The sequence below is a fragment of the Oreochromis aureus genome, linkage group 10 (assembly GCF_013358895.1).
Source record: "Oreochromis aureus strain Israel breed Guangdong linkage group 10, ZZ_aureus, whole genome shotgun sequence".
Classification (NCBI taxonomy): Eukaryota; Metazoa; Chordata; class Actinopteri; order Cichliformes; family Cichlidae; genus Oreochromis; species Oreochromis aureus.
The window spans coordinates 5,426,956-5,571,134 of NC_052951.1; the positions used below are offsets into that span (position 1 = coordinate 5,426,956).

Sequence of the window (144,179 nt, forward strand, 5' to 3'; positions counted from 1 at the left end):
CATCAGAATCGCTAAGCTCCGACAGCGTGTCCGTGTTCGGGCCGTGGGGTGAGAAAGCCAAGAAAGACAAAGCTGATTCTGATGCGTCGGGTCCGCTCTGTGTTTACGTCTTTGTGTGGAATCCGTTAATGAATTGATATCGCTTTATTCAAGCTACTCACCTCCCTCTTCCACCTGCACTTTCAACTGGACCACAGCCAATCAGAGAGGTCCCGCCCCTGACTATCTCTGATTGGTTTAGTCCACGATAGGGGCATAATGTGTGTCTGTTGTTGACCACAGAGAGTTGCAGAGATTTTTTTTTTTTTTTTTTGTTACCCGAAAATATTTGGTCACACCGGTGCGACCAAATATTTTTTTTTAGTCGCACCACTGAAAAATTTGGTCGCATTTGCGACCAATTTGGTCGCACTCTAGAGCCCTGCTCTAAGGGAGAATTAACAGGGATGAGACACAAAGGGAACCCGATACACCATGAAATAATACTGCAAACTAAGTATGACAGAATGTAACTAGATAAGCTGCAAAGAAACTAGAATACAGATGAATAACAAAATATCATGAAACTCAGAAACACTGGGTCGCATGACCCAGGACCATGACAACCTGATTATTCAAGACCTTATATGTAAGGAAAAGGATTTTAAATTTGATTCTGGATTTAACAGGGAGCCAATGACGAGAAGTCAATATCAGCTTGAGATTCTGGCTGCATCATCTTGGATAAACTGGAGACTTCATGGAGATTTTAGAGCAACCTGATAATAAATATTGAGTGTAGTAGAAAGGATACTTCTCATTTTAGAGATATTGCACAAATGCATTATCACTCTCTCCAAGAAATACACAACATGAGGATTCTTTCAGTTACTGATGGATTTATTCTCCTTGTATTTGGTGTACAAGACAAATCAATGCAAAATAAATAAAAAAAAAAAACATTGAATAATATTACCATTGAAAATATTAAAATGTAAAAAAAGGCTCACATATCTCTTCAGTCTTGCGCAAAATCAAGCAGAATATTGGTAAATGGACTGATTCTTATATAGCACTTTTCTACTCTCCCAGAGTATATACGCTCTATACAACATGCCACAGTCACCTTCTCTAAACTTAATGCTGTCTAACTACATTCACACTCCGATGGATGCTTTGTAAAGTAACTAGGGGTTAGTATCTTACCCAAGGATACTTGGTATGCAGACTGGAGGAGCCACCAACCTTCCGATCAGTAGGTGACCTGCTCTACCTCCTGAGCTACAGCCACCCCATATTGATCCATGTCTGCACACTTTCAGGGCTGGCACGGTTTACAATGTTTTACAGTGGTTGAGTTAAATTGACCAATGTTTAAAGTTGAGCTAACCAAAAAATTGGGTTGACATTCACAACCCATCACAACGGTTTTATTACCATTGATATTTGGGTGAAAACTAAAGATTTATACTTACTTTAAAATTGAGCATATTAAAAATAGATTAAAGATAATTAAAGAAAAAACTACTTTTATTGCCATGATACATAGAATATAGACAACAGAATACATACAAAATATATCAAGCAATGAAAGTAAAATTAAAAAAATAAAATTTTACTTGTAAGTAAAAGTATATATTACATATAAAATATATATAAAAGTATATATATCCCTTACTTCAAATCAGTCTTGGGTTAGAGAAAAACAAACAAACAAACAAAAAACAAAACAAAACAAAAAAAGATGGCAATACAAGTGAAGACATCAATTCATGTAAATCCAGCTCTGTTTTAGAACAAATTACATGTAAAAACTTGAATCATTAAACAAGAACTTAACATACAAACCCAACAAAACACAACACTTTGGGAAAATGGCAACAGGGAAACTCCCTCTCAGATGATGTCATGCAGCTTTACGAAGAACATTTTACTAGTGCTGTCAACGTTAATCTTGTTAAAATGATGTTAACGCAATAACAGCATTAACGTGGCAAATCTCCATTAGCGAGTTAGTGCGGATCGCCCAGTGCGTCGGGCTCCACGGCACGCACAATTGCGGTGTAAAATCAAAACTCTGTTGTTTTAGGGCAAGAATCCTTTACATAACAAATACAAAATAATTATCCCTTGAGCAATAAAAAAAAAAGAGTAAATACAAAGTTGGAGTTTGTAAAATGCTGGATAAAATCAGATAAAAACGCTAACTGCACTGTAAAATCTAATATTGTGTTTAATTAAAAATATTAAGTAGGCTGAACTCAAGTTTTATCAATTTGTTATTAGAACTCAATTTAAGTAAATTACCAGTACCTTTTATGCAAAAACGCTGATCAAGTCAATTTATTTGAGTTGTCTTAACTTAGAAAAACTAAGTAAGTTGCGGTAAGGAAATTTTGCTTCTCAGTGCGGAAGGATGAAAGATGTGTTTTGAAAATGCCACGTCACTACCGTTTTCCTCCCTTGCACGGATCAGTCCGCATGTTCATGGTGTCAGCATTTTTTCTGGAATATGTTAAGCAAACCTGGAGAAGCTTCAGTTCAAGATATTATTGTTGTCATTGCTGTGGATCTTTACCCGATACACTGACTTGGTGAGTAAATGTTTACTCTTATTCAAACTGATTTTGTGGCTTCTCACCAGGTTTATAATCTTGCTAGCTAGTTAGTGTTAGCCTAGTGTTGCTGCTGCCGCTGGGCTCATGTTACTTAAAAATTCAATTCAATTCAATTTTATTTATATAGCGCCAAATCACAACAAAAGTCGCCTCAAGGCGCTTTATATTGTACAATAGATCGCACAATAATAAATTAAATAATAATAATAAAAATTAACACCACAGCCTTAAAAACCTTATATAAAAATATGTCTGTGAAGTTTTCTGTTGATTGTTGGAAATAAAAAAGTGAGATAAGAGCCCAGACAAAATTTTTCGGGAGGTGCAGCCATTAGGGGTGAGGTGTGGGGGGTATTTTCAATCCATAGCCATAACTAACTATATGTATCATGTTTAACCTGAGTAGCAAAAGGCCGCAGGGGGGTTGAAAACGATATGCCAGGAGTGAGCTGTGCTCGCCGGCTCTATCGAGCCTTGACCTCCCGGTCAGCTATCGGGCTGGTGGATAACAGAACTCTCCGAAAACGTTGAAGCACGTTTGCAAATATCTGATATTTTGATAAATTAAGTAGATATTTGAGCTTGACACAGCTACATTCTCGCCTGAAAATATCTTAAAAGTTTATTTTGGGTGGCCAACAGCAAACAAAACAGTGGAATAGTTCAGCCTCCTTATTGTGCTGTAAAATCAACTTATTCCACCAACAAAAATAAAACAACAACAATACCTTTTCAACGCGTACTACGTTTTATGGACGAGGTTTATCTAAAAATGCTTCCAGCCCTTTTCCAGGCGAGCCTTTACTTTTAGAAATCCCCCTAAAAATGCTTCCAGCCCTTTTCCAGGCGAGCCTTTACTTTTAGGAATGCTTCCAGCCCCTCTGGGCGAGCCTAAACGTTTTACGCGAGGTCTCTGAGTGTTAATATTCACCTGGTTGCTGCCGGTCTCTCAGGTCTACCTCATCGACCCCCACCGCCGTGGACCACTTATAAGAACGCCGGCCAGAACCCGAATTCACGTCTCTGGACTTTATCCTGTACCTGGACAGGAGCTGTCGACAGACTTCAGCGTGGGCTTCTCACGACGGCAGGACTCGATGAGGCTTTCCTGTGGGGTCACACAAAAGTGCTGTGTCCCATCCGGCTCGAAGGACCAAGAAATGTCAGGAGTTTTCCTGTATTGCAACTCAGGTCGGAATAAAAACGCTCAGACAGGTTTAACGTGTACACGGGTGAGACTCAGGGAGACTCGCACCGTGCAATAAAAAGAAAGAGTCTTTATTCAAAGAGCACATACAGGAAAAGAGTAAATAGAACTGTAGGCTTCCTGTGTAACTTCCCCATTTAGGAGTCTGCAGAGAGTGTGACTTCCCCATTTAAGCTGAAAGAGCAAACACATTTAGATAATGAAATGTACTTTTAAGCATAACATAATAAAAATCCCAAAATCCTAAAAAATCTCTTAACAGAGGGGGTGAGTGATTCGCCTTACGCTATGATTCAGCACAGTAGTGATGGGTCGTTCGCGAACGAAATGGCTGTTAGAGCCGGATCTTTGAAGTGAACAACGCGAGCCGGCTCCTTATCGCAAGCCGTCGGTTTTTTTTTTTTTTCGTTCTCTCACCCTCTCTCTCGCCCTTTTTTCTGCTTCACTCTGCATGCGAGCCTTGTGCTTTGCGCTGGGGGAAGGGGCGGTAATTACACTCAGTAGCAGAGGAACAGAGCGGGAGGGAGAGAGAGAGAAAGAGAGCCAGGGACAACAACGTCACATTAGAAAGGTATAGTAATCATCCACAACTATTTTCAGTTGCAGACGATAAAGGAGTCAGAAAGTTTATTCATGCAGGCCCATATGACAGAGAATATGCATGTTCTTTTTGTTTTTCATTTTTTAATTTATATTTAATTTATATTTAATTGTGTTGTGGTTTGCAGTGTTTAAATTTGTAAAAGGAAAAAGCTGGAAATTTAAATAGTTGAAATGTGACTAGTTGGTTTTTGTATTATATGATTTATTTATTACATTTTATGTGGAGTGAATAAATAAAAGTATATCTACGGTGACCCCCAGAGACAAAGCACGTAAAAACTCCAAAACACGTAAAAACTCTGAGGCACGTACAAACCCTGAAGCACATACAAACTCCAAAACACGTAAAAACTCCAAAACACGTACAAACTCCGAAGCAAGTACAAACCCCGAAGCACGTACAAACTCTAAAACACGTAAAAACTCAGTAGCACGTAAAAACTCCAAAACACGTACAAAAGACAACAGAAGTGCTCCAGGATGCTAGGCGCAGTGTTGAGCTTTTGTTACCTAGTGGCTACACAAGCAAGCAAGTACTAACGACCGGATTTGGTGTGTGGTAGTAGCAGGTAAATGAACATTTTTTTTAAATTATTTGATTACATATGAGTGCTTGTGTATAAATACACAAACAACAATTGTGTAATTTAAGTGATCTAAGTAGCTCTATTTTGGAAGTTCAGTTCATGCTAGACATGTGCTTTGGAGTTTGTACGTGTTTTCTCTCTAAGGGCCACCGCATATATTTATATATAAATAAAACCACTTTTTTTTTACATTAGTAATTTCTTTTGTGCATAATTTTATATTATTGTTAATAATAAATTAATTAAAGCAACAAAACAACCTGAAGAGCCGGTTCGGAGCCGAAAGAGCCGGCTCTTTTTAGTGAACCGAACCGAAAGAGCCGGTTCTCTAAAAAGAGCCGGAAATCCCATCACTACAGCACAGCAAGGGAGGGGGTGAGTGATTCGGTGATTTGTTCAACTCGTTTGAGCTGTGAGCCAGGAGGGAGGGGGTTAGTGAGTCCTGAGTGATTCACTTATGCTATGGTTCGGCACAGCAAGGGAGGGGGTGAGTAACTCAAATGTGCTGTTAGCATGCTAGCTGAGCGATGCTACTGTGAACTGAGGAGCTATTGTCTTGATGTGAGCTTCTACTCAGGGTTTTTTCTTCCAGTTCAGAGCAGAAATGTTTTTGTTAAGAAACTGGCTGTTGTTTTTTTCCCCACAATTTTAATTATAAGCTAGATATATTTCTACTAATGGAATTAGTTTGCTAACAGCAACAGGGATGAGTCAGTGAGTCAGTTGCGCTTGTGAATCATGATTCACGAGTCAGTAAAGTGATTCTCGAGTATTGAACGATTCGTTCACGAATCGAACATCACTAATTAGGAGAACAATCTCTTTTAATACCAGTTTGAAAATGGTGATGTAGAAGACAGTCTGAGATGTAGTTTTCTTTGTCGTGCATTGCTGAAGGATATTCAATTGTCTGTACCTTCAATTTTTTGCCACTAAAGAATTTTCTCAATTGTTCATGGACTTTCAAGAATGACTTTTAACATAGATTTCAGAGGAACATACTGGAAGGTGTCTCGTACTGCTACATTTTCACTGTCCCTGTCTCTCCATTGATTTCCTGCATATAGGAAAATCCAGGGAAAGGAACTGCTTCTTGCTGTACGAAGTATCCAGAGTGGGTGATATACTTCATTTGTCTGTTTTCATTCAAATCCTTGAAATGGTTCAGAGGCTAATGTAAACTCATCTAAAAGTTTCTCTGCTTTTGGAGTTTCCAGAGGTGGGTCGAGTATCCAAAAATTGTACTCAAGAGTATCATTACTTCAAAAATATTATTACTCAAGTAAAAGTGAAAAGTAGTCGTCAAAAAAGTTACTCGAGTAAGAGTAAAAAAGTACTTGGTGAAAAGGCTACTCGAGTACTGAGTAAGTAGCGAGTAACTGTTTAAAATGTCCGATTTATTTTATAAATAAATGCTATCAGACAAACAAAAATAAATAAATATACAAATTTTAGTAATTTCAAAAGGAATATATGTAAAAAGATCCACAAAATAAGGCACAACAATTCTAATTTCAAGATTTCAGTTTTTCACAACGTAAAGCTTTTTCAAGCAAAACCCATAGTAAATATATTCGCATTTACAGCAGCCTCAGAGAAAACATTAGAACGAGGCAACTTCAACATAACAGACTACAGCTGATGCGCCAGAATGTCATACTAGGGGTGGTTCTTTTAAATACAAGGAGGGATTAAGTAAATCAGAAACAAATGACACAGAGATGCAACAGGTATAATCAGGAAAAGTTTATTCCCAAGGCGGACGGCAGGAATTAAAAAAAAAAAAAAAAACACACACACACACAACACATCTGTGCTAAAATTCCACAGGAATAGACATTCTAACAAAACTATAAAATGTTCTTTGTATACTAAAATACCCTGAAGTATAGACAGTGGATTAACACAATGTAATATGTAAAAATGTAAAAACTACACTCACAAATAAACACTGAAATCAGAGTAAAACTAATTATAAAAGACAAATACAAATTTCCACTATGTGGATGTACATATGTGTATGGCTCGCTTTACGATAAATTGTTTCTTCAGTCAGTGAAATGGTGATTCAGCTTCAGCAGCAGTTGGCTCTCAAGGTTCTTGCTGTGAAGCTGTGACCGTTTGGCAGTGAACAGGAGTCCTGCAGTCCTAAAAAGTCTCTCACAGGCTGCAGATGCAGGAAGAGCTGTATTGACTTTGATCGACAGCTTCTTGATGTGAGGAAAGCCATGCAATAGATCCACACCTCCAGTGAATGGACATGAAAGGTACCTCTCCAGTTCCTCTGCTTCTGGCTTTCCTGACCCCATGGATCCATCATCTTCGTCGGTTAGGCTGCTGTTTGTGCTGGCCTCACCCAGCTCTGTGTCTAGGTGATGTCTGATGAAGTGAAGACCTGTGGAAAGATGTATGGTTTTCAAAAGAATTAGGTCTGGTCATTATAGTGCTGTATACACTGCCAAGCTACAGATGTTTGTTTGGAGCTAGCCTCCAAAAGCTGGCCATACGCTGTGCGATTTTTGAGCCGATTTTTCAGTCGCGCAACCGTTTTGGGGATCGGCCCGAGTTTTGCCTTACTCGTGTGTGCATCGTGTAGTATACATGGGGTAACGAAAAGCAGTTAACACCTCACGACCAGCTCCCAATCATCAATCGTATGGTCGCATGATAATCAAACCTGTTTGAAATCCTGTCGCCTCTCACACTGCGCACGCACAAACACAGAAATGAAAGAAAAGGTGGAGCAGCACGGCAGTGCAGCGTGTGATCTGGACACAAGAGATGGAGGCACAACTTGTAGGATGAGGTAAGCTCATCCGAGTACGTAAGCGTAGAGCTGCCACCCAGGCAAAAGAAAAATAGAGCTAAGTCACGTTATAACATGAAAGGTTTATTGTTCTAACAATATACTTTTAATATTTGGACAATATACCTTTCACGTTTGAACAATATAATATCACATTCGTACAATATAATATTTATATTGTACGAATGTGATAATTATGTATATTGTAATAACGTGATAATAAGCTGCTGTTTCACATAATAAACCCTGTCAGCCGCAGTATTGCCTTCTGTTTTAACAGTTAAAGCAGTAGAGACGAGCTGTTTGCATGTGCGTGGAACTCTAGCGTCATTAACCAGGCTAGCTGTTAGCTTATAGCTCACGCTAGCTAACCAGCGAGCAGTTAAAAAGACAGCTGAAGCTGAAGGAATGAAGTGGAATAAAACAAAAGGTTAAATTAAGGTTAACTTAAATTAAAGCAATGAAACAAAATTGGGAAGACAACCAAGCTGAATGAATAGAATGCGTGAAATCAGATAATTCACACAAAATATATCAAATAAAAAAGAGAGATGCATAAGGCATATTAAGGCTGTGTCATTGTTCAGCCAAGGAAAATGTCTCCAGCTTGGGAAGGTGTGAAGCTGCAGGTTCACACAGACCCGTGATGGATACATAATAAAATATAAACTAATATACTATTGTATATTAGTAGTAGTGTATTGTAATATACTGTTGCTGTTATAAAAAAGGAAAAACAATACAATGATAACATTAATAATGACATACTAGGAAGAGGCACCTCAGTCAGTTATGATGTGAGGTGAATGATTGTTAAAAGTAGTCTAAATCAAGCTTAAGGTTTGCTCAAACTCAGTACAATGATATAGGAGATGAAGAAAATAAGGAAATAACTACACTAATCAGGTGCATAGAGACACTTGACCTGCTTGTAAACCTGTCATCTTAGATGAGACTTTGTTAAGATGAAGAGCAAACCTATACTAACAACTAATGAGCCAAACCCTGTATATAACAGCTAAAGCTACAAGATTGAGAAGCTGAATTAAATATGTGGACACTACCAAGCTAATGAGGAGCGGTGACGCGCATGGAGATGCTGGTTTTGCTCACTACAATTGTATAAATAGAGTTTGAATTCATTACTGTGGATGTACAGTGAGTGACCTCTATATATCTTGAAAAGCATGTCTGAAATACTCGTATGAAAGCATATTTTGAGTGATTTTAACTGTGTGAATGCTGTGAGTAGTAGGTTTTGAGTGATTGGGTGTGATTTGTACAAAAATAATAAAACATAAGTAATAATAACACTACAAAGGCTCATAGTAGAGTGTGTGAACAAGTGGAAGTTTGAGAGAAAAGGCAGTGTGTGTGATGATTCCTGATGTCTGAAAGAGCTCAATTTAAAAGTGTGTGTGAAATAAAGGTGTATCGTTTTTAGATCAAGGGATTTAGATTGTTTTTAGTAGAATTAAAGAGGGTTTTTAGACTATAAATACAATGAAAGACAGAGTCTGCAGAAACAGGAAATGTGTGCCTGTCGGTGACAGGAAACCGTGTGTGTGTGAGGAGATAGGTTGAATTTAGAACTCTGTGATAAGATGCATGAATTAAACCGTATAATTGTTTCCACTGTTGCTGCATACATAGCCGTGACAAATGATGATGATGATGACTCTGACCTGTTGGAACATGAAGACTTTGTGTGATTAATGATGGTGTGATAGAAACTGTACAACAAGATGTTACATACTGATATCTCACTTGAAAGTTATACTGACAACAGGAGGGAATGTCAATGGAAAATTGTACTTAGTAGTCAGTATAAGCTTTTAATGATATAAGTTTGCATATGATAGAATACTGTATGTTGACCTTTTGATGACTTAGACTGTTGTCCACTACAAGACTGTTTTATAAATTCTTTCTCACAGCGATAATAGCTGAACAAGCAGGAAGAGGAGAGCTGGACACTTTTATCTGCGCTCTCTAACAAGAAGAAGGGCTGCGTCCTTCTGAATCTCACAACACACACACATACACCTGAACCACTCTTATCTTCACTCCCTACGCACTAACATTCCGGAACAGAACGTTCCAGTAAGATAGCCACATACTGTTGTATAGTCATTTTTCTTAGAAGAGCGAAAATATGCCGCCCTGTTGTGTGGGCACCAGTGACTATAAATGCACGAATAAAGAAGTACACTGTGTGACTCTCTTCTGAGACGCTCACCCATGTACATGTGATTTATTACGCTGTCTCATTGTGTTTCTGTTTATATTTGCAGTTTGCCATTTGGGATTTTCCCTTAACAGACATGTTGAGTAAATTTTTATAACTTGAAATGCAAATATAAATTGTACTTTTGTAAACATATACAACTATTTATCTAAAAATGCAGCCAATACACCTGCCGTTTTTTTCATTTTGTACAACCATTTAAAAATATTACTAAAACTAAAATGAGAGAACAATCAGGTTTCGCAATAAGATGCCCCACAAATGACGTGTGCCAGTAAAAAAAAAAAAAGTTTGTCCACCGAAAGACAGAGGAGAACAGCACAGGGATAAACCTGCAGGCCTGACAACAGGAGGTGTATCACTCCGCTGGTTTTCTACTTAGTGACAGTGTATACACTCCACACTAAACGTCACAAATCTCCCACGCTGCCATTACCGTCACTCCCAAAACTCTCCCCTCTTCCTAAACAACCAAATCCCACGTGTTGACTTTTTTTTTAAAAATTGGTTGACATGGTGCATTTTTCCACCGATAGGAAAGAGGTGGCTTTTTTCTTTCTTTACTGTTTTTGCGCTGTCCTTAGAAAACGCTAAAAACACACACACACAAAAAAAACGTGAAGACAGTATTTAGAAAAAAAGCGTGGCTTATATATATTATCATAACTCTGGATTTACTGGCCTGTAATTAAAATTTAAAAACTTTGAAGTACGAACTTTCAATGTGGGCTGAAATACAGACTCAGCGTGTCTGCAGCTTGTTGCTATGTCAGCTTAAATCAGTCATGTGATTTGGAGGTGCAGCGTGTCCGTGGACCCCACAGGGTTAATAACACTCACCTTCCTTCCATTTCCAGAGTGTAACATCCAACCAAATGTGTAAAATCCAAAATTCCCATGGTGTTGTTCAAAATGTGCTCTGGCACAATCATAAGCATCGCTTGCTACTGAAAACAAGAAAAAAGCCAGTCCTGCTATGGGCTGAACCATTTGTTAATGGTGGAGGGGGGGAACACTATGCAATATATTCAGTTTTAGCATTTATATTCACTGTTGACTGTAACTACGCTCAAACTGTTAATGCTATCTTATTTTAATAAACAACACTGTCATATGCAAAACTGGGGTGGCACTTGTCACCCTATGCCACCCTTCTAGATCCGCCCCTGCACTGACTGTATGGCCACGTCTCATTGGTAAAAAAGTTACCGGAAACTCCACTGACGGCATGTTATCTAATGTGTTAAACTAATTATTTTTTTTTTAAAGTAACGAGTCGAATTTTGCAAATGTAGTGGAGTAAAAGTACCGTTTCTTCTTCATAAATGTACTCAAGTAAAAGTAAAAAGTATCGCGCAAAAAAGGTACTTAAAAAGTACATTTTTTTCAAAAACTTACTCAAGTAAATGTAACGGAGTAAATGTAGCTCGTTACTACCCACCTCTGGGAGTATCAGACTGGCCAGTCTCTCTTAAGAAAGCAGCAGTTTTTCTCTTCAGATTGCCAACTACAGTATATCACTCATGAGACAAGATGTGCTTTCAACAACATCTCTGATTGCAATGAAGGTCTGTGTGGACTTGGTCTTCAGTCTAGCTAAGAAGAGTGCAACTCTGTCTTTTATGCACATATCCTCCAATTCATCCTAATGTTCCAATGTTGTCTCATCACTTTCTAATTCACATGCTCACCCTTGACAGTTTCAAACTCAATAGCATCCCCTACCTTCCACATGAAACACACAAAACCCATTTTCTCTTGTCCTATGACTCAAAGGACACCTCAAGAATCTTTTTTAGATGATGCTGAAATTTCAGATGAGGCCCAAGAAAAGGTATCGGGGATTTCAGACTGTTATCATCCAGAAGAAAGAAGCAATTTTCATCAGTGTTTTCAGCAGCTGCAAAATGTAATAGAAGTGATATATATTTATAATTCAGTACAAACAATTCCCAGCACTGCATTTGCATTTCACATTAATGTTTATATAGATTTACATTTGATTATTTGCCCAAACTTACAAAGCTTACCTTCAAATGCAGGGATCAGCTCAGACAGGTTCCATTCAGTCAGTTTCTCTTTTACAAACTCATCCATCCTTCCTACATCTTTTAGGGATAAAGACGATTTATTTTGAGGCTGTATTTAGGTGCACAATAACCTCTATTATGAGTGTAAAAACATTTCATTGCTATAGGAAATATAAATAAAGCAATCACTAAAAAATAATTCATAAATAATGACATGACCAAAAAATAAATAAATCAATATTAATCCAATAAACACCAATGGCAGTTGTTTATTATCCCAAAGAAAAACACTTTGCAGGATTATGCAAGGCAGCTTACAGACTAACATTTCTACAGATATGTATTTTTCAAAGGTTGGGCTGTTTTATGCTTATATTAAATATTGTGTCATCTTTACAGAGTGGGTAGCGTATCTTTAGCGACAATCACTCATTTCACGTTATTCATCTCTTTGGCTCAATCTAACTCTGCAGTGAGTAATGCTTGAATATTGTGGAGAGAGGTTTGCTTGTGTTAGGGTTCAATGTTGAGAGAAGAATCCATAAATAACCACAGATCCAGGCGTGTGCAATTAGACAGTATTTTAATAAACACATGTGTGAGTTCAACCGCTGTGCAGATTTCAGCGTCGAACTGAACTTACAATCATGAGACAAGGTTTTATATGGGTACAATAACAAAGCCCCCCTCTTTTACAAAAATAGACAATAGTACAGCTTACGTCAATCCAAACCACAAACTGTTCCATGAACCTTTAACATAGCTCTAAAGAACATTGTCTTCGGGTCGGTGCTTCCCCTCTTCGCTGTCGCTCGTCTGGTGCACTTCCTCTAAGTACGTCGGCACACTTCTGCATTTCTGCCCTACCAAAATAGATCTACCATGGTGTGTATGTGTCCGCAGTGTATGCTAAGTACGTGTCATGACCTCTCACTATTTGTCTGTCTGTACGTGCAGAGTTTGCATCTGCTTTTCTGAACCTTAGTTGACCTCAACTTAAGCAACTTGAACTTTCCCCTATCAGTGATCCCTCTAACTAAGTGTGTGTTAATCATAATAACACCCTGCTCTTTGGCTTGCACTCACTCTGCTTTCGGTTTCACTTCTGCAAAACATGCTCTGCAGACGCATTTCCTGTCAGCCTGCAGTCAGCTTCTCCCCCACTGAAGACTATGTGTAAGAATATAAAAACATTCAGAAACCTTTTATAGATTCAACTGATTATAACTGAACCTGTAATAAAGACTAATATAATACCAATATATTTGAACATCTGAATGCATCTGAATGCAACATCACATGAAATGTTAATGATGATTATAAAAATAGCAGCAAATAATAGCAGTAAAATATTTCTCCTCTCGATACTCCCACTCTCGACCTCTGGCACACCAGAGGTCGCCATACATTATGTTGGGTCACTCCTTGGCCCATTCAACTGTTTCCCTGTCCACCCCTGACGTCATGGACATTTAGGATCACTGTTCTTAACTCTGACCCTCTCTTGGCATCCTGTGACTTAACCAATCAGACAACCTCATGTCATCTAGGTGGTCTTAGTTATAAAATGCCCGCTCCCACTTGAGAACACTTCATGCTTAAGTGGTCTCTGCTCCTCTTCTGGGTCCCACTCTAGTGGAAATCTGGCCACCTGCAAAGGAAACAAAACACTTTCTCCCTAGTACGGCTTCCCTGCCTTATGTCCCTCAGTTGTCTTCTTTATTCAAACCTGATTCAAGCTAATATTACTCAAAACATGAACCTAATTTTGTATTTGGTTTTTGACTTTTATTTTTATATCTCATTCAACCGTACTCAGCATTTGTAAAACTCTCACAGCACTGCCTTTAAGAGAATCGAAGGAAGCACGTCTCTGCATGTGCTTCCTCTTTGCTCCTTATCTGATCATCAACATCCTGTGCACAAAACTGTCACTGCTGCAAGGGCCTACCTCTCATCTAAAGTCACCTCTCACAAGAAAAATCATCATAAACGCTTATTCTCCTAAAGGATCAAAGAAAAAACAACCACTTTAATCACTAAGTGTAAGCACCTAGTTAATTGCTCCTAGATAACCTTCATCATAGCTAAAAGCTGAACTCTAACAGTATTTTGAACTCCCATTTCCTGGGTGATAACCTGTTTGAATATATCATTTTATTTCATTTTGCTGCTTTTAATGTAATGACTCCTTCTAACTTAAACTTTATCAGACTTAACCAAAATATATAAGCTTTCTCCCTTTGCTTCTGTTTTAAACAACAACTTTTTTACTTCAACAAGCATTTGTTATTCTGTAACTGCATTTTATATAAGAGGACTAATTTAGAACTGCATGTGTTATCTCCATATTTTACATGTCACCCAGTTTAGTTACAAACGAAACTCCTATTCAATTAAATGCTAAATGGATTTCAGGCCTTTTGCCTGGAATCAATACTGTCAGGTCTTAATGAACTCTATATGTCTGTAAGCGTGTGCAATCCTTCAAAACTCAGGTCATTCTCACAGTAGATTGGCTAATCATAACGTTAACCAAAAGTTTGTGACCCTCAAGAGACGACTCTCTGAGCCACAACTCCGTCAAAGGCACAAAAATGCAATGTGTATGAAAAAATCCTTTCTACATATATAATCTCCAATATTATTCATTTGAGTCAGCGAGACTTTTAACATCCTCATAAAAGCTCTCCTCTACCCTAGAAATAAATCTATTTACTATCTGTTTCTAAAGCCTACATTATAACAACATTCCAGCATTATGTCACTGTTACAACTTATCCTAAAAATCAAAAAGAAATCCCACATTTTCTACTCATAAAATCTTCACTATCTTCCCCAAAGCATATCCTTTATTCCCACAGTTTCCCCTTTAAGTTTTATATACCACTTCTTATTAACCCCAGCAATTTATCTTCTAAACCTAATTCAGTTCATTTTAATCCTTTCTTTTAACAAGTCCTCAGTTTTACTATATCTAGATTATCAAACAACCCCAATCATTATAAAATCCTAGTAAAACCCCTTTCACATTAAACAAATTAAATCTTAAATCCCTCTCTTTTTGACACATCTCATGTGGCAAAAACTCAACATGCTCCACCCAAGCTTAACAAATCAAAAGGAAAAAGGTTAGTCATTTCATTTCTCAGAACAGCTCAGCAATTCTCCTCTCGGTGTTTTGCTCCAGCCCTGAAAACCTGTGTTTAAGGAACAAAATCAAAACTTAATCATCATGTCAAATCTCCTCCAACTCGTTGCTCCATGCAAAGTCTGGCTCCTTAACTTAAAATCAAAACTTAAACAAAACAGTTATTAATCATGAATTACCTCAGTTAATGGTAACTTGAATTTCATCAAACAATGTTTCCCTTTTAGCATTTTGCATTCTCCCGACCATATAATGTAATAACATAATCCAACCCCAGTAAATAATTTTCTCAAAGCACACATCAATATCCCAAAATCAGCATCCCCAGATTTAAGTCTCCCACTTGTCCTGTTTGTCAACCTTTTATTTATTTCCCTCTTGGTCCCATCACTCACATTCACTCCCATGCATTCACACATGATATTCTTTGCTGATCTGCAGCCTTCCGCGCACGTCATCAGATGCTCCACATCAGCAAAATGAGCTCAATCATTTGTTTTATTTCGTTTTCCTTTTTAGGAAAATAGTTCGCTATACTTTTGACTGGATCGAATCGATACAATCCATTTTTAGACAGAGACTCGCCGCCAATCAGTCTCTGATTGTAATCAATTATAATCTATAAAGCCCACCTGATTTTCGTACTCGGTAATTTTGTCAACGCCGTCCGTTCACTCTCTTCCAGGCCTGCTTAGAACAAAAATAAAAAAGAGAGCTGATTATTAGCTCATCAAAGTACCAAACAAAATCACCTGACAGGTTTTTTCTCTAAGTGCACTGTTACAAAAACTATGGGCCCCTTTAGACATGTCCATGTTTATCAAAACTCCCTCTCTTGAAATAGAAACAACAGCCTCAAAAATCTAAAACAATCTTAAATTTCACCCGTTCAACACACGAAAACCTCGCCAAAAGCTACACCGTTTCGTACACAACAATAACCCCGGTTAAGCACTTTACCATACTCAGATTCAGCCTAACACCTTACAACAATGTGTCAACACTAATTTATAAACCTCCTAATCAAATTTGCACCTCTGAACAATCTACCCCTCCTTTAAGGCCTCAATCACACACACACACAGGAAGTGTTAAGAAAAAATGAAGAGAGGAAGTGTCTCTGCTCATAGACTCACAGCTCAACTGCCAACTTGACAAGAAAAATACATGTTTACACCTTATCACATTATTGAACGATTTTCATATTCTTTCTATACTAATCACTTACTTTGATCAATCAGTGCAAGAGCACTCCTGAGTCACTCTTATAGACACTTTTCTTTTGTTTTTTCCATCTATTTTTATGAAACATTCACACCATTCTCTCACTCATACAAGCAGCAAGCAGATCTTCATTGCATATGCTTATGTTCTTAGCCAGGTTTTTAATCAATATCTGTTCATTAAGCTTCAGGAGCTTGTCTTTATAAGGTTAATGCATTTTCCGTTTGTGTGTGTATGGGTATATGTTATTTTGCATCTATGGCTTCACAGTCTCCCAGACTTCTTCCCAACTCTCCAGTTAAGCAGTCAGTTTTCTTTTTCCCCGAGTTACTAACCCACATTTTGATTTCCCACCTTAAATTACCGCCCTCCTGGTCTTCAGCCAGGAGCTAGGGCTTGCTTTTCAGGTTCCTGGACACATCATGCTGTGAACAATTCAACCAGAAACTTGCCTTAACTTATCCATAGATGTTAACCTCTAACTTTCTTCCGACTGCTGGATCTGGAGAGCCGGTCCAAGTCTGCTTTACTCCTGAAAATAACAAAACTAAGACATTTTCATTATTATCACAAGTGCTTAAATAACCCATTTCTCTATCTCTGATCAGAAACACCAATTATGCCATGCATGTAAGCGTGTTCTTCCCTGCATTTTATGTTAATTGGGTGTAAACTGCTTCTTCATTAAATTAATTCATTGAGTTCTTCGTTGCCTTGCGATGTATTCATGTTAATGTACACTACGTGTAAGCTGTTTCTTCATTGCATCCTATATATTCATATTTAATTTATGCATTTCACCACTGAGCTTTAGATTCAAACTATCTCACTTCTGATTCATTTCAAAAATAATCTCACATGTAACAATTTGTATGTGTGTTTTCTATTCATTAAGGTAATGACAATTATTTTCGTTCATTATTCTTACCTTTTCTAATGTTTACCTCTTTGTTATGCTGTGGTGGACACCCTAAACAATTCATGAGTTCAGGTTTCAATTTTCAATCCAATTATATCCTATATTCTCGCAGTCAAACTCGTCCAGCTTCATCTCTCACTGGTCCTCTCTGCACAATGTCCTGTTCGGGCTTCAAAACTCCAGCAAACACAGTCTCAACTCAGCTGTTGTCTTCTTCTCTGTTTCTTTACAGTCTTTCTTTCAGATTAAGTCCCAGCATGGCAGAATATCACTCAATGTCCAGTGCTTTTCCACAATTCTTTATCCCACTGTTCAACTGCCCAGCCTGTATTTTCACAGTACATGTTGCATTACTCTTACATGCTGCTGCTGGTCGTCAGTCGTCATCAGTGTTACTGGATCAGTGGCACTGTCGTTTGCCTGCTGTATTCAAGTCCACGATGTTCTATCGGTCTTCATCAGGCGATTGACTGTCCTTTGAACTTCTTCTCCGCTTCAGGGACCAAGTGAGAGATCCAGCCGCACAATTTCGAGCCAAAGACTGGCTTATTTTCTCCCAATTCTTTTAATCTACTTTTCTGCTGCTGAACTCAAGGTTGCAATGTTGAGAGAGTCCACCTGTATTGACACACTAAAGCATACAATTAGTAATATATTCATTTTTCTTAAAGGCTTCATTTGCTCCATGGGCCTCGTCAGTCTCTCTGTGTTCTTTCTGTACACACTCAGTTCCCATATATGGGCATGCACAGTTCCTGTTCACTATTTCCTGTCGCTGCAGCCCCGGTACACAGAGCAATATTTCCTGTTCCTCAAACTAATCTAACTCCTTTGTTTTTTTTGTTTTCTTGAATTAAAAACACTTTCAAACTTTAGCACATCCTACTTTTCATCACACAAGAAATATATTTCACACTCCTTTATTCCATACACACCTTTAAAAGTTCTCACCTCTTTCAGACGCCATAAATCGTCTCACACGCACTGCCTTTCTCTCTCTCAAACTTCCCCTTTTCACTTACTCAGACAAATCACCCAGTCACTCAAATCAAATACTGACAGCATTCACACAGTTAAAATCACACAAAATACGCTTTCATACAAGTATCTTGGACATGCCTTCCATGATCAGAAAGAGCAAGTCAAAAGAAAAAAGAAAAAAAAACTGAAACCTCTCATCGTCTCGCAGCTCCTCCCCACACACACATAACTGAAAAATAAACCACACCAACATTTATGGCTCACGAAATATACATCTATCAAAATTCAGTCATTATCTAATCATTTTCTATACATCCACACTAATATATTCAAACTGTATTTACACTCTCATAATAAGCAAAACCAACCTCTTATATACAGGCATTTAGCAAAAAGCTCTCAGTCCTCTCGAAATTGAAACCACCCTCTCTGCGCGCGTCACTGCTGCTCATTTGCATTTACACACACCATCCGTGCACATCCGGCTGTGCATCGCTGACACAGAGACTGATCTTACCCATAGATCTCATATTTTATATTACAGACGTCTTTAATTACAACTGCACAGATTTTTTAGGCCTTGTCGCTCCTACAAATTTCGAAAATTTTCCATAACCGACTCGAACGGGCAAACCTTCAGGTTTTTTGCGACCAATTTAACAGACCAGACTCGAACTGCTCTGTCCAGATTTCTAGCCCTAACTTAATTTACCGGTAGCCAAAAAAGCGCAAGAATAGGGAACTTGAACCCCTAGCAATTTTGGAAATTCCCCAGTTTTCCCGGTTTGTCGTGCCGTACTATCCCATTAGTCGCCGCTAGGTCAAGGATAAACGTCTTTATCCAGGAGGGAGCGTTACCTCCGAGAAAATGCGCTTCTTAACAGACGCCGCTGTCGTCCTAGACAAATTTAGAATAATTTGAAACAACAATCTACACCCAACACAGGATTAAGATTGAGGACAACCCTCAACAGTTTTAGAGATTCCCCAGTCCTCTTCGGATGTTGCCCGAAACTATCCCTAGTCATCGCTAGGTGAAGGATAAATTTCTCTATCCAGCAGGGAGCGTCACCTCCGAGAAAGTTCTTCAGGGTTGCATAACCAATGGTACTTGAACCCACACAATGACCAAATTCCCTATCATTCTAAGAGTTCACTTAGCAGCTCCAACTGCTTTAATTCTCTTTTCATTCCTTTATTCTCATTACTCAGTACTGTCACTTATACTTCATTATCATTACTTCAACCGGTAAACTTCATCAAAATTTCGCCAAAATTAAAAAACAGACATTCACCAGTAATTTTCAGTGAGTAGACTTTAATTTGACATGTCCAATCTAGCACATTTTGGAAAATTCAACAGGTATGTGCCTTACCTTTGTTTTAAGCCGGCTTGTCTCTCACTTCAGACCACTGACTCCTATCTGCCCATCCAATCACCACAGACCCTGGATCTCTCCATCTACACCAAAATTATTCCCTCTCTCTCACCGGAACGAGCCCCCAAATGTTAGGGTTCAATGTTGAGAGAAGAATCCATAAATAACCACAGATCCAGGCGTGTGCAATTAGACAGTATTTTAATAAACACATGTGTGAGTTCAACCGCTGTGCAGATTTCAGCGTCGAACTGAACTTACAATCATGAGACAAGGTTTTATATGGGTACAATAACAAAGCCCCCCTCTTTTACAAAAATAGACAATAGTACAGCTTACGTCAATCCAAACCACAAACTGTTCCATGAACCTTTAACATAGCTCTAAAGAACATTGTCTTCGGGTCGGTGCTTCCCCTCTTCGCTGTCGCTCGTCTGGTGCACTTCCTCTAAGTACGTCGGCACACTTCTGCATTTCTGCCCTACCAAAATAGATCTACCATGGTGTGTATGTGTCCGCAGTGTATGCTAAGTGCGTGTCATGACCTCTCACTATTTGTCTGTCTGTACGCAGCAGAGTTTGCATCTGCTTTTCTGAACCTTAGTTGACCTCAACTTAAGCAACTTGAACTTTCCCCTATCAGTGATCCTCTAACTAAGTGTGTGTTAATCATAATAACACCCTGCTCTTTGGCTTGCACTCACTCTGCTTTCGGTTTCACTTCTGCAAAACATGCTCTGCAGACGCATTTCCTGTCAGCCTGCAGTCAGCTTCTCCCCCACTGAAGACTATGTGTAAGAATATAAAAACATTCAGAAACCTTTTATAGATTCAACTGATTATAACTGAACCTGTAATAAAGACTAATATAATACCAATATATTTGAACATCTGAATGCATCTGAATGCAACATCACATGAAATGTTAATGATGATTATAAAAATAGCAGCAAATAATAGCAGTAAAATATTTCTCCTCTCGATACTTGTAAGTGTGCTTTCTCACTAAAAGAACTGACATTGACAGGTGTTGCGCTAATGAGTATTTTCTTAAATGTATTTATATAGACATCCTATTTGACTTAATTGTTATCATGTCAGTTGATTAGTGCTTACAACTGTACTTACAATAAGAGTACAGCTGATCTATGATTGACATTTATTAAAAGTATGAGGGAAACGTAAACAGTTAACATGCACTACTAAACATAAATACTCTTGTACATTGCTCTCGCCATCATGTTTTGATTAGTAGCAAGCTAGCTGGGTATGTGCGTGCCCTTTGCGCGATCTAGTGAACAAAGCCCGGGAAAAAAGGGGTCAAAGTATTAGCACCATCTATCTCTTTTACTTTTCTTTTTTTTAGCTAAATGTGATCGGCTATCCGTACCTTTAGCTTTTATAATTAAAAGACGTTACGTTTCCAACATAGATCATTTAGGATAAATTAAGCAATTAAATAGTTTAGACTGCCTATGCCACTTTTTCATTTCTTTTTTAAAACCTTTTTAAACAAATGTTGCAGAGCAACGCCTAATCTCATACTTTCTTTGTTAAAGATACAGTGATCTCTAAAGAGAGCAACTTAAGCCTACTTTCAAATAATAACTTACAAAATGCTTCATGTCATGTTCTAACCCTCAGAGAGTCTCTCAGTCTTGTTCTCTAAAACCTAAAGAATTCTTGTCCTTGATAATGGGACTGTGTTTTGACTCTCTGCCCCTATCGCTCACACTTACCCCCCTCTCCATTCCAAACACCTCCGATGCTTGCTACCCACCCGATGCAGATGGCAGGTCTGTCTAAAGCTGAAAAGGGCTGCAGGACAAGATAGTTGCTGTCTAGACCAGATCATTCCTTACCCCATACCCTCCCCCGTTCCATATCGCGTCCTTTTATTCCAGTGCTTTTTTGTGCTGAGGTGTTTTATTTTACTGTCCTCAAACTGGTCTCCCAGTAGGAGCCCAGTTTGATTAGAGTTTTTTTTTTTTTTTCTCTTCTTGTCGCGGCCACGTCTGCAGTCCACTGTCCTCTTTACAGTTTTAGCATATTCAGCTCTAGGTAGTTCTGACTGCCACACTTAGCTGACTGCCAGCTATGTCTGTATGCAGATTCATCACCATCTTTGATGAATACAATGACCATAATATCATCTTCACAATTTGGTCTTTTAAATGCAGTCAATAGAGGTGTCGTTTCAGTTCTCTTTTAGCATATCTACCATCCTTGGATCTTATGTGTTCCTTGTGATTTGGCACTATATAGCTGAACTGAATCAAACTGAATTGAACAATGACACACTTGCTTTGACTAATGGAGTATTGAAAAAGAACAGACACTCATCCAACACCCAGCCTTTAGTCACCATAATTGCTAATTAAGCAGATTGGAACATCTATAATTTTTTTTAATAACTTGCTGTTTTTACACATATTTTAATGGTTTCTTTGAGCTGGAATCTGCATTCTTATGATCACATTTAGGCATATTCCCCAAATATGTTGTGCTCTGTTATTCCTTTCCCACTCCAAGCTCCAAATAAAAGGAGTAGAGCTAGAGAGACTTGTGCTCCACATTCCCTTTCTGAAATTACTAGCAATGGTTGTGAACTCGTAGTCAAGGGCTACATCTTGCAAATCCTCTGCAAGTGACATCCAATTTCTTCCTGGGCGTTAAAAGCCACTTTAACCAAACCTGCTGAACTGTAAAGGAATTTAAATGAATGTATGACTCAAGCCTGTTTCAATTCTCTCCACCTCCCTTTTTTGTTGTTGTTGTTTTTTTTTTTTTTTCAGTGTGTGCATTAATATTCAGAAGAAGAAACCATTTTCAATCACTATCAGGGAGTTCTTCTCCAACTGAAGCTAACAAAATTTAATATATGTAATGCCTGGAGTCAACAATGACACAGATTGAGTATTTTGGTCATAGAGCTGCAGCTGATTCTTTGCAGAATGACTTCCATTCCTTATAAATTTATATAAATGGTATCTCACATGAGGAACCCATCATTTCCGTAGTGGAAATAAGTGTCTCACGATATAGGTTGTTTAATACAATAGCATTCAGCTGTCAAACTGAGTTCTGTGTGAATTCAATATGTCCCTGGTGCCAAAAGAAACGTAGAACTTGTCCAATCCCAGCTATTAAAAGACAACAAAAGACAACTGAGTTATTCCCTACATAAATGTTTTGATTTAGCACTCTATCAGTTAAACTGAATTGAATTGAAAAAGTAATTCCCAACGGAGTTTGCATTTATTCCCTGCATCATTAAAGATACAGGATCTTATTTCTCTCTTCATTAGAGCACTGAGTTTTTATTTTTACTGATGCAACTGCAAATGGAATTCTGCTCAAACAAAATCTAATGTACCTCTAGTGACGTGAAAGTGCCATAGCTATGTTGTATATCAATGATTTTGTAGATTTAGTAGTGCAGACGTGACAGCTGTTATTTCACACTTTTCATGTTGAGGGAATTCATTACTCAGCTGTGCACTCACTATTGCTGACCTGATACGCATAAAGAACTGAGCTAGAAAGTAAAGCATCAAAACAGGTTTAGCACACTGTCAAAAGCAGCAGGCAGGTAAAACAGGGTAAGAGTGATGGATATGAAGAGGCAGCCTGAGGAGAGCAAAGGGCTTTTGAAAGAGTCTAACATTACTTTCCAAACCTGCCTCCAAGTGTGCCAGGCAGAAAGTAGAGTTCATTTCAAACCTGTATGCTAAGAAGGGTTTTTCTTTCAGTTACTTTTTTTTTCCTCCCCTCAGTAAAGGTGCTGAGCTGTTATTGCCCATTTAAATATGACTTGATGCACAACTGATCTTTCTGTGTGTTTTATTTGCCTGCAACATTCTGTAACACTGTATATTTAACCCCTACATAATATAAAATGAGCTAAGATCTTCTCTAAGTAAACCTAAAAATTAAAATATTTATTTAAAAAAAGAACAAAATACAGTAATTCAGCATTAAAACAATAAAGCTATTTTTAGCTATTTTTAGTTCTTTGTAGCTTTTTCATTTCAGGTGTGTAATATGTGCATGAGTGTTATTGTTATTACTATACAGGTAGTGTTGAGATCTCATAAGATCTGTCCAGATCTATCTGTCTAGAACCAAAGAAGCTGTCACTATCAAATAGGCTGGATACTCTTCCTGCATCACAGCTTTGGATCATGAATCCTGGCTCTCCACAAGTGGATTAACTCTTCTCACTCAGAAAAAATGTCAGTAATAATAAAAATAATGATAATAATAATAATAACAATAATAATGATACAAATTAAAAACACAAACATACTTCATAATATATTTTCACAACAGCAACAATAATCCAGGTCTTACTAAAGTGTGAGGACGCATCTCATGGTTATATCAGGGATTATACAAAATGTGGTTTTCAATGCTACTTATCCAAAATCTAGTCATATTTATCACCTCTTTCCAGGAGTCCAGAAAATAAAGCTCATTTTCTACACTTTAAGATAGTCATCTATAATACACTTAAGCAAACACCAAGCATCCACAGCCTCCATGTTGTTTGGACGCTTTCTTTATGGTGTCTCAAGTTCACAAGCACTATAGTTGTTCAATCAAAGACACTGAGTAAAAGACACATTGGAGCCTCAAAGTTGAATGGCATTGTCACTGGGCTGCATTTGGGAACATTTGAAGTCACCTGATCCAGCCCTGAATATAAGCTTTATCAAAAAGGACAGTATTAAGCCTAATCTTAAAAGAAGAGAGGCTGTCTGTCGACAGTCCAAACTGGGAGCTGGTTCTACAGAAAAGGCTCTGCCTCCTCTTCTTCTTTAGGAATCACAAGTAAGTCAGAGAATGAAGAGTTTTGTTTGGTGAATATGGCACTGTGAGGTTTTTAAGATATGAGAGGGCTGATTGTTCAAGACTTTGTATGTGAGGAGGATTTTAAAATTAATTCTGGATTTGTCTCAGCTCACTGTAAGCCTGGCTACAATGCTGAAAAGAAACCTGGGGTTATTTTTGTTTTGAATATTAAGATATCATAGCTTTATGGAGAGCTTTTATAGAGCAACAAACAATTTTTAAAAGTCATATAAATTTCTTTTAAATTAGTGAATCACCATTTTTTCTCTCTAGTTAATGGGTTATTTGATTCAAGGATCACATAAGTCAGTTACACAAGGAAGTAAAAACACCTGTGATTTATAGCTGTTTTTCAGAGGAGAAAAGAAAAATCAACATTTGGTTTCTATGCATTATGTCAGGACAAGGTCCAGAGTGTGATTAAAGCAGTTGGTGGGCTCATTTATATTTTGAGAGAAGCCAGGTGAGTTTAATAATATATTAAATGCAGTGATGAGGGTGTTGTTTTCAGTGGTTTAATTAAAGTTAAGCTCATTCACTATTATAGACCAGGCTGACAAAAAAGTCAAGTCATCACTTGACCCAGCTGTCTTAGCTAATTATAGGCAAATCTTAAACTTTCCTTTTATTTTAAAAATTCTTGGAACCGATAATCTGCAAAGGAATAGTTGGTGTAAGCGTTTCAGACTGCATTATAGGACAGAAACAACATTAGTGAGCACTACAAATGATCTTCTCACGGCCTCTGACAGTGGACTCATCACTGTGCTTGTCCTGCCCGACATCAGTGAAGAGTTTAGTACTCTTAGCCATATTATTTTATCACAGCAATTAGAGCACAGTGTAGGTATTAAAGGTATTGTGCTGCAGTTTGAAACATGTTTTTTGGTTTGAATCATATCTAATAGATTCCAATTTGTCCATGTAAATGGGGAGTCTTCTTTACACACTACTGGTCTACTACTACTAATGTAATTCATTAATATCAAGATGATCTAAAAACTCACTGAAAAGCCTTTACTATATCCAAAATTCTGCAGCAATAATACTGACAGACACAGAAATATGTTTCTCCCATATTGGCTTCTAATTGTTCCTTTCCTATTTAATCCACAATTAAATTTAAAATCATTTTCATCACATACAAGATCTTATCTTAAAGACCTCATTGTACAGTATCACTCCAATAGAGCATGTTAGACTGCTGGTTTACTTGTGGTTCCCAGGGTATTTAAAAGTAGAATGGGAGGCAAAGCCTACGGCTTTCAGAACCCTTTTGTGTGCAGTCAGCTCCCAGTTATGATTTGGGAGACAGAAACTATCTCTACTTTTAAGATTAGGCTTAAAACTTTCCTTTTGCTTTTTTGACAAAGCATATAGTTAGGGCTGGATCAGGTGACCCTGAAGCCTGCCTTAGTTATGCTGCAATAGGTGTAGGCTGCCAGGGGCTTCCCATGATGCACTGAGTAAGTGAAAAAAAAAAGTGAGTAAAGAAGAAATACTATGTGTTCATAAACAACTCTGCTTTTAATTATTAGCTATTAATCTCTGGCTCTTTGCTGCAGCATGTCTTTCTCCTTTCACCCTCCCCCCCAGACAGAAACCTCAGCCAGAACAATATTTTTAGATAAGAATACTATTTTTAGATAAGAATAGTACAGAATTACTGTATTTTTTCACTAGAACCCATCATGCATAAGGATAAGTAGTGATCAGATAACTACTATCATTACTTATGATAATGTAACTTTTAATTACTTTTGATTATTTTTTTGTGTAAAAGTACACATTAAGTGCATGAGTACACTTCCACAACTTCACACGACAATTAAAGACAGCGAGTTATTTTCTGAATTCAAAAGAAAAAAAAACAATGTCAAATTTATGACTTAATTTGACTATCAGCTTTCAGTAAATATTCACACTGACAAGCACACTTGTCTGTCTTTATAATTACAAGGAAAATCAAGAGTCCATCAGCAATCAGCACTGATTGCTGTACAGACTTATTGCCGCTCCTTGATGCAGCAGAGAAATTTACATTTTTGAGTGCACATAGATTGCTCGATTGCTTTATTTTACTTAGGCTGAAATCATCAGTGTCTAGCAGAAACAGCTGTGTTAGTGCAGGTGAGAAGATTTAGTCTTGCTTGTGGCAAATAATTTGTGTGGTTTATTTTAGTGCAAACTTAAAATCACTGTCAAGTGCATTACGTATATTAATTACAAGAAGAACAGTGCATGACTTACAAATTGTCCGAGTTGTAACTTCAAATTGCTCTACCTCCTGAGAGCAATTTGCTCTACCTCCTGCTCAGCATGCCAAATAACCTTGGGCAGCCCAAGTTGCTCTTTGAAGCATCCATCAAAATGGGAATGTGTGTGAATTTGAGATAGAAAGCACTTAAGCATAGAAAAAAGACCATGTATGAATGAGTGTGAATGGGTGTATAAGGGATGTTGTAAAAAACGCTTTGAGTGCTCAGGTAGAGCAGAAAAGTGCTCCAAAGAAGCGAGAAAAAAAATTATCTTTCAGTTTAACTTTTTTTGTGATTTCCTGTCTCTTTGGAGCTAAAAGAGACCACTGAGCACATCAGGACTAAGTAGGGTCTCTCAAATAAGTCAAAAGATATAGACCAAAGTATGGGGTATGGAGAAAAGTAAGGCTACTCACAATAATTTCTGTTGTGAACTCCAGTAGATTTTGTCAAGTTTGTGCCAGCAGACGATGAGGAGTGGAGAGAAAGAGACTGAACTGAACCAAAGGAAAAACAAAACAAAACAAGGCATCAGGGAACAGGGAAAAACAAGGCATCCACAACAAGAGAAAACAGTTCTGGGGGTACAGGGAAAAACAACACAGATCTTGAGGCCAGGAAAACTATCCAAAAACTAAGCAGATTTGGGAGGCTGACCACAGGTCCAGCAGTGGTGAAGGAGACGAAGCAGCTCTGGGGACTGGCTGCAGAACGAGCAGCAACACCAAAACAGTTCTGAGGGCCGACAATGACCTCGGCCAACACATTCAGAGGATGAAGACGGCTGCAAAGAAGGGAACCTTCAGGACCCAGGCAGGGCGTGCAGGATGTGGCTTGGTAGATGCAGAGTGTTTGGGATGTGGGAAGCTGGACCAGATGGTTTAGAATGGCAGGACAGAACTACCTGGTATAGAAACCTCTAGCAAAGCAGATTCAGAACCAGATGGTGTGGGAACCTCTGGCGATGCACAATCAGAACCAGACGGTGTGAAAAACCTTGGGCAAAACAAGCTGAGAACCAGACAGTGTGCTCTGGGGGGAGCAGACGGTTGCGTGGAAGCCGCAAGTATCTGGATGGGCTCATTTGAGCCTCCAGCAGAAGAGGTAGGGGGCAGGGTGTGTTCGCCTGATACTCCAGCGGGCGACAAAGGCAGCTGGATGAACACACTAACACAGGACGCAAGACTGTCAAAATAAAACAGGAAATAAGAGACACACACTAAGACGCTGACTTGACACTGTGAGATGGAGACATGACTGACTGGGCAGAGAGAGGGAAAATGGATCACCTAAACAAGAGTAACTAAATGAGAAACCTGGGACACAGGGAAGGCACAGAGACAGAAACCTAAAGTCTTGAAACTATAAATAAAACACAAGCTGAAAACAATACAGAGAACCAAAACCATTAATAACAATAAATCAAAGAATATTAACTTATTGACCTGTACTGTTGCTGCTCTGATGTTTACTATTATTTGTGGATTTACATACAACAGAATTTAAGAGGATTTAACCCAATATTTTTTTTTACAAGCTATCTAGATGGATTTCACGTCCCTACACTGGCAGTATACTGTTTTTACTAACTTTATACTAGACAGTATACAGTTGGTGTTAAGATGGAATTTTGTGAAATAATCTTACCACTGTTAGCTGAAATTCAAATGTATGTTTGCTGAGCTGATAGAAAATGTATTTATTTGAAAATACCTCCCGCTTCAATAAAAGTTACTCCTTTTATACTCGCTCCTCTTCTGTAGCTCTAGCTTGATGCTGCACCAAAATAGTCCTGCCCACTTAAACTTCAGAGCATAGAGCTATAGATTATCCATATTTTTTTGTCTCATTCATCAGTTTGTACATGATAAGCACTGGCGATATATTATACATGAAAAGGATTTTTACGTGCCATTGTTACCTTCATTTGTTTGATGTTTCAATGCACATAGAGGTTGGGAAAAAAACTTCCCTCAAATGCATTAAACCTGAAGTAACAATCCTGTTTTCAAAAAATAAGGGAGTAGAAAGTACAGTATTTGTGAAAATTCTACTTAACCATAGTAATGAAATATTTGTATATTCTTACTTCCTGTCTCTACAAATCTCACTGAAGGGTTGAAAAATGCATGTGATCACCCCAGTTTATTTATGGGAGCTACTTTAGGGTATTGTGCATGCAGACTCACTATTATGGCTTACTTCAGACATTGATGAACCATTTTTTCATAGAAACAAAAACATATTTACTTCAGAATTTGTAGTAGGAGTCTTACACTACGCTAAGACAGATAACACAGTAGCAACATGTGCTGAGATTATGTTTTATATTCAATTCAGTTGAGATTATTTAAATTCTGTTCATAAAGTACCAATTAATACATCAATACGTAAATATAAATGAAATTATTTCAAACATCCTAACATATTAATAAAACATTAAAATGTTAACAGTTAACAGAAAAAACTATTGTCTAACCATTAGACTGCCCACAAAACCTGCACAGCCTTTACTTTCCATTGATTGCTCATCACCACTGCACAAACCATAAAAGTGTCTAAAATATATCATAACTCTCCTTCAGTTTACATCGGTGGCAGCATGTAATACCTTACATTTTCTTGAAAGGAATGATTTGTCTTTCAATTTGATGGAGGGTACATGGGTCATCAGGCATCACTCAGTTGGGAAAGAGACGCTAACAAATGGAGTCCTGCTTACCAGTAAAACTCTATCTTGTGAATATATTTTTTTATTTTCAGTATACCGATTGCCATGAATGTTTTGTAGGATTAGCAACAGTGTGGTAGATAAGGTAATATTAGGCAAGTGGTTAGAATACATATCACATGGCTGCTCTTTAAATGTGCAACATACACTTTTTTCATTACAAAACATTAATACCGACACTTTTTTTGTGACACATATAGTTGACATACCATAGAATGCAAGGATAACGTAACAAAGTGGGGAACATAAAACACAACATAAAACACAACAGACAAGGTACATTATAACTAGTGCAGAGCTGTGGGTTTGTGTGTGTTTCAATATATAGACAGATACTGTTTTAGGGAGAAAAAAAATAGTTGTTTCTTATTTACAACAACAACAACAACAACAATAATAAAACAATAACAAAACATGACAGACTGAGTAATACATTTTTTAAGTGTACATTTGGTAGAAAGCATCTGTTAAATAACATTTAATTATGAGGATGGATATGTAGATTTGTCCTAAGGTGCTAAAGAAAACTAGAAAGGGAAAATTTCAGAAGAAATTTTATGTGTGCCTATGCCGCTGGTAATCAGTGTAGTTTGCCATTCATACAGCTACAGAGAGCAAAACTCAGCAGAGCAGCCATTCTCCACCATGAACTATGGTAAAAACAAACACCGCTCGCGCCTCACAGATGACAGCTTACAGTTTTGGGTAAAGATGAAGTGACTTTGTACAGCCCCGATTTGCAGACGCTGTGCACACAGGTTCATGAGCAGAAGTCCCATTGTACCACGGCAGACCCGACAATGTTTGCATGAACACGCTTTGAAGCATTATGTTATGGACCACTTTTCACACATGGTTGGTGTACCCACACAGCCGGCTGTAGCTTTTCAACTCACAGCCCGACACACACCAAAAAAACAGCCGAGAGAGCACAGACTACGCCAGAGAGGCGTGATTGCAGATGCCGCTCAGGTGGGTCCACTTCCCCTGCAGCGGCACTGCAGACCACGCCCCGCCACACACATCAACCACGTAAAATAAATATTTATGCACTTTTGCATTCACTTTTTGTTTTTTGTTATTTTTACAGTGTTCTGAATGATTAACAATGGTCTACAGCCAATCTTGTGTATTATTATACAAACTTTGGTTGTAAGATGCCGTACCTGGCCCCCTGGCAAAAGCTTTGCTAGATCCGTCCCTGCACAGTTACCAGCTGTCAGCTAAATAAAAAAGGAGCTTGGTGTTTATTTCTCTCAGAAACAGTTCATAACTTCCTTCAACTCATTCATGTCACCTAAGGGTAAACCTGTTTCTCCATCACCAGTTCAGCTCTGATGATTCAGTAAGGACATCTGGTTTGGAACAGCCGTTTTTACAGCTGTGGCTGCAGCAAACATCAGCTGATACTAGAAATTAAAAGCAAATGAATTCTAACAACAGCTGATCAAGCTTAAACGTGCTGCTGTTGTTTAGCGCGATAAACAAACAAGAGAGAAAAGCTGATCATTGATCAGTTTCATGACTGAAGTTTCAACAGGCGAGAGAATGACAGGGAGGCTGTCATAAAGTTCAACATCGGTAACATCGGTAACTTAGCGCGCACACAGCTGTATACAAACTCCGTCGTGCTAGCTAGCACGCAGTACGAGTTATTGTAAGTGATTGAAAAAGTCAGCACAACGAAAATAAACTACACCTAAACTCGGTTTATATCTGACCCAAATAGAGTGCAGGTCATAACTTCTTAACTGAAATTCAGTTCACCTCACGCTCCTGCCTTCGCTTTCCTGATCCACGATTGACCTCCGCGTTAGCAAACACCGGTCGATCGGCGGTAGCCTCACCGCCTTGTATGTCTCGTTCAGCGGCATGTCCTTTCTGTCACACACCGTGGATAGCTGCCCTCTGTTGTAGCTCCACCACCAAACAACTCAGTTTTTTTTTTTCACATCGACCAGCATCATCGGCCCATATAAACGAAAAATAAGTCCAGCTAAGACACAGACCCTTGCCGAGCGATGAAACAAATTTTAGCCACCTCACTATCAGCCAAGCCTGGGTGGTTTTTCACGAAGGGTGGCTAGCGGCGCTAGCTAAGCTAAGCTAGCGGCGCTAGCTAGCTAGCTAGCCGGCTATCAGCAACACGTAAGAGAATTGTCGCTAATATGGGATGTCCTGATAAAACGAACAGATATTTGAAGTTTACACACCTACATTCTCGCCTGAAAATATCTTAAAAGTTTATTTTGTGACCTAGAAACACGAAAAAAAAGCATTATAGAATCCAAGTGGTGTCCGCCATTGTTTCACTGGCAGAGGCTAGCGGCAGCTAGCTAGCTAGCCGGCTATAAGCAACACGTAAGAGAATTGTCGCTAATATGGGATGTCTCCATAAAACGAGCAGATATTTGAAGTTTACACACCTACATTCTCGCCTGAAAATATCTTAAAAGTGTATTTTGTGACCTAGAAACACGAATAAAAGACATATAAAACGAAGTGGTGGCCGCCATTGTTTCCTCTGCAGAGGTGTGCTATGAATTGTGGGATATGGAGTTTCCGCCCAAGCATAAACTTTTTGTTTGGCTGTACTACTCGGGTATACCACTAGAGAGAGCCAACACACCACAAATGAAGTCTGTTTCTATGGGGCCAAAAGCAGAATCTTTCTCAGGAGGCTAGAAATTGGCCTAAATTTGCACTAAAATCTAAATATTTCAAAAACTATAAAAGTCATAAACACCAAAAGTCGTACCATACTAGTCCAGCTCCAGCCGCACAAAATGATGTAACATATGTAACCCTATTGTCAAAACTGTTTGGCAGAGGAGCGCGGGAAAATTTTCAGAAAAATATTAATATTTAAAAAACTATAATACTCATAAACACCAAAAGTCATAGCACACCATTCCAGATCCAGCCGCACAAAATGAGGTAACATATATGAAGCTTGTCTCAAAACTGCGGGTCGAGATACGCTGCAAAATTTCAGGCGGAAAAAGGAAAATAATAACTAGAAAGCGAAAATTTCAGAAGAAATTTTATGTGTGCCTATGCCGCTGCTAATCACTGTAGTTGCCATTCATACGGCTACAGAGAGCAAAACTCAGAAGAGCAGCCATTCTCCACCATGAACTATGGTAAAACCAAACACCGCTCACGCTTCACAGATGACAGCTTACAGTTTTGTGTAAAGATGAAGTTACTTCAGACAGCGCCCGATTTGCAGACGCTGTGCACACAGGTTCATGAGCAGAAGTCCCATTGTACCACGGCAGACCCGACAATGTTTGCATGAACACGCTTTGAAGCATTACATTATGGACCACTTTTCACACATGCATTCACTTTTTGTTTTTTGTTATTTTTACACAGTGTTCTGAATTATGAACAATGGTCTACAGCCAATCTTGTGTATTATTATACAAACTTTGGTTGTGAGATTCAGGTAACTATTTAATAAAAGCTAAATATTTTATATGAGAGTAAGAAAGAAAAGTATATCTTTGTGTCCACCTTTCTCTGTTAATGCCCTAGCTGCCCCCCCGTAAAAGCTTTGCTAGATCCGCCCCTGCACAGTTAGCAGCTGTCAGCTACACAAAAAAGGAGCTTGGTCTTTGTCTCTCAGAAACAACTCATAACTTCCCTTCAACTCATTCATGTCACCTAAAGTGTAAACCTGTTTCTCCATCACCAGTTCAGCTCTGATGATTCAGTAAGGACATCTCCTGATTTCATCTTCATGCTCCAGCAAACATCAGCTGATACTAGAAATTAAAATCAAAAGAATTCTAACAACAGCTGATCAAGCTTAAACGTGCTGCTGTTGTTTAGCGCGATAAATAAGAGCGAACAGCCGATCATTGATCAGTTTCATGATTGACGTTTCAACACGCGAGAGAATGACAGGGGAGGCTTCGTAACGACAGAATAAATCATAATGTTTTCTCTGAATGTGGGACGATTCCGTTTATGCGGCACGGCAACTCTATGAACTAACCCTAATGAATAAAATAAAGTCCAACGTCAGTAACTTAGTGCGCACACAGCTGTATATAAACTCCCGTGGCATTACGATTGTAAAAGGTCAACGAAAATAAATTACACCTAAACTCGGTTTATATCTGACCCAAATAGAGTGCAGTTCATAACTTCTTACCTGAAATTCAGTTCACCTCACACTCTGCCTTCGGTTTCCAGCATCATCGGCCCATATAAGCGAAAAATAAGTCCAGCTAAAACACATACTGTCGGCGACGACCGGTGCTGACACGAGTTTCACCCGCCTCAATATAAGCCAAGCCTGGGTGCTTTTTCACGAAGGGTCGCTAGCGGCGCGAGCTAACTATGCTAGCGGCGCTAGCTAGCTAGCCGGCTATCAGCAACACATAAGAGAACTGCTGCTAAATAAACTACACCTAAACTCGGTTTATATCTGACCCAAATAGAGTGCAGGTCATAACTTCTTACCTGAAATTCAGTTCACCTCACGCTCCTGCCTTCGCTTTCCTGATCCACGATTGACCTCCGTTAGCAAACACCGGTCGATCAGCGGTCGCGGCATGTCCTTTCTGTCATACACCGGTGGATAGCTGCCCACTGTTGTAGCTCCGCATTATAGCACCACCAAACAACTCAGTTATTTTTTCCACATCCAGCTGTAACTCCGATTCTGTGCGAGCATTTGCGAGAGACCGGGGAGGTGAAAGGAGAGAGAGTCCCTCGCTGTCCATTTGCAGCCAAGTGCGCGGCAGCTAGCTAGGTAGCCGGCTAGCTGTCAGGCAGGACCGAGGTCGTCAGAGCACTGTCGCTAATATGATAAAACAAGCAGATATTTGAAGTTTACACACCTACATTCTCGCCTGAAAATATCTTAAAAGTTTATTTTGTGACCTAGAAACACTAATAAAAGACATTTAAAACGAAGTGGTGGCCGCCATTGTTTAACTCGGCAGAGGTGTGCTATGAATTGTGGGATATGGAGTTTTCCACCAAGCATAGAAGGCATTGTGTTTACCATAACTATTCAATGGTTCGCGCAACCTTAAAACCTCAATGGTTCCTGAAAGCAGCTAGGCTGTGCGCGCCATTGATATTGTCATCATTACGGTATCCAAATAAGGGTAGACAGGCTGTACCACTCCCGGCATACCACTAGAGAGAGCCAACACACCACAAATGAAGTTTGAAATTTGTTTCAATGGGACCAAAAGATGGCGCCAACACACCACAAATGAAGTCTGTTTATTTGGCGCCAAAAGATGAATTGGCCTAAATTTGCACTAAAATATTAATATTTAAAAAACTATAAAAGTCATAAACACCAAAAGTCATGACATAATAGTCCAGCTCCAGCCGCACAAAATGATCTAACATATGTAACCCTAATGTCAAAACTGTTCGGCAGAGGAGCGCGGGAAAATTTTCACTAAAATATTAATATTTAAAAACTATAAAATTCATAAACACCAAAAGTCATAGCACACCATTCCAGATCCGGCCGCACAAAATGAGGTAACATATATGAAGCTTGTCTCAAAACTGCGGGGCGAGATTCGCTGCAAAATTTCAGGCGGAAACTGGAGAATAATAATAATAACTAGAAAGCGAAAATTTCAGAAGAAATTTTATGTGTGCCTATGCCGCTGCGAATCAGTGTAGTTTGACATTCATACGGCTACAGAGAGCAAAACTCAGAAGAGCAGCCATTCTTCACCGTGAACTATGGTAAAACAAAAACACCGCTCGCGCCTCACAGATGACAGCTACAGTTTTGGGTAAAGATGAAGTGACTTTGCACAGCCCCGATTTGCAGATGCTGTGCACACAGGTTCATGAGCAGAAGTCCCATTGTACCACGGCAGACCCGACAATGTTTGCATGAACACTCTTTGAAGCATTACGTTATGGACCACTTTTCACACATGCTTGGTGTACCCACACAGCCGGCTGTAGCTTTTCAACTGACAGCCCGACACACACCCAAAAAACAGCCGAAAGAGCACAGACTTTACGCCCGTGGGTCCACCTCCCCTGCAGCGGCACTGCAGACCACGCCCGCCACACACATCAAACACGTAAAATAAATATTTATGCACTTTTGCATTTACTTTTTGTTTTTGTTATTTTTACACAGTAAATGATTAACAATGGTCTACAGCCAATCTTGTGTATTATTATACAAACTTTGGTTGTGAGATGCAGATAACTATTTAATAAAAAGCTAAATATTTTATACGAGAGTAAGAAAAAAAGTATATCTTTGTGTCCCCTTTCCTGTTAATGCCCTACCTGGCCCCTGGCAAAAGCTTTGCTAGATCCGCCCCTGCACAGTTACCAGCTGTCAGCTACACAAAAACAGGAGCTGGGTGTTTATTTGTCTCTGAGAAACAGTTCATAACTTCCTTCAACTCATTCATGTCACCTAAAGCAGGGCTCGCAAAATTTCAAAATCCCTGGTAGCCCTTCGGGAGGCACTCTTCAGTTTTTGGTAATAAATTTAAGTAGCCCGAAAAAAAAAGGACAATTTTTGATTGATGTTTTGTTTCCTTTACAATATTATTAAAGTATAATATTGTAAAGGAAACAAAACATCAATCTAAAAATATTTAAAACACAAATTACAACAACAATTTCAATCATCAACTCAAATATTTGGTTCTAATTGAACAAATTTCTATGAACTTGTAAGAACTGTACAACAGGAATCAGTCTGTGTCAGATCCTTATTTTGACATTTCCACTGAAATCACAGGTAAGAGGCAAGTGCAACCAAGATCTAGGCCATTTGCTTTTTGAAGTTTGCAAAGACTGCTAAATTTTGCCAGTGGTAGTTCACTCTTTGCAACATAGTAGGCTGTTCTAAACAGATTTTTCAGGACTTCTTGTTATGCTTGGTTTATTTTTAGTATGCTTTTTGCAATTGGTGTTTGTTCTGGGAAAGATATTGCAGACTGGGCAATAATGCATTTCTTGCATTTGTCATGGGTTCTGATGGGGTCTTTCTTAAAATGACTGGTCCCAGTAACAAAGGCGCTTGTCGACTCAGAAATCGAGGGAAACTCACAACACACCCGGCAGAACATGAGGTTATTTAGCTCGTCGTATTCCAGCCACATAAATTCTTTAGTCCATGAAACCATAAAGCTGCGCTTTCTTTTTCCCTCATAGTCTGATTTGTCATAACTTTTCCGTTTTGCGGTTGGCTTTTCTTTGGCTGCCCTTCTTCACCCTGACCTCTCTTGTTTGGCTCTGCAGAACTAAAATACCTGCTTAAATCCATCTGCTCTTACATGCATACTTACATAACGATCAGCAATTCTCTGCGTAATCAGCCTCTATCACGTTTAAGCTTGCTGCAGGAGATTTCACTTGTCATGTTTGATAGTAAGCTAACGATTGATAAGACGATGTCAGAGGAATTGGTGTGCAATTAATCTGTGACTTACCAATTAGTGCTGTCGCTCTCTACACACAGTTAGCGCAAAGTGAAAGTGAAAGCAAAAACAAGCGCAAATTCAAACGCGATTTCAATGTGTCACATATTGACAGTGGCTCATCGATGCCGATGACATAATTACTCAGCTACATTTGCGAAAAGAATGCAAAAGCATTGACATATCTTTCCCTCCCATGATAGCCCGACGGGCAGGGCTGAGATGGATTTTGGTAGCCCGATTGGAAAAATCGCTAGCCCGGGACGTCGGGCTAGCGATTTTATGCGAGCCCTGTAAAGGGTAAACCTGTTTCTCCATCACCAGTTCAGCTCTGATGATTCAGTAAGGACATCTCCTGGTTTGGACCAGCCGCAAAATTAAAATCAAATGAATTCTAACAACAGCTGATCAAGCTTAAACGTGCTGCTGTTGTTTAGCGCGATAAACAAGAGCGCTTAAAGCCGATCGTTGATCAGTTTCACGATTGAAGTTGCAACAGGCCAGAGAATGACAGGGGAGGCTTCATAACGACAGAATAAATCGTAATATTTTCTCTGAATGTGGGACGATTCCGTTTGTACGGCAACTCTACGGACTAACCGTTATGAATAAAATAAAGTTCAACGTCAGTAACTTAGCGCGCACACAGCTCTATAGAAACTCCTGTGCAATTCATAACTTCTTACCTGAAATTCAGTTCACCTCACGCTCCTGCCTTAGGTTTGCCTGATCCACGATCTACCACCGGTCGATCGGCGGTCCCCTCGCCGCCTCCTATGTCTCGTTCCCGCATGTTTTTCTGACACACACCGGTAGATAGCTGCTCTCTGTTGTAGCTGCGCGTTAGCCAAGACCAAACAACTCAGTTAGCTAGTTAGTTAGCCGGCAACATCGTCAGATATAATATGGGATGTTTTGACAAAACGAGCAGATATTTGAAGTTTACACACCTACATTCTCGCCTGAAAATATCTTAAAAGTTCATTTTGTGACCTAGAAACACGAATAAAAGACGTTTAAAGCGAAGAGGTGTCCGCCATTGTTGAACTCGGCAGAGGCGTGCTATGCATTATGGGATATTGAGTTTAAAACAAGCATACAGATTTCGGCCGTACTACTCGGTATACCACTAGAGAGAGCCAACCCACCACAAATAAAGTCTGTTTCTATGGAAATTGGCCTAAATTTGCACTAAAATCTAAATATTTCAAAAACTATAAAAGTCATGAACACCAAAAGTGTATACCATACTAGTCCAGCTCCAGCCGCACAAAATGATCTAACATATGTAACCCTATTGTCAAAACTGTTAGGCAGAGAGGCGCGGGAAAATTTTCACTAAAATATTAATATTTAAAAAACTATAATAGTTATAAACACCAAAAGTCATAGCACACCATTCCTGATCCAGCCGCACAAAATGAGGTAACATATATGAAGCTTGTCTCGCAAAATTTCAGGCGGAAACTGGAGAATAATAATAATAATAATAATAATAATAACTAGAAAGCGAAAATTTCAGAAGAAATTTTATGTGTGCCTATGCCGCTGCTAATCACTGTAGTTGCCATTCATACGGCTACAGACAGCAAAACTCAGAAGAGCAGCCATTCTCCACCATGAACTATGGTAAAACAAACACCGCTCACGCTTCACAGATGACAGCTTACAGTTTTGTGTAAAGATGAAGTTACTTCATTACAGCGCCGATTTGCAGACGCTGTGCACACAGGTTCATGAGCAGAAGTCCCATTGTACCACGGCAGACCCGACAATGTTTGCATGAACACGCTTTGAAGCATTACATTATAGACCACTTTTCACACATGCATTCACTTTTTGTTTTTGTTATTTCTACACAGTGTTCTGAATTATGAACAATGGTCTACAGCCAATCTTGTGTATTATTATACAAACTTTGGTTGTGAGATTCAGATAACTATTTAATAAAAGCTAAATATTTTATATGAGAGTAAGAAAGAAAAGTATATCTTTATGTCCACCTTTCTCTGTTAATGCCCTACCTGGCCCCTGGCAAAAGCTTTGCTAGATCCGCCCCTGCACAGTTACCAGCTGTCAGCTACACAAAAAAAAGGAGCTTGGTGTTTACAGGGAGTGCAGAATTATTAGGCAAATCAGTATTTTGTCCACATCATCCTCTTCATGCATGTTGTCTTACTCCAAGCTGTATAGGCTCGAAAGCCTACTACCAATTAAGCATATTAGGTGATGTGCATCTCTGTAATGAGAAGGGGTGTGGTCTAATGACATCAACACCCTATATCAGGTGTGCATAATTATTAGGCAACCTCCTTTCCTTTGGCAAAATGGGTCAAAAGAAGGACTTGACAGGCTCAGAAAAGTCAAAAATAGTGAGATATCTTGCAGAGGGATGCAGCAGTCTTAAAATTGCAAAGCTTCTGAAGCGTGACCATCGAACAATCAAGCGTTTCATTCAAAATAGTCAACAGGGTCGCAAGAAGCGTGTGGAAAAACCAAGGCGCAAAATAACTGCCCATGAACTGAGAAAAGTCAAGCGTGCAGCTGCCAAGATGCCACTTGCCACCAGTTTGGCCATATTTCAGAGCTGCAACATCACTGGAGTGCCCAAAAGCACAAGGTGTGCAATACTCAGAGACACGGCCAAGGTAAGAAAGGCTGAAAGACGACCACCACTGAACAAGACACACAAGCTGAAACGTCAAGACTGGGCCAAGAAATATCTCAAGACTGATTTTTCTAAGGTTTTATGGACTGATGAAATGAGAGTGAGTCTTGATGGGCCAGATGGATGGGCCCGTGGCTGGATTGGTAAAGGGCAGAGAGCTCCAGTCCCACTCAGACGCCAGCAAGGTGGAGGTGGAGTACTGGTTTGGGCTGGTATCATCAAAGATGAGCTTGTGGGGCCTTTTCGGGTTGAGGATGGAGTCAAGCTCAACTCCCAGTCCTACTGCCAGTTTCTGGAAGACACCTTCTTCAAGCAGTGGTACAGGAAGAAGTCTGCATCCTTCAAGAAAAACATGATTTTCATGCAGGACAATGCTCCATCACACACGTCCAAGTACTCCACAGCGTGGCTGGCAAGAAAGGGTATAAAAGAAGAAAAACTAATGACATGGCCTCCTTGTTCACCTGATCTGAACCCCATTGAGAACCTGTGGTCCATCATCAAATGTGAGATTTACAAGGAGGAAAACAGTACACCTCTCTGAACAGTGTCTGGGAGGCTGTGGTTGCTGCTGCACGCAATGTTGATGGTGAACAGATCAAAACACTGACAGGATCCATGGATGGCAGGCTTTTGAGTGTCCTTGCAAAGAAAGGTGGCTATATTGGTCGCTGATTTGTTTTGTTTTGTTTTTGAATGTCAGAAATGTATATTTGTGAATGTGGAGATGTTATATTGGTTTCACTGGTAAAATAAATAATTGAAATGGGTATATATTTGTTTTTTGTTAAGTTGCCTAATAATTATGCACAGTAATAGTCACCTGCACACACAGATATCCCCTAAAATAGCTAAAACTAAAAACTACTTCCAAAAACATTCAGCTTTGATATTAATGAGTTTTTGGGTTCATTGAGAACATGGTTGTTGTTCAATAATAAAATTATTCCTCAAAAATACAACTTGCCTAATAATTCTGCACTCCCTGTATGAGAGTAAGAAAGAAAAGTATATCTTTGTGTCCACCTTTCTCTGTTAATGCCCTACCTGGCCCCTGGCAAAAGCTTTGCTAGATCCGCCCCTGCACAGTTACCAGCTGTCAGCTACACAAAAAATGAGCTTGGTGTTTGTCTCAGAAACAGTTCATAACTTCCTTCAACTCATTCATGTCACCTAAGGGTAAACCTGTTTCTCCATCACCTGTTCAGCTCTGATGATTCAGTAAGGATATCTGGTTTGGAACAGCCGTTTTTACAGCTGTGGCTGCAGCAAACATCAGCTGATACTAGAAATTAAAAGCAAATGAATTCTAACAACAGCTGATCAAGCTTAAACGTGCTGCTGTTGTTTAGCGCGATAAACAAACAAGAGAGAAAAGCCGATCATTGATCAGTTTCATGACTGAAGTTTCAACAGGCGAGAGAATGACAGGGAGGCTTCGTAACGACAGAATAAATCGTAATATTTTCTCTGAATGTGGCACGATTCCGTTTGTACGGCAACTCTACGAACTAACCATTATGAATAAAATAAAGTCCAACGTCAGTAACTTAGCGCACACAGCTGTATATAAACTCCCGTCGCGCTAGCTAGCACGCAGTACGATTGTAAAAAGTCAGCACAACGAAAATAAACTACACCTAAACTCTGTTTATATCTGACCCAAATAGAGTGCAGTTCATAACTTCTTACCTGAAATTCAGTTCACCTCACGCTCCTGCCTTCGCTTTCCCTGATCCATGATTGACCACCGCGTTAGCAATCGCTGCCCGGCCTCATATGTCTCGTTGGCGGCATGTCCTTTCTGTCACACACCGGTGGATAGCTGCCCTCTGTTGTAGCTCCACCACCAAACAACTCAGTTATTTTTTCCACATCGACCAGCATCATCGGCCCATATAAACGAAAAATAAGTCCAGCTAAGACACAGACCCTTGCCGAGCGATCGGGCGATTAAACAAATTTTAGCCATCTCACTATCAGCCAAGCCTGGGTGGTTTTCACGAAGGTCGCTAGCGCGCTTAGCTAGCTAAGCTAGCGGCGCTAGCTAGCTAGCCAGTCGGCTATCAGCAACACGTAAGAGAACTGTTGCTAAATAAACTACACCTAAACTCGGTTTATATCTGACCCAAATAGAGTGCAGGTCATAACTTCTTACCTGAAATTCAGTTCACCTCACGCTCCTGCCTTCGCTTTCCCTGATCCACGATTGACCTCCGCGTTAGCAAACACCGGACGATCGGCGGTAGCCTCACCGCCTTGTATGTCTCGTTCGCGGCATGTCCTTTCTGTCACACACCGGTGGATAGCTGCCCTCTGTTGTAGCTCCACCACCAAACAACTCAGTTATTTTTTCCACATCGACCAGCATCATCGGCCCATATAAACGAAAAATAAGTCCAGCTAAGACACAGACCCTTGCCGAGCGATCGGGCGATTAAACAAATTTTAGCCACCTCACTATCAGCCAAGCCTGGGTGGTTTTTCACGAAGGGGCGCTAGCTAGCTAAGCTAGCGGCGCTAGCTAGCTAGCCGGCTATCAGCAACACTTAAGAGAATTGTCGCTAATATGGGATGTCTTGATAAAACGAGCAGATATTTGAAGTTTACACACCTACATTCTCGCCTGAAAATATCTTAAAAGTGTATTTTGTGACCTAGAAACACGAATAAAAGACATATAAAACGCAGTGGTGTCCGCCATTGTTTAACTCGGCAGAGGGTGCTATGAATTATGGGATATGGAGTTTTGTAACAAGCATACAGATTTTCAGCCGTACTACTCCCGGTATACCACTAGAGAGAGCCAACCCACCACAAATAAAGTCTGTTTCTATGGAAATTGGCCTAAATTTGCACTAAAATCTAAATATTTCAAAAACTATAAAAGTCATAAACACCAAAAGTGTATACCATACTAGTCCAGCTCCAGCCGCACAAAATGATCTAACATATGTAACCCTATTTTCAAAACTGTTTGGCAGAGAAGCGGGGGAAATTTTCACTAAAATATTAATATTTAAAAACTATAATAGTTATAAACACCAAAAGTCATAGCACACCATTCCTGATCCAGCCGCACAAAATGAGGTAACATATATGAAGCTTGTCTCAAAACTGCGGGCGAGTTTAAGCTGCAAAAAATTTCAGGCGAAACTGAAGAATAATAATAATAATAATAAATCCGACGAATAGTAATATGTGTGCCTCTTGTCATAGGCACACATAATAATAATAAATCCGACGAATAGTAATATGTGTGCCTCTTGGCATAGGCACACATAATAATAATAAATCCGAGGAATAGTAATATGTGTGCCTCTTGGCATAGGCACACATAATAAATCCGACGAATAGTAATATGTGTGCCTCTTGGCATAGGCACACATAATAATAATAATAAATCCGACGAATAGTAATATGTGTGCCTCTTGGCATAGGCACACATAATAATAATAATAATAAATCCGACGAATAGTAATATGTGTGCCTCTTGGCATAGGCACACATAATAACTAGAAAAATTTGCATTTCCTGCGAAAATGCTGTGTGGATGCCTTAACGCTGAAGCTGTCTGCTGAAAATGACTGAAAAAGATGAAAAGCTGCAAAAATTGTATGGCAGTAAAGAAACTGAAAAATTCTGCTAAATACACGTGAAAAAACAGAAACTTTTGCTGAAAAGAGGTGGAAAGGCAATGATTCTGCTTAAAAGGTGTAAAGAAGTTCAAATTTGTACTGAAAAGAGGAGAGGTGAAAAGGTTTCTTCTGAAATGAGCAGAAGATACTGAGATTTGTACTGATAAGAGGTGAAAGGCTGAAAATTCTGCTTAAAATAGGTGAATCAGCAGAATTTCTACTGAAAAGAGGTAAAGAAGTAGTTGCACTGAAAAAGGTGAATCAGCAGAATGTCTGCTGAAAAAGAGATTTCTGTTGAAAACACCTGAAAAATCTGGGATTTGTGCTGAAAAGGGGTGAACAAACTCACAATTCTGCTGAAACGGGGTGAAGAAGAGGTGTTTGGCTGTTGAGAAGAGTTAAATAAGTTGAACTGACAAATGCGATGATATGGCACAAATACTATGATTGGGTACAAATACTATAATTTGGCACTAGTACTATGATTTAGTACAAATACTATGATTTGGCAGAAATAGTATGACTTGGCAATAATACTGCGTTTTAGCACAACTACTGAGATTTGATTGAAATACTATGATTTAGAAAAGATATTATGACTTTGTACAAATACACTGGTTTGGCACAAATAATATGATTTGGATCAGATGCTATGAATTGAAACAAATACTATGATTTGGGAGAAATACTATTATTTAGTTGAAATACTATGATTTTCCAGAAATACTATGCCTTAGTAGTAATACTATAACATAACAGATATATGATGATTTTGCAGACATTCTGGTTTTACACAAATACTATAATGTGGCAGAAATACTATGTTTTAGCACAAATACTATGATTTGCTATAAATACTATGATTTGGCACATATACTGTATTCAGCAGATATACCATAACAAAATAGAGAGTCTACGACTTAGTAATAATACTATAACAAAATAGAGAGTCTACAACTTAGTAATAATACTATAACATAATAGATATACTATGATTTTGCAGACAGTCTATGTTTTTGCACAACTAGCACAATGTGGCAGAAATACTATGATTTGGCACAAGTACTATGATTTAGTAGAAATACTCTTTTGGCACAAATACTATGTTTCAGTACAAATACTATGATTTGGCAATAATACTGCGTTTCAGCACAGCTACTGAGATTTGATTGAAATACTATGATTTAAAAGAAATACTATGATTTCGTACAAATACTATGTTTTGGTTCGAATATGATTTGCAAAAAATAGTATGATTTGCACAAGTACCATGATTTAGTACAAATACTACGAATTGGCAGAAATACTGTGACTTAGTAGTAATACTTTAACATAACAGATATACTGTGATTTTGCAGACATAGTATGTTTTTGCACATATACTACGATTTTGCTCAAATACTATGAAATTGCAGTAATACTATGAATAGGTAGAAATACTATGCCTTAGTAGTAATACTATAACATAACACATATACTGTGATTTAACAGACAATATGTTTTTGCAAAAATAATACGATTTCACTCAAATACTATAAAATTGCAGTGATACTATTATTTTGAAGGAATACTATGATTTGGTAGAAATACTATGCCTTAGTAGTAATACTATAACATAACAGATATACTGTGGTTTAGCAGACATAATATGTTTTTGCACAAATACTGCGATTTTGCTCAAATACTATGAAATTGCAGTAATACTTTGATTTTGAAGGAATACTATATATAGGTAGAAATACTATGCCTTAGTAGTAATACTATAACATAACAGATATACTGTGATTTTGCAGACATAGAATTTTTTTGCACAAATACTACGATTTTGCTCAAATACTATGAAATTGCAGTAATACTATGATTTTGAAGGAATACTATGAATAGGTAGAAATACTATGCCTTAGTAGTAATACTATAACATAACACATATACTGTGATTTAACAGACAATATGTTTTTGCAACAATAATACGATTTCGCTCAAATAGTATAAAATTGCAGTGATACTATTATTTTGAAGGAATACTATGATTTGGTAGAAATACTATGCCTTAGTAGTAATACTATAACATAACAGATATACTGTGGTTTAGCAGACATAATATGTTTTTGCACAAATACTGCGATTTTGCTCAAAGGAATACTATATATAGGTAGAAATACTATGCCTTAGTAGTAATACTATAACATAACAGATATACTGTGATTTTGCAGACATAGAATTTTTTTGCACAAATACTACGATTTTGCTCAAATACTATGAAATTGCAGTAATACTAGGATTTTGAAGGAATACTATGAATAGGTAGAAATACTATGCCTTAGTAGTAATACTATAACATAACACATATACTGTGATTTAACAGACAATATGTTTTTGCAACAATAATACGATTTCGCTCAAATACTATAAAATTGCAGTGATACTATTATTTTGAAGGAATACTATGATTTGGTAGAAATACTATGCCTTAGTAGTAATACTATAACATAACAGATATACTGTGATTTTGCAGACATAGAATTTTTTTGCACAAATACTACGATTTTGCTCAAATACTATGAAATTGCAGTAATACTATGATTTTGAAGGAATACTATGAATAGGTAGAAATACTATGCCTTAGTAGTAATACTATAACATAACACATATACTGTGATTTAGCAGACAATATGTTTTTGCAAAAATAATACGATTTCGCTCAAATACTATAAAATTGCAGTGATACTATTATTTTGAAGGAATACTATGATTTGGTAGAAATACTATGCCTTAGTAGTAATACTATAACATAACAGATATACTGTGGTTTAGCAGACATAGTATGTTTTTGCACAAATACTGCGATTTTGCTCAAATACTATGAAATTGCAGTAATACTTTGATTTTGAAGGAATACTATATATAGGTAGAAATACTATGCCTTAGTAGTAATACTATAACATAACAGATATACTGTGATTTAGCAGACATAGTATGTTTTTTCACAAATACTACGATTTTGCTCAAATACTCCGAAATTGCAGTGATACTCTGATTTTGAAGGAATACTACAATTTGGCAGAAATACTATGTTTGGGCACAAATACTATGATTTGCTATAAATACTATGATTTGGCACAAATACTATGATTTAGCAGAAATACTATGTTTTAACATAAATAATATCTTTTGACAGAAATTTCTGCTAAAGGTACTATTTCTGCTTTTTAGCAGAAATACTGTAATTTTGCATAAATACTATGATTTGGGATAAATCCTCTGATTTGGCAGATATATTGTATTCAGCAAATATACTAGAACATAACAGACATTCCTCCACTTAGTAGTAATACTATAACATGAAATAAATATTATGGTTTTGCCCCAAAACCATGATTTGGCACAAACAACATGATTTTCAAAAATACTATGATTTAGCAGAAATACTATGATTGAGCAGAAGTACTAAGATGTAGTAGAAGTACTTTGATTTAGCACCAATACTATTATGGAGGAGTAATACTTTAACATGGGAGAGATATTGATACACACACACATACACAGAGAGCAAAGTGTACAGGGGCTGTTAAGAGTCTGGGCTTGGTATATCTAGGTCAGCTAAATTGGCTGCACCTGCTGTAATCAGCACTTACACACACAGACACAGAGAGAGCTATGGGTTTCCTTCAGGGTATTTCTCACATTCAGGATTCCCCTCGAACAAATGGCCATAATTTCCTAACCGTAGGAGCTAGAACGGTCATTCTGACACCGTTTTGTTCAGAAGAGATGGGGAAATCTGCAGGTCTTCATAATTCAGAGATAAAATATAAATTATTGAAGATATATGACTTGTAATACACTGTAACTGAGTAGAGGCAAAGCAAAATTGCCTTGACCTGCCCTCAAACAACGTTTTGTAACTCTAAATCTATATGGAGCATCAAAATCATTCTTTCACCGTAAGAAACAGCAGACTTTGGTGAACAGTCATGGAAATTTTCAGGTCTCTGTTGAAATCCATCAAAAGATCTGACGAGAGAAAAAAAGTGCCTCATTTCCAGAGTTTGAAATCTGAACAGATCTGAGCGAGGGACAAATTTCCTATCCTCAAACAAGTGTAATTCATGGCCAAACGGTAATAGGTGAGGAAGAAATTCTTGAATTGTGAGCATCAGGGATGTCTGAAGATATATTGGCACAAGCGTCATGTCTCAACTTTGTTTCGTTAAGGAGATATGACGATTTGAAAATGCCTCTCATTAGAGAAATCCAGCGCTGATTTTGAACAAACTCTCCATTGACTTTCTATGGAGAGTTTTGAGACTTTGTGTTGCTCTGAGGAGATTTGCAAAACATCTGTAAATCCCACAACAATGATAGTGACATCTTCTGAAAGCCAGCAAAAATACCTACGTTTTGATGTATAATTTGTGGGGGTTGAGTGGAAATTGAGCGAATAGCAAGAAGTTGTTCGGACATGAAGAGAAAATTCAGAAATTTCCACTGTCCACTCTGAGTTAATTGCATAGCAACCATAACAACGCATGTATTTTCTGAAAAATCACAATTTTGCAACTGAAAACTTAAAGAGGTATAAAATTAAAACGGTAGAAGATCTGAAAAAGCTGAATCACTCAGGAATAGCCCAATAATCTGAGAACATTTTAAAGTTTGAATGGAGTTTCTAGGTGAAAGTATAAGAAAGTAGTTAAGTTTCAAAAAAAGCAAGTTTTAGCAGAATTGTGGAAGTTTTCCATTCATTTCAATGGGACAAATTAAAGGAAAAAAGTGTAATATTTTAAAAAGTATAATAGTAATAAACACCAAAAGTCATAGCACACATTAGCAGAAATAGCAGAACAGTTTAGAGTTTGAACTGAGAAAATCGGCTGAAAACTGCGGAAGTAGTTAGACGGCAAAAAACGTACGGAAGTCCCAAGAATAATAAAGAACTAGAAAAATTTGCATTTCCTGCGAAAATGCTGTGTGGATGCCTTAACGCTGAAGCTGTCTGCTGAAAAGCTGAAAAAGATGAAAAGTTGCAAAAAGTTGTATGGTGGTGAAGAAACTGAAAATTCCGCTGAAAACAAGTGAAGAAGGAGAGATTTTTGCTTAAAAGTGGTGAAAAGCAAAAAATTCTACTGCAAAGTGGTAAAGACGGCGAAATTTTGCTAAAAAAGTGGTGAAAGAAACCCGTCCTATGTTGCCATGAGCAGGATTCAAACCCGGCCCTCCTGGTCTCAAGGCAGCTACTCATCTCACTGAGCCAAACTCATTCTCCCAATGAAGAGGTGGAGAGACTGACACTTTTGCTGAAATGAGCAGAAGCTGCTGAGAATTGTGCTGATAAGAGGAGAAAAGGCTGAAAATTTTGCAGAAAAGAGGTGAATCAGCAGAATTTCTGCAGAAAAGAGGTAAAGAAGCAGAAAGTTGCACTGAAAAGAGATGAATCAGCAGAATTTCTGCTCAAAAGTGTTTTTTCTGAAAACAGCTGAGATTTGTGCTAATAAGAGGTGAAAAGGCTGAAAATTTTGCAGAAGAGGTGAATAAGCAGAATTTTCAGCAGAATTCTACCGAAAAGATGTTTTTGCTGAAAATACCTGAAAAAGCAGGGACTTGTGCTGAAAAGTGGTGAAAAAAAAATACTGCCGTGAGCAGGATTTGAAACTGGCCCTCCTGGTCTCAAGGAAGCCACTCATCTCACTGAGCCAAACTCACTCTTGCAAAGAAGAGGTGGAGAGACTCATAATTCTGCTGAAATGAGCAGAAGCTGCTCAAACTTCTGCAGAAAAGAGGTGAATCAGCAGAATTTCTGCTGAAAAGAGGTAAAACAACCTGTTTCTGCTCAAATTCACAAATCAGAGGTACTGCCTCTGTCTGCTTCATCAGGTGGGTACTTGTATGTATTTCTGCCATGGAGCATTAACAAGAATCTGAGGTCCATATTAGAAAAGCTGCTAAAATCATAAAACGTGCGCTGAAAAGAGATGAATCAGCAGAGTTTCTGCTGAAAAGAGTTGGGTTTTTTTTCTGAATACAGCCAAAAAGGCTGGAATTTGTGCTGAAAAGGGTGAAAAAAATGAAAATTTTGCTGAAAAGGGGTGAAGAAGCTAAAGTATACAAAATCAAAGTATTTGTGCCAAAACATAGTGTTTCTGCCATATGGTGGTACTACTACATTACAACATGAATACGGATTAAAGATGAAAGAAACTGGCAACAAATTCGTCCACTACAAACCAGTCTGATACCACTTCTTTGCAGTGTTCACATTTACTAAGGCACTATCCAAAAGGCGCCACAAGAGGGCACTCCAACACAACAGATGACCTATGTACACTGATGCACTTAGTAACAGTCAGCCTCCTTGAATTGGCAGAAATACTGTGATTTAGTAGTAATACTATAACATAACAGATATACTGTGATGTTGCAGACAGACATAGTATGTTTTTGCACTACTCATTTGTAGTGAAAGAAATTAGCAATATAAATTAGAGGTCTGTGATAGTGTATAAATTTGTAGGGAAAAAAATGTTGACCAAGGTGGGATTGAACGCACGACCTTTGAACTGCAGAGACGTGTCATTACTTACTCTGCTGAAATTAGCAGAAGCTGCTGAGAATTGTGCTGATAAGAGGTGAAAAGGCTGAAAATTTTGCAGAAAAAAAGGTGAATCAGCAGAATTTCTGCAGAAAAGAGGCAAAGGAGCAAAAACTTGCGCTGAAAAGAGATGAATCAGCAGAGTTTCTCCTTAAAAGAGTTTTTTTTTTCTGAAAACAGCCCCAAAAATGGAATTTGTGCTGAAAAGGGTGAAAAAAATGAAAATTTTTCTGAAAAGGGGTGAAGAAGCTAAAGTATACCAAATCAAAGTACTTGTGCCAAAACATAGTGTTTCTGCCATATTGTGGTATTTGTGCCACAAAAGTTACTACATTACAACATGAATACGGATTAAAGATGAAAGAAACTGGCAATAAATTCCTCCACTACAAACCAGTCTGATACCACTTCTTTGCAGTGTTCACGCTTACTAAGGCACTACCCAAAAGGCGCCACAAGAGGGCACTCCAACACAAGAGATGAGGTGAATGAGCAGAACTTCTGCAGAAAAGAGGCAGAACAAAGAGAAACTGAAAACAGCTTTTGCCATGACCGGGATTTGAACCTGGCCCTTCTGGTCTCAAGGTAGCTGCTCATCTCACTGAACCAAACTCATTCTCACAAAAGCAAGAGATGGAGCAACTGACAATTTTGCTAAATGAGCAGAAGCTGCTGAGAACTGTGCTGAGAAGAAGTGAAAAGGCTGAAAATTTTGCAGAAAAGAGGTGAATCAGCAGAATTTCTGCTCAAAAGAGTTTTTTTTTCTGAAAACAGCTGAGATTTGTGCTGATAAGAGGTGAAAAGGCTGAACATTTTGCAGAAAAGAGGTGAATCAGCAGAATTTCTGCAGAAAAGAGCTAAAGAAGCAATAAGTTGCGCTGAAAAGAGATGAATCAGCAGAGTTTCTGCTCAAAAGAGTTTTGTTTTTCTGAAAACAGCCAAAAAAGCTGGAATCTGTGCTGAAAAGGGGTGAAAAAAATGAAAATTTTGCCTACAGGGGTGAAGAAGCTAAAGTATACCAAATCAAAGTATTTGTGCCAAAACATAGTGTTTCTGCCATATTGTGGTACTACTACATTACAACATGAATACGGATTAAAGATGAAAGAAACTGGCAACAAATTCCTCCACTACAAACCAGTCTGATACCACTTCTTTGCAGTGTTCACGTTTACAAAGGCACTACCCAAAAGGCGCCACAAGAGGGCACTCCAACACAAGAGATGACCTATGTACACTGATGCACTTAGTAACAGTCAGCCTCCTACTTAGCCATTACGTAATACAGCGATATTACAGTGTACAAATTCACATAAATTTGCAGGGGAAAAAAACAAAGCAGGAACAAGCCCAAAACAATAAAATAACTGGGCTGCCATAGCTATTGCTAACTAGCGCATACGCTAAAGGTAACTAAAACCAATACCAACCAATGTTTTTGCAGAAACACTGTAATTTCACTCAAATATTGTGAAATAGCAGTAATACTATGATTTTGCAGAAATACTATGTCTTTGCAGAAACACTGTAATTTCACTCAAATAATATGAAATAGCAGTAATACTATGATTTGGCAGAAATACTATGTTTCAGTACAAATACTATGACAAAGCAGAAATACTATGACTTAGAAGTAATACTATAACAAAAGGGATTCCTCAAAATACTATGAAATTGCAGTGATTCTATGATTTGGCAGAAATACTGTACTTCATTACAAATACAATGCTTTGGTACAAATACTATATTTTGATTTCAATACTATGATTTGGCACGAGTAGTATGATTTAGTACAAATACTACGAATTGGCAGAAATACTGTGACTTAGTAGTAATACTATAACATAACAGATATACTATGATTTTGCAGACAGTCTATGTTGTTGCACAACTAGCACAATATGGCAGAAATACTATGATTTGGCACAAGTACTATGATTTAGTACAAATACTCTTATTGGCACAAATACTATGTTTCAGTACAAATACTACGATTTGGCAATAATACTGGGTTTTAGCACAACTACTGAGATTTGGGTGAAATACCATGATTTAGAAGAAATACTATGACTTCAGTACAAATACAATGTTTTGGTTCAAATAATATGATTTGCAAAAAATACTATGATTTGGCACAAGTACCATGATTTAGTACAAATACTACAGTTTCGCTCAAATACTATGAAATTGCAGTGATACTATGATTTTGAAGGAATACTATGATTTGGTAGAAATACTATGCCTTAGTAGTAATACTATAACATAGCAGATATAATGTGATTTTGCAGACATAGTATGTTTTTGCACAAATACTACGATTTCGCTCAAATACTATGGAATTGCAGTAATACTATGATTTGGAATACTATGATTTGATAGGAATACTATGCCTTAGTAGTAATACTATAACATAACAGATATACTATGATTTTGCAGAAATTCTATGTTTTTGCACAAATACTACAATTTGGCAGAAATACTATGTTTGGGCAGTAATACTATGATTTGCTATAAATACTATGATTTGGCACATATACTATAATCAGCAGATATACTATAACATAACAGAAATTCTACGACTTAGTAGTAACACTATAATATAACAGAAATTTTAACTGGACACAAATAACATGATTTGCCCCAAAACCATGATTTGGCAAAAAAATACCATGATTTGGCACAAATACGATGATATGGCAGAAATACTATAATTGGGTACAAATACTATGATTTGGCACAAGTACTATGAATAAGTACAAATACTATGATTTGGCAGAAATACTATGACTTAGCAGAAATACTATGTTTTAACATAAATAATATCTTTTGACAGAAATTTCTGCTAAAAGGTACTATTTCTGCTTTTTAGCAGAAATACTGTAATTTTGCATAAACACTATGATTTGGGATAAATACTATGATTTGGCAGATATACTATATTCAGCAAATATACTATAACATAACAGACATTCCTCCACTTAGTAGTAATCTCATAACATTAAATAAATATTATGGTTCTGCCCCAAAACCATGATTTGGCACAAATACCATGATTTGTCAAAAATACTTCGATTTAGCAGAAATACTATGATTGAGCAGAAGTACTAACATGTAGTAGAAGTACTTTGATTTAGCACAAATACTATTATGGAGGAGTAATACTTTAACATGGGAGAAATATTGATACTCACACACACATACACAGAGAGCAAAGTGTACAGTGGCTGTTAAGAGTCTGTGCTTGGTATATCTAGGTCAGCTAAATTGGCTGCACCTGCTGTAATCAGCACTTACACACACAGACACAGAGAGAGCTATGGGTTTTCTTCAGTGTATTTCTCACATTAAGGTTTCCCCTCGAACAAATGGCCATAATTTCCTAACCGTAGGAGCTAGAACGGTCATTCTGACACCGTTTTGTTCAGAAGAGATGGGGGAATCTGCAGGTCTTCATAATTCAGAGATAAAATATAAATTATTGAAGATATATGACTTGTAACACACTGTAACTGAGTAGAGGCAAAGCAAAACTGCCTTGACTTGCCCTCAAACAACGTTTTGTAACTCTAAATCTATATGGAGCATCAAAATCATTCTTTCACCGTAAGAAACAGCAGGCTTTGGTGAACAGTCATGGAAATTTTCAGGTCTCTGTTGAAATCCATCAAAAGATATGACGAGAGAAAAAGTGCCTCATTTCCAGAGTTTGAAATCTGAAGAGATCTGAGCAAGGCACGAATTTCCTACCCTCAAACAAGTGTAACTCATCTCAAAACGGTAATAGGTGGGAAAAAAATTCTTGAATTGTGAGCATCAGGGATGTCTGAAGATATATGGGCACAAGCCTCATGTCTCAACTTTGTTTCGTTAAGGAGATATGACGATTTGAAAATGCCTCTCATTAGAGAATTCCAGCGCTGATTTTGAAGAAACTCTCCATTGAGTTTCTATGGAGAGTTTTGAGACTTTATGTTACTCTGAGGAGATTTGCAAAAATCTATAAGTCCCACAACAATGATGGTGACATTTTCTGAAAGCCAGCAAAAATACCTACGTTTTGATGTATAATTTGTGGGGGTCGAGTGGAAATTGAGCGAGTAGCAAGAAGTCGTTCAGACATGAAGAGAAAATTCAGAAAGGACGAGTGCACACTCTGAGTTAATTGCATAGCAACCATAGCAACGCATGTATTTTCTGAAAATCCCAATTTTGCAACTGAAAACTTAAAGAGGTATAAAATTAAAACGGTAGAAGATCTGAAAAAGCTGAATCACACAGCAATAGCCCAATAGTCTGAGAACATTTTAAAGTTTGAATGGAGTTTCTAGGTGAAAGTATGACAAAGTAGTTAAGTTTCAAAAACAAGCAAGTTTTAGCAGAATTTCTGAAGATTTCCATTCATTTCAATGGGACAAATTAAAGGAAAAAAGTGTAATATTTTAAAAAGTATAACAGTAATAAACACCAAAAGTCATAGCAAACATTAGCAGAAAGAGCAGAACAGTATAGAGTTTGAACGGAGAAAATCGGCTGAAAACTGAGGCAGTAGTTAAACGGCAAAAAAGCGTCTGGAAGCAACTTGAAGAATAATAATAAAGAAGAAAGAGAAACAGGATCTCAATAGTGTGGAAGCCCTTTTAGGGCATCCACACAATAAAGAGAAACAGGAACTCAATAGTGTGGAAGCCCTTTGAGGGCATCCACACAATAATAATAATAATAATAAGAATAATAAATCCGAGGAATAGTAATATGTGTGCCTCTTGGCATAGGCACACATAAAAAAGAAGAAGAGGAGCCACTGGGATCAGCATAGAAGCAGAATATAGTTGGCCAGTTCAACAATATTTTTCTTTTGTTATTATTTTCCCATTTAGTTCGAATTCTTTTGTCTCTCCTCTTCTTTTCATAGATTTTACTCTTAGTTTTACCTGAGTGTGCCATACTTATTAGTGCCATTAGACTTTGACATCAGCCAGGCTCGTGCTTTATATGCTTGACAGACATCTACTAAATAAAATATAAAATAAAGTATATTAAAAAGATTTTTTTTCATTATTAAACCTAAATTTATACTGCATGCAGTCCAGATCTCTTTTAAAACTGTATTTAGTCCTAAATGTTGAGACAGTGTAGGGAAGCACATAGTGATGTTGAACCCCAGCCACAATCCTCCCTTTCTTGTAATGAACAGCTTCTACATACAGTATCACTTTCATGCTTGGATGGTAATTACCTTCTTTTCAACTCTAAAATTAATTATATAGCTATAAATTGGCAGTTTACCCACTGAGGCAATGCTTACACCTGTTTTAATATAATTCCCTCTCAAAAGGTAGATTGTGCCTCAAGCATCTGCCAGACTAATTTCATAACTTTGCCTTCCCTGAAGGTCAGACTGCCTACTGTCTGCCATGACGATCAATGCGTAGAATCATCTGCTCATTGGTGGTTAGTCTCAAGTGTTTTCTTAGGACCTGCAATGTATTACTTGGATGAAACTGGGGAAAAAAACACTGGGAGAAGCACTGCATGAAAACAGTTACAGATCATCCAAATACAGATCATCCTTCAAAGACAGCTGCAAGACAGCTGAAACTATTTCCCGTAGCATTTTCTCTTAATTTGTTGCCAGACATATACATGTTGTTTCAGTCTTTTTGACAATATTTTTTATTTTATTTTACTGCGGCATCAACTCTTATTTTAGTAAGAGTTGATGCCACAGTATTTATAAACTATACTAGTTTGCAATATGTAAAACTGGACTATATGTAAAACTCAACACAGAAATACTGTTTATATATAACATTTCACTTAAAAAAACTTGAATGTAAGACTGTGAAAGTGATTTATAAATGTACGAGCTTACATTACATTACATTACATTTACATATCAAAGTATTTTTACAGTTTTAGAATGTCTTCTATGGCTCTGAGAAGTTTTTATTTTCTAAGAAAATAACACACCTAGTCATTCAACATCTGCCAACCCTAGTTGTGCAGTGTCTACCATAGGGTGGTGGCTAGTGCTCTATTTTTTGCTGTGGTCTTCTGGGCAGAAGGCATTTGCACAGCAACCAGGGACAGAGTAGACAAACTTGTAAAGAGGGCCAGCAGATGGCAGAGAGAATAATGCTCTTAAAGCTGGAATCAGTTATGATCCACCCTACACACCCACATCATGCCCTGCAAATTATCAGCAACAGCACCTTCAGTGAAAGACTGATTGCACCAAAGTGCAAGTCAGAACACCTCAGCAGTTTCTTTATAGCAGATGTTACGAGACTATCTACTTCACTTGTCAGTTCATTTTAATTCAATTCAACTCAATTCAATTTTATTTTTATAGTGCCCCAACAACAGTTGCCTCAAGGTGCTTGAAATTGTAAGGTAAAGACCCTACAATAAGGAAGGAAACAGTGAAAACCCCAACAATCATATGACCCCCTATGAGCAATTCCGGATTTAACAGGGAGCCAATAAAGAGAAGTCAATAAAGGCGAAAGATGCTCTCTCTTTCTAGTCCCTGTCAGTGCTCTGGAAGCAGCATTTTGGACTAACTGAAGACTTTTCAAGGAGGTTTTTTTTTTTTTAGGACATCCTGATAATAATCAATTACAATAGTCCAGCCTTGAAGTAATAAATGCATGAGCTAATTTTTCTAGCATCACTCTGACACAGACAAATGGAAGAAAGCAGTCCTAAATATTTGCTTAATATGTGCATTGACGGACATATCCTGGTCAAAAATGACCCGAGTGTTCCTCACAGTGTTACTGGAGGCCAAGGTAATGTCATCCAGAGTAAAAATCTGGTTAGATACCAGATTTCTAAGATTTTCAGGGGCGAGTACAATAACCTCAGTTTTATCTGAATTTAGAAGCAGAAAATTAGAGGTCATCCAGGACCTTCTGTCTTTATGACATTCCTGCAGTTTAAGTAATTGTTGTGTGCTATTTGGCTTCATGGATAGATAAAGTTGTGTGTCATCTGCATAGCAGTAAAAAATGCTATGCCTTCTGATGATACTTCCTAAGAGAAGCATGTAAATAGCATTGGTCCTAGCACTGAACCCTGTGGAACTCCATAATTAACCTTAGTGTGTGAAGAGGGCTCTCCATTTACATGAACACATTGAAGTCTATTAGATAGATATGATCCAAACTACTGCAGTGCAGCACCTTTAATATCTATAGCATGCTCTAATTGCTGACATGAGCACAGACATGAGTCCACCATAATTTATAACATTCACTAAAGCTGTTTCTGTACTGTGTTGAGCTCTGAAACCTGACTGAAACTCTTGAAATAAACCATTCCTCTGCAGATGATCAGTAAGCTGATTTACAACTAGTCTTTCAAGAATTTTTGAGATAAAAGGAAGGTTTGAGATAGCCCTACAATTACTTACGACAGCTGGGTCAAGTGATGATTTTTTAAGTAACTGTTTAATTACCCCCAGCTTGATGGCCTGTGGTACATACAGCTGATTAATTGAGTTTTGTAGAAATAGGGTGTAAAAGAAATGTTGATTCTTTTAAAGAAATCATTACTGAAGATTCAATTCAATTCAATTCAACTTTATTTATCCATCCATCCATCCTCATCCGCTTTATCCGAGATCGGGTCGCGGGGGCAGCAGCCTAAGCAGAGAAGCCCAGACCTCCCTCTCCCCAGCCACCTCCTCCAGCTCATCCGGGGGAACACCAAGGCGTTCCCAGGCCAACCGAGAGATTTAATCTCTCCAGCGCGTCCTGGGTCTGCCCCGGGGCCTCCTCCCGGTGGGACATGCCCGGAACACCTCACCCAGGAGGCGCCCAGGGGGCATCCTTGTCAGATGCCTGAACCACCTCAACTGGCTCCTTTCGATGTGGAGGAGCAGCGGCTCTACTCTACTCTACGCTGCTTCACACTCGGCTGCGAACCGTTCCAGTGCGAGCTGGAGCTTTTCGTCCTGGTCGCGGAACTTTATTTATATAGCGCCAAATCACAACAACAGTCGCCTCAAGGTGCTTTATATTGTATAGTAGATTGTACAATAATAAGATCAACTGGAGAAAAAAAATCTAAATAAATATCAATGGTACTGAAAGTAGCTGTAGATAATGCTGTGTCTGTGAGATGGTAACAAGTATTTTTTTCTCTACTTGGAGATAAAGTATCCAGTATTTTGGGAGTGCCTCCAAATACACTCCTTCCGGTTCTCATCTATATATGTTACCCCAGTTCTACAAGCTGTCCTTCTCGTTTATGTGCCCCACCCTCCCTCTGCTTTTTAATTTTTTAACTTCTGCACTTCTATTTAGTACATGGGAATCTGCCAGTCCCCTTTGAGGCCTTGCCCAAACGTCAGCTCAATTTATGTCCAAGCCATTCACCTTTATCTACTAAAACGCTGTCAAACCTCAAATGAGGATGTGGGTCCAGCGAGTGAATAGTTAATATTTTATTTGTGAAGGTATTCATGAAGTCATTACTATTTAGCGTTTAAGGAATGATTGGCTCAACAGAGCTCTGACTTTTTGTCAGCCTGACTACAGTGCTGAAGAGAAACCTAGAGTTGTTCTCATTTCTCTTCAATCAGTGATGAATAATAAGATGTTCTAGCTTTACGGAGAGGTTTCTTATAAAGCAGAAAACTATTTTTCCATGTTAAATGATGATGTTCTTAATTAGTGTGATGCCATTTCCTCTCTAGCTTCTGAATTATCTGTTTTAAGGTGCACGTTTGAGAGTTCTACCAGGGTGTCAAGTACTTTTGATTTGAGGCTCTATTTTTCAGAGAGCTACAGTATCCAGAGTTGTAGTTAGTGAAGAAGTAAAATTATTAACAGATAATCCAACTTCTGTGGGAGTAGTTTTCAGGTAGCTGCTTTGCTCTGTGTTGGTAAAAGACATTGAAGAAGATAACAATGGATGAATTTTATCCTTAAACTTAGTTAGAACACCTTCAGAAAGACATCTACTGTAATGAAATCTATTCCCCACTGCTGTGTAATTGATTATTGTATTTGCTTGTAGATGTATTTTGTTGCATTTTTTGAACAATATATAAAAAAGAGAAGAATTGAAGTAGCACGAACTTTTAATCAAAATGGCAAGTGGGTATTATTATCTGCTGTTGAGCTCAAATTTTTATTTTGTAAAAATTTTATTTCATGCTACATAAAAATTTACACTGGAGCTGATATAAAAAAGATGTTAATAGACTACATTCACAGAGAGATATTATGACTTAAAGAGTTCTGAAAATTGCATCAAATACAATCCTTCATAATGTGGATTTTCAATACAGCAGCATTTAATAACTATGCTGTTCTAACAAGCACACAAACTCCCTCTGAAATGACGTTTATTTAATTAAACCTTGTCTAATTGGCTTCCCTATTTATAAAAAAGATAGAAATCATAAACTTGCTGCATGGAACTGCCTCTCTTGCTGTTTGTGCCTCCTTATCGTGATCTCCTTCTTTACTATGTTTGCCCATAAAGTTGTTGCTCATACACTTAGAATACTGGTTCTTTAGCAAATATGTCTGCAATTTGAAAGTATTTGTACCATGGAAAGCATTTTGCCAAGCTACTCAAATAAACATTGGTTTCTTTTTGTTTAGCTGTATACAGGGCTTTAAAAATAACTTGAGTAACACTGACATCTGCTGGGACAGCATGTTGCAACTGGCCAGAGAGAGGCCATGCTTAAAAACTCACAGGCTGTACACAAACACAGGCTTGGGGATTTAGTGTGCCTTCTCCTTGAGGTGATAATGGAATAAATGGAAATGGCTGAGTATTTAAATAATGAAAGTGAGATGGGTAATTAAAGGTGAGTGAGACATTTCCAAGGCTGTTCTGTGATGCAGTGTGATGCATCATCAGTCAGCATGATGCTGTCTCTGGGAGGGATTAACATCAACACACTTGAAGCAGCTGCTGCTGCATTATAACAGTAATGTCCTTAAAGTTTTAAAAACTACTCTGTGCAAAAATGAAGTGCAGCCCTGTTTACAAGAACTCTGTTTTGCCAGTTCCCAAACTTATTGCACTCTTTCTTTCCAGGTAAGAAATCTTTTTGTGTCTTCATTACTGCAGACAAGATTTGGCTCTAAGGGTACTGTAAGATCTGGTAATTGTGTCTTGTTTGTGTGTGTGTGTCTTAAGAGAGACAGACTGGTTTTTATTCTGATTCATTCTGTCTCTCTTGATATTCATCTTGCTAATTTAAAATTCACTCACTTCTGCAAAGACTCTCAACTTGTGCTGACCTTAGTTGTTGCCCAGAGACGTAGAGAGAATGTATTTTTATTAATGATTTGCTTCTTCTTCTGTCAGTGAGTGTGTGTGCATGCGCGCACAAACACATGTTTGGGTATTTGAGTGATCAGGTGCCATTAAGCCCTAATTACATCCAAATTGCTGTTTGTAACTCCCTGAATGCCAATAACCCCGCCCTGACTAACACAACTCCACTCCTCAGAAGCCATGACATGCCACTTGATTAGCTGAGGCTGAGCGATCACAGCTGAAGATCGACTTCACTGAGAATTGCTTAAAATGTTGGGCCAGCCTATAAAGAAGGAATACAACTCAGTGAGCGCAAGCTACAGAATGAATCATGCTGACTTCACTGTCAAGGCAAAGACCATGTCATACTATCTACCTTTGAACAAGGCACTTCTTTTTCCTTTTTCTTCCTTCTTACTGGGGCCAATATGAAGAGAAGCAGATGGATCCTGCCTCCCTCACCACAATGGCATTTTGATTTCAGTTTCCCATTTCCAGCTTATCACAGTTTGATAAGGTCACCTCACGCCATCACCTGCAATATCCAACTCCATTTACTCAACCCACGAAACACCATTATCAATATGAAATATTGTCCAGACGTGCTGTGGCTCTTTCAGCAGCAAAGCATCAGTGTTTACTGTTCAGAAATCAAGCCCTTTCCTCAGGTGCCAATGACTAGTTGTCTACCCTGGGGGAAGAAATCTCCAACAGGGATTACTAATCCCCCTGCTTGTTTGTACTGTTGCTACAATTCAGCAAAACAAGATTATCATCGCTGCTCAAATTTGAACCCCCAGATGAAATGATAAATGCCAAGAAATATTTATTTTGTTGAATAAAGTCCTACTTCATTCCAGTAGACTGTGCTTGTTTTAGTAATTTCATAGTAATAGCTTTTCTCCATGCAAACCTTCCAGACTGTCAACACTTGAATTGGAGTTTGCTTGCCAGCTGTGAGATATTATGACCCAGATTCTTTTCCTCTTCCTCCTTAATGAGGTGCTCAGTCATGTTGAGGCAGAAGTTTTACATTTATTTCTATTTATGATTGCCTCTGAATATTTCTATGGTGTAGATTAGATGTCATATTTGAAAACAGATGGATATGTCATATGCAGGACTTCCAGCTTAGTTTAGTATGTGAGATGGAAAATGCAAATGAAAGGACTTAATCAATTGAAACACATTTTGTTAATTCATTCAAATGAAATTCTTTTAAAATAGGTGTTACCATTCTTTGTAAGACACAGGATTACGTTTTGCAAGCTCTCAAAAAAATTAAGAATGACAATTGAAATTCACTTAATGAAAATACTTTCCATTTTATATGCATGACAGTCTCTAAATTACTTGAGGCCACAGAAACCCCCAGGATGGCCTGCAAGGAATAAAGCAATTCTTCCAAGCCTGAAGAAGAGATCTCTAACATGACTAACTATTATGTGCAAGCTAGCTTGCCTTGCTTCAGCAAATCAGGTGCAAATGCTGCCAACAAATCATTTTAACTGATTCACTGATGGAATATTAGTTGATTGTATTATACAGGTGAGAAACAGGTTTATGGCTACTTGTTTTAAACAATAGTTATGGCTATTGACACATAAATGTGAAACAGTTGTTCAAAGTTGTTCAATGCTAGTTGTGATGAAGTACAACAAAATCTTGTTAATAACATGTATGCTGCATATGCTGTAGTCGATATTTGACTGGAACAAGGGTGATGTTCTGATTACTGTAAATAAAGAGGGATAAAACTGATGAACAGCTGATGAAAGACTTCTTGAAGCTAGGTTAAGAAGAGAAGTGAAGGTCAGTGAGCAGCTTCATTCAGAGAAAGAGCACTGCAGATGTGATTTCATTGCCTCAGTATAAAGAATAATAATCATACCAACAATAAAACAACTCATAAATATCAGCAAATTCCTGGATGGATATTTTTGAAACTATAGGGAATAGGGAATGCACAAAGATGTGGAAAAACTAGAAATCTATATTTTAATCTACGACGTAACCACAAAACCTCTAGAACTTACAGTCCCGTGGGATGGCCTGCAACGATGTAAGCGGACGTCCACTTCCTGAGAAATGCAACTAACATCAGGTTAAAGCAGCCAAAAACTATTGTGATTGGCCTTTTCAGTACTGTCAATGTATCCTGTGCATTTTGAATTTATTAGTGAGAGAATAACAATCATTACCCTTAGAAATGAGGTACAATAATCATAGCATCAATTTAAGTTCTCACGAATGTGAGCCAATTCCTGAAGCGAGATTGTTGAAACTATTGACATGAGGGAATGTACACATTAGTGCAAAAACTAGAGAGACAAATATGTCTGTCATGCCAAAAAACCTGATCACAACAAAAAACAAAGATCCAGGATTTTTTTTCCTGTTTCTATTGGCATATTCATAAAGTAATAATTCACATCAGCTGTAATGACACCCAATTATATCAAATGTTAAACTATGTGTTCTTATACTAATACATTATACACTATCCTTCCAGATTAGAAGGCACAGCATGCATTTTCATTGAGATGTATCATCTGGGTATTATTTACACTTTCATGCATGATACCTAACTTTATCTATCTATGATACCAGGTGACATAACAATTAGTTAAACTGGAGGAATGTCTTAAAATCATAAAGATCTCGATGACCTCTAATTTCCTGCTTCTAAATTCAGATAAAACTGAGGTTACTGAACTTAACTTTGCCTCTAGTAATGTCGTAAGGAATTATAGGAGTCATTTCTGGTCAGAATGTGCTCTTCAATGAGCACAGTAACCAAATATATAGGAGTGCTTACTTGGAATTTAATTACATTTTAGTTCAATTTTATTTATATAGTATCAAATAACAACAGCAGTTGCATCATTATCTCTAAGGCTGGACAATGTTAGCTCCTTATTATCAGGCTGTTCTAAAATCTCAATGAAAAGTTTTCATTTGACTCAAAATGCTGCAGCAAGAGTGCTAACAGGAACAAGGAGCATATTTCTTCTTATTGGCTAAACAGTCTACTATGAATTATAAACTGCTTCTATGTGTTTCTGTCAGCCAGGCTCCAGCATTTGTTTAAATATCCCAAATCCTTTACTGTGTGCTGCTTCTGCAGTCTTCAAGCTATAATTAGCCAAGGAGATGATATACAGGGAAGTCGTTTCCTGCAGGATTTCATATCTACAAGGCAAATATCAAGCCAATTCATTTTATACACAAAAATGACTCATCAATTCCTGCTGTCACTGGAAGAGCCTGTTGAATTTTAGGCACGGTGAATGGATCATTTTTCTGTTCTCCACTGCAGGATATATCTGATATGCAGATACACCCCTGCCTGGGACATGTGCCTTAACCCAAAGCCTGGTAACCTGTGAGGATGCGATAAAACATACATTTTTTAGCAGATACACTGAAAAAAATAGAGTAGGTTTAACAGCAGCTCCTGAGATGGTACGCCAAGTAAATTTAACATGTGAGTCATCCGTTACAGCAGCTTGGAAATGACTCACTGGAGCAAAAAGACGTGTGATGAAAAAAACTGTTTATCCTTCAATTCCAACCACAAGACTGTAGTCGAGACAGAAAGACAGATTTGTAGTATGTCAAAAAAAATGCTTGTATGAAATTAAATCTGCATATTTTATTAGAGCATATATGGAGCCTATCTATATCCCCCCAACTCTGAAAGTCAACAGCCTGAAGGTTATGATTATGAAACACTCATCTGCACTGAGCACATGTGCCACTGGGGGGCAAAGTAGCACTATCAACATTTAGCAGCAGTGACCCATTTTTCCAAAATGCTGGACTGGTTTCATACATTTGCTGCTGCTCCTTTGAAATGAAAATATGTATGTGCGCATAAACATATAATACATTTCCATATCAAATGGCAATGCTGAATGCTGTGTCACTGCAGCAGAGGCCAAGTATATTATTAACAAACTGTGGACATCAAATTAGGACCCTGCAATTGTCCTTTCTTGTCATTAGCAGAAACATGGAAAGCGGGGGATGGGGGGGATGTAGGGCAGTAGGATCTAAGGGTTCAGATACTGCTCATACCTGAATATTTATCCTCAGTAAGCTGTCACATGCTCACCAGGGCGGCATGCCACCACAACGTGTTTATTTATCTATTGGGCATCCAATATTGCAGTGAGGGCTTCTCTGCAGAATTAACAGGATTTAAGACTACAGCTATGTGGCCACGAATAATCCACCTCACCCCTTTACATTTCAAAGAGATGCTGGATGAAGATTAGCATTTTACTTACACTTCTGGGGGAAGTAGCTAAAAATAATTGTCTTCCTGGGGGAAAATGTTCCTTGGTTTCAGGCACTGTGTGGTTGTTGTCGTCTGTGTGGTTGTTGTCATCTGGGTGTTCAGTAGTGCATCGGTGGAGAATATTTGAGAGCCTCCTCCTAGTCTGCTGTCAAGTTATGGTATGTCCAGTAATGACTGCATGTATCCTTGGGTGAAGTGCTGATGAAGCCCCCAGCAAACCCTGGGAGGTTAAGCGAAATGGATTCCACTACTGAAAAGAAATCAGGATGACAAAACAGAAGAAAATGAGCAGATAGGGTGTTCATTTTTTTTTCCACTGCTACGGTATCTAGCCCATCCTGTTTCAGGAAAACATTGTTTTCCTTATCAGCATTTTCTAAGCAGTCAAGGCTGTGGAATCTTTTGTTTGTTTGTACTGAAAGACTGGACTGGAAAAGCATAGAAATCAGACTAAAAATATCAACATATTTCAAGCACCACAGACGCATAAAACGAATGAAAAATTTAAGAACAAATAATCAATATAAAAATATATTTTAAATAAGTTTCAACTGAGAAAAGAATGACAGTGGATTTCTACTTTCTCAGGTATTGCAAATTTTTCCAAATTTTAATCTAAGCAGTTTGTGAGGTTTGGACATAAAAATATAATAGACAGACTTTTATCTGGATTATGTTAGGATTTAAAAAATTCTTCCCACTATTAAATAGTATATTTATGTTTAACTTTATTTATTTATGTGTGTGTGTGCTGCATATCTGTAAGAATGTAAGGCTGGGCTATGACTGAAAGGTTTTTCAGGCAGTTACGTCAACATTTTTAGTGGGCTCAGACTGTGTTTAATCTGCATTTTCACTGGGAAAACAGTCTATCACTGGTTCTGACAGATGCTATTTCTGACTGCTAGGTGCACACGGAAAGCGTGTTGCATTTCCATGACAACTGGCAATTGTGAGATGTCATCACCAGTCTTAGCAGAAAAATATCTGCACAGTGAACAGGCATTTAAATGTGGTGATTTTTCTTTCTTTGTTTGGGTTTTATGTTTCGAGATGTTTGCAATCATAATACAATACACACAAAATATTGAGTGTGTTGTATTCTATTGTACTAAGCCTAGATTGCAATGAGTCTTCTCTTCAATAGATGCAGCTGTTCATATCTCCCTTTTCAAAACATATGATCACTGGCTAGGAATTTTTTTTAAGAATGCTAAAATCTCAAGGTGCTTCAGCATCAGAATCAAAGATTTTAGTTCATCTCTATTTGATTTCTTGCTCCTCCAGTCTGCATACCATACAAGAAAAATGCTCCCAGTGTGCATCCTATAAACCACTCGATTGTGTCTTTTTAGTGATCTGAAACAGCAGAAAGAACATTTGTAAAGCACTTCATTTTGCTTTCTTTGTAATCATTATTGTTTTCAATAAGAGTAAGACCAATATTAATAAAAAAGATGACATGCAGCTGCTGCTTGTCATGTTTCTTTCAGCACCACAGAGGCATGGAGCGGCAAAGAGATAAAGAAAGAGAGTGAGAGAGAGAGTTTTATTTCAGATTTTGCTGATAGAAAATACCTTCAACAGAAAAAAAGTATTTTATTTTCTGTTTTACAAAAGCAAAAGGCATGCGATCAACTGAGGGTAATGCACTGAGTATGGAGAAGTACCTCATACAAACCCTCTTCAAAGAAACTGAACAATCTCTTTAACGAGTTTGACAGTACTCAAATATGATTTAGTCTACAGCATCAGTTATGTGTCTGTTTCATGCTCTGCTCTCTTCTCATCCCAACTGATTGAGGCAGACATCAGCCAACCTATAAAAACCTTACTATGAAGGTCTTTAGATAACATGTAGAATAATGGATAGAAATTAACTGGTGCCAAAATATAATGCACAGTTATGTATAGAAATTAAATTTGATCATAATGTTATGGGACTTGTTGATTTTGTAGGGCACAAAAAGACCATGAGGCAAGTTTAGGATTTAACAGACAAGAAGTAAGATATTGGCATCAGCGCTGAAACCAATTGATAACTACAAAGGAATTTGACAATACCAATCTTTAGTGATGACTAGCTGTAGTCAGAGTTTCTCTATGTAGACAATATCTGAAGCAACTGAGCACTAAAACTACAGTTCTTGTTATTTTATTTTCTCTTTTAATTTCCTGATTCTATTTTTGACATTTCATACATGTTATGCTTTTGATTAGCATAATCTTGCACATTAAAACAGAAAGGGAAACAAATTCACTGATGAAGTGTGCAATCTGTATTAAAAGCTACTTTTCCAGAGTGCAGATATGAGCAGAGCAGGATTTTCTCATTTCTCTGTGACAGCAGCACAGCTAATGAAAAGACTGTGTGAGTTAAGCAACACTTGGACAACCACATTCATATTCATTAATGCAAAAATTGAATGTTAATACAAACACTAGGAGTATAAACAAAGATCATTTACAAATTCAGTATACCAGCACTTTGACACACACTGCCAAAAAGAAATTATTGTGCAGCCTTTTAATAATATATTTCCAAATATTAGCAAGTGATTCATAATTTAGCTCAGTGGTAGGTAGAGACTCTGCCAAAAAATTAAACTTTTCACATGCACGGCAGGTTATAAAGAAGCAGCCATTATTAAAACGTGGGAGGTTTGTATATTTCCGTACTGCTGAGATAACTTGAGGGACTTCCTTAAGTCCTCGGCCTACTTTGCTTCTAGTCTGGGTGAGGTGAAGAGTAGGAGGAGAAGAAGAAAAGCAGATGAGCTGCCAAGCAGATGGTATGAGGTGGTGTCTGATGCAAGCAACAAAATCTTTACTTGATACACAAAGCCCATGATCTCTGGAGCTGTTAAAGGTCTGTGATCTTTCGTCCATGTTTTTGGAGTTCTTGTCAGCTCTAATGACATACTGCAAAGTACCAACATATCCAGGAGTCAAAAATATTTTTTAGTCAGTTTGTCCAAAATACCTGCACTCATATAGATACCGGCAAACATATTTTCCAAGGCAGAGCCACCTTACGTGTTCAGACAGTCTAGATTGGGAAAAAATAGCCTCCAAAGTAAAGGCTTTTGGATCTGAATTGTTCATTCTGCCACTTGCACATCACTGATAATAAGCTGGGATGTAAGTCATTTGATGCCTGCATCCCCACTGGTTTAAGAAATATTGAGTGTACCAAAGATGATGTTATCTGGCTTCCATCACAGTCAGGTGCTCAGCTATCTACAGTGTTGCAGATGTACCGTATGGAGTAGGTAAAGGACCTTAAACGAAGGTCTGAAGCCTGAATTGCACCCAGATTTAGAAGATGAAAAATCGAAATGCTGCCCATCACATTTTAATAGTGATGGACAGACATCTTTGGAATATTTTCATATTAAAAATGAATGACATTATGTTGAATGCGAAAGAAATCACATTATATTGTTCAACTAAATAAATTGAGATTGTTTTCATTGTTTTCATTAGTGGTTTTAAAAATGCTAATGTTTCTGGGTCCCATGGATCTCTAGTCAAAAGCACCCAAAAGCTGAAGTATTTATTAACTTTATAGTTGCCATGGATCCTAGGTCAGAGTAAAACACAGTATCCAGGGGTCTAGGGGCACTCTGTCGGTCATTTTAAAGAAGAAAGAATCAGATGTCAGTGTTGTATTCATTATCTGTATGAGTGGAAGTTACCAGAATGCTGGCAATCATGCGCTGGTTATCAGGAGAAAGGAGAACTGATGTTGCTATATTATTATGCACATGACTAGGAGTGAGGAAAAACTTCACCTATTGACTGCTCAAAGCTCAACTTGAAGATCTACTCGACAAAGGTGTTTCCTTTGCTTCAGAAATACAGACAGGAAGGCAGCAAATGTTTGCTCCCCCTGTCACATGCCAGTATACCTAAGTGTAGCATGAGGCGAGTATCTGTTATTGCTGATTAGCTTTACCTGTTTCTAGTGCCAAAAGAGTGCAGGCATGGCTGCCTTTTGTGACATATTATGCACATAATATTTATGGTTAGAATTTCTAGGGGCATCCAAGGTGTGAAAGGTAGAGGGTTTGGTGGTTTCAGGATCTCTTTTTTGTGCAAATGTTATGGCTTCTGTTGGCTTCATCGTGTCATGACCTAAAGTGTGAAGTAGCCACGATTCTTAGCTGGAAAACAGTGGAGTGGCCACTCCAGTTAAGGGAGGAGTTGCTGGCTGAAGTGGAAAGGTTGCTGTTTCTTGGGGTCTTGTTCAAGATTGAGTGGAGAGTTGAACTGGAGACTAATGGACAGCTGCAGTGTTGCAATAATGTGGACAGTAATGGTCTGCTGTGAAGAGAGACCTGACCCTGAAGCTGTCAGTTTTTAAGGTGATCTACTGTTTGACCCTCACTTGTGGGTAATCACTGAACCAATTAGATTATTGATACAAGCTTCCTCTAAAGTATATCTGGGTTCTCCCTTAGTGAGAGGGTGAGGAGCTTGGTCATCTGTGAAAGGCTCAGAGAGCTGCTACTCCTCCACACAAAAAGCAGCTAGTTTAAGGGATGGGACTGACCAAGAAGGCACCAGTGCAGCCCCAGGATATACCCAGAGATTTCTCTTCTTGGGCAGGTTGGTAGTGTGTTTAATACAGTTATTTTATTTTTTCAAAATTACCCTGAAATTTGGATCATGGCATTTAGTAAAAGGGTTAAGAAACTTAAGAACAGCAAGTCAACAAATGAAGTAGCAAGGATATGTTCAGTTAATTAAATTCCTGGATACTATTGACTACTGTCTTAACTGTCAGTAGTTATTACCATGAATGTATTAAGGGCAATGGTTTCAAAATTATTATCGTTTAGTTAAAAGACACTCAGTCATTTCCAACTCCATATTTTTATTTTTGGAATAAACTACAATAAGTGTTGTATGATTCACAGTTACATGTATTCCCTTTTCCTTACTTAATCAAGGTCTTCTACTCATCCCCCAAAAAGCTATGACTTTATATATATATGTTACGCCTCGGGAGTGAGAACAGGCTCTCTCTCTCTCCATATATATATATATATATATATATCACATAGTATAAAAGTTGCAAATAGACTGAAATTGGAACTCTTTGTCAGCTTATTGACTTGTTGAGCCATTTCTCCTATAACAGTTTCTGCTGCCTTTGGGTCTAGTCTGCAACAGACTGACACTGCACTGATGAGTAAGCTGCCACAATGTGTTTGAAAGCTTTTCTGCCTATAAATTATTACAAGTTTCACAGTCGTATATCTGTGATGAAAGCCTTATTAAAGCTCCCATCTGCTCACGTAAGTGAACATTTTTATATGAATGTGATCTGGTGGACATTCATTTTCAGTATGAAAACACTATGTGGTATCCATTTTCCGTTCATACTCATCCACAGAAATGTATTTTTTAAACAGTCTTTTTCATTAAGAGTTTTCATCATTACTGAGTTCAGTGAACTTTTAACAGCCCGTTGAGAACTCTCTCATTTTCAAAATGTAGTGCTCTCACTTTGGGGAGTTGATTATTCCATCTTTGCTTTTCTGACATGTTTATTTGTTTGATGAGATATACAATTCCTCTCTGGTGACAGCCAGGTGATTTGCACCAACAGCATACTTAGGGTTCATATGAAATGAAGATATCTGTTGTGATGTGGGTAGTGATGAGGAACTGTCATGGTCCTGGCTCTGCTACCCAGTGTTTTGTGCTTTTCTTTCAAGTTCTGTTTATTATTAAATATCTTTTGTTTGTTAGGGTTTTCTTGTATTAATCCAGGGCTTTTGATTTTTTTTTAGGCTGAGTTTGTTATTCATAGTAACACTGCATTTTGAGTTCTGTTATTTTCGCTGTGTACGTAAGGAATACATATCCAATGCTTCTTTTTTTTTGACCCAGTCTGTCTAAATTTTTTGACCCTGTTTGTTACACATCTGCCTTTTAGTTTCCCCTGTTTGTTTGTTTTTTGGACTTTGCCATTTGGAAATTCTGCTTCACCAAAACGAAGGTTTGTTTTCTGTCTTTAAGTCTGTATTTTGAGTCCACATTAGCCACTTATGTCAATAACCAGCCAGTACTGTCATCCACCAACCCTTGCTACATTGAAACCAGTGTGCAAGGATATTTTGGCTCTGTGACTTTAGATGCTTGGTCTGCCAAATGTGTTATCTCAAAATAAAAGTCCATTGCACAAGCCGTATACAAGAAAATTCAAAACATGGAGCCGATCCATAACATTAACCTATTAGAAAAGTTGGTTCAGGCGTGTATTCACCTGTCAAAAATGGGCTGAGGCATTTAAATCATCAGCCGTATGCAGAGGGAGATAATGTGGAAGTTCAGAGACTGCCGACCAAATTATTTCTGAGGATTAGCTTCCTGACTGTCATCTCAGCCTGGCATTCAGAGGCTTGCTGACTCCCCGGACAAGCAGCAACCTCTGACTTTCAAAGTGTTAGCCATAGCTCTCTTCTCACCCTCCCCTCCCAAAAACTGCTCCTTCTTTCAAAGCAGCCTGCAGCAGAAAAAAAAGAAAAACTACCTACACTCACTATCGATAGCATTAATTTTATTGCATTTTCACACTCACCACAATTAAAAGTCTTACTGTGGAAAGCTGCAGAGATAGGATGGAGCTGTAAACAAAGAACTACATTTACTTACTAAAGCAAGGGAAAAAGCACAGGGCGAAAGCAATATCCCCTGAGTTTATTTGTTAAAACAGACAATATCATTCTCCATTCTCTGTAGTGGGTATGAAGGCAGCAGCTACAATGCTGTGATCTCAAAGCACAGTGAGTGTAAAAGTGTGCAGGCAATAAGCTTTTCTGGAAACCAGATTGCTCCCTCAAGCCAAATCTCTGTTGACCTGCAGCTGACATCCTGCAATCCTGCTCTGTCTGTATCTGTGGGACTGGTACTGTAAAGCAAGATGAAAACTTCATAACAATCACCCCATCTTGACCATTTGTTTATAATATATTGCTCCCTGATAGCTGCTTGGGGTATTTACTTCATGCACCAGTAGCAGTACATCAAATGCTCAGCCGAGCCCCAGTCTACAAAAGATGCCTTCTACCTGAGCAGGAAGCAGAGGAGGAAGACATAATTTGTGAATTCAGCTGATGTGTAACTAATGCTGACAGATGATATAGAAATAAGTGATGCCTTGGCTTTGAACAACGTGTGCGTTTTATGGCACTCCGCTATCTCTCCTTAAACGGACATTTATGGCAGTGGGTAAATGCACAAAAAATTGTTTCTGTCAAATGTGTCTATGCTGCATGTGGGATATCACAGTACAATACAGACATATGGGGACTGTGGGGAGAGGGGGAGAACTAGGATTTTGCAAACATGTGGCAAAGATACACCTATGAACCAAAATTTTATTTAGGCTCATATTACATGGCTGTAACTTGTGGATCCACCACAACTGGAAATTTAGTTAGAAGGTAGAATGAACCAGCCATAATAATCTGATGGGAAAAGAAAACTGAGAGCCTGAGATAAGATTAGATTCGATAGATGTAAGGAGTAAGCGTGCTTGGGGGTTATGTATAGGTGATACAATGGCCTGAGAGAGAGAGAAAAGAGATAGATAGTGGGAAGGAGGGAAGTTGTCAGATACAGTGCTCAAAATATAGTGAGCCTAGACAATATAACATCTTCCTGTGGCTTTTGGCAGATGTTTAAAGAGGTTCCTAATTGAAGGCTGTTGCCTCCAGAACAATGACACTCGCAGGCACTTGTCATCTACAGCTGATTAAACCCAAGATGTCATGCTGGATGCGCTGTACACAAAGCTATGTTTTATCTCATCACAAAGAAAATAATTTTGTGGTTTGCAACCCCCTTCCTTCTCTCGTGCTTCTTTATTCTCACTCCTGGCTAATTACTGTCTAATGGTAACAGAAAAGCCGCAAAAACAGAGTAGCAAAGGGTTCTGAAAGATACTTCTGATGAAAACTTTTTTTCTTTCCTTTTCTTGTTTGAAATGTTAAACAAGGTATTTCAGATTTGAGAGTTCTTTTTTCAATAACTTCTCTGTAATGAGCAATTGCGTTTTAGAAGCCACAGCCAGAGTGATCACCATTTAAATAATGCACCATTTTTCTAAAATGTGAACAAAAGTAGGCCTGTTTCATTGTCCAAATCCTTTTATGTGGCTCTGTGCTGCTTAATCACAAAGAATGCTTACAGACAGTAAATTAATTGTGTTCTTTCTTGACCAATGGGAACATCCATTAAAAAACTGGTCATCTTATTTAGGAAGTTAAAAAAAGATGACAATTTAACTCAAAGGACCAAAAGAACAGACATTCCAAGTGCATTTAGAGCAAAAAGCCAAATGTATCCTCAGTTCCTTTGCCAACATAACATTGGCAACTATTCAAATGGAAATGTTTTATTGTTTTGCTGTCCAGAAGTTAGTTAGAGCTAATGCTCTGTCATTTGTAAAATAATGTGGTTTTACTTTATACAGTGGGATCTGAGACCATAAAAGTGTGAGACCCCAAGTGAAGATAATTGACTGGTTAACTTGGTATGTACATATATATATATATATATATATATATATATATATATATATATATATATATATCTCACTATTCTTAGCTCAGCTTTCTAATCTTTGTTAACCGTGTTTTATTGCACATTTGTAAACTGAGAATATAAGGAAAAAATGAATAGGAAATAGGAACGCAAGCTCTATTGCTGTCCTATTGTGGGTTATTTTTAAAAACGAGCAAAAAATATACACACATATATATAAAAAAATATATATTTCCCACTCGCCCCTGCGGGCGGTCAATCCTTCAAACTCGGAGCCTCTACCAGAGGCCTGGGAGCGTGAGGATCCTGCGCAGTATCTTAGCTGTTCCTAGGACTGCGCTCCTCTGGACAGAGATCTTGGATGTTGTTCCCGGGATCTGCTGGAGCCACTCGCCTAGCTTGGAGTCACTGCACCTAGTGCTCCGATTACCACTGGGACCACCGTTACCTTCACCCTCCACATCTTCTTGAGCTCTTCTCTGAGCCCTTGGTATTTCTCAAGCTTCTCGTGTTTTTTCTTCCTGATGTTGCTGTCATTCGGGACCGCTACATCTATCACTACGGCCGTCTTCTTCTGTTTGTCTACCACGACTATGTCCATTTGGTTAGCCACCACCATTTTGTCCGTCTGTATTTGGAAGTCCCACAGGATCTTAGCTCGGTCATTCTCCACCACCCTTGGGGGCATCTCCTATTTTGACCTTCCAGGTTATACCCGGCACAGATGTTCCTGTACACTATGCCGGCTACTTACGTTATGGCTTTTCATGTATGCCTTGCATGCTAGCATCTTGCACCATGCTGTTATGTGCTGGACTGTCTCAGGGGCATCGTTACACAGCCTGCACCTGGGGTCTTGCCTGGTGTGATAGACCCCAGCCTCTATGGATCTTGTGCTCAGAGCTTGTTCCTGTGCTGCCATGATTAGTGGCTCTGTGCTGTCTTTCAGTCCAGCTTTGTCCAGTCACTGGTAGGATTTCTGGATATCAGCCACCTCCGCTATGTGCCGGTGGTACATACCGTGCAGGGGCCTGTCCTTCCACAATGATTCCTCCTCTTTCTTGGGTTTTTGCTGCCTGAGGTATTCACTGAGCACGCTATCATTTGGAGCCATCTTACTGATGTATTCGTGGATGTTCGTTGTCTCATCCTGGACTGTGGTGCTGACACTCACCAGTCCCCGGCCTCCTTCCTTCCGCTTAGCTTACAGCCTCAGGGTGCTGGACTTGGGGTGAAACCCTCCATGCATGGTCAGTGGCTTCTATCTCCTCCTTTGGCCAGCCTATTATCCCAGCAGGGTATCTGATCAGGGCCTAGGTGTTGATAGCCCGGATCTTGTTCTTACCATTCAGCTGACTCCTCAGGACTTGCCTGACCCTCTCCAGGTACTTGGTGGTTGCAGCTTTCCTAGCGGCCTCTTCATGGTTCCCATTTGCTTGTGGGATGCCCAGGTACTTGTAGCTGTCCTCTATGTCTGCAATGTTGCCTTCTGGTAGTTCGATCCCCTCAGTTCTGACTACCCTTTCCTCTCTTTGTTATCATCCGACTACACTTCTCCAGTCCAAAGGACATTCCAATGTCATTGCTGTATATCCTGGTGGTGTGGTTTAGTGAATCGATGTCTCGTTCACTCTTGGCATACAGCTTGATGTCATCCATGTACAGGAGGTGGCTGACAACTGCTCCATTCCGTAGTCGGTATCCATAGCCAGTCTTGTCAATGATCTCGCTGACGGGGTTAAGGCCTATGCAAAACAGCAGTGGGGACAGAGCATCTCCTTGGTAGATCCCGGACCTGATGGTGACTTATATATATACAGTTAAGCCCGTAATTATTCATACCCCTGCCAAATTTTGACTTAAAGTTACTTTTGTTCAACCAGCAAGTTCTTTTTTGAGGAGAAATGACACAGGTGTCTCCCCAAAGATGATAAGACGATGTACAAGAGGCATCATTGTGGAAAAAAATATTTCTCAGGTTTTATTTATATTTTAGCAAAAAGTATCATGTCCAGAATTATTCATACCCTTCTCAATAATCAATAGAGAAGCCTTTATTGGCTATTACAGCAATCAAACGCTTCCTATAATTGCAGACCAGCTTTTTGCATGTCTCCACAGGCATTTCTGCCCATTCATTTTTAGCAATGAGCTCCAAATCTTTCAGGTTGGAGGGTCTTCTTGCCATCACCCTGAACTTTAGCTCCCTCCACAGATTCTCAATTGGATTCAAGTCAGGACTCTGGCTAGGCCACTGCAAAACGTTAATGTTGTTGTCTGCTAACCATTTCTTCACCACGTTTGCTGTATGTTTTGGGTCATTGTCGTGCTAAAATGTCCACTGGTTCCCAAGGCCAAGTTTTTCTGCAGACTGCCTGATGTTGTTGTTGAGAATCTTCATGTATTGCTCTTTTTCATGGTGCTGTTTACTGTGATTAGGTTCCCTGGTCCATTGGCTAAAAACACCCCAAAGCATTAGGTTCCCACCACCATGTTTGACAGTGGGGATGGTGTTCTTTGGGTTGAAGGCTTCTCCATTTTATGCCAAATGAAGGCAACATCATTGTGACCAAATAATTCAATTTTTGTTTCATCTGACCATAACACTGAAGACCAGAAACCTTCTTTTTGTCCAGATGAGCATTTGCAAAGGCCAAATGAGCTTTGGCATGCCTTAGAAGTGCCTGGAGAAGTGGCGTTTTCCTTGGTCTTCATCCGTGGAACCCAACAGTGTCCGTTGGACTGTCTGCCTTGAGACATTGCCACCAGCAGAGCCCAGATTCACCAGAATGGCCTTGGTGGTGATACTTGGATTCTTTTTCACCTCTCTCACTATTCTCCTGGCCAGCACAGGTTTCACTTTTGGCTTCCGACAACATCCTCTGAGATTTTCCACAGTGCGGAACATCTTGTATTTTTTAATAATACTTTGCACTGTAGCCACTGGAACTTGAAAACATTTGGATATGGCCTTGTAGCCCATTCCTCACTTATGAGCAGCCACAATGCACAGCTGTAGGTCCTCACTGAGTTCCATTGTCTTAGCCATGACTGTCCACAAACCACCTGCAGAGAGCTGCTGTTTTTCACCTGTTGAGTTGATTAAAACAGCTATTTCCAATTAATCAGGGTAATTAGGATGCTTTAGAACAGCTTTGACTATTTGGAATGGATGGAACTTTGGATTTTCCCAGAGACTGTGACAGTTTGTAAAGGGTATGAATAATTCTGGACATGATACTTTTTGCTCAAATGTAAATAAAAGCTGAGAAATATTTTTTTCCACAATGATGCGTCTTGTACATTATCTTATTATCTTTTGTGAGACGCCTGTGTCATTTCCAGTCAAAAAATAACTTGCTAGTTGAATAAAAGTAACTTTAAGTCAAAATTTGCCAGGGGTATGAATAATTATGGGCTTAACTGTATATATATATATAAATATATGTCTTTTGAGTCACCTGGAAACAGTTCCCCAAATCCTAATAAAAATGTTCTTCTGTTACTGCGTCTCCAAATCTTCAAATATGTTGTTTTTCTCCTGGTTTACACTGAAAAAAGATGTGGTGTCTGCCATTTAGGCCTATGTCCAAGAGTAGCTACAAATACTTCTTAGACAATGTGTAAATCAGCTTGAAGTGTCAGATGGGTTTAGTGCCTTAAAACTAACAAGTTGAAAGCTATTTCCAAAAATTTACAAAAAATATTGGTGCACCTTTCTGTCCTTTATGTTGAATAGGAATACAACCTTCTATACGTTTGTCTCATTAGCAAGCTGCACTATAAAATCATTCTCCATACAAACAAAGCTAAAGCTTGGTGGAGCACATCTCTGTCGAATTGTCAGGATGTATTCAATTTAGTGCAGTTGTCTAGCCCCCAATAGGGCTGTGCCACATAATATCTTCCTCAATAATACAGCTATAATATGTTACATAATATAAAAATGTCATTTCATGATAACATTGCCATAACAATAACATGCTTGAGTGCACAACAAGCAGACAAGCCCAGGCATGTCTGAGAGCAAGAGCCAGGTGAAAGACTCTAATGATTCTTTAGTAGTAAAATTGGGAGCTACTTGAACAACCTTCAACAAAACACAGTACTTTCCAAAATATCCAAGAAAATTGGCTGAACGAATGATGGAAACAACAAATGTGTTTTACCACTTGAGGTAAAAACACGCCACCGAGTACAACCAGGCTGCGAAAGAGGGGATAAAAGCAGCTGGTGATAAGCAACCAAAAGTAAACTAATAACCAAATGTCCACCAAGTGTCTCTGAGCAGTCACTATTTGTGATCCACACAAATGGAAGAGTACAGTGAATGGAAATTACTGATGCAGTACTATGGTGGAAAAGCAGGGCTGCAAGCATCAACAAAAATGCAGTTTTTTTTTTCCCGAATATCAGAAATGTCTTCATGCAATTTTTTTTTGAGATAGAACTGCCAGGCGGTATCACTCATCTCTACAAAACATGCGCAAAATACCACCAAACATGAATATTTGTACACAATTTCAAACACTGACTTCCAACACTTTCAACTAGATCTAATGTCTAACTTGCGGAACAGCCACAATTTGAACAAAGGCAGAATGTTGATTTCCTCAAAAAAGGGTAGTTTAAATCCATCTGAGCAACATCAAGCACTGCTTCACTAGAGCAATTCAAAGAAATCTGACCTTTCGTTCAAAGGAGTTACGGTTGCCAGTGGCACTAATCTGCTTGACTTGATGATTTATGGCAGGTGATGAGTGACCTAGAAATAGTTCAGAATATGAAATACTTGCTTTTCATCCTATTAAAAAATGTTCTTCAGTTACTCTTCCCAAATCTTAAAATATGTTTTTTTTTTGCTGGTTTACATGAAAAAAAAAGGAGATTTTCCATGTGGTGTCTGCATTTTAGGCTTGTGTCCAAGAGTAGCTACAAATACTTCTTAGTCATTGTGATAATCAGCTTGAAGTACCAGATGGGTTTACTGCACAAAAGCTGACAAACAAGCTTGTTGCACTTGCTGAAAGTTGTTTCCAAAAATGTATAAAAATTATCGTCCACCTTTCTGTCCTTTATGCTGAATAGGAATACAACTTTCTGTAACATAAACGAGGATTTACACATAAATGAAGCAGGTGTGGATTTGCTTGCACTTCCAAATTTTAAGGTAAAACTGTCAAACACAGTGACAGTAAACAAAGTTTATTTTGGTTTGTTGAGTTCTTATGAATATTAAGTAACACAAAGAATTTACATACTGAGTCTTAAGAAAACAGTGATACTGAGAGCCCATCAACTGACAAACGAGTTTTTTATTATTTGCTATAATTTGGGCAACCAATATAGTATATATTTTTGAGGTCATGTTACAGTATTGGTAAGATGTTAACTTTAGAAACACAGTAAGTGAACTCCACAGATCATGAGTTAGCTATAGCGGGCATAAAGCAATCTTGTTTTGACATGATCTCCAGAAAAAGTAACCATATACATATACACATACATAGATGTACATACATACATGTGTGTACCTACCAAAAAATACTCTCCCATATCACCAACAATGATATTCTCATTCTGTACAATAGCACTGCTATATAGGGGCGATCGTGGCTCAAGAGTTGGGAGTTCGCCTTGTAATCGGAAGGTTGCCGGTTCGATCCTTGGCTTGGACAGTCTCGTTCGTTGTGTCCTTGGGCAAGACACTTCACCCGTTGCCTACTGGTGGTGGTCAGAGGGCCCGGTGGCGCCAGTGTCCGGCAGCCTCGCCTCTGTCAGTGCACCCCAGGGTGGCTGTGGCTACAATGTAGCTTGCCATCACCAGTGTGTGAATGGGTGGATGACAGGTTGTGTAAAGCGCTTTGGGGTCCTTAGGGACTAGAAACCGCTATACAAATACAGGCCATTTACTCATAGTATAAAACAGCAGACAGAATAAATTTGACATCATTATATCTAATCTCTTTTATTTTTATAACCATCAAATATGTATTGCTTATATTCTGAGGTGGGAAGTAACAAAGCACAAATGCTTTGTTACTGTACTTAACTACACTTTTCAGGTATCTGTACGTTAGTAGTTTTTTTTTTCTGAATACCCTTTACTCTTACTCCCTAAACTCCCTTTTTAAAGAAATATCTGTACTTTCTACTTCTTACATTTTCAAAACAAACTTGCTACTTTTGCTTTAACACATTTTGATCGAGTTATTATTTTGTGACTGCAAGTCTCCAAACATCACACCAATTTAAGCCAAAACAGAAACACATGAATGACAGTCCTGTTCATTTATTAATCACCACAGGATGTCACATAAAAAGAGATGTGTGCAAAAGTTTTGCTTGGAACCGGAACCACTACAGGTGTCCGTAGATTGCGGTGCTTCATCATCTAGCTAGTGCTACAAAAAAGGAGCGAGGAGCAAAAGGAAGAAGGTTGGGTGGCATATCCAATATACTCGATATATGGTGGGTTTTTCCATTTATGAGGGTTAAAATGGCTTTATTCTAACCATGGAGTATAAATTGCCATGCCAATATTAAGCTGTCTGCATGTAATTCACTGAGGGTTTTTTTTTGTCCCTTATGCTACAAATGCATGATTAATTCCCCCCTCCCAACCAGAAACTTTTTACCCGGCACACTGTGCTGAGCATGCGTGTTTATTATACTACCACACAGGGAAAAATATGGAGACAGCAGGAGTTTCACACAAGCGAATGAATGAGACTTGCTCTTCTTTTGGATTCCACAAGAAGGATGTTGAATAAAATGGGGTCATTTGCAAAACATGCCGTAAAACTATTGCCGCAAAAGCTAGTTAGACCAGTTTTTTGATATTGTGAAACATGCAAATCAATCTAAGGTAGACTAACTGCTATTAAAAGGTTGCATGAAAATCCTCTGCAGGTTAGTAAACAGGTTAGTTTGCTGTACTGTGATAGATTAAAAATTAGGAACTTTTTAATGTGACTGGTGCACAGTGGCTGTGGTTTCGTAGTCAGAGTTAGGTTATATTATGTGTAACAGAGATTCATAAGATTTTTAAGTGATGATGCTCAGATACACTGACTACTTCATGCAAACGTTATACCATGTAGAAAAAGACAACATAAACAGTGTACTGTCAGTTTAGAGGATGGAAATCTACGGAAGCGTAGAGCTGCCACCCAGGCAAAAGAAAAATAGAAGTATATCACGTTATAACGTGAAAAGTTTATTGTTCTAACAAGATACTTTTCATGTTTGTACAATATACTATCATGTTTGTACAATAAACTTTTGACGTTTGAACAATATAATATCACGTTATTACAATATGCATAATTATCACGTTTGTACAATATAAATATCACGTTCGTACAATATAAATATTATATTGTACGAACGTGATAATTATGTATATTGTAATAACGTGATATTATGTTGTTCAAACGTGAAAAGTATATTGTACAAACATGAAAAGTATCTTGTTAGAACAATAAACTTTTCACGTTATAACGTGATATACTTCTATTTTTCTTTTGCCTGGGTGGCAGCTCTACGCTTCCGTAGAAATCAGCCAGGACAAGCCATGAAAAATCAGCTGACATCTGCTTGAATTCAGTTGTGTACATCCAAGAGCAGCGAGTGAGCTGATCACAGCCTCTACATTAAGAAAATCTACTGGAGCTCTCAATAGAAATTATTGTGAGGTGTGATTCTTTTCCCCACACTGAGCCATTACAACCAATTTTAGGGTTCCGCACCTGCTGAATCCACTTTAACCCCTGACTACACATTTTCTTGTTTAGAGGTAAAGCCACCCTCTACAATGTAGGTAACAGAAAACAGAGATTTTTTTTTAAAGCTAAGTATAGTTAAAATTTTTAAAAAGTAGAGTTAAAGTTTGTATTCCTATCTATTGACGTTATTTTTTCATTATGCAGGGTTCAGTTAGCTCTGCACAAAAATATGAGTACATTTCAGAACCTGTACTTTTTTTTTACCTTTACTTGAGTAAAGAAATTGAATCAGTACTTCAACTCTTACTAAAGTATTTTTTAGTAATAGTATTTGTGTTTCTACTCAAGGACAGCTTTTACAACAGGGCAATAGCCCTAATCAATGCAAATAGCTGACCTGATTGGCTACCTGCCTGGACTTTTTTTAGGGGGAGGTAACAATGTTTAAAACAATAACAATAGTAATATTTATATTTATAACAAGGTGCAATAATAATTAATGTGCAATAATAACAGTGTGCAATACACATAACACTTATTCTTCTTTTTTATTTCTAAGTTAATATACTGTGTTGTGTTGTTTGTGTTGCGTTGTGATGTGTCATATCGTGTCGTGTTGTGTTATATGTAGTACCGACGTAGGACAGTTTTTCCAATTTCATTGTACTACTGTACTATGTATGACTGTGCAATGACAATAAAGAATTATCTTATCTTATCTTACAGAATACCATACTTTCGCCAACTCTACTTATATTTATTCCTTAAATTGTCTAATATATTACTGGCTTAGATGAAGACAAACTAATATGCACATGCTTTTATGAGTGCTGTGAACACATGGCTACTTTAAGTGGCATTTTTCTATTTCTTGCTTTGAACATCACCTGCATAGTTTTAAATTGTACCAAATCCATGAATTCCATAACTTGTGATTTAAAAAAAGTTTTGTGTTCACAATACCAAAGACTATGTATGATCCTTATTGATCTTTTTTGCATTCTGCATATTTTTTTCTAGAGGATTCTTTTAAGTATCACCCCAGACTTCTACACAATAATCTAAATATGGCTATAATAAAATATACACTCTTTACTGCACATAAAGAGTGTGCAATGTTTTATTGCTCAGGATGTGCCTGTTTTCCGCCAAATCCCTATGATTTTTGTCATCTTATTATGCAAGTGTATTATATGGAGTTTCCAAGAGAGCTTGTGGTCAGAAAACTACACCCAGAAATTTCTTTTCAAATACTCTTTCAATGAATACCTTATCAATTTTCCACATTTGTTTAAATTTCATGATTACCAAACAACATAAATTTGGCTCGCTTAGATAAATGCATAGATTTATTTCTATCAAACCAACATTTATGTTTATCAATTTATTTTCTGACAACCTCCAAAAGCTGCTTCAAGTCTTCCCCGGAACATGATTGTATCATTTGCAAAGAGGACAAACCTCAGTATGTTGTCACTCTACGGCTATACACAGTAAACAGTTTGGTACCCAATACCGAACCTTGTGGGACAACATTGGTAATACACAGTAATGGTGACAACAGATATGGTAATAACATAAACACACAGATTTTGACTGATCAATTTTCCCAATGGCTGTCCATTTTAGATAGCTATTTAACCACTTGTTTTCTACCCTTCTCACACCCTATCGTTCCATTTTCATGTAACAATGTTTTATGGTTCAGTTATATCAATAGCACTTTTCAGGTCAAATAATATCCCCACTGCATGTTTTTTTTACCTATATATTCAGGTATATTTTTAACTAACTCCATCATTTCCATAAATGTTGATCTAGTTGATCTAAAGCCACACAGCCTCTCCATTCAAAATATGATTTTTTTTCAATAAAGTTGTCAAGCCTAGATTCAACTATCTTGAAAAAGTGTGAAAGTCAGGAAACTGGTCTGTAATTAGTAAAATTATATTTGTCTATGGCATTATGTAATGGGATAATATTTTGTCTTGGAATGTACGTGTTCTGAATGATAAATTAGCCAAGGTGTGAAAACGGGTGAAGGTCACAATCAGCCACAGAGAAGTGAAAGAAGCCATCTATGTCCACTGTGAAAAACTATCTTTCAACAGAGGCGGTGGCTTACAACATCATGCACAAGACATCCCCTCTGCAGTATCACCAGTAATAATAGCTAACTGTAACATTTACTTGTTCACTGGTCTTACAGACACAGGACTCACTAACACTCCTCCAGTTCCTTCTCCAGAATGACTAGAACTTTGGCCTGCTCAGGGGTTCCATTCAGTTTTATGAAAAGATCCACAAAGTGATGTTTGTGGACATCACTTTGTGGACATCAGATGTGGACTTAATTTTTTTCTGCCTTCTCAATAGTCGTGCCTGTCTTGCAATGTCTGCATTTTTCTTAATCAGGTGTTCATTAACACGGACATTAGGTCCTTTCAGTTTTTGTCCATGTTTAAGCAGTTGTTACAAAGTTGTTTCAAAAAAGGTTATTGTTGTAGGGAAAGTTGTTCTTGCTCTGGAGATTTCCTACTTTCTGCTGCAGTAGCATTTGCATATGATCTGTGTGTGGTTTCCAACCCACTGTCATGATTGTCATTGATTCTGCAGTATTGTTCCAGCTTACAAACTGGAGGAACTATTTTGACTGTTTCAGTTACCTCAACCACAGTGATAAATTCAACTCCTCATACCCAGACCTTTTTTCCATGACAGAAGATGTGAGAGTTGGGTGAATGTGACTTCCACTGTTTGACTTCATCACCACTATATTTATAGTGTGAGCAGAAAGCTGCCTCCCTTTCCGCCTGGTGATTTTCCTGCTCGAAGAATACTTTACACCCTAACAGGCCCCAAGCACCAGATCCACAGAGGCAGGAGTCTACCATAGCCAACAGAACCCAAGTTGCAGTTTGTGCAAAGCACAAGCACATAGTAGCATGATGTAAGATGTAAGGAAGGAATAGCATACATTGAGAGGCACAACTCCCAATTAGAGACACAACCAAAGGTCTTTGAGAACAAGAGCCTTTCAGGAACTGAAAGATCCTGTGGGACTTTCAGTTCCTGACACACAAGCAGCTACTGGCCATCACTATGTCTGGCCAACCAACCAGACATAGTGATGGCTGACAAGGAACAGAAAATCATTGTTATGATAGATGTGGCAATCCTAGTGGACACCAACATAAGGAAGAAGCAGAAAACAGAAGTAGCCAGGGCTGAAGGAGCAACTGGTGCAAATGTGGAAAGTACAGTCCAAACCGGTTCCAGTGATGATAGCCTCCAGCAGATTCCAGGCACAACATCAGAGGTCTCTGTTCAGAAGACTCCATCTCTAAGAACAGCTAGGATACTGTGCAGAACCCTCAAACTCCCATTCCTCTGGTAGATATAAGTTAAGATAAGATAAGATAAATATGTATTAGTCCCACATGTGGAAAATGTGTTAAGTTTTCAATTCGTTTAGATGAACAGAGCTTCAGGTTTACATACATATGACCCCTGGGGAATGAGAGGAGAATTGATTTTTTAAGCAATTACAATGGTCCGACTTCTAGATATATATTACACACATAGTGTGAGTGCATATATAAGTGATAACAATGCTTCATTTATTTTACAAGAAAATAAAGACTGGGGGTGGCTGTAGCGCAGGAGGTAAAGTGGGTCATCTACTGAATAGAAGGTTTCTTGTTCATTCCGTGGCTGCTCCAGTCTGTATGCCAAATATCCTTGACCTCAAGTTGCTCTCTGTTTGTTTGTCTGATGATCTATCAAAGTGTAAATGATTGATAGAAAGCACGTAGGCGTAGAAATAAAAGGTGCTTGTATGATTAGGTGAATGAGGCATTTTGTATGTAGCACTTTAAGTGCGCAGATAGAGTAGTAAAGGACCACATCAGAACCAGTCCATTTACCATGACAAAAAGCACAAACTACTGACTCATCAGAACTTCATATTTTGGTTGCTGCATTTAGCAAATCATTGACAGCACTACTCAAATCCAAAGCCCTGGTGATACGCTCATCAGGTTCTCTTCTTATTCTTGGATGACAGTTTTTTTTGGCTCACTAATCATAATATAAAATGAAACTCTCCAAACAAAAATTTGGCACAAATCACAAGGAGCATGTTCAGGAAGTGGACATAGTAGTAAAATAGAGTTAAAATTAAATTCATAAGGAAAATGCATACTGCTTAAAAAATGTTAAGCTTAGCTTCACAAGATAGAACCACAAAGGAAAGATCATTTGGAAGAACTGAAAATGATTTCTTGAGAAAAATAATCTATTTGGTGATCTCTGATGACTCATCATGATGAAACAGGATACCAGCTTTGACAGGACCCCCTTTAGGACAGGACCCCCTGGAGTCTAGACCAGGGGTGGGCAATCTCAGTCCACGAGGGCCGGTGTCCCTGCAGGTTTTAGATGTGTCTTTGATCCAACACAGCTGATTTAAATGGCTAAATTAGCTCCTCAACATGTCCTGAAGTTCTCCAGAGGCCTGGTAACGAACTAATCATGTGATTCAGGTGTGTTGACCCAAGGTGAGATCTAAAAGCTGCAGGGACACCGGCCCTTGTGGACTGAGATTGCCCACCCCTGGTCTAGACACTGAAAATAAATGGACTAGTGTAACGATATCAGTACAGTACGATATCAGTTTGACAGCAAAGGAAAGTGGAAGTGAGGTAAAGAATAGAACACTGATTTCTTATTGAACTTGTGCATAAGATACATGACTTAACACTAGATTTACTAAACCTGCACAAATTTGCTTAACTTCCCTCAACCCATCACCTACTAGAATTATTGGCTTTTTTATTTTCTGGTGCAAGTCCCGAGGTGTTAATCACCCCTGCTGAGGGGTCGTCAGCTCGTTTCTCCTCCAGCTTTTGTTGTGGCAACCACCTATTATCCTTGAGGCCTGGCACATTTGCATTTGTTTACTCAGAGTAGCTCAGATCCAAGGCAGGCCAAACCTCTGTGTTACAACCTTCACAAATGTCTGCTGTATCTATACAAAATATCCCACACATTGACTGACCTGCAAATATGAAAGACACACATTCACATATAGTGGAACTCTTATAACATGCCCACACTACTGTAACAATGTGGATGTGAATGTAGAAGGACGGTTTAAATGGGAAGTGGAAAACCCTTTTAACTGGGTGGAGAACAGTGTGTAACCAAGGAGTAGGAGTAGCAGAAGCACTTTCAAAGAAAGCTACAAAAAAAAAAATATTTACAACCCCCCCCCCAAAAAACAACAACAACCAGCCATGGCCAGTGGGCAGAAAACAGTAAACACATATAAGAACAAAATATAAATATAATATCTAAAACAGTTCAAACCTGCACAGTTTGTTAAACGCACTAAAAGTCCAACAAATGTCTGTTTAAAATGACATGACCTCTTCAACCAAGTCCTTGAGGGGAATGAGCAGGTGAAAATGATTAGTAATAAGGGTGGGGCTGTCCTGGGGAATATAAACTAAAAATCCAAATTTTATGATTAAAGCATGTAGTAAAACTCATGGTTATGAAAACTGAAAACACTACTGTAAAAGATTTAAAAGAACTCATACGCAACCAAAATCCAACAAACCACCCTTCCCCAGGATAATGTGAACATTCAGGGTAATAAAGAAGAGTGGCTCTTTGATAGCTCCTTTGACTGGGTCCCTCCCGTCTTCTGGGCCTTGGGGCATTGCCTTTGCTTCTCTGTTGTATGTTAAACCTTTGGTACAAAATAACAGACAAATAAAATATTAGATGTTCAACTTCCAAAAACTGAAATGCAAATTTCTTAAGAGTTGTACCAGATAACAAAACATACTGTTTTTCTTGTAATTCCACTAAAATGCTCCAAAAGACACCAACATGTTTTTAAATGTTTATTTTCTCTACATGTAACTACACAAATTGTGTATCTTCCACAAGTGATGAGGTGGCAGTGCATATAATTGCACAGCCTCTCACATATGCTGACACATGACAAAAATGACATCACATGAAACCTTTTAACCATAATCACTATAGTGAAAAAAAACAAACAACAGAAGGAAATATGAAGTCTAATATAACCTTTTGTCTCCTGTATAAAACCACCCTAAACACTGTGCTGACACACTTCAAATATCATTTTACATTCCACTCAACCATTATATTTATCCATTGCATTTCAGCAAGAACTACCCCTTAAAGATGAAACAGTTGAAGGCTAGAAGAAGGGCTTTGGAGGTGACGTCACGCCGCAATGCATTGTGGGAACGCGGCACCATTTTCGGGGTCTACGAATCAAAACAAACACACTGGCCGTTTATCAATGCCCAAGTACGCGAGTACGTACTCGCGTTCTCGGTGAGTACGTACTCGCCGAGAACGCACGGGAGTACGCACCGCCGAGAACGCGAGCACGGACTCGTGGGCCGTTTCAATTCTCGGCACGTGAGCACGGACTCGTGATTTGTGGAGTCGGAACACCAGCGTGCGTGATGATGTCACAGGTCCGGAGTTTTTACTGCCGTCCCCTCTTAATGTAACTGTGAGTAACATGTTATGAAGCTTAACTTTAATCACCGCCAAACCGGTTTACTCAGGAACAAATAAAACACTGAAATAAACCAAACATTAACATTTAGAAGTGATCTAAGTGACTTATATATCATTTTTAACCGCACTAGTGAAACCTCTATTAATAAAAATAGTGTACATGTACATACGTGTACATACCTTAATAAAAACAAGCAGGTGAGACGTTAGAACGCTTTTATTTCTATTCTAGTGGACACTCAATACTATAGACAGCTGCTGGGGTTTCTTTAACCTGAGTAGTGAGAAGTCCGCGAGGGGGGGGGTGAAAACGATGTGCCGGGAGTCCGCTGTTGAGTTTTGGACGAAATGCATTCTGGGACATATAGCTGTCCCAAGTCTACACCGATGCATGCTCGATAAAACGGGCGGATCGAGAACACATCCGGGAGTTTTTCGCGTTCTCGGCTTGATGCGTACTTCGAATTGGAACAGTACTTGGTCTCTGACTGATGACGTATCACGAGTACACGAGAACGCAAGTACGCACAAGTACGCATATTGATAAACGCCCACTGTGTTGGAACGACGATTACAAGATGCTTAAAAGCAGCTCAAAGGAGAATGGACTGTATAGAGACCGATTTCGTTCAGAGGCGAAGCGGCGGTACTTGCAGAAAATAGCGTGCATTGGAAATGTGGACCCGTATGAAACACAGCCATGGAGTAGAAACCCTGAAAACCAACCGCTATAGACGTAGCCTGATATATTTTCGTACCTTATCTGTAGAGTCAGTGCGTACAAGTCGTCATTCAAACAAAGGTAAGTCAGCTCGAGTACTGCGTGTGAAATGCGTTTGATTTCCCTGCAAACATTCAGGTTAGTGCAGCATAAATTCATTCATGAGGGGGAAATTACAGTGAGAACATGTGGAGGCTCTGTTAGGTGGATAACATAGTGAGTTCAGTGCATTGATGTGACATTGTCCTGAAGGATTTAGTTATTCTTTATGGTTAAAGAAATTGCAATGATTTATTCATATTTATTATAAATAATTCTAATTATACATCTTGCTTCAATATTTGTATCTTGTGTCACTATAAATACATTTCATTTTAGTTTTATACATTGATTAATGACCTGCAGAATCTCCTTATCATATTAAGTGATTCATAATTGTCACTTTATGCTTTCTCCATCTTGAAAGTGATTACATCCTTGCATTACATACTTTAGGTTCATTTTCTGCAGGCAGGTTTCTGACAGAGAACAGGCAGATTTAGAATATAACATGCAGCGTTCTATAGATGGACACATAAAGAAATGAAAAATTACATGTATGTGCTAACTTTCTAAACACTTTGTTACATTTATGATAAAGTAGATAAAACACATTTGTGTCGGCCTTGGCTCATAGTTCTTGTCTTTAAATGAACTTTGTCTGTGTGTGTTTCAGGTACTGCACTCTCAAAGACTGAATGAACCAGCATTGCAGCCATGGGTCACTGTGAGCATCACAGGGAAGGTTGAAGCCGCCCACTGCACCTGTATGGCCGGAGTCACAGAGACCTCCAGCCATGTCGCTGCTCTTCTGTTTAATGTAGAAGCAACAGTGCGGATCCATGGCACAAGGACTGTTACAGATGAACCTGCATACTGGGTTTTGCTGGGTAATGTGACCAAGATACAGCCAGAGGTTGGCCATAAGATAGACTTCCCCTCTTCAGCTGCCCCAAAAAAGGCTCTTGATCAAAACATAAACGGACCATCCGTATTGAAAGGTAAAAGGAACCGTCCTCAAAAAAGAAAAATCCCACCTGCTACTGAGGAGGAGTTGCCACTGCTATTGGATACTTTGCTGGAACACAGTAAAGCTGTGGGTTGTGGGAATGACCCATAATGTTTTATCTAGGGGTCGCGATTTATGCCTGTAGTGCACTGCCATGTAAATAATTTGCATTTACTGAATATGTACTGACTGAGTACCACTGTTCAAAAGTTGAATAAAGAAACAAACTAATTTTTGCCTCTTTTTTTTATTTTTATTAAAACCACTTTATAGAACATCACATCAGTTACAGTGTAGAATCCATGTCATTTATAGTTTACAAATGACAAAATGTTTACACAAAATCATGACAGTGTTTACATGATATCACCCACTACTAACATTATTTACTGTATTGCTGGATATCAGCTCGTCTCACAGCTGCTATCCAGGCTAGACGTCTTCGTTTGGTAACATCGATACACGAGCTGCCTCATGTTGCTTCCAGGCTGGGTAAGAATGAAAAGATAAACCCTTTTCAAGCTTATTCTCTTGCCGGTCGTGCGATCGAACATTGCAGCCGACCACAGCAAATACGAACCATGGCTGTTGCCTTCACTCCTTTTTCACTTGCGCTTTGTTTAGACCCCCAAAATGGCGGATCGGGCCAAAATCCTTTCCACACCCACCCCCGTGACATCACGCTCCAAAGCCCTATAGAAGGTAGTTGCAGTGGAATGGAGGGATACTTCCCAATTCATAAATGACACACTGATGTTAGTAGCATTATGTAACTGTTTTATGTTAAAACTAATGTCACCAATTGATTTTTACCTTTAAACACAAGTATATTATTTTGAATTTAATTAACAACACAATATTTCAATACAACAAAATGCAGTAAATTAAATCCAACGTAAAAAGTTCATTTAAAATGAACAGTACTTTAATCGAAAGAGGATTGTCCTAATAGGCTCTCCGTACTTCTGAGTTTGCACATGTGCAGTGTGGAAGTTTGATCAGCCGCCATTTTCAAACGAGACTTGCATGTGCTTAGTAACCTGGATAGAATCCATCGCCATCTGAGGATTATTTGGTAAGTACAACAATTTAAGGATGACAAATGTGATTAATGTATACTAACTGATAAACATCTGACACTTTCGGGAATACTTTTGCTTCTTTCTTTTTTTGTTTAAACAAATGATGTATGGTAAATGTTTTAACACTGTAGCTTGTATACCTCTCTCACGTGTTAGAAATATGAAGACATTTAAGTAAGTAAGTAAAGTAAGTAAAATTTTATTTATATAGCACCTTTCAAGATAAAAATCACAAAGTGCTTTACAGAGGCAGAAAACAGACATTAAAATCCAAAACAAAACAAAATTAACCAAAAGCGAGTTTAAACAGAAAGGTTTTTAACTGCTTTTTAAAAGACATGACTGAGTCCACAGATCTCAAACTCAAAGGGAGCGAGTTCCAGAGTCTGGGAGCCACTGATACAAACGCTCTGTCACCTTTTGTTTTTAACCTTGTATGCGGGACAACCAGCAACCCCTGGTCACAAGACCTCAGGGACCTGCTGGGGTTAACAAATATTGTTGGACCCACTTTGGTGTAATTTTCCAAAATCTTTTGCGATTCATGTTAAGCTGAGACTTGCCTACTAAGACCGACAGTTTTAAAATTACTCCCAACATCTACCGTGCCTGCTCCCTGACATCAGTAATGACCACTGGGATCGCTAGCGATCCTGTAGTTTGAAGAAGGAAATGTATGTATAGTGTATTTTAGAAACATGCATCAAATCGCTACATTGTTTGAAAGAATTCTACCCCATATTGATTTCTGATTTAGAGTTAAACTCAGTGATTTAAGTGATTAACAATTTGATTTGTAAAGTATAAGACATGCATTCATCTGTTGTCATTGAAGTGCAGAATCATGTGTAATACTGTTATATGTAATGCAGTATAAATAATGCAGTTGTGCATTATTAAAGATGAGTTGACTCTTATTGTTAAAAAACTGAACTCATATTATAGAGAACACTATCGAGCCTTTGAGTTGCATCCAACAAGAGAGTTCACAGCAGTTGATCAGAAGGAACTTGCTGACCGCTATCCATTGGCTAAATACAAAGTTGGATCCCTACGAATGGTAACCTTAAAAAGATTTGTACATGTTGCTGGTAAGTTTTATTTCTTATTTTTCTTTGTGGTGACTTCAGATCTTTGACACATTTAGAGTAACACAAAGCCTAGTTTATACTAGTTTACACCAGCAGACCAATACAGACACTCAGGCGGACTGACGGAGCTTTGAACCTTTCAAACTTCTCCGCTGCTTTGTGAGTGTTTCAAAGCAATTCGTCAGGAAAGCAAGGGGGTGCATTGCTTCTTGAGACTGGCACAACTCATGTGACTCGCTATCTTTTAATCCTTCCCGGCCTGATTGTTTAAAGCTTGATTACACATGTAATACAGATGCTGACTTTCTGCAGTCTGCCTAATTTATTTGACTAATGTGTGTTACATGTCTAATGTTATTGGCCATAAATGTGCTGCAAAAATGCATGGAGTGAGGCTGATGCAGGGCAGTGCTGAACCTTAAAGGCAACATGTATAAGAAGTGCATGTATATGGATTCACAGTGTAATCACATTACACTGAGAGCGCCACTGACACAGCGGATAAAGCAGCGCACTTAGGGAACATCAGTAAATTTCACAAAGGACAAATTGACACCAGGGGCGATTGTGGCTCAAGACTTCGTCTTGTAATCAGAAGGTTGCTGGTTCGAGCCCCGGCTCCGACAGTCTCGGTAGTTGTGTCCTTGGGCAAGACACTTCACCCGCTGCCTACTGGTGGTGGTCAGAGGGCCCAGTGGCGCCAGTGTCCGGCAGCCTCGCCTCTGTCAGTGCGCCCCAGTATGGCTGTGGCTACAATGTAGCTTGCCATCACCAGTGTGTGAATGGGTGGATGACTGAATGTGTAAAGCGCTTTGGGGTCCTTAGGGACTAGTAAAGCGCTATAGAAATACAGGCCATTTACTAAATCAGTCCTAAGCAATGAGACGCACCAATTTTATTTCAATGCATCTCCTATTTATAAATGAATAAAGTAATGTAAAATTAATAATAGCTTCTAGGTCATATGACCAATTTATTTATTACACACAAAAACATGAGACACACCAAACTTAAATTTTAATGCATCTTCTATAGGGCTGGGCACTTATCGCAACGCTTATCAATATTGTGATAACACACGTCCTATGTGATTAAAATGATAAACTGCTTTCAAATGTCTAAAAAAAATGATAATTTAGTTGAGACTATTACTTCCATTAATGTCAAACTTATCATCAATTCAACAATAAATAACTGCTGGTTTGTCCAGCACATTTGCTAAGTATAATTTGCAGTATTTGTATTTGAGAGGCTGCATTGATAGATTTGTAGGCAAAAATACTATTATGAACTGTTATCTTTTATCATAAATCTTATTGTTATCGCAAAAAATACCACAAAATGTCGTGATAGGATTTTAAATCCATATTGCCCAGTTCTAATCTTCTATTTAATTTTAATATTTTTGGGGGCACAATTATTAATTATATTGTTGAACAGTCTAGAATTGATTAAAGCAAAATTGAAAGCTTTCACGTAATGTCAAAATTGAAAAGCTTCTATTTTTGGGTTCATATATTTGTCGATCTGACTCAGAGTAGTCAGTGCCTTACCAATCATGAACCTCACTGCATGTCACTGATGTGAGTTATCAAACATTGCTTAATCACTTATCTGGATTATGTGTTAATATTTTTGACTTTGTTGTGTAAAGAGGTTGAAAAGAACCAAAACAGGAAACTTCTCTCATATTGAGTTCTTATCTCCACCAGAATCCCAGTGTTGATGTTCGACGGGAATGCATTCTTTTAGCTGTCTGTGTCTACTTAAATGAAAAGCCAGATGACCTGTTCAAGGAATTTCTTGGTAAGTTAAAAACCGAAAAGATCAGTTATTTTCCTTTTTTTAATTTGGAATGGGAAATGGAAGGTGGACTTATTTTTCCATATGTATATGTATGCAATTAACTTTTTTTTTTTCTTTTCATTTTAAGGATGTGGATCTTGGTGCAAGCAGAGCAATGGAGCAGCTGACTTTGGGAGTCTATGTTGTCAGACATGAAGGAGCAAACTCTGCAGAATTGCCTGAGGACATTGGTGTCATCATAGAAGGATGCACTGTGCTGCAAGCTCTTAGTAATGTGCCAAGGGGGTGTGCCCTCCTGCTTGAACTAATCTACAGTCTAAATCTGAGCTATCTAAAGCACCTGAAATACACATTTGAATTTCTTCAGAAGGTGCTGATGGAGTTGGATAGGAACAACCTATCCATGAAGGTGTAGGTTCTGAAAAACAAACTGCTTGAGTGAAACAGCCTGCAATGAACTATGGAGGACACTGAACTGGTTTAATGTTCTCGAGCTCTTCTCCTTACACTTTAAAAACCGTTCAGTTCGAATTGCCACAAGAACTTCTGCAAGGCCTTTCACTTTTCTGCGTTCTTTGTTCTTGAACTTTTACCAACATCCAACTACACTGAAAAAGACTGCTACTAACTTTGGACTTCAGTTTAAGTTTTGAACAAAAGGTTTTTTTCTAAATATGTACAAAAATGACACTAAAGTAATTTCTACCTGCTGTTTGCAGGGCTGTATTGTGGGCTTTTCATTGTAGCCCAATCAAGTTTAAATTAAGTCATGTTAATGTTAAAAATGTTGGAATCAAAACACTTTCCAGTTTTAATCATTTCAGTTTAACATGACATTCTGTATCTTGTCTTCCTGCACTTAAAATGCACTTGAATGTATGTAAAGATTGTTTAGGGAAAAAAATCTTGAAGCATTTGAATTGCTCAAAGTTTGCTTCAACAAGTTTTACACGAAGGTGTTATTAAAGTTAGGTTAACTGAACAAACTTCTGTTCAATTTATTTAATTTACAAACTTAAATAGAGTAAGTTGCAATTTTGTTAAAGTGATTTAATCCTATAGTTTCAAGAGAGCATGTTTTGGTTGAATAGATTTAGATCTAGTTAAAATTTTTTGTTCAAATTAAATGTATCATGCATTTTACATTTCACTAACCCAGTTGTGTGGAACCGGTTGACATAACTGGGTGGAGTAAATACAACATGTTATTTTGTTAGGGTAAGTAGAGCTTGTTTTGGTTGAGTAGATTTTATTTAGTCTTGTCAATTTAAGTCAACAAGGTTAGTTAGATCAACATTATGATATTCAGCTAATACAACATGATTCTTCTGATTTGCATTTAATTATCCAAATGTTATCAGATTTACTTAAAATTTCTTGTTGAAATTAAATGTATCATACATTTTATATTTCACTAACCCAGTTGTGTGGAACCGGTTGACATAACTGGGTGGAGTAAATACAACATTTTATTTCTTAGAGTGTAGGGTGCAGCTCTGAATTCACCATTGTGGAGCTATTTGGATAGTGCTTAAGCAAGACTTTTGCCATTTAAAAAAAAAAATTAAAGTACCTTCCCTATATTCCATGTCTTCACATGTCACATATCTTGAAACGTTTATTTATATCATTTAAAAGCACCCTTTTAAATGATATAATGATATTTCTCCCTCTGTTACATATAATTCATCTCCACAGAATATGTCTCAGTTTTGGTCTCTTCAAAAACAGAAGTTGCAGCAGAGCCAAGGCAAATATTTAAAATAGACTGTGCCTTGGTACTCTTTGCACAGTCACACAGTGTTTTATTTCAGCAAATTATTCACTTGTTGTAGCTTTCAATAAAGATCAGCAGGCTAACTTGGCTGCTGAGGGTGCAGTTGTGACCTCTGGGTTATTTAGGTGCCATAGCAAAGCAGTGAGCCCTTTCGGGGAGCGGTAGCCTTATATACTGAACAGAATCTCATTCCCTTCTGCTTGCAAAAGAGGTTAATCGATTTGTTAGAGAGAAAAGTGCCTTGTGGAGAAGTGCATCATGTACTTGCATCACCAATGACCCTGATTGATTGTAAATTAATTGTATTCTAAATCAAAAGATTTGTGAACAGAGGGCAGGTTGGGAAATTGTTCACATCTAACATGCAAAAATCATTCTCTCTTATTCTAATGTAGGCCCATTTAAATAACTTTTGCTTATGTTTATGTGTGTGTGTCACAGAGTCAGCTGTTCGATTACTGTGACCATATAAAGCCACATACATGCAAGATGGAGAATGTTGTCCATTACATTGAAAACCATGGGAAGTCAAAGGCAGCCCAACATGATTCTATCTTTTGCAATATAATCAGTGAAAACTGTGACTGATCTTCCACAAGGATGGGAAATGCCAGCAAACCTCAGTGTTACAGGCAGTAATGAGCTGCTGATGTGTAATTTCAATAGCCTGATGTTTTCTCTCCTGTTTGTAACTGCTCGTCAGTGGCCAATCTGTGATCCAAATAGAAATAAATTAGTATTTTCTCAAGCTAAAGCATAGGAATAAGCTTTTGACAGTAGAGCTGGCAGTATTTGAAAGCTGGCATGACACAAATACATGTAGTTATTTCTTTTGTTGTAGTTTCAGGATTCAAAATAATTTGAATTAGCTCTGCACACTGGAGTGAAACTGACCTTGACTCCTAAAGGCAAAAAGACAAGGATGTTATGCAAAGCTTTTCTGCTTGATGACACTGTGACTCAGATGTATGCATATGTCCTCACATGGTTTGGTAGTTCTAAATGCCCAGATCTGAGCTTTAAAAAACTGGCTAAAACCCTTGATTTTCCACCAGCAAGTAGAAGAATCCAGTGTCACAAAAGGCAAAAGGTCTCTTCACAAAAAACACACCTGAACAGAAAACTGTGATAATATACAGAGAACTCGGAGTAATGCTAAAAAGGTACAAAGTACATTTAATATAAAACAGCAAATTATGATAGCTTTATTCTTAAAGCAGTAATAATACTTTATAATACTACTATATAATACTTTTCTATTCATACACTATCACTCAAAAATTTGGACACACCATATATTATCAATTAATTATTTAATTAAGTAATTAATTCTAATAACTAAAGTGGAAAAGTACTGAAAAACAAACAATGAAAAATAACTCAATAGCAGCTTTGGATATTTTCATTCTCTCCACTAATTTTGTCAGATCATCAGCTGAAGCTTTTCCAAGTGTTTCAAAGAAGATGCCTATACCAAGCACTTGTTGGCCACTTCATTCACTCTGGCTCTTCTCAAAACACCTTAGCCAGCTGTGTCACAAAAATTGGTCTCTTTTTACTGGGTAAACCACCTTACTCCCACATAGCAAAATTGGTATGGCCCTCATCTGGCCTACACAGTGTGCTTACACATGGCCCACATACCGCAAAGAATGACGGCCCTTTGGTGGCCCAGATCTGGTTTGCCAGATCTGGGCAAACCAGATCTGGTGGTCCTTTGCTGGCCCATGTGTGGATTACCTCTGGCAAACCTGATCTGGGCCACCAAAGGGCTGTCATTCTTTGCAGTATGTGGGCCATGTGTAAGTTGTGTGCAGCCACGGGCCAGTTACAGACACACTGCTGGCCCTGTGCTGGCCCAGAACAGTTTCACCTCTGGCCCCAGATGTCAGCCTAATGTGTACCCTAATCAAGCCATGTAATAAATACATGTGCTGGAACATAATAGTGCAAAAGTAACATGATGAAACTCTGTTCAGACAGTGAATCGATTGATTCTTCTGTAGCGCTTTTCTATTCTATCAGATTACTCAAAGTGCTCTACACAGCATGCCACATTCACCCAATCACACACACTTTCTCTGAACTGAGTGCCCCCTAATTACATTCATACACATTCACACTCTCCACATGCAGACTGGAGGAGACAGGGATCGAACTACTAACTGAGCTACAGCAACCCAGTGGCAAAAAGATGAGATGAGTTGGGTCTTCTAACTAAAATGGGAAAATAGGAACATAAATAGTGCCATCGTTGCCAGACCTGGCCCACATCTGGTTGACATACACCCTGCCATATCACAAGTCAGTCAGAAGTGCCAGCTTGATGCCAGATCCGGCCCAGACCCGTTTTTTATTGGCCTGGGTCACATAAACCAAACCACAATCGAGCCAGATATGGCATGCCATGACATAGACAGTGCCATCTATGCCAGGCCTGGCCCATATATGGATGACATACGTCTTGTCATGCCAGAAGTCAGCCAGCAGTGCCGGCTTGATACCAGATCTGGGCCAGACCTGCTTGCTATGTGGGCTAAAGCTACTGAATGAAGCACAAATGCTGCATTGCACTCTGTAAAAACCCTTATTGTGTTATAGCACCACTAAGGGGTGGTTACCCTACTATTGTAGTAGTTGGGGGGAGTCTCCTAGTGGGTGGGTGAGTATAGCGGCAGCCATTACATGCTGCTCGTGTTCTGTTCTCAGGAGAGACCTCACCATTGTAACGGCCTGGCGCCGGCGACTACCGATCCCCGCACATGTATGTATGAACAGAGTAGAGCCGAGGAGACCTGGCTTGTATGGTCTTATGTTGCTGACAACGAATAAAGGTCTTTTTAATTTAACTGACTAGCTTTGAGTTATCCGGCTAACCTCCACACCACATGCCCGCTGGACCTGCTAGCTGCTCCTTCCTCGCCAGACTGCTGTTACAACTCCCAAAGTAATATAAATTTATTATTTTGGTTATTCAGAAAAAAGCATATTTTGTATTTCACTCTAATTTGCTGCTTAGTCTGTTTTACACTGCAGACTTTCATGTACTCGAACACAGAATACCTATTCAATCAATAAAATTAATTTTCCTTCGATTTGCTAAAAATAAAACAATTTCCATATCTCTTTTATAAGCCTATGGGCCAGTAACATTTGATGTTTAAGTGTTTCAGAACTGTAATCTGACGATATCACCTTAGAAAAGACACAGAGAGCGCACTCAGCAATAAAATAATTAACTTGAATTAAGACATTTACATGGTTGCACTTAAATCATCAGATAAACCACTATCTGGAGCATTAATCTCTTGTCCTTTTTCGAAGAGGGTTGCATTTTTATATTAATGTTCATTATGATACCTATATATTTTGAATCAACAATTTGTCAGTTTATTGCCACTGACAGGGGTAGATAGCCGCAACCAGAAATCTTTCAACAGAAAGTTGATTAGCACCAAGATTCTTGTTATCTCCAAATGGTGTTTTAGGGTTTGTTGTTGTCAGCTAAGCCAACGAAAGCCTAGCTATTTTGAATTTCTTTTTGGTAGTATACCACTTGGGAGGTATTTGAGGCTGTCTGATGCAGAATTTTGCCAGTCTTTCATGCTTCATTTCTTCTTTGCAGAAGAGGAATTGCCAGGAATATTTACTGCTGTATTTTGCAAAGTGTAGAAGCAAACTTTTCTGGCACTGGGATGCCATTTTTACTCTTTTTTTATCCCTACTTCACAAACTGCAGTAGAAAACGTTTTAGGTGCTGGGATTCCAGTTCCCTGCATTTGTTCCCTGCTTTGCAAAATGCAGCATTGAACATTACTGCTACCAAGATGCCAAGTTCTCTCTCCACTATTCCTCTTCTGAAAAAAGTTTTCTGGGACCAGGATGCCCCTTTCTCTGGCATCTGTCTCTCCTTTGCAAACAAAGCAGCTGACTTTCTTGGCACTTTGATGACTGTTTCCTTCATGTCTATCCCTCCTATACAAAATGCACCTGCTAACCTTCCTGGCACTAGAGTGCCAGTTTCTCTCGCTTCTATCCTCCTTAACCAAATTTTTCAGCTAGTGTTGTTGGCACCAGGTTGTCAGTCATATTTCTCTCTAACTCAAACTGTATCCTCCTCACAAAAGGGCAAATTCCAGTAACATGTTGAGAAGTTTATAGCTCAGGCATGCTCTTATTAACCAAATGCTTCTCATTCCTCCTTGGCTACAGCAAATTATCCTCCCAATTCATCAGAATTTTTATCTGTGTGAAAACAAACCAAACCATGGAGAAAAGCTTACAAGGTCATCAACTAATTCAGACCAGGGTAAACAAACTATAGGTGTGAAAAAGCCCGTGGACTCAGGAGGGCTCATTTTTCCACCACTCTTATATATTCGCAACAATCTTCAACCTTTGTAAAACTCAATCATCACTTGTTCTTTGGGGGAGGTGTCAGACAGGACTGGCAGTGGCTCCTGGGGCAGGTAGATCCTAGAAGAAGGCATCCCAAACCTCAATTTATGCTTATCCCATCTGCTGTTATCTTCTAGAAATGCTGTCAAATCTAAATGAGGTGGAGTTTCAGCTAGTGAAACCGTTGTTGTGAATTGGTGCTATACAAATAAAGCAGAATGAAATTGAATGAAATTATATATCCAGTGTGATTTTTGTTTGTGTTCTAGTGAGAAAAGAGCAGCTAGCAGGTCTAGCTAGGTGTGCACCCTGTATGTTTACCTTAACTCAGTGGCAGCTAGAACACTAGGACTTTATTTGAGATAACAGCAACACGACAAGCTAGATCTCCACAGATCTGCGCTCTTCAGTCCCACATGTCCAGGTGTCGGAGTAAATACCCAGACCAGCCTGTTACAAGGTTGAGGTCTCCCTCAGGAGAAGGGGAGAAAAGTGCGTCTGGCTGTCTGCAATGAAATCTTCTATCGCATTTATGGAATGGTGCCATACCATAAATGCAGCTGTTAAAGGATCTGATACGTTTTCTAAATGTTACTTTTAATTCTTTGAACAGTGTATTATTACTATACGGCGCAAAGCACCGATATATTGACTCACTGCTTTATCAATGCTTTTGATGATGCTTGTCAAATAAGTAATGGGAACAAGAAAAAAACAGTACGGGGAAAACACACTGACACTGCAGTGTAGTAAAAATAGATGACTTCTTTCTATTACTCCCTTAGGGGTTGCCATAACGGGTCATCTACCTCCACCTCACTCTACATCTATAGCATCCTCTTCTGTCACACCAAGCGTTTTCATGTCCTTCACTGCATCCATGAACCTCTTCTGAGGTTTTCCTTTTTCCTCTTGCCTGTTGCTTACTTTCTTAAAAGTGAGGTCAGTACAGAAGTGACTTGTCTGTCTTTGGGCACGAAACAGCTAATTCAGATTTATTTTCCAAAAAAAAAAAAGAAAAGTTAATTTAAAACCATAAGGTGATGACTGCATGAAACTGGTTTACAAAAAGCTGGTATGCAGAGCTGCTAAAAAGTAAAATCAGTGGCAATCAATTAATTATGTGGTAACAAAATAAGGTGCAAATGTGATGGGGAAAGAGTAGTGAGAAATCTACGTTCCAAAACCTTTTTTCACTACAATATTTCATGTATTTCAGGTTTGATATCTTCAGGTTTATTGTAAGAAAGAAAATCCTTGAAAGTATACGACTGACGATTTTTTGACTCAAAACTGAAGTTTAGTTAATAACAGTAAAGTCAGTAACAGTATCTTGTTCATAGCATAGTTTGTTTTATGAACTTCTTTTCCCATTACAGCTTTAATTTCACAATGATTTCTTTCTAACACCAACATGGCTCCACCACGTCTTCTGCCCCAGTCCACTTTTTATCATATACTACAAATAAAAGCTTCCTTTGGCTGTTCATTTGGCACAAAGAATCACTACAATTGATATATTTGATTTAGCAGTTTTACATTGGATGCTCTTCCTGAAGCATTTGTGTATCCAGCTGGACCTTTCACTTGCCAAAAGAATGTGTTAACCACTACACTATAAAGGAAAAAACAAAAATCTCTTGTTCAGATAATGTGTTTTTTTATCAACTCTAATTGGAAAGAGTGCTTGTATACAGAGAACACATCTTTTATTTGTTACAAAATTTGCATGTATGCAGTTGATATCCTCCAACTCATCCCCATTTAACCAATTTCATGAAAAGCCACTATTACAATCCACTTCCACTGGTAAACTATTGTTAGTATGTTTTCCATGCATTACAATGACTCTGCCACTTGTAATAAAAGAAAACATGTTCATTTAGTAGAGATTAACCTTGAAGTCTTGGTGCCCAGACAAAGCTGAAATCCTTTAAAAAACTGTGTTTATCTCAACTCTTGAGCCCAAATCATGTCAGTAAAAGATGATACATTTCTATTACAAAAAATTAAATTTCCACAGAAATATGCAAGAATGTGTTAAAAGAACTCAGATACAAAATTCACACCGGAAAAATTTTTACTTTCAAAACATATGTTTATTACTATATAAATGACATGACTCCCGTCCCTTGGCGCAGGGGTCTCAAACTTCTGCATCTGTTGGCACTGTCATCTCATTGGAGGGCTACTTTAGTGTTCAAGTAGTACAAAAAAATTAACAAACAACAGAACACCCGGGAATATTTCAGAAAATGTAGTGTTTTGTTTTGTTTTTTGTCTTTTTAATTTCAAATATTAGAGATCAAGATAAAACTGTGAACTTGAACGCACATTTTTTTCTCACTCTTAACCAAAGCCTTTCATTGAACTACCAAATAAATAAATTGCTCCTCTCTTTCTGGACAGACACGTGGCAGGCAGCACAACTGATATATTTTTGTTTGTATTTAACAAGATAAAAATGCAGATATGAGTGTGCACATTAGTTTTTGAGTCTTTCACTTAACTAACACAGCCAGTTCCTCAACATTTTTGTACTCTCTGCTCATATTGCCTTCATATTAAATAATTTTTTGCTTTTTAAAGAATTTATTTTAACATTGCACTCAACAACAAACAAATCCTCCTTAACAAAAAAGTAACTTCAAGGGCTAAATTGAATTATATTTCTTCACATCAATATACAGGCCCAAGAAGGGGTGACTCGGGCTGCAAGTGGCCTCTGGGCCGCAAGTTTGAGACCCCTGCCCTGGGGGATGGTATGTGTGTTCCTCAAGTCCTTTACAAGAGGTCTGAGAGTTTTAGGTTTCTGTGCAGTATCTTGCAGCTGTTCATAGGACTGCACTAATCTGACAGACATCTTTGATGTTGTGTCTGGAATCTACTTGAACCACTGTTCCTGTTTTGGGGTTACAGTTCCTAATGCTTCCAAAAGAGCTCTGACAGCTTTGGGCTTTTCCTCGCACATCTGCTCCATCTGTTCCTTTAGCCAGTGGCACGTCTATGTTTGGTTCATGAACTGAATTTTCATGCACTGGTTTTAACTCTCCCATGGACGCATTTTCTCTCTTAGGTCTTGTTGACCTTAACTGAGACAAGTGAGGCCTGCAGTTTGTTTAATGTTGTTCTGGGTTATTATGTGACTTCCTGGGTAAGCAATTAATGTATCCTTAGAGTAATTTCGGTAGGCACACCCTTGGGAGGTTCACCAGTGGTCCAAGTTCAAATGTTCCAAATACTCTTAATATTTCCTTTGAAGTGAATTATTTCCTTTGGACGACTTAATGTGACATTGTTATACAATCACAAATTTAACATTGGTATGTTTTCAGTAAGAAGAATGTGATATTAGACTTTGACCTCACTTGACCTCTGTTTACTTTTTGGTTTCTATGCTTAAGCTTAACCACATCTACAGAATATAGAAATATGACCTAATTTAGGATGGTGACATCAAATTGAAAAGGACCTTAGAAATCCACTGTATATATTGCTTTTTCATACTGTTGACATATTTATGTTTACAAAAAACACAGGTAAAGTTATAGAATGATCAGTGTTCAAAAACATAATAAGTGAATCTAGTGGTTTGTGGGACCTTTATTTAGCTCAGTTTTACTTTGTCCACTGAAGAGGTATCTCTTGAAAGTAAATGTATCCATCTATTGGGGCATTTCAGACTGTCATTTCTCTGAACCAGAGAATCCACTCTCTATGATATAATACAGAATGTCTCATATTCATCTGGTTAGAATTGTGAATACACTTCTGTTGTTCATAACTGCTTTGTGAGGAAAATATAATAATATTTTGGATTCTCATTTGCCTGACACGATTTTAAAGTCCCTTTTGTATGTTGGTATGAACAGACTTGTGATTCCATCTTTCTTTTGGTTTCAGCTGTGAGACAGGCTGTACGTTTTATAGCCTGTAAAACAAGCTCTAGCTCTCACTCCGGCTCCTAAGAAACAGCCCAGTTCTCCTAACTTGTGAGAAAAATATCAAACATATTAGGTCCAAATCTTTGATTTATGACTGTGATTGGAATAGCTTGAAACTACAAAGATGTGGAAAACTAAAACCAAACTGTACCCAAAGAAAGAAGAAAAGAAATGAAGAGGAGGGGGAAAAAAACACATACTACCTGACCTGATTTTTAGACCAACAAATAACAAGGCAATATTTCCACACTCTACTTGCTGAATCCTTCATGGTGACAGGTAGATCTGGCATGAGTGTGGGACTGTGATTTATTGGGTTCCATACTGGCCCATCTTTAATGGTGGATGCTATTGCCTGCAGGATTCTGAGTGATTACTGTCTACTAATTTTTCATGGCAAGCTGGGCAGAAAAATGACAGTGAAAGCTGCGCAGAATGGCTAATCAATACCATATTTATGCTCGGTAAGGCGAAAGCATTGCTCACTTGCCAGCACAACAGGGCTTCCATTGATACATCCCAGTGGATTTCTGGGGGAAGATAATGAATATTTCTTTACTCAGAGCAACCAAAACAGAGCAGTTGATAGTTATGGTAGGAAACTGAATGTCTTCAAAAGCGATTTTAAATAATTACCTCCTGTCAGAAATTCTGTTTTAGTGTTTTGAAGTGCTTTTCGATCAAAATAAACCTCACTCATTGACCCTCTAGGACATTATCTTAGCCTTTTTATTTTAAACATGAACTCTACTCTCCTTAGCAGAAAATCCTGAAGCATAATGTCCAGCCATGTCAGTTTGTGCCCTGAAGTTGAAGTGCTCTGGGTTATGCAGCAGGACAATGATCTGAAACGCATCAGTAAGTGTACGTATGAATAGCTCAGAAAAAAATAGACTGACTCTGGTATGGCTTTAAACAGGGCATTCATGTTTGAAAACCCTCCAATGTTGCTGACATATGCAATTCTATAAAGCAAAGTCAAAATTCCTGGAACTTGATTACAGTTCTTTCTGCCAGGGTGGTACAACCAGTTAAGGGCAGTTACTTTTTCACATATTGCCAAGCAGGTTTGGTTAGTTTTTTTCCCCTCAAGAATTTTAGGGCTTTTTCCAAAGCCCTCACCATGGTATGAAGTGTTACTTTTCATCCGTCTACTAATCTAGGCTTTTCACAGGTATCCATGTTGAACATTTATATCAACATCATGGTATCTCATGGTATGCTGGAAGACAGTAAGAACCACATGCAGCAGAACATACATTTTGTCAGACTGAAAAATTAACAGTTGTTGCTATGGAGAGAACCTAGAGTTCATGTAATAAAACTTGCACTTGGGTCAGTGTGTCATGCTGGAAACAGCGGGAAATTGCTGTGTGTGCTAAACATCGAAAAATTGCCTGAGTCTAGCTCCTTTGTTATACAGGCACAGCTGATGTTTCTGGGCATGGAGCAAATTTTCTGGTGATAACCTACCCAAATTGTGTAGCTTTGCTCTCAGGTCCAGAATGTACTGAACTGAACTTTTTGCTGGGCTTGGACCTTCCTCCCAGTTTTCTCCAGCATGCTTGGCATGTACCCCCTTGACACTTGACCGGTATGTGGTATGTATTTCCTGAACTGAGGGAGGGTGTTGGAGGGCCAGTGACATGGATTCCCACTGCCAGCTCCTCTCCTGTCAGCTACTCTGATCGACTCTCCTCCTCCGGCCCTGGTAGCTACTAAAATCGAGAAAGCACCATTAGATGACGCTTGCCAGCTGTGACAGCTGGCCTCCCCTCACACCACACCATGAACCCCCTGCTCCACCCCTCCCCTGCAGCTGAACCACACCCTACACAAAACAGAATTATAAGACAACAAAACAAACAACAACAACAAAAGCTGACAAAAGAAACATAAATAAATTAAAGGTCATAAAACACAACAGAAGAGCTTTAGGGGACACAATAACCTGATGGAACAGTTACAACAATTTCTGTAGTGTTTTTTCTATTTGTTTTTGTTTTATTAAGTTGTAGTGCTTTGGCCTCCCAGGGCCACTGTAAAAAATGCCCACTGACACATTTTTTGAGACTGAAGAAAAGAGATTTCCAAGGTGTATGGAAGGTTACAGAGAATATTAGGATAGACTTTTAAGTGCAGTGGCTCCTCTTGGGAAGATGAAGTGATGGATGCCTCTAGTCATGATAGGGTGGTAGTGTCTTTTAAAAGAGGTTTTGTTGAACAGATGATTGCTTGGTGTGCAGTTGGCAGCAACACTTGCTTTTTACTTTCACCCTGGTGTCATGTCATGCAGGGAAGCTTAGAGTCAGCTGCAAATACCCGAATAGCAGTACCAGTATGTGGTGTGTGAGAACACTGAACACACATTTCTGCATTGAGGAACATTCAATTAAACTCAAATATTATTGGTTTGAACAAGTCCAGTTGAATAATTCATGCTCTAATCTGCCTACCTTTCTTTCCATGTCATTCATCTTAAAATGTAAACATACCCAAAACCTTTCTTAAGTATTTTTGCCAATACAGTAACTGTTACTGTTGTATTGTCATAGTTGGTTCAATCTTTATTTAGATTGTCCCATCTTTATTATTTATATAGAGGGAAAGAAAAACAGAGGGGAAGAGAGACTGACAGAAAAGACACTAAAAATCCACTTGCAAGCACTCTTTCCACTTGATCACCAGCTGGAAAAAAACAACCAAAGAGAGAACAACACAGGGAAACCACAGCAACAACCAACATAAGCATAAGTAACACTAAATATTAAATATTGAATGTTACTGAGCAGCACACAAGAGTGACAATGCACGATATAGAGAGGTCTAGGACACGAATTGACACATAAACATCAACAAACAGGCACACAAAGACACAAACATACATTCCCACCCTCATGCGTACATATACAAATGTCCAACATGGAGACACACAGAAATGAACATTGTACAAACACTCACACACCCCAGACATACTCTATACCCCCAGGTCAAGGCACCAAAAATCCCAGGAGATGTTTTCTTTTACTCTGGGGTGGAGACAAGCAGACCACACCCAGCCCTGCAGAAGGAGGGAGGCCTAGCATCCCAGACACCGACGAAATGGCCAGCTCCTCCTCCCGGTCATAGAGACCTCATACCTCACTCTGCCCGCTCATATGTGGTGTTGCTGTGTGCTGCTCTAAAGTGCATTTAAAACATGGGAGGGGCATGGTACAGATAGCAGATAGCAGTTGGTGTCATTATGGCCCTTCCTGAGAACCCTCAGGGTATTGGGGCAACAATGGTTTAGGGGGTTGGGAAGCTCATCTTGTAACCGGAAGGTTGCCGGTTCGGTCCCCAGCTCTGTCTGTCCTGGTCGTTGTGTCCTTGGGCAAGACACTTCACCCTACAGCCTACTGGTGTTGGCCAGAGGGGCCGATGGCACGATATGGCAGCCTCGCTTCTGTCAGTCTGCCCCAGGGCAGCTGTGGCTACAACTGTGGTTTGCCTCCACCAGTGAGTGAATGAATAGTGGAATTGTAAAGTGCTTTGGGTGTCTAGAAAAGCGCTATATAAATGCAATCCATTTTTATTATTATTATTATTATTATATCAGAGACGAGAAGTTTTGGTCTAAACTAACTGATAAATCCGCTTCCGATTTTACAATAGCAAGGGATATTGATTCAGTTATTTTGGAAAGTGTCCTGTATAATTTAGACAGTAAGATTAAGGAATTGTACCATAATTGATGGTGTTTGTAATTCAACTTGATTAAGTTTAAAATTCTTTTTTTTATCATAGATTTCATTTGTTGATATTCTAAAAATCTTTTCTTGTTAATCTGTTAATTCTTGTTATTACTGCATAACTAGTCTGTCAAATGAAATAACATCTGTTCCTTTGAATATATTTTTCAAGTATTTAATTTCTTTACAACTCCAATCTGGGAAGTTAATCATATTATTGTTCTGTAGTATGTCAGGGTTGTTCTAAATAACTGTACGCTGGCATGAACACTCCGTCATTTTTAGAAACTCCCACCATGCTGTCAGAGAGGAGCTAATATTGATGCTTTTGAAGCATACATGTTGTTTGATATTTGAGCTGATAAATGGTAGGTCTGAAATCTCTATATTATTGCCTAGTGCCTTTTCTACATCTAGCCAGGGCTCAGAGGGTATATATTTCAACAATCCTGAGATGAATTGTAGCCTGTTAGCTAAGAAGTAGTGTTGAAAGTTAGGCAGATCTAATCCTCATTTAATCTTGGTCCTTTGTAGCATTTTTAATGTGTGTTGGTTTATCTCCCCAAAGAAATTTCTAAAGGATTCCATAGACCTAAACCAGTCTGGTGATGGTTTTCTCAGGATCATTGAAAATAAATAACTGATTCTTGGCTAGGCCATCATTTTTATTGAAGTGACCCTTCCCCTGAGTGATATGGGTAGAGGTTTCCATCTAGCCAGATAATCTACTTTTTTAAAAAGTGGGTGTGGTTTAATTGAGTTACATCTGTAAGCTTAGGAGAGACATTAATACCTAAATATTTAATATTTCCAGATTCCAGTTGTGTAGAAAAAGAATGATGGAAGGAGCAATTAATCAGAAGAACTGTAGATTTTAACCACTTTGTTGAATAATGGGAAACTCTTGAAAAAGAGTTTATTAATGTAATTACCTAAGAGAGAGTGGTTTGCGATTGTTGAAGAAAAAATCATCTGCACAAAGACTGATTTTATGTTCTGCATTCTTGCATCTTATGCCCTTAATTACTTCAACCTGTCTAACTGCTGCTGCCAGTGGTTCGATAAAAATGACAAACAGTGAAGGGGAGAGTGGGCATCCCTGCCTGGTGCCCCTCAGGAGAAAGAAGCTGGAGCATGTTTGGTCATTTGTGCTGACACAAGCTGTTGTGGAATTATTATAATAACATAATAATATTTTTATTAATAATATTTTTAACCCGTTTATGAAGGAGTTTCCAGAACCAAATTTGTGTGAAGTTGCAAATAAAAAATTCCAGTTAACTCTGTCAAACTCTTTTTCTGCATGTAGAGAGAATATTGTGGTTTCAGTTTATTTACTACACAATAGTCTATTAAATTAAGTAATCTACGTGTATTTGTTGATGAGTCCCTCACTTTTATGAACCCAGTTTGGTCAGGATGTATTAAGAGGGGGGTTATCTTCTCTAATCTCTTTGAGAGAGCTTTGCTGATTATTTTAAGGTGAAAATTAATAAGGGATATTGGACGATAGCTCGTGGGAAATACAGGGTCTTTGCCTGGTTTTAGCAGGAGACTAATGTTGGCAGAATACATATTTGGTGGTGGTCTGCTATTTTCCTTCCTTCCTTCCCTTCTTGCATGAATATAATTTGATATAAATTGTTATACGAATTCACAAACAAATGAAATGCATAAATTAAGATTTTTATTGATCATGACAAAATAGAATAACTAATCGAATTATCTATAAATATAATTTATTATTATAACGAATAATGAATTATAATAATATAGTCTTCATATCCATAATTTGTGAAATATATCAATTTAAAAGATGTATTCAAATTCATGCTAATTTAATTAAATTAATCAAATGTCATTCATTAAATACTAAAATTACAAGTAAAACTGATTTTGCTTCACTTTTTTTGGAATGCACCTTTTACCTAGTGACTGATACATATACATAGATTTGGGATGTGGATGGTTCCTGTGAATTGAAGCTTGCTGGCCATCATTTAGAGTTGGATGATTTTTTTGTTTATTTATAATTTTTTAAAATCAAAATAGTGATGCAAGAAGGCACATGATGGACTGCACTGAAATGAGAAAATCTGCACTTGAGAGTCTTGCACTTGAAGCTAATGCTCTGCAAATTAAAGCATGAGAGGAACAAAAAGGTAGCTTTCTCATATCACCCTAGCCTTAGGATGTTTTAATACAGCTGCAGGCTAGACAAACAAGGACCATGGATGAGAGGCAAAAAGCAGAAAATAGAATATAACAAACTGAGAATATAACAACTATGGAGTATCAAGAGCAAACACAGTTCTAAAACTGGCATTAACATCTGCCTTTGACTATTATTGAAGATCTCTCAGTAAAACTGATCACTCGGAGTCTGGTGTGTGTTCTAGAACATTGTGGCTTGAAATCAACAATGACCTTGGTGACTTGGTAGCATTTGCCTTTGTGACTTCATGTGTGTTTGCATGTTCTTTGAGCTGCACTGATGAGTCAAATCTGATGAGTCAAATCTGTCGCAGAAAGAATTAGCAGACTATGTAGGTATAGTGTAAAAGATCTCATTGGTTTTCCCAATCAGTCAGTGTGTCAAACCTTTGTTTAACTTTGGTTCAACCCACAAACTGTGATTCAAATGGGTTTGAAGGCTCAAAGTTACTGTGTATATTTTGAAACAATCTGGAATGCTGATTGGAAGAGTTAGAAGACAGAGGATGCTGAAGATTTTATACTTTGTTTATGACCACAATGACGTCTTGCAGTCATGAATATAGCTTTGCTGAAACATCTGACTTTAAGCTTAAAAGACTGTGACTTTAGACTTGTCATTGTTGGAAACTCTGGCAAAATTACACCAAGCACACAGTGATTACGTAATAATTTCTAATTAGACCATTAATAAAAATATTAATGTAATAAATAATAAAGTGGTATATTAATAACACTTTCTTACCAAGCTGTATTTCCACATTATTACCCCTGTTTTTGGTGCCCTTATTATCCAGTTACACAAATTTCAGTGTAATATTATCCAACTGTAACCTCTGTTGCTACCATGATATAACTTAAAAATTACAACATTTATACACTCTTGTTTCCCCCCTTGTTAACATGATATAGCCACTTTATAACTGAGCTGTAATGGAAAGTGCTACCGAAATGTCTTACCACTGTTTGCCAACAAGGGTTTATACACCAAGTACTGACTTGCTTTTTTGTTGGGGATCAAATGCTTATTTCACTGAATTGCATGAAAATCAATTTATAAGTTTCACATAACATGTTTTTTTCAATTTTGGTTGAAATTCTGACTCTTCATTAAAATGAAACTGCCATTAAAAATATATTATCAAGACTGTCCATGTGTTGTTGATCAAATTTACAAATGGAGCAGGGATCAAATAATTTCCTTTAATAATAACATAAGTATTATAACATAAGTATTGAACACATCATCAATTTTCTAAATTCAAATATTTCTAAAAGTGCCATTGACTTGAAATTCTCATCATCCAATCCACACATGCAAAGAAATAAAACCATGGATGTCCAGAAATTAGAATTAGAAGTTATCAGTAATAATAAGAAGTGACACAGGGAAAAGGTATTGAACAAATGAAGAAAGAGAGGTGCAAAAAGGCAGGAAAGTCATGACACCAACTAAAATCAATCAGTAATTAGAAAGCAATCCTACCAATTACTGCAAAGTAATATCAGCTGGTTCAGTCCCAAATGGTAGCCAATAAAAAATATATAATATATATAATTGAAGGAAGGACCAATTGAAAAATGTACCAAGACATTTTTAATAAAAATCAGCTGCCATCTACCAGGATGATGAAGATGAAATGAGGATGGATGTTTCAGTAAAACAATGATCCCAAACACACAGCCAAGAAAACTCCCAATTGATTTCAGAAAAAAAAAAAAAAAAAAACGCCAGAAAGGCCCTGCCAATCACTTGACCTGAATTGACAATCTATTGAAAAAACTAAAGCTCAGAGTTGACAGAAGGGGCCCAGAGAACCTTTAGCCTTTCAAGACTGTTTGCGAGGAAGAGTAGGCCAAAATCACACCTGAGCAATGCATGGCACTAGTTTCTCCATACAGGTTGTGTCTTGAGGTCATCACCAACAAAAGTTTTTGTGCAAGTACGATATAAAGTTTAACAAGCATGTTCAAACTTCTAATTATTACACATTACTTCTGAAAAATATGGTTTGATTTGCATATATTGCATATATATTTGAGTATATTGAACAGTTTGTTAATGACATCTGGTGAGAATTTCATGAAAATGGTGACTTATTAAATCATTATTTTACCTGCATGTATTTATCTCTTTACTTTTCTGAAGCCAATATTTGAAAAATAGAACACTTTTCCCCTAAAAGAAATGAGTTCACTTTTCCCCTAAACATTAGTTATTATACCAACTAAAATGATGATTACAGTTGAAGGGCAAATCAATAACCTAATTAGGATAAAAAGAAAAGACCCTAGAAAGTTTTGCCAAGCTGTTTGCCCGTTCATTTTCCTTCATAACAGGCTGCTTGATTGCTCCTTTGTGATTGTATGCCTGTAGACAAATATTCATGGACTTCCTGCTGGGCTTTTGTTTAGGAAACTGTATTTGTACATGATCACAAGTTAAACTGAAAACTCACACAAAAGTTTGTTGAAATATAAAAGTGTTGTTTGAAATCATGTCAATATGCCTAATTTGTCTAAAATCAAGACCTGTGCAAAGGACTCTTACATATTGCCTAAATTTACCTTCCAGTGCAAAGCGCCTTAGGGGAACTGTTGTGGTTTTTAACTATATAAATAAAACTGAACTGAAATGTTGTTATTACCATAATCACTAGCAGTTTGCCTTCTAGCTTATTTTATTGTATTTATCTGTTTTAATTTAAACAAAATTGAGCACAATCCTATATCCAGCCCCACAATCTCCTAAATTTTTACAGTGTAAAGATCAAGCTAAAATGGTCACCTTGACAGGACACTATCTACTATATAACCAAAAAATATTTACTATTAACTGACAATGACAATTTCTTTTGGAAACTAACCCCTGTCATAACACCCTGTACATATAAACATGGATTAATGAAAAACTTCAAGTATCAAAAGTAAAAATAATTATTCTGCAGAAAGATGGGTTATATTTGTGGTTGACCTGATTTATATTGTACGGCTTTCCTGTGGCGAACAGGTATATAATAATAAATAAATAAATCAAAAACTGAAATATAGCTCAGTAGCAGAGAACTAGATATTGATTTCAAAAAATAAAAGTATGTTAAGATAAGTTAATGAGAAATAAGAAATGAGATTCCTACACATACACCATGTATATAGTTCCACTCACACATGTATATATATACACTGCTTTTTATTTTATTCTATTTATTTATTTATTTATTTTCCACCTTCGATGTATATTGGTTTCTCTTTTTCTTACTTTAGCACCTTTGTGGTCCAGCTACCCAATTTCGCTGTGCAAGAAACTGCACAATGACAATAAAAAGCTCTAAGTCTAAGATTAATTAAAAGGCTTGAGTAGTGCGTGACATGGTTAACTGTTTATCAACAGGGGGAATTATAAATAATAATGAAAAATGAAAGTGTTGGCAAAACAGCTGGAAGGTGCTAATTTGAAAAATTCTGACTGAACTGGCACCTGTTCAGCTTGCTCGTTTTATTAGAGCTGCCATTCGTTCTTCATCATGGTAAGCTGTCCTTGCTAATGTACTAAAGGTATTATTAACAACTTTTTCACTGTCCATCTTTTCTTGATCACACACAAGGGCCAAGGTGGTTAGCAAGAAGATGATAAATCACAGAAGCTAATCAATTTGCTAATGCTAAAAGCTGCTGGCCCTGCCCTGCTTGTTCTGATGGAAGGACGGCTTTCATGTTCCTGGATTTTGTAGGAAGATAGTGGAATTATTGTATTTGGGCTTTGGCGAAGAATTAGTTAATTAAATAAGAACAGACAACCTTCTTGCCATTTAATATATACAAATACAGCCAGCTGTCATATAATTTCCAGCGGTTGTTAGTCCCCTGTCCTTCTCCTGGGGCTAGCTCACCATGAGATGGCACTTTCTTCACAAAACCTTTGACTTGTATAGTTATCTATACAAGTATCTAAGTGCTTGCCCAAAGGGGGTTGTATGACAGTTGGGATTTCTCAGTATTATTGTAGAATTACAATGTAAAGTGCCTTGAGACAAGGGTTGTTATGATTTAGCACTATTAAATGAAATGAATTGAACTGAATTTCACATTCTTTTGAGAGCTTTGATTCTTAAATATTCCACTTGTTAAAAGATAAAAATTTAAAGTTAAGTTTTCAATAAGTAAAATAGATGGATCAAATTTTACAGTCAGTTGGCCCATTCAGACATTTTGCACTGCAAAAAACAGTTCTCGATTTGGCCACTTCAATGTAATTTAGTAAATAGATAAAATTAAAAAGAAAATATACTTATTTACTTATATACTTATATACTTACTTTATTTAAGGTCTTTCAAATTGTTCTTTTGAAATTTCTGAATCATTTTGACTTGTACCTGAAAGGGAATCTTTTTTCCAAGCTTTGTTTTAACCTTGCAACTATACAAATGAAAGTGTATTAGACCAGTGTGGATGTGGGTGGGTATAACTCTTATGTTTGGGGTGTGGTTGGTGGGGGCTGGGATGTCTTTGGAAATGTGTGACAGGACTGAACGTGGCACTCAAAAAGTAACCCTTTTCATAAAACAAGATGTGTGAAAGACTACCAATAAAATGATGTCTAGACTACTATGTGAATTCGACAAATTTAAGGTTTTCCTATTTGATATTGATAAAACTCTCCATTTCGGTTGAAACTGGCAATTTGTTCTGAGAAAAGCACACGCTCTTACAATTACCCCATGATAACAAGAGTGATGTTCTGATGTCTGGGTTTTCAGGAATGCAGCTTTGCACTGGAAACATTTCTCTGATTGAGAATGATTGAGAAAAATATTTTATAATCCTTGTGCTAGGAAGGAGCACATGTAGAGTGCAAACTGACAACTCAAATGGTATGTTTTAATCTGACCAAGTTAATCTTTTTAAATTACTAAATAGTGAAGTAAGATGTTTTTGCTTGTGTGTCTATTTGGGAGGGAGGGTTAGGGACCAGAATGTCTTAGATTCCCTTTCTGTAAAAGTTACCATTAATTTTTTGGGGGGTGGTAGTAATACCAGAGCTTAGTACCATCCATCTAACGAATTTTCAGCAACTGTGATACAAGACACAGTGATGGCTAGACTCTAAACAGGTACAGCTCAGATTATATGCAAAAATATGTGCATATATTCTTCTTGAGACTCACCAGAAGAAAATTATTTACTGGTTTAGAAGAGTCGATGAATATTGTCCAGACATGTTAAGGCAGTGACCAGATCAAAGCATACAGTGGTTTGTTCTTCCTAATCAATAATGTGTTTGCATGTCATTTCCTGTTGTTTACCTATACTATCTGTGGTACAATTAGCAAATATATAGAAGATTTGAGTTATGTAATAGGTTGCTGATAAAATGTCAGTTTTTCTTGTAAATACGCAACTACTCTGAATTTTTTACCAAATTACTACTCTCTTTTGTTCCCTATGTAAAATGACTTTTAGTCACTAAAGCATCCTAATGATGATCTTGATTTTAACTTAAGGTCACAAATCTGGGGTGACCTATAGGTGTTTTGAATTCATATCATCATGTAAAGCTGTTAAGAATTAGCATTCCATAGCCTCAACATTGTCTGTTTTTTAAATCGTTGATGAAAAGATTCTCGTTCTGATTCAAATGAAATATACAGGGCTGAGCTGTGCTGGCCCGTGTTCACTATTTTCACTATTTACACTGAAATGATGAACCTATGAATAGTGAACCCAATCACCACCAGCGGAAGCTTTGTCTATAGTGCAATGACCTTTCATTCTTCACTCTCCCTTGCTTGAAGCCTAGCTGCTGCTTCTATATCAACTATGCCAGGTTGCATAATCCATTGATTTTTCTTTTATGCAGGTGTGCAGGAAATGACATTGAAGAACTGGGACCACTAATGTGGGACCCTGGGACATAGTATTATTTAGGCTATTACCTAAATAAGACTATAGGTGTTATTTTATACATAAATGTACCTCTCTGTAGCCTGAGAAAGCGTTTCAGTAATAAAATTGCAACTCTAAAGAGGGATTGCCTTCTAAGTTTTTGAATTTAGATCATTAAAATCAATGACATGCATCAGCAAATTTTCTAGTGTTGTTATTATTGTTATGTTTAATGATAACATGAATGTGTATATATGGAAGATCAAACAACCTGCTATATTCATTTCTAGGAACAAAGCAATCTGTATTTAATATTTTCATTTCTGTAAATATGGCTTTCATGAAGCATTCACCCCAGGTGACTATAAATTGTCTTACAATATACTACAGCATGCAAAAGTAATGATAATATCCTGCACAAGGGACAACAGGAAAAAAGTAAGTTCTTGAATATAAACAAAAATGCTGATTGGATAAGACAGAGTCTTTGGCAACCAGTTTAGCCTTGGCTGTATTAGCCAACGTCATTCTACTACAGACATCCTTGACTGATTTTTATTTATTTGTTTGTTTGGTTGTTTATTTCTGCAAACACCATGTTTCTTGTATAGAATCTACAGTCTATTAGACCTGAGACTTCACTGAAATTATAGAGCATTTCATTCCTACATTTTAACAGCTTCAGTTCACCAGCATTGGCTAAACTTAGGTCAACTCTTCTGACAAATGGGGCAGAGAAGTAGGTGTAGGGTTTAATTTCCTTTTTCAGTGCCATGCAGTCTGACTAATGTGAGTATGACGAATGTGATCATAATTTTCTATTTATCTGGTTAACTTCAGTGTTCATTATGATTCATCAAACAAGAATGGAAACGTTGCTTTAATATCAGCCTATATAAACTATATACCAAAAAAGTGGTAAGAGGAAATCGATCCATAAAGTTATGTTTCCGGACATGTGTAAAGGTCCATGGGTATAACTACTCATTTACTCAATTACACAGTGATTTTATATAAGGAAATTCAGGCCATTCCTCAGGTGTAACTTTGTACTTTGGTGGAGGTGCATGACACACTGGGTTATGCAATGAATGAGACAGAGCTTTTGCTCCCAACTCAAGATGTTGGGAGTGATTATCTTGGCCTTCAGCAACACTTTGAGAAATCTTGGAGTCATTTTTAATGAGGATATTTCCTTTAATGTGCATATTAAATACATATGTAGGACTGCTTTCTTCCCTTTGCACAAAATCTCCAAAATTTGAAACATCCTTTCGCAGAGTGACACTAAAAACTACTTTGTTCACTTATTACTTCTAGGCTGGACGACTGTATTTCATTATTATCAGGATGTCCTAAAACTCCCCAAAAAGCCTTTAGTTGATCCAAAATGCTGCTGTGTGAAAACGAACCCACCCAAGGGATTAATAAAGTTTTATTAATCTAATCTAATCTAATAACTTTAAACTCAGCCAAACCGATTTACGTGAGCGTGAGCGTGAGCGAAGGTTACCGAAGAAAAAACAGATGATGGTTCCAATACCAGAGAGATTGTCGAACGGAAGGGCCACAGAAGTTCTGTAGTGTGAAGGTATTTCGGCTATTTCAAGTCTGACAAAAAACAGAGTAGCGCGCACTGTAAATTGTGCGGAAAGCAAGTCTGGAAATACAATAAACCGGTGCATGTTCTATTTTGAAACTTAAATGCTTTAGCGGCTGCCTTTTGTGTAGTTTGCAATATTTGCCTTTATTTATCTGAAACTGAAGTCTCATGTTCCTTAAGTACATCTACCCTGTTGAACTTATTATGGGAAATAAATATTTAAATCAAAACAAGCTGGTGATTATTTCACATTTTACTTGTGAGCAACGGCACATTTAAATCTTACAAATATAGTTATTTGGCTTATATCGTGATATATATCGTTATCGCCTGAAATGAAAAAAACATATCGTGATATGAAAAAATCTTATATCGCCCAGCTCCAGTTGAGCCACAAATGATACACCGGACCCATCCTTCAAATTTGGGGAAATGAAGGACGCATTTGTTGGCCGCGTTTGGAGCAACCTTAGAATTGGGACAGCCTTCATCGCCTGGCTATAACGTATTTGGTCTACTAATGCGGCCTCCGAAGGATGTGGCCTAGGTTTTGGGACACAGCTCATATTTCTCCTGTATTGGCTTGTCTTCATTGACTGCCTCTTAAATCCAGGATCAAATTTAAAATCCTTTTCATCACACATCAAGGTCTTGAATAATCAGGCCCAGTCTTATCTAAAATACCTCAATACCAATACAGTTCTTTGCTCTCAGAGTGTGGGCTTGCTTGCAGTTCCTAGGATATTTAAAAGTAGAATGGGACGCAGAGCCTTCAGCTGTCAGGGTCTTTTTCTGTGGAACCAACCCCAAGTTTTGATTTGGGAGATGGACACTCTCTCTACTTTTAAGAACAGGCTTAAAACTTTCCTTTTTTGATAAAACATTTAGTTAGGGCTGGATCAGGTGACCTTGAATCCACCCTTAGCTATGCAGCAATACATTACGCTGGATGAGGGCTTTCTATGATGTACTGAGCGTTTCTTCTTCACTCACCTTTTTCACTCACTATGTATTTATACACAACTCTATGTTTAATCATCACTTATTATTAATGTCTCGTTCTTTTCCATGTGTTTTGTCCTGTCTTCCTCCCCTCACCCCCGACCAGTCTTGGCAGCTACCTACCCTGCCATAAGCCTAGTTCTGCCATAGGTTTCTTCATGTTAAAATTGAGTTTTTCCTTCCCAGTGTCACCAAAGTGCTTGCTCATAAACTGGTCATCTGATTGTTGGGGTTTCTCTGTATTATTGTAGGGCCTTTATCTGACAATATAAAATTTTCAATTTTAAGAACATGAAAACATATAATAGCCATTTTTCCGCATTTTTAATATCATTTCCAGAAGTGTGCCCCTAGTTAGACAGCATAGTGATGCACCAACCAGAGTGTTTCTTTTAAACTGAATTTAGAGTTATTTTATCATAGCTTTATTTATCTGGACAGTGCTAGTTCAAAATGCCAGACCGAACAAGACAAGAGCTCAGCTTTAGAGACATGATGTTTCATGATTTGAAAGAATAAAATTCTTAAACCCATCTTCCTGCAGTGGAATGACTGTTTATCTAGGTATGCTAAATCAAATGGCAACATGCTTGAGTGGTCTGCTGCAAAAGATTGAGCTTGATTGACTCTGACCCCTAGCTTTTTTACATGGGCAACTTGTCAATTTGTCCAGTCATTGATAAGAGGCAGAAAATCTGCCCTCACTAGAACGGCAGCATCACTCCTTATTTTCGCTGAGCCTTACAAACTGTCAGTAGATAGTGGGATTTCAGATGACTGCTGCTTATCTGAGCAAGCTCCAGTCCATTTGCCAAGGGAGGAATTGGTTATACAGCAACTACATTACTGCTGGTAATTCAGCACCCTATACTCAGACCTCAGGTTCATTTCACCTCAAAGGTGTTTACCTTTTATTATGTCCCAAAGAAGGCTGTGTAAAAATCACGATGTGTGCTGTTGGTATGAATCAGCGTACCTATAACTAAAAGGAAAACTTGTAGATATACTTTTATGATCAATTGCTTATTAAGAGTGGAATGATAGCGGGAAAAGCTTTCCAAAGTATGTAAACCTATAATCCAAAACAACTTTTTCTATTGTCTCATCTCTTTACCAGTCCAATAAAGTGTTCCACTAGACCACTGATATTAGTGTACATGTCCCATACACGTGAAATAAACTTACATCTCATGATACCACTAATCATAAGAAAAGTAATTACTGCTAGTTGTAGTGCATCCAATTAACAAAATTAAGACTAATTTGACAACTGTTGCTGACAGCCTGCTTTCGGTACGTACTCAAATGAAGAAAAACTAGAGAATTCATTACAGGTGATTTTTTTTTTTGGCCAATTAATAACATTTATGTTAGTTTCAAAAAATGGAAAGAAGTCCAGTTGCTTTTCTTTCTGAGTTCCTTGGATTACTATGACCTGGATGACTGAGAACCTACATGGATAAATGCATTTATTCTTCACAGATATTCATCAGTTATCCATTTATGCACTGTAATGAATAAAATTACAAAGATACAAATCATTGCACTTACATCACACTTCATTAATTTAAAGTAGGCTTTTCCCCTCTATTCTCTTGCATGTTGTGCAGATCAGAAAGAATTTAAAAGTATGGCATATTGTGGATATGTCAGGGTGTAAATCAAACCTTTTTTAAACAGTAAGTTTTTAATAGTACAAATAATGGATCTTATGTTCTTTGAGTTTATTCAGGTCCTGATAAGAATGTGACTACACTACACTAACAACCATGCAAAAGTGAATTTCAGATTTCCCAGAGGGACATTGTGTAAGTATGGTAAAATGGTGAAAGTATCCAAACAATTAAAGCAAAAGATTAAGATTAAAAAAACTATCAAGAAAATATGACAAAAGAAGCACTAAAATAGTAAAAAATGTGACAAACATAGAGAATTGCACCAGCAGCCTCGCTGGCACCATTTTCTTCCTTTTGAATATAAAACCAGTCATGGTCTGATCATTTTATAAATCTGACCATTTTGCAAATAACCAGTGCAGAGCATCTGTGTTTGTTGGCATTGTAGTACATGACCATTGTTGGTTTTGTGGGTAAATAAAATTTGAGCATGTTATTCTTCGGGTTCTGTCTTTGCTGTTAGCTTTAATAGTAAATTCAAATTTGTGTTCATGGTCTGGTTTTTGTCATTAACCTATACTGTGTAAATCTAGCTTTTCACTGAATAGCTACTCAGCTACTGGGTGTGTGTATGTGGCTGTATTTTTTTCTAATATTATTCTAAAACAAAAAGAAAAAGCTCCAAGATTTTGTTGTAAATGTGTAAGTGTAAAATGACAATAAAGGGCTATTCTATTATTACCTATTCTACTTTCAGATACAGATCAATACATTTTTATTTAAGTATTTTATGTTTTTTTTTCTTTTAGAAAACACAACCATATAGAAAAATATTCTTGACCAGTCTACATTTTACAACATAATTTATACAGCTTTTTTTATGAGTGCACAGGACCCCTATATGATGCATGTTTCCATTGCTGTGCATCTTGACAGAATAGCTACAAGTCAAAGCTCAACAAAAGAAAAATTCAGGGTAGGGTTGGTAGTGTGAGGAAAACTTTATAACAGCAAGGGATTGTAGCTGACCTGAGAGAGTATTTTTGTTAAATGAAGGAGGACTATGGTTATGGGCCAATGAAGGCAAACTAAATCACATTTTGGAGTTTTGTTATCAACATCTTTACGGGCATTTTTAGATGTTGTCATTCAAGAAAAGGGAAAAAGGTACCATTGATGCTGTAAACAACCTACTGTACAGTACAAGACATAATGACCTGTAAATGTGTAAGTTTAAATAATTTAATTAAATTTTTTAATGGTTATTTCAGTTGTGACAAGACTTTGACAGTTGAGTGTGAACTATGGAAGATAAGTGTATAAAGCTTAGCTAAAAAGGACCAACTCACCATCTGTGATGAATACTGGATGAATCCAGACAATGTTTGCTGTGGCTGTTCAGCCCTCTTGTTTTTCTTTTGAGGAAATCACTGCAAAAGCTGAGACGTTGACCTAGAGAAGATAAGCTGAATTTAAAGTAAATGGGCAAGGAAGTGATGTCAGAGATCATGTTCTGCATTTGGCATGGTAATTTTTATGAATTAGATCCAGTCATCCATTTTCCTCCACTTATCCTTGTCACGGTCACGGGGGAAGCAGGAATCTATCCAAGTTACCATAGGGCAAGAGGCAGGCTACACTCTGTACAGGTCGTCAGTGTGTCGCAGGGCTAACACATAAAGACAAACAACCAGCAGCACCGTGGTGCAGTGATTACTACTGTTGCCTCACAGCAAGAAGGTCCAGAATTTGATTTCATCTCTTCACCAGGGTCTTTCTTTGTGAAGTTCGCATGTTCTTGCGTGGGTTCTCTCCTGGTACTCTGGTTTCTTCCCAAAGACATACAGTTAGTGGGTTTAGGTTAATTGGTCATGCCCGCAGGTATGAGTGCATATGTCTGTGAAGGTTCTCAGTCATCCAGGTCATCGTAGTCAAAGGAGCTTGCAAAGAAAAGCATCTGGACTTCTTTAAGTTGCTTGAAGACGTTTCACCTCTCATCCGAGAAGCTTCTTCAGTTCTTTGCAAGCTCCTTTGACTATGAGTGCATATGTTTGTCTATGTCTCTCTCTTTTGTTTTTTTGTTAAAAATAATCAAATGACTGAAATTTGTTAATTACTGAATGAATTAATGTTACAGTAGCTTTCATTATGGGTTAATCTTGAAAGCTCATCTACTGTCTTAATTTTGAGGATTTAAAAATCAATCATTTTAAATCATTAGCTTTTACCAGTATTATTTTGGAAATATAACATTTTACAGTACCTTGTACAGTTTGAAGTAATAAATTGTTTATAAAAAAATAATAACAGGAATAACAGTATAATATGATATTTGTAGCATAGTAAATCTTTTTTCACAAGTAAATTTCTTAAGTAAATACTTTTGCCATTTTCAAGCAAAAACACACCTCCATTGGCACAGTTACAGCACCTACTAATCAAATTTCCAGGTCCTGAAGCCCAAAATTTCTCTGCAATTAGTTTAGCACTTTCCACTAAGGCATTCTGCTATGTGTGAAGGAATGAGCACATTGGCTGAAAATTTATGCTTGCCAAATTAAGGAGAAGCAAAGTGCCACTTGTTCTAATCAACATACTGCGCTGCAGGCAATGGCATGGACGCCGCAGGTGGTGGTGCTGTAGGTGACGGCATAGAAGCCACCGGTGGTAGAGCAGGTGGTGGCTGAACCGGCTCATCAGAGCCGTCAGTGGACACGAGGAGGTGCTAGAGTGCCTCACCAGAGCCCCCAGTGGAGACAGATGTTGGCGGTTTCCAAGCTGTGGGTGACTGACCAGGTGACTGAGGCAGTTCCTGCTGTGACTGACTTTTAACTGCTCTCCTCCGGAAAACAGGAATGGGTTCTGGGCCTCACATCAGCCATCCCCACCTGAGGAGCAGATACGGGTGCAGGGAAGAACTAGCTTCTGGCTGCCCTTACCCTGGGAACCGGTGTAAAACCAAGAGCTAGCTGGACCTCTGCCGCTCCCACCTGAGGAACTGAAATGGGTGCAGGGGACAGCTGGGTCCAAGCTGCCCTGGGAGCAGGAACGGGAGGAGGAAAGAGAAGCCCAGGAGCAATAACAGGAACAGTCTCAAAAGATACAAAATCAAAACCTGTCTCGGGAGGTGCAGCCAAGAGGAGAAACCACAATGGGAGGATAGGCCCCTTGGGAACAGCACCAAGCAGGGCAGACAAGATCTGCAAAGAGTGGTGTGCTTGGCCAAACGCATCATTCGATCAGAGCTTCCTGACCTGCTGTCCATCTACACCAAGCGGTGCAAGACTAAAGCCAGGAAGATTATGCTGGAACTCTCCCATCCCAACAATGGACTCCCACTTCCCACTGTTGAGGTCTGGGAAGCGCTTCCGCTCCCTTAAGGCCAAAACAGAGAGAATGACGAGGAGCTTCTTCCCCCAGGCTATTTGGACCCTAAACCAGGTGTAGGACTGGACTCTCTCACACACATCACATCACCACACACATTCTGGTTTTTTGCACACTTCTTATAATTTAAGATAAGATAAGATAAGATAAGATAACCTTTATTAGTCCCACATGTGGGAAATTTGTTTTGTCACAGCAGGAAGTGGACAGTGCAAAAGTTATGAAGCAAAAATTAGAATAAAATAAAATAAGAATAAATACAGTACACAACTGTACAGAATAGAATAAAATAAAATACTATATACAGTAGAATAAAATAGAATAAAATATACAATAAGATAAAAATAGAATACAAATGCTATATACAACTGAGTAAAAAATACAACGATGCCAGAAAGATTATTGCACTTAGTGTTATTGCACATGTGTGTGTTTGATCAGTTAAAGTCTTTGTTGTGGAGTCTGACAGCAGTGGGGAGGAAAGACCTGCGAAATCTCTCCGTCCCACACCGTGGGTGCCGCAGTCTCCCACTGAAGGAGCTGCTCAGTGCTGTCACAGTCTCATGCATGGGGTGGGAGATGTTGTCCAACAGGGATGACAGCTTAGCCGCCATTCTCCTGTCACTCACCACCTCCACTGGGTCCAGAGGGCATCCTAGAACAGAGCTGGCCCTTCGGATCAGCCTGTTCAGTCTCTTCCTGTCCCCAGCAGAGATGCTGCCACCCCAGCAGACCACACCGTAAAAGATGGCTGAGGCCACCACAGAGTCATAGAAGGTCTTCAGGAGTGGGCCCTCTACTCCAAACGACCTGAGTCTCCGCAGCAGGTACAGCCTGCTCTGCCCTTTCCTGTAGAGGGCGTCTGAGTTATGAGTCCAGTCCAGTTTGTTGTTCAGATGAACACCAGATTTATAATTTCTTCTTATTCATAATGTCTTTCGGAAACTGTTATTTGCACATTTTTACTGTAAATTTCTAAGTTAAAATCTATAAATTTTTTAGTAATCTGTAAATCTGTAAATCTTACTGTCAATTCTTACTGTCATATAAGCATTTCACCACATGTCATACTGTGTATGCTTGTGTGTGTGACAAATAAAATTGGAATTTGCACAGTATGTACCACCGGCAGATAGAGGAGGTGGCTGATATCCAGAAATCCTACCAGTGGCTGGACAAAGCTGGACTGAAAGACAGCACAGAGGCACTAATCATGGCAGCACTGGAACAAGCTCTGAGCACAAGATCCATAGAGTCTGGGGTCTTTCACACCAGGCAAGACCCCAGGTGCAGGGTGCGTAAAGATGCCCCTCAGACAATCCAGAACATAACAGCAGAGTGCATGCTGCCAGCAGGCAGGGCATCCATGGAATGCCACAACCAAGTGGCCGCCATGGTATACAGGAACATCTGTGCCGAGTTTGGCCTGGAAGTCCTGAGGTCAAAATGGGAGACACCCCCTAGGGTGGTCAAGAATGACCAAGATAAGATCCTGTGGGACTTCCAGATACAGACAGACAAAATAGTGATGGCTAACCAACCAGATATAATAGTGGTGGACAAGCAGAGAAGACTGCTGTAGTGATAGACATAGCAATACCGAATGACAGCAACATCAGGAAGAAGGAACATGAGAAGCTAGAGAAGTACACAGGGCTCAGAGAAGAGCTTGAGAAGATGTGGAGGGTGAAGGTAACAGTGGTCCTAGTGGTTAGGTGCAGTGACCACCAAGCTAGGTGAGTGGCTCAAGCACATCCCACAAACAGCATCCGAGATCTCTGTCCAAGAGAGCAGTCCTAGGAACAGCAAAGATACTGCGCAGGACCCTCAAGCTCTCAGGCCTCTGGTAAAGGCCTGAGAGCTACTTAATTTTAAAAGTACATGGCCAGAAAGAAAACATTATGATCTTTGTCAAATACAAACTTAACAACGACTTGAGAGACACAGTGTGTAACAATAATCAATAATGTTAGTAAAAAGTAATAAGTAACCTTTACTTATAAACATTACAATCACCGCTAAAATAAGAAGCATATTCCTGGAATATTATATAAAACAGTAACTACTCATAAATAGGGATGGGTATTGATAAGATTTTCACGATTCCGATTACATTTTCGATTCTGTTTAACGATTCAATTCTTTATCGATTCTCTTATCGATTCTTATTTTTAAAAAAGGAGAACACTAAGGTCGATTAGCTTAGAACTTTGTTTTATATCTTCTCTTTGAACAAATTTAGGAGTAACATGGCCTTACAAACCCAACAGTGAGATCTTAAGAGATCCACAGCCTACGGCTCTTCAATGGGGTGTCACAGGGTCCCCAGGAAAAAAAAATTGTAAATGTAAAATAATAAAATAAATATTCTTAACATAACATAAATTATTCTGTAGCAATTACACAAGAATATCCAGTAATGTCACTGCCTACAATTAAACACATTCACTTACCGAAAATCGGGGGCATCTGCTGTGGCAAATGGGTGCAAGCCTTTGACCACAAACTTAGTCACTGCTCGGTGACATTCGTCTATCCTGGCCTGAAAGGAGACGCTACCGGTAGACTGCAGCGAGAACTGCCAGTCAGACTCTGTCTCTCTCACCATGGTCACCTAAATGCAGCGCACAGTAATGGAAGGTTTTGTAATAAGGCAGATCGCGCTAACATAAAATGCACTGTTAGCTGATTATTTACCTGCCGCATTAACGGGAGAGGAAGTGCAAACATTACCGCTGCTGCTGGGTTGAGATTCACGAGTCTGGAGCGGAATTAAAAACACAACATTCATTTAAGGTCATCGCGTGTTTTGTGAGCAAATGCTTTTGCATATTCGTAGTGTTTCCTCCTTTAAATGAAATATCTACTTTGCAAGTATTGCAAGTTGCCCCGTTGTCATCCGTTCTCGTAAAGTATAACCAAACTTTTGAGCGTTTGAGCCGCTTATGGCGCCTTGCCAGGTAAATGACGCTCCGCAAAGTGGTGACGTCATTCGGGGTGACTGGAATCGATAAGGGAATCGTTTGCAAAAATGGCAAACAATTCCAAGGAATTGAAACAGTGGGAACCGGTTCTCAACAAGAACCGGGTTTCGATACCCATCCCTACTCATAAAAAAGGGTGAAGAAGCAAGGCAGGAAAAGAGTTTTACTAGCCATGGAAGTTTGTATTTATGTGTTTTTAACTATGTGGACCTCGATCTTAAATAGCTCTGGCAATCAGCACTTACAAGCCTAATAAGCAGTGGGTATAGTATACTTGAAGAAAAAAAAAGAGGGGGCATAGAAAATGTAGAAAAAAGGTAGCAATGCAATAAAAACATCAAAAGAGGGACAGAGTGAAAGAAACCAAACCAGACAGTTTGAAAAGGCACGTCTGTTATGCTCTTAAGTCTTTATTTCATTTGTCTTATTATGAAAAAGCAAAAGCAAGAAGGGTATTTTCAAAGGACAGTGATCTTTGGAGGCAGTTGTCTCAAAAAATACAGACTTTTTTCACTTACGTTTTCAGTTAATTAAACAGACAGATTAAGCAAGAATTGTCGGCACAATCATATGAAACCTCTCGAGGCAATATCACAGCCATATTTGAAGTTAGCATTATAACCTTAAACAACAATGCGGCTGTATAAGTTAAAGTAATACTGACAGCCAACTGCATGGCCATCCATCAAGTTGTATTTGGAGAGCTAGCCAACTCTTTCAAAGTGTCCTGAAAGCACTTCACAGCCCTTCAATCAGTTTATCCAAAGTGCCTTAATATTTTACTTACAAACCTGTAAGAAAAATCTATGTAGGATCATAACTCAAAAGGAGCAACTCATACAAGTCAACAGATTTTGTAGGCTGAAACACATCTCATTCTAAATTATGTGTAATCAAGCTTTAACCTGTAAGATATAAGATATATATAAGACATACCTTACTCATCTTAAACTGCCTTAAGGCACAGTGCCCAGGAATGGGAGAATAATATACATTGTCTCAACATAAACACATCCAATATCAGTCTCATATTTAATTCTAAGTATATAAGTCTCATATTTTTTTATGCCTGTACATTAAATTTGCAGTCTGAGAACTGTTTCTCAGAAGGGATTGTACACAGCAGCAGAAATTAAAATTACTTCAGACATTAACTTTTCATACTCCTGAGAACTGTTTTCATTTTATATTTAATTTAATTTTTCCACTTAATATTTAAATTTGCTTTTTAATTTGAGTTATTTTGATCATTTGGTTTCATTCAGGAACCAAACACATCTGATTAGCATTAGGAAAAGTTTATCAGATCTGTAAAATATAAATTTGTTATTGTTCCATTTTAAAGTTATTGGGGTGACATCTTCACAAGCACTTCCTTGATTGGTGTCTGTCAATTTACTACTGATTACAAAAGATAGCATACTTCTGGGCTGCTACAAGGTGCTAATACATATATCTATTGGAGTGATTATGACAAATAATGTCTATTTATTGGGCCAGGGACATTAAAAATACAGTCCTATTGACATGATTCAGTGCCATATCTTGTACGAATCTTGTCTAAATATCTTGTGTAAATAGCTTGTATACATTTTTCATCTCACTTACATATATGGCAAAATTTCAGCAAAACCAAGACTGTTTACAACCTTGGATGTGTTTATGTTTTAGTTAATGGTAAATGTTAATTAGCAAATGTTTTGTGGCAATATGCAAAATTAAGATGGTGACCCTGATAATATTAGTGTTTAGCCCAAAGCACTGTGACCATAATAGCTGTAGGTGATTGTTGATAAATGGCAGAGTTTGTTATTCTATTCTAAAAAAGGTCTGAAAAGGTCTCTGAAAGGTCAGCTAAAAAAAACAAACAAGCAAAACAAAAAACAAAACAAAAAAACAGAAAAATTATAAGAATTACATACCAACCGAACAAACAAAAGAGAAACAAACAAACAAACAAACAAACAAATAAATAAATTCATTCACTCCCACACATCCCATAAACTTTTGGGTTTTGTTTTCACGGTAGTGAAAGGATCAGTGGACAATACCCAAGTATCCAAAAGGTCATGCTCATTTAAATGTGGTTCTTAGACAAATTCAATCAGTTCGGTGATTTTATAAAGCACAAAACAAAATCTTTGGACATATATTGCCCAGGAGGAATGTTAAAAATGTCTATGAAGAAATTGATATAAATGTTCGTCAGTAAAATAAAACTCATTAATGGCATTTGCCATGAATTTGGTACCTATTGATAACCTAAGTTATTGACTTTCACCATTTCCATAGCTGCTTTATAAACTGTAACCAACTTTTTTTTAGTCCGCTATACCTCCAACTGCCTGAACACCAAGACACATGCTGATAGTTATTAATGGCATTGTGGGACAGCAAGAATATCAATATTAATCAGTAAGTTAATAAAACAGCATTTCCATAGCTGCTTCATAAACTGTAACAGATATTTATTTTCATTCACTATACTTCCAACTGCCTGAACAACAAGACACATGCTGCTAGCTCTGCCTAATTTGAGTGTAATGTCTGTGTAGCAGTCCTTGGACCGTTAACCTTGTATATGTATTTATTTTATACTGGAATTTGGTGAAGTCTCCCAATTCATTCACTATGTGAAACAAGCTGTTTTGGCTTCCTTCTCCCTCTTTTTAAGTCAGATAGATTTTGATTGGCTCATTCTCCTAACCAGAGATGGGCAGTAACGCGTTACTGTAATCTGATTACTTTTTTCAAGTAACAAGTAATGTAAGGGATTACTATTGCAAAAACGGTAATTAGATTACCGTTACTTTCACGTAGGAACGCTGCGTTACTGCGTTACTAAAACCGTGATTTTTTGCGAGAATGTCTCATGACAGTGACATAAGCGAGTGCGACGTTCGTGACAACAGCTGTGTGCAGATCAACAATGGATAATATATCGAGTGCGGGAGAGAGTATTAGCGTGCAGCGTTTAAAGCGTGGATGTACTGACCTTATTTTGAGTTTGATTCCATAAAAAGTGACAAAAACATTAGTGTCCGTTGTGCGTGGGAAGAAAACTTCTTTTTACAGTGAAAAAAACCCCTAAACTTCCAAGCAAGCACCGAGTGCGCTACGAGGTAATGTGAAATTCACAGAGAAACTCGCGGATTCTTCCACTGACTGCTGCGGCACACCTGCACCAGGGCAAACCTCCGCCTAACCCACTCCTGCTTTACAAGTGAAAATAGAGCAACAGGACCGCTAGTCTTTGATTTTATTTATTTTCTGCTGTGTTTTACTTGCATCTATTTGAAAGAGTGAGTGCAAACAGAAAAAAAAAATTTATTTTATATGCTGGAATGTGCAGAAAATAGGTTTAAATGTTAAACAAATTTCTCTCAGTCAGAGAATGTTGCATATAATTAAATTTTTGCTTGATGCATAAAGTTAAAAGATTTAAAGTTTAAAGTTTTAAAAAGAGACGTTTCCATTTGATTACATTTTGTATGATGGATTATGCAGAAAAAGTAGAATTGGGCTGAAAGATCTATCGCTTTATCTATTCAGGTTGTAAATCGTGTTTTTAAAAAGTAACTAAGTAATTAATTACTTTTGAAAATAAGTAATCAGTAAAGTAATGGGATTACTTTTGGGGGGAAGTAATCAGTAATTAGTTACTAATTACTTTTTTCAAGTAACTTGACCAACACTGCTCCTAACCCCCCAAAATTTAAACAGTGTTGGGATCTTGTTGTATACACGTGTGAAAAGGGCTTCTTCCTGTGTGATTGCTGCATATAAAATGGCTTACAGCAGTTTGGCACTGCAAAATGAAAACAGATTGTAGGATTAAAATATGAAAAATTGCAAAATGGAAGATAGTTTTTTAAATTAAAAAAGGTTTTTTGTTTTGCTTTGGTTATGAATGTTAATGTAAATGGACCAGCATTTATATACTGCTTTTCCTGTATATATTTTCTCTATATTTATATATTTGTTCAACATTCTCAGTCCCACATCTTCCTCTTCAGACATTTCAATCAAACAGTTCAATATGCCAAAATTTAAACCTCTTCCACCCATCACTATTTAGCCAACTGGGCCTTTTAGCTACAATATTTCACACGATATGTTAAAATGCAACAGGACAAACCAGTCTTTTAAAATAGAATAAATAAAAATTTCCCTACAGTAGACTCATAAAAAGAGTTTGCTTTTGAAGAATTTTTTTTTCCTGCATAGCCTTATTTGGCAGTATACTGCCCCTGTTTTATCAATCTCTGGGCTGGGAGGGAGATGGCTCATTTGCTGGGATCAATAGCAGACTTTTGAAGCTTGAGAGTAAATAAATATGTGAAAATTACGTTGCTTTGCAACACATTGTACAACTTCACACATTACAGGTTCTAATTTATGATTGATACAGTGAATGACAGTTAGGTTATGACTGATCTTTTCAGTCAGGTATGGTTACTCCATTCTGTCATAGCAGCTGCAGAAGGAGATTTCTTGAGAACCCTCATATCAATCTAACTACGATATTGATATCAATGTAACATAAAAAACACTCTCAAAGCCTGCAATTTTACATTCAGATCTGGCAACAGGGAACTACATGGTGTTCCCGGATCCAACCTAAAGAGGGGGATCAAGAAAACAAAACTGGACTACAAAAAGTAAATGGAAAATCACCTCTCCAAGAAAACCTTCAGCGGGTGTGGCAGGGTATCCAGCAATCACCAACTTCAGAGGGGAAGACTTCTTCTCACACTTGAATCTGCCTGTGTGATGTTCAGTACAAAATCTGGCTTTGAGCACCACAATAACAAGGGGATGATCCTGAACTTTAAAAAGCAGAGAGTATACGCCTCTCTCCTTTAAATAAATGCAAACTTTGTGGGGAGAGAGTTCAGGATTTCACATTTCTGGGCACCGTTATCTCTGCTGACCTCTCCTGGAATGCAAACACCTCCATCATCAACAGGAAGGCACAGCAGTGTCTGCACTATCTGTGTGTGATCAGAAGGAAAAACATCTGTGAGAAGTTGCTGGTGATCATCTACTGCTCAGCCATTGTGAGCATCCCTGCATACTGCGCCACTTACTGTGGAATATTAATAATAACTAACAATTAAACACATAGTGAGTGGGAAAAAAAGTTAAATGAAGAAGAAACAGTGCATTCTGGGAGTGATGTGAGTGAGATGTGAGTGAGGTCAGGACTGTCTAGCCTTCAGTTAGCCATTCTGAGTGCATCTCATCCATTAGCTGGCTTATTTGTGCTGCCAAGCACTCACAGAGTGCAGTTAGCTTCTTCAGATGGTACGTGTGAATCATTTAATCATTTTTGAGACTCTGGAGTATTGATAGTAAACCTTGGATGATTCAGTGGAGACAGAAGTGATTGTGGTAGAAATACTCCAATAACTGCAAACTGCTTGGTATGTACAGCTAGTATAAGGTCTTTAAGGTAGTTTGACCAAACGCTAGATAAGGTCCTCCATGATTTTGAATGATGTGGTGGGACTGATCTTGCATTCTCCTGTTTCTGTGATTTTTTGATACAGGGTCTGACGTTCTGTATCTTTGCTGTGCCTCCCATACTGCTTCAATCGTGATGGGAAGGTCGTTGAAGGGTAAAAATCAAGACTGAGCATACATGAGTGTGGCTCCTTCTGACAAGGATGCTTGAACATCTTTTGGCTCACGGGAAAGAGGATCAGGCACCATGTTGTATTTGTCTTTTCTATATTCTATAGTAAATGTGAATTCTTGAAGCCGAAGTGCCAGGCAGATGAATCTGGTGGCATGGTGGTTCTGAACACCCACAGCGGTTACCACTATATATAAGTGGCCTTCAAGATAGATCCTCAACTTTTCCATAGTCTATACTACAGCCAATCTTTCCACATCTGTGGCTAATTAATTCCTTTCTGCTTCAGCCTAAAATTGGCAAAGACCAGGACTTCCTCCCACCAAAGATCTGTCTTCTGCACAGGGACAGCCCTAAGCCTTCTTTCACTCACGTCTGTATACACCACAAAAAATGGGTCTGGGTGTCAGAGTGAAGTATGGGTGAACCAACATCGGTGACTTATTGAGGCACTCCTTGAGGGTTTCAAAGGCAACATGCCAGGAGGGTGTCCAGATGTACTTGGTAATTTTGCTCTTTAGGGCAATGAGGGGTTCTGCTGCCTGCGAGAAGTTGGGGATGAATCAATGGTATCAACCTGTCATACCAAGAAACTTTTGCTGAGATTTCAGGTTGCTTGGAACGGTAAAGTCACACACAGCTCCAATTTTGTCTGGATCCATGTAAACTCCCGTTGCAGATATGACATGACCTAGAAATTTTAGAGAAAACCTGAAAAGATTGCTTTTTTTCATATTAACTGTTGTGGCAGCCTCTCTGAACTTATTCAGAACAACTTGGGCATCTTGGATGTGTTGTTTCCAGCACCTGGAGCAAATGATGATTTCATCCAGATACACACAACAAGTGACAGCTTTCAGATCCCCCAAGGTTCTTTCCATTAGTCTCTGGAATGTCACAGGTGGGGAAATTAGGGGGCCAAGGGGCAAATTAATGCATTAATCTCCTGTACCTCATTTCCACCTACCAATAGCCACTATTCAGGTCTAGGGAAGAAAATACAGTAGCCCAGTGGTTCCAAAAGTGGGGGGCGTGTCCTCTAGGCAGGATGCAGAGCCATTGCAGGGGGAGCACGGTATGAATTACAAAAAAAGAATGCTTGGACACCACTAGCATAATAGACAGGTTTTTGACGGGCTCCCACTCAAATGCAAAGCAGAGGATGAAGCATGAAGCTGATGCTGTCCATATTAAATGTTTGCAGCTTGGATTATTGCTGTTAGTGTATTATTTGCTTTTCGAGCCTGTATATTTAATTAATTTTATGATGAATAGTTTTTTGGTGGGTTTTTTTCTTTTTCAAGTGGGTTCTTTTTTTCACATTTAGTTTCTTGGTGGTTTTTTCTTGTTGTTGCTGTTCGTTTGAGGTTCTCAGTTTGAGCTCTTTAAAATTTGGGCACCATTTATTTATGTAGTGGTTTGACCTATTTTTAGAAATCAGGTGAGAGACTGGTAAACCCCTACAAAGGATTCATGTATAACTTAGTCCAGGGGTCTGCAACCTTTAACACCCAAAGAGCCACTTGGACCCGGTTTCCACGCAAAAGAAAACACTAGGAGCCGCAAATACTTTTTGAAATCTAAAATGAAGATAACACTGTATATATGTTTTTTACCTTTGTGCTTTGTGCGAACATCTAAAGTAAGTAAGTAAAGTTTATTTATTAAGCGCTTTTCACAGACAGGCAGTCACAAAGCGCTGTACACAAATATTAAAATAAACAATACAATCAATAGACATTATACACAATGTAAAAGATCAAATGTAAATAATGTAAAGAATATAAAATACGTAGATCAACAAAAGGCTTGTTTCAACAGAAAAGTTTTTAACTGCTTTTTAAAAGAATCCACAGAGAAACTAAGGTGTGTTGCTTGTGTAATCCATGAAGTGCTACAGAGAAAATTACATTTTATTTATGTAATTAACACATTTTGAACTCTTAAAGAAATATAACAAAAGGAAAGACACCCAGCTGAACTAAAATGATCCATGTAGCAAACAAAAACTGTTGTGAGCCACCACCCTTTTCAGGTCAAGGCTTTTGGAGCCTTGACCTGACTTTTAAAAAGTAATTGGAAAAAAAGCACTATGCTGCTAAAAAAAAAAAAAAAAAAAAAAATAGATAGATATTTGCAAAATTCTGCCTAAATATCTATTTTACCTTGTTAATGTGTGTGGCGGGGCGTGGTCTGCAGCACCGCTGCATGGGAGTCGGACGCACCTGAGCGGCACCCGCAATCGCGCCTCGCCGCCTTAAAGTCTGTGCTCTCTCTGCTGTTGTGTTGTCGGGCTGTGAGCTGAAAAGCTACAGCCGGCTGTATGCGTACAGCAATCGTGTGTGAAAAGTGGTCAATAAAGAGATGCTGAAAAGCATGTACATGCAAACATCGTCGGGTCTGCCGTGATATGCTTACAATGGGACTTCTGGTCCCAAACCTCTGCTCACAGCGTCTGCAAATCGGGGCTTTCATCTTTACGCAGCACTGTAAGCTGTCATCTGTGAGGCGTGAGCGGTGTTTGTTTTTAACATAGTTCATGGTGGAGAACAGCTGCTGACATAATGTGGATCCGAAGATCCATAATTGGCCTACCTGGTGTCGAAAGTCTCGATAAATGCACGGCGTTTCGGCGGCTTCCGCGAGTGTGACGCTTATTTTGAGCGATGAAAAAAATAATAAGATATAATTTTATTTTTATATTTCAAAGTCACAATAATCTTCCAATTTAGAACTACAAGTTAAAAAAAAAAAGAACTAAACACAAATAAAATACACTTCAGCGAAATACTTCTTCTATTTTCCCAAACCACCCGGAGCCGCAAAATAAGGACTAAAGAGCCGCAGGTTGCCGATCCCTGACTTAGTCACATGACCCCCCAAGGTTTTTCATCAAGTCATTAAATAAAATGCGGTAAGGAAAAGAAAAACCATGTCAACACAGAAGTGGTTCATAAGGGAAACAATATATTAACAACTGCTACAATTATAAGCAATTTGCAGAATTCTGTGAAATGGCCACTACCCTGCTCCATAAAAAAATATAACACACCAAAAAACATTTATTTAAAAATTTTCACTTCACATAAGCAGCGAAAAAAAATGCATTTTAATGTATTTCGGTGTGTTCACAAAAGGAAAGTGCAAGACAGTGGTGCTTATCTGCATATTTTAGTTTCAGTTTTGAAGAATCTGTAACTCATAACAGCATAAATGTGAGCTTGTATGTTCTTTTGTTTTGTTCACTATTCAACCCCACAAACAAAAACAATAATGAAAGCAAGACACCACTGAGACCCTGCTCAGTGCACACAGAGTAGATGAAAGGAGGTTACTGTGTTCAGTGCCATGGTGTTCCACCACAGTTTGTCAGTGCAAATATAATGGAAACAATAACATGTTTGGAGAAGCGCCTACTCTATTGCACATGTTATTATGGGTTTGTGCAACAGTGTGGTGCATCCTTTCAACACACTTAAAACGTCACGTTTTCTCTGTAATTGTCTCTCTGTTAATGCCACTCCCCAAGGGTTTGTGCTGAGAGACTGAGGCCAGATGAATGGTTTATATTTGTCTCCTCATTGGCTTTTGATAAATACAACAAATCCATCCTCTGAGGTTTTCCCTCATCTTAGTTACAGTCAACTAACACTGGAAGACACATTGCATTGCACTACATCCTTAGTAATAACATTTAGTGCAAACAAATTTGCCCTGAAGTAAAATGTGCAACTCAGGAAGAATTAGAACTTTAAAAGCAGTTTTCACTTTAAACGAATTTGCTTATTTTATATTTGATTCACGGGAAAGGCTAAAAACTATTTTAATGTTGTTAAATCAGTGGGGGAAAAAACTTTCAAGGTTGATAAATTTTTAAAATAGTTCACCCTTTTGATAGAATTATTTAAAATGAAGGTTTCATATTGAACTTTTTATGCATTTGAAGACATAAGGAAGATATCTTGATTTCAGGAAGGACCTGCTCAGCCCTATAAGAAAATGGGACAAGGAGATAATGAATATTGAATGAGCATATCTACTTCAAGCAGTCATCTCTGTTCAAATCCCATCAGCACACAAATCATCTGTGTGGTTATACTGAGTTAATTAAGATCTAGTGTGTGGAATTGATCGAGTCTTGCCATTGCAAATGTCTTCAATCGCTGAACCTGTCCTGTTTTTTTGCTTTTTTCTGTGAGAAAGAATGAAGCTGATAATATATTATTAAAATACACTCATTCCTTTTCCTTTTAGAGAAGCTAAATTCATAAGTCAGTGGCAGACAGGGAAAGGCTTTAGTTCAGTTCAAAACAAACCAATAGGAATACCAAGTGAAGATAGCAAGATCCACTGTGTACTTCTGAGTCAATGTTTCTGTGTGTGGAATATTATTTGGGCTTTTATCTGGGGAAATACTGTACCGTCTCAGGCTTTTTGGACTTCCACAGATAAGAAAAATAAGTGAGATTATACCTCGTTTTTCTTCTCAATGCCAACATTTTCTTTTCCATTGCCAGTTGTAATTGTGCCCTCCAGACATTTATACAGTGAGTTCAAGAAATTGGCTAGACAGAGCAAGCACTCTTGGTGAAACCAAATGCCCCATTGAGGCATTTTCTGATGCTGCTGTGACACATGCTGGAAAGCAATCACCTTTTACTCAATTAAGTAAATTAACCAGGAAATGTGTTAAAAAAGGAGGGGGGGGGGGGAGTAGGAGTATCATCTCAGTTATCAGAGGAAGCCTCAATTTCTGCATAATGGCTTAATCTCTTTCATTGTTGCTGAGTGATAATTTATCATTTTTCCAGTCTGAAAACACAATTATCCATGTAGGAAACAAATTCTGCAACTCTGCACAGTCCTTGAGGAAAAACTGTATGACAGAGAGATCCAGAAAGGGAAATCACAAAAGATGAATCATGTCAGCATATTTGTGGTCTTAGTTATGTCACAGCTTTCCCTGTGTATGTGTGTGTGTGTGCGTGTCAGTGACTAAACTCGTGTCTAAAAAGAAGCTACTGCGTGAGCAGCACTGTAGCAGAGCACCAGCAGCAGCTGTGGAGCTCCATCTGTGTCTACACAGGAGGCATTCAGGCACCGTATTGAGCTGTAGGTTACCTGTGCTGTGGAAGTGCTCAGACATCAACATGCAGTTACTGTGATGTGATTATGTGCTCAAAGAAAATAGACTTAAATCCTAAAAATAAAGCTTAGTCCTTGTTTAGAGCCTGAATAAAACGCAAGCTGTTATTATGCCTGTCTAGCCAACTGGATTGACTGAGGTAGGTGTATGTTGGTTGAGTCAGATGTGTGTGATACAGTTAGGTATACTGATACCAGCATGACCTCCCAACTGATATTCCATAAAGGCATAAACATGCAGTGAAAGACAAATAAATGTAGACATTTACATACATCCTGTCTGACAAATAATTAAAGTTTTATGGCAACAGTTCTTCTTCTTTTTCTTTTTTACCTCTCTGTTAGTTACCGTTTATGACATAGAGTTTGGTGCTTCTTAGGGATCCTTCCTATGGAAATAGTTTCTACAGTGCAACAACCATTCCAAGAGTATTCTCTACATTCTGTCCATGACATTTGCTTTGACCCGCTGTATTGTATTTCATGTCCATTGCAACAGGGTGTCTAATCAAGGAGCTCCACAAAAAGGGGGGAGGTTGTTCAGACAATGCAGCATAAAATGATTTATGGAAAAGTGACCCAAATTTACTTCCTATTTGTTTCTATATAGAATACGATGAGGCATCAAAATTTTGGTGAATGCTGGTGAAACACTCCTCTTTCATTCCCAGGTTGTCAGTTTTTGACATTTAGTTAAATCCATTGGTATCTTGTGAGTATACTAAGATTAGGGATGGGTATCGAAACCCGGTTCTTGTTGAGAACCGGTTCCCACTGTTTCAATTCCTTGGAATTGTTTGCCATTTTTGCAAACGATTCCCTTATCGATTCCAGTCGCCCCGAATGACATAACCACATTGCGGAGCGTCATTTACCTGGCAGGAAACACGGCGCCTAAGCGGCTCAAACGCTCAAAAGTTTGGTTATACTTTACGAGAACGGATGAGAACAGGGCAACTTGCAATACTTGCAAAGTAGATATTTCATTTAAAGGAGGAAACACTACGAATATGCAAAAGCATTTGCTCACAAAACACGCAATAAAAACACGACATTCATTTAAGGTTAATTCCACTCCGGATTCGTGAATCTCAACCCAGCAGCAGCGGTAATGTTTGCACATCCTCTCCCGTTAATGCGGCAGGTAAATAATCAACTAACAGTGCATATTATGTTAGCTCAATCTGCCTTATTACAAAACCTACCATTACTGTGCGCTGCATTTAGGTGACCATGGTGAGAGAGACAGAGTCTGGCTGGCAGTTCTCGCTGCAGTCTACCGGTAGCGTCTCCTTTCAGGCCAGGATAGACAAATGTCACCGAGCAGTGACTAAGTTTGTGGTCAAAGGCTTGCACCCATTTGCCACAGCAGATGCCCCCGATTTTCGGTAAGTGAATGTGTTTAATTGTAGGCAGTGACATTACTGGATATTCTTGTGTAATTGCTACAGAATAATTTATGTTATGTTAAGAATATTTATTTTATTATTTTACATTTACAATTTTTTTTCCTGGGGACCCTGTGACACCCCATTGAAGAGCCGTAGGCTGCGGATCTCTTAAGATCTCACTGTTGGGTTTGTAAGGCCATGTTACTCCTAAATTTCTATCTTGTTCAAAGAGAAGATATAAAAGAAAGTTCTAAGCTAATCGACCTTAGTGTTCTCCTTTTTTAAAAATAAGAATCGATAAGAGAATCGATAAAGATTCGAATCGTTAAACAGAATCGAAAATGGAATCGGAATCGTGAAAATCTTATCAATACCCATCCCTAGCTAAGATTGTCTTTATTGTCCACGTCACATTTGGCTCTTTGATTGCCTAAAAAGGTGCATTATAATACCTGAACCTGGTATGTTTTAGTACATAAACTAAGCCACTAACTGAGTGAAATCAGAAGTAAAAGCTTAGTGAAAACTAAACAGTCAGTGAAAATAAATCCAAACAGTACCCAAAACCCAGGATTTCGAAACAAGGCCAACCAGTCTTCTGTCTGATGAACTTTTGATTATTCCACTGACAGACACCATTCTAACCTTTTAATACTGACTTCTCTTTAAAAGAGGCACCTACTGGCATCTCATATTACCATAGGCAGTGTTATCAAGATACAGATCTCAAAGAATATCTCTGGAATTCTAGCAGCATCTGAGGGAATGGTTGGATTTGACACCTTGGCATGGTCAAGCAAGAAAAGGAAGAGTAACAGAGAAAAATAACAATACATTTTTTGATTTAACCTATAAATTTATAACTTTGTTGGATGCTGTTTTTTGCCTATAGCTATGCTAACTCCATTAGGTTATGTTTCTAATTCCATCCATACAATTTCAGCACAGTTTCCCAGAAACTGCATTTCCACACAGCTACAGTTTAACATGCAACATTTAAGATGCACCAATTACAAATAGGTGCAACTTGAATGCTGGCTGGTTTATATTAGGTTAGCATTTTATTATGCTAATAACTATATTTTCAAACTAAAAAAATGAAAACTGAACTGTTTTAATCAGGTAAGAAAAGCAATCTTACACCTTGAATTTATAAAACAAATATGTTAAATATGTTGATACTGTATCTACATGGGGGATTAAAAATATTAATGAAAAATGAAGGCGGTATCTAAGCCAAACAGAGGGATGAGATTCAGTGGTGTGAGTAGGTGCTCTGTAGTAGGGATGGGTATCGTTTACGTTTTCTCCGATACCGGTGCCAAACCGGTACTTTTGAAACGGTGCCGGTGCTTAAACGGTGCTCGAACCGGTGCTTAAAGAATGGAGAACACACACTTTGTCCAAAAACCTCTCATGTTTAGCTGTTTTTTTGTAAAAAGATAACAATGTTAGCCTTTTCTGCAGCTATAGGGCATATATGGTATCACTCTTGGCTGGAAGCAGTGCTTAAACAACGGGAAAAACACAAACTTTGTCCAAAAACCTCTCATGTTTAGCTGTTTTCCACTTTTTCTTTGGTCATTTTAGCCTTTTTGGCCAGGGTGAAGGGAGTATCTGCCATCAAACAAGAAGACAGCCGCATGTAACTACGACGGTGTTTGCTAGTTCACCTTACATGCATTAATTTAATAACGTGGTTAGCGTACTCAACGCAAATTACACACGAACAACATTAAGCTACTCACCCAGAGAAGAACGGCTGCTGCTGCCATCATCACCCGTCATCATTTCTGCTACACTCGCAGGGCTAGGGGCCAGGACTCTACTCTTCGGGTTCTTGGGGGATGTTGCTAACTCTGGGTCCGATAACAGGCACCACACCCGCGGTAGATGTGCTGCTCGGTGTGAGGTCTTGCAGCAAGCTATCAAATACAGTGCATTTCGCGGCTTTTAAAAAAACGCTATGCGTCGCCAGGTGTTTCATCAGATTTGAGGTGTTACCTCCTTTGCACAGTATCACCTTAAAGCACTTGTTGCAGGCTGCTGAGTTTGCATCTTTTGCTGTGAAGTACAACCAGACTTTTGACTGCTTCGCCTTGGGCATGTTTAATCTGTAGCTCTGCTCTAAAAGAACATACGTACCCCGCCTACTATCTTTGGAAAGGTAAAATGATTGGCTAGAATCCAAAGTGTATGACATCTCAGGAAAAAAAAAGCACCGAAATGTGCGCTGCTTTTCGGTCTGGTTACTACCGTTTATGTCAGAACCGGTGCCATACCGGTACTCATCCCTGAAAGATGTATTTAGTCATCTGCAAAAGTCTGATCTTTTCAGCACTTTTGTGAAAGTGCATCATGACATAAAAGAACATTAGAAAAGAGGTTCTTGAGGTTCATAATGCTGGATTTTTAAAGAACCATTTCCAAAGTATTTAGACTCTTATTCACTTGCAATATTTCATGAATGGATAAGACCAAAATCCAACTTCTTGTTTTAGATGCTAAATGGACTGACACTTACATAAGTGCTGTTATATGCTTGATGATAACTCATGTCAGGGTTTTTATGGTAGAAGCTCCGTTCATTCACACATAATTACTTTAATCATGTAATCTACAACACATGGAGAAAACCACTCGGTGTAATTTAGGGTTCAATCCCCATATATTAATCTTTTATCACAAGAGATTTTCTATGCTTTTTATGCTGAAAGCAAAAATTTGTATATTTCTTGCCACATGCAGGTTGAATATTTATGCTAATCAAAATGGTGGGCTGTGTAAATGTAGCGGCATGGTGCTCTCAGCATTTTGTTTTTATTCCATATGTTTCATCTGTTCAGTTACTTCAAGCTTTAATTAAATATGGAAAAACTGAATGTTTGAATACAGGGAAACAGTAGAAACTTAAATCAACTGCAAAACTAAACAGTTCAGGGAAGCTTTTGTCATTTCACCTTTATGGCATTGAAGAAGAAAGAGCAGAGAAAAAAGTATGGAGTATACACCGTTCTATGTGCTGCGACTCTGGTCTTAGCTTTTTCAGTACCACTGCCTGCTAATGCTAATTTAGCACTGGAGGAGCTGTACTGCTTGGCAAACAGCCTGTTGAATGCCAATCCAGAGAGAGTTGTGAGGTAGCTGGAGCCTCTAATCATGTAGAACTGATGCTGGTGCTGGTGCTGGTGCTGATGCTTGGTGCTGCACAAGTTTCATAAGTACAGCAACTTCCCATCCAGGGACCATAATATTCTGGACAAAGTTTACTGAAACAACCCTGGGGCATATCAAGCTGCAGCATTTCCACACCATAGCATGTAAGATCGCACCTCATTTGGAGTTGGTCCCTACCTACAAATCTGTCATCTGCAGGACAAGGCAAATTGTCAAAACAATACAAGTTTGGCACGAGGGGCCCAATTCAGTATTATAGGACTGCGTTGAACATACTGACTGGGAAGTGTTCAAGGACGGCAGATTTAGAGGAATATGCATCATTTGTCCTGGCCTATCTGCATTTCTGTACTAATTCTATCCTAGGCACAAAAACCATCAGAGTGTTTAAAAATCAGAAACTGTTGGGAAGCACTAATGCAGCAAAATGTTTGTAAGTTACCAAGGTCAAACCTCTGTGGTAGCCATCTTGTTTTTCCAGTAAAGAGGAAGCCTGCCTCAAATGCAGTTCTTTTATACGCCAGTTTGAAGTGAGAGGGCATGGTCTCCGAGTATATAAAGCTGGCAAGACATTTGATGTGTCCAAATTCAGGAGAAGGATGCTTCAAAGAATCCTACCTACCTGCTCCATGTAGGTAGGATCCTTCGACGGCCGGGTAGGATGGAAGTGAGCAGCTGTGAAATGGACAGCCTTCTAGCCTCCATTCAAGTCCGCCCTTACTTCTGCGTTTTTCTGGTCGCTAGCGCCACAGCGCGAAAACTTTAAAATATTTATTAACTTGTGCTCTTAAGAATTATCTTCTTGATAACACACATAGATACTTTGTATTTTTTTAAGTTATCCCACTTTTTTCTGGCCTGCAAGGGGGTGACTTTCCCCTGCAGGCCCATCTTCTCCAGAATTGTCCTGATCACACACAGAAAAGAGAGAAGAGAGAAAACCATGGCAACTATGATAATCCCTAAATCCAAAAGTTTTCACGGCAGAACACAAGAGGAATACCGTCTGGACATCACAGGTTCTGTACAGCATGAGGGTTAATAAAACCGTACTCAAATAAATATGATGTGTAAATTGATTTATTTTTGTACCTCCATGCCACAGTGGCCGAATTCTTCACCCCAGTGAAGAGGTGATCACTTTCTACTATCATTTTAATAAATTGAGCCATTTGGTCTTTCTTGCCGAAAACATATCAAAAAAAGGTTAATTCGCAAAAATCATAATTGCAGCAATACATGAAAAACCACGGGACCCACCATACAAGCTAGTTTACGATTATTTTAATTTTAATAAAAAACATATCCATGCAGATGCCCAAAGCTTAACAATACAACTACTATAAAAATGTTACTTTTGTACCACCAGATTTTCATATACTTACATTTGAAAGTGTTTTCCTCGCCAGCTTCGACTGCCATCGTTATCAGAAAAAAATCTCCTGTATGGCCTGCAGTGAATCCTGGGATATGGTAGGACATGAAGGATACACCCAACCCATCGTTCAAATTTGGGGAAATGAATATGAGTCTTATGTAGAATACAATACTATACAATCTTGTATAAACAGCAGTGTCCAACACAATCATAGTGATTGTGGGCAAGTTTGTGTGCAAGTTGGGGTGGGGCAGTCAGTGAAAGCAGCCGCATAGTGTAATGGTAAAACTACACACCTTTGTAGCGGGAGTCAGAAGTTAGATTCCCACCTGGTATCCAGTAAGGGTCCTGGCTAGATCCCCCATGCCCCCATGCTGGAGTTGTGTGTGTGAGAGCAGGGAGTGAATTCAGCATCCTGACAGCCTGATGGACAAACCTTTCTCTTAGTCTCCTGGTTCTAGCCCGGAGGCTCTTCGGTCTCCTTACTGATGTCAGCAAAATGAAGAAGCTGTTGGACAGATGAGTGGAATCACCTGTAATGCACAGGGCTTTCCAGATGAGGCGGGTGTGTCCAGGGTGTGAGTTCTCCTGAAGTCTATAAATAATCTCCTTATTCTTCTCTACATTCAGGGACAGGTTGTTGTTTCTGAACCACTTGGCCACTTCACTCCTGTAGTAGGTCTCATAGTTGTTGCTGATGTGACCTACCACAGTTGTGTTGTCTGCAAACTTGAAAAGGTTGGAGCTGTGTGATGGTGTCCAGTCGTGGGTCAGCAGAGTGAAGAGAAGGGGGGTCAACACACATTCTTGGGAGGTGTTCTTATGCTGGAGGTGTCGGGCCGATCCGTAGTGTCTCCTGTCTTCCTGTCAGGAAATCCAGCAGCCAGTTACACTGCAAAATGCCGATCCACAGCAGATCCAGTTTGTGAATGAGTTGCTGGGGAATGATCATGTTGAATGCTGAACTGAAGGTCGAACAAAACCTCTTGAATGGGCTTGGCTCTTCCTTCGACTGCTGGCAAACCTCAATAGAACCACAATAGAAACCATACTTTGTCTTAGTATAACATTATGGTGTGGCAGCTGCATAGCACAGAACAGAACGAACTTGGCCTTGGCGGTTAGAATAGCAGAATGGTACTCACAGCCATTTATGAATGGTCATTGATCAGTGATCAGCGGTTGTTGATGAATGGCCATGACAAGTATTATTGATCAAGGAACTGACCTCACAGCCCATTATATATTCAGTGGTGCTAGGTTCAGTAATTGTGCAAATGTACTATTTATGAGGCTGGGGAAACCTCCAGTCAGCTGAGACTAAAGAAGTCACTTGGATGATTGACGAAATGTTTCTCCCACTGAAAACGCTACGTCCAAATGAACAGAATCAACCATTTGGGGTGTCTAAAATTGTCTTGAATTTTTGGTGAAGCATTCCCAAATCATGCTGATATTTTCCCCAACTTTCCAAAAATGCCATCCATATGTCAGAGTCAAACAAAATCTGAGTGGTTGACTTATTTTGTCTCTACAATAGGTAGGTTCTAATATTTCAATGGAAATTAGTCACTGAGAAGCATTTAACTTGAAGTGAGTAGAATCCATCTTTGAGATGACAGCCTCTGCCTAAATAATAAGCATTACTTAGAGGTGCGCTGCTTACTATCCTCGATTGGACACTCATTGTCTCTAAATTGCTTATTACCTTAGAGTTAAATACTCCTACATTTGCATACATACAGCTGAAATATTTAATAACAATGAAACTGATAAATAGGCAGAATTGGTGGCCCCACTCACTGGA

At 38.3% G+C, this 144,179-nt stretch overlaps 1 long non-coding RNA gene across 1 annotated transcript; it reads left to right on the forward strand.

Annotated features, from left to right (window-relative positions):
• The first annotated feature begins 90,110 nt into the window (after nucleotides 1–90,110).
• LOC120442367 lies at nucleotides 90,111–94,167 on the forward strand. Its single transcript, XR_005614682.1, has 3 exons — nucleotides 90,111–90,199; nucleotides 93,010–93,103; nucleotides 93,231–94,167. It is a non-coding gene; the product is annotated as an uncharacterized LOC120442367 (long non-coding RNA).
• The last annotated feature ends 50,012 nt before the right edge of the window (nucleotides 94,168–144,179 follow it).